At 40.9% G+C, this 141,786-nt stretch overlaps 12 protein-coding genes across 20 annotated transcripts in view; 1 reads left to right on the forward strand and 11 right to left on the reverse strand.

Moving 5' to 3' along the window:
• Positions 1–33,322: 33,322 nt before the first annotated feature.
• LOC122013683 (F-box/kelch-repeat protein At1g15670-like) lies at positions 33,323–34,348 on the reverse strand. The gene has a single exon (XM_042569919.1). It carries the CDS (start codon positions 34,346–34,348, stop codon positions 33,323–33,325), a length of 1,026 nt encoding a protein of 341 aa, XP_042425853.1.
• An 8,595-nt stretch (positions 34,349–42,943) lies between these two features.
• Positions 42,944–43,972, reverse strand: LOC122013684 (F-box/kelch-repeat protein At1g80440-like). Its single transcript, XM_042569921.1, has one exon. It carries the CDS (start codon positions 43,970–43,972, stop codon positions 42,944–42,946), a length of 1,029 nt encoding a protein of 342 aa, XP_042425855.1.
• A 1,855-nt stretch (positions 43,973–45,827) lies between these two features.
• LOC122013685 (F-box/kelch-repeat protein At1g80440-like) lies at positions 45,828–46,895 on the reverse strand. The gene has a single exon (XM_042569922.1). The coding sequence runs from the start codon at positions 46,893–46,895 to the stop codon at positions 45,828–45,830; it is 1,068 nt and encodes a 355-aa protein (XP_042425856.1).
• Positions 46,896–66,505: 19,610 nt separating this feature from the next.
• On the reverse strand, positions 66,506–71,944 carry LOC122014744. 4 transcript variants are annotated; one of them, XR_006120751.1, is made up of 5 exons: positions 70,322–71,944; positions 69,083–69,987; positions 67,799–67,924; positions 67,553–67,609; positions 66,506–66,968 (listed from the first exon to the last, which is right to left on the reverse strand). XR_006120751.1 is itself a non-coding variant. In XM_042571140.1 (5 exons), the coding sequence occupies exons 2-5, from the start codon at positions 71,337–71,339 to the stop codon at positions 66,723–66,725; spliced, it is 2,226 nt and encodes a 741-aa protein (XP_042427074.1). In that variant the 5' UTR covers positions 71,340–71,386; positions 71,696–71,942; the 3' UTR covers positions 66,506–66,722. The 4 variants fall into 4 exon arrangements, 3 of the variants coding, with proteins under 3 accessions (XP_042427074.1, XP_042427075.1, XP_042427073.1); XM_042571140.1 differs by lacking the exon at positions 67,799–67,924 and having other exon boundaries at positions 70,322–71,386; positions 71,696–71,942; XM_042571141.1 differs by lacking the exon at positions 67,799–67,924 and having other exon boundaries at positions 70,322–71,386; positions 71,783–71,941.
• A 613-nt stretch (positions 71,945–72,557) lies between these two features.
• LOC122014576 (heat shock 70 kDa protein 15-like) lies at positions 72,558–80,101 on the reverse strand. Its single transcript, XM_042570852.1, has 10 exons — positions 79,963–80,101; positions 78,426–79,640; positions 77,333–77,557; positions 77,045–77,140; positions 76,762–76,968; positions 74,042–74,236; positions 73,813–73,959; positions 73,582–73,731; positions 73,209–73,339; positions 72,558–73,033 (listed from the first exon to the last, which is right to left on the reverse strand). Exons 2-10 carry the CDS (start codon positions 79,593–79,595, stop codon positions 72,811–72,813), a joined length of 2,544 nt encoding a protein of 847 aa, XP_042426786.1. The 5' UTR covers positions 79,596–79,640; positions 79,963–80,101; the 3' UTR covers positions 72,558–72,810.
• A 1,007-nt stretch (positions 80,102–81,108) lies between these two features.
• Positions 81,109–83,975, reverse strand: LOC122016793 (iron-sulfur assembly protein IscA, chloroplastic-like). Its single transcript, XM_042574192.1, has 3 exons — positions 83,687–83,975; positions 81,496–81,714; positions 81,109–81,357 (listed from the first exon to the last, which is right to left on the reverse strand). Exons 1-3 carry the CDS (start codon positions 83,832–83,834, stop codon positions 81,215–81,217), a joined length of 510 nt encoding a protein of 169 aa, XP_042430126.1. The 5' UTR covers positions 83,835–83,975; the 3' UTR covers positions 81,109–81,214.
• A 7,271-nt stretch (positions 83,976–91,246) lies between these two features.
• Positions 91,247–94,148, reverse strand: LOC122014363 (cytochrome P450 90B2-like). 3 transcript variants are annotated; one of them, XM_042570580.1, is made up of 8 exons: positions 93,349–93,666; positions 92,959–93,283; positions 92,720–92,848; positions 92,339–92,590; positions 92,162–92,254; positions 92,003–92,081; positions 91,823–91,932; positions 91,247–91,735 (listed from the first exon to the last, which is right to left on the reverse strand). In XM_042570580.1, exons 1-8 carry the CDS (start codon positions 93,555–93,557, stop codon positions 91,505–91,507), a joined length of 1,428 nt encoding a protein of 475 aa, XP_042426514.1. In that variant the 5' UTR covers positions 93,558–93,666; the 3' UTR covers positions 91,247–91,504. The 3 variants fall into 3 exon arrangements, 2 of the variants coding, with proteins under 2 accessions (XP_042426514.1, XP_042426513.1); XM_042570579.1 differs by having other exon boundaries at positions 92,720–92,872; positions 93,349–93,663; XR_006120651.1 differs by adding an exon at positions 94,068–94,148 and having other exon boundaries at positions 91,459–91,735; positions 92,003–92,254; positions 92,339–92,872; positions 93,349–93,991.
• Positions 94,149–100,808: 6,660 nt separating this feature from the next.
• LOC122015987 (serine/threonine-protein kinase Aurora-2-like) lies at positions 100,809–103,836 on the forward strand. The gene is made up of 9 exons (XM_042573108.1): positions 100,809–100,944; positions 101,447–101,560; positions 101,776–101,922; positions 102,020–102,115; positions 102,721–102,816; positions 102,890–102,986; positions 103,149–103,266; positions 103,374–103,446; positions 103,542–103,836. Exons 1-9 carry the CDS (start codon positions 100,909–100,911, stop codon positions 103,641–103,643), a joined length of 879 nt encoding a protein of 292 aa, XP_042429042.1. The 5' UTR covers positions 100,809–100,908; the 3' UTR covers positions 103,644–103,836.
• A 5,861-nt stretch (positions 103,837–109,697) lies between these two features.
• On the reverse strand, positions 109,698–111,158 carry LOC122017768 (protein IQ-domain 26-like). Of its 2 annotated transcripts, none has more exons than XM_042575459.1 (3): positions 110,565–111,158; positions 110,340–110,483; positions 109,698–110,244 (listed from the first exon to the last, which is right to left on the reverse strand). In XM_042575459.1, the coding sequence occupies exons 1-3, from the start codon at positions 110,853–110,855 to the stop codon at positions 109,735–109,737; spliced, it is 945 nt and encodes a 314-aa protein (XP_042431393.1). In that variant the 5' UTR covers positions 110,856–111,158; the 3' UTR covers positions 109,698–109,734. The 2 variants fall into 2 exon arrangements, with proteins under 2 accessions (XP_042431393.1, XP_042431392.1); XM_042575458.1 differs by having other exon boundaries at positions 110,340–110,492; positions 110,565–111,149.
• A 3,350-nt stretch (positions 111,159–114,508) lies between these two features.
• On the reverse strand, positions 114,509–117,551 carry LOC122014868 (uncharacterized membrane protein YuiD-like). Of its 2 annotated transcripts, none has more exons than XM_042571357.1 (5): positions 117,064–117,551; positions 116,857–116,988; positions 116,730–116,767; positions 116,565–116,631; positions 114,509–115,010 (listed from the first exon to the last, which is right to left on the reverse strand). In XM_042571357.1, the coding sequence occupies exons 1-5, from the start codon at positions 117,244–117,246 to the stop codon at positions 114,642–114,644; spliced, it is 789 nt and encodes a 262-aa protein (XP_042427291.1). In that variant the 5' UTR covers positions 117,247–117,551; the 3' UTR covers positions 114,509–114,641. The 2 variants fall into 2 exon arrangements, with proteins under 2 accessions (XP_042427291.1, XP_042427292.1); XM_042571358.1 differs by having other exon boundaries at positions 114,905–115,041.
• Positions 117,552–117,697: 146 nt separating this feature from the next.
• LOC122014869 lies at positions 117,698–127,072 on the reverse strand. Its single transcript, XM_042571359.1, has 4 exons — positions 126,917–127,072; positions 126,791–126,832; positions 119,025–119,188; positions 117,698–117,975 (listed from the first exon to the last, which is right to left on the reverse strand). Exons 1-4 carry the CDS (start codon positions 126,972–126,974, stop codon positions 117,958–117,960), a joined length of 282 nt encoding a protein of 93 aa, XP_042427293.1. The 5' UTR covers positions 126,975–127,072; the 3' UTR covers positions 117,698–117,957.
• A 12,037-nt stretch (positions 127,073–139,109) lies between these two features.
• Positions 139,110–141,786, reverse strand: part of LOC122016053 (putative E3 ubiquitin-protein ligase UBR7) — a 3,519-nt gene continuing 842 nt past the window's right edge. For both annotated transcript variants that reach the window (XM_042573208.1, XM_042573209.1), the window contains exons 3-5: positions 140,582–140,842; positions 139,689–140,342; positions 139,110–139,364 (exon numbers count right to left, since the gene is read on the reverse strand). In XM_042573208.1, the coding sequence (XP_042429142.1) occupies positions 139,272–139,364; positions 139,689–140,342; positions 140,582–140,842 (1,008 nt within the window). In that variant the 3' untranslated portion in view covers positions 139,110–139,271. The remainder of the gene's footprint in view (positions 139,365–139,688; positions 140,343–140,581; positions 140,843–141,786) is intronic.

Below are 141,786 nucleotides of genomic sequence, written 5' to 3' on the forward strand. Positions count from 1 at the left end.
GTTTTAACAAAGTGAAAATAAATAAAATATACTAAAATTTAAAGCATGCATAAATTATACTAGACATGATTTGGGAATCCAATATAAATTATTTCCTACTAGATTAATCAAAAAATTTGATGAAATATAAGTTTTAAGAATTTTTCTAATTTGACCCCTATGGTTCCTGATATACTAGTTTAGCCATTTATAATTTATAAAGTTTACATTTCGTGCATCTTTCGGAGTTAAACATGCATAGTCATTTTTCAAGGATTCTATTTATTCTTTTAATTTATTATTCTCATTTTTGAGTTTATCAAATAATTTTAGTGGACATGCATTAGCTAATTTTCTTTTTTAAATTCACATTTTCCTTCCTTAAATTATTAATTTTAGATTTTAGTTTGCATAAAGATCTAGTCATTAATGTTATACCAAAATACAGTTTGATCCGGCAGTATAGACAGGGGACCCCCTTTGAGGGGAATCAACGCCACGTGGAGGACAAAAGTCAAGGGCAGTGTGAGATTCAGCCGACCGGAAAAGGGGGGACCGACCGGCCGAACGGGGTCAACCCGACGGGGGGTCGGGTCTCCGACGCTCATGGTGAATAGGGTCGTCGGGCCGAGCGGGTAGCCCGCTCGGCCGAGGCGTAAAACAGTAATGCTGTGAACAGTTTCATCCGAGCACACGACCTAGAATCTCCCGAGCGGATCAATACCTACCTCCGGTCGGACGTGATGGGACTGCCGAGCAGCTGGACGCTCGGCGCAGGAACAGAAGAGATAAAAGGACAAGGGAAACATCGAGAAACATCTTCTGACAACAGGCATATCCAACGATCAAGTCATACGCTGAATCTTACGACAGAAAGTTCTGCTGTCCCATTAGAGAAGTGCTCGGACTGTAGCAGTATGGTGTCAGACAAGCTCCTCTGACAAGCCCATACTGAGGTATGGTAAGAGGGCACGTATTTGCCTCGGTATGTGTGCATAAGCTTCTTCCCAGCCCTATATAAGGGTCCTCACACTTCGCTGGAGGTACGCATTCTCTGAGATTCGAGGCCACCTCTGCATTTTCCTCTTGCCTGACTTGAGCGTCGGAGGGTCGTCGCCGGGAACCCCTTCCCGGCCCGACTTCTTTGCAGGTTCGCCAGAGTTCCATACGCCCAGTCAAAGACCCACGTCATCAGTTGGAAGAGTGCCATATGCCCAGCGTCCATCGATTCAGCGTTCGGACAGGATCAAATTGACGCCGTCTGTGGGAACGCACCTGCATCCGAACGGAAGAGATGGATGAAGCTGGGCGACCGCACACCGTGATGCTCTCCCAGGAGGAGCTCGACGCTTTAATCGAGGCAAGAGCAGCTAAACTCGTGGAGCAACAGAAGCAGAAAGCGCAAGTCGAACGGATGGAGCATCAAGCGACGTCCGCATCGGGAGGCCGAGCGGAAGCACCACCAGCCACGGTTCCATTTCATCGGGCCCCTTCAAAGTCATCGAAAAGCTCCGCTCGGGTGCCTATTATCTGGAGGATGAAGACGGACGACAACTGGATCGACCATGGAGCGCGAACCACCTCCAACCTTCCCGAGCGGGGTGAAAGGTGCGCCAGTGTAATGTATATTGTATATTTTCCGTTCGGCTGTATATTTGAAATGCAGGAGTAAAAATGCGGGAAATTTGCACAAGTATAGGGCATCCTCAGACGAATTGGAAGGGCATCGTGCTCCGACGTTAAAAATCGAGAGTCGCGCCGGCGACTATAAACCCTTCGGCCGGAAGACCGTCGAGCTCCGACGTTAAAAATCGAGAGTCGCGCCGGCGACTATAAACCCTCCGGCCGGAAGAACGTCGAGCTCCGACGTTAAAAATCGAGCGACAAACCCTCGTCGGAAGACCGTCGAGCTCAGACGTTAAAATCGAGAGTCGCGCGGTGACTATAAACCATCCGTGGGAAGACCGTCGAGCTCAACGTTAAATATCGAGTCGCGTATAAACCCTCTGTGGAAGACCGTTGAGCTCAGGCGTAAAATATCGAGTCGTGGCGACTATAAACCATCCGTGGGAAGACCGTCGAGCTCGACGTTAAATATCGAGTCGTGGGTGACTATAAACCCTCAGTGGGAGGCCAGTCGACTCAGGCGTTAAATATCGAGTGGCGACTATAAACCCTCGTCGGAAGACCGTCGAGCTCAGGCGTTAAATATCGAGAGTCGAGCCGACTATAAACCCGGACGGAAGACCGCCGAGCTCGGACGTTAAAGTCGTGCGTGGCGACTATAAACCCTCCGGGCGGAAGACCGCCGAGCTCAGACGTTAAAATCGAGTCGGCGACTATAAACCCTCGGACGGAAGACCGTCGAACTCCGGCGTTAAAAATCGAGTCGACCGGCGACTATAAACTTACCTTAAACCGTCGAGCCCAATGTTAAAATCGAGAGTCGGACCGGCGTATAAAACCCCGGACGGAAGACCGTCGAGCTCAGACGTTAAAAATCGAGAGACGGGCGACTATAAACCCTCCGTCGGAAGACCGTCGAGCTTGATGTTAAAATCGAGTCATGGGATACTATAAACCCTCGGTGGGAAGGCCGAACTCAGGCGTTAAAAATCGAGTCGACTATAAACCCTCGGTGGGAAGAGCTCAGGCGTTAAAATCGAGTCGGCGACTATAAACCCTCGGTCGGAAGACCGTCGACGTTAAAAATCGAGAGTCGCGCCGACGACTATAAACCCTCTGGCCGGAAGACCGTAGAGCTCCGACGTTAAAAATTGAGAGTCGCGCCGGCGACTATAAACCTCCGGCCGGAAGACCGTCGAGCTCCGACGTTAAAAATCCAGAGTCGCGCCGGCGACTATAAAACCCTCCGGCCGAAAGAAGACAATATAGAGGTCGACTTTTAAGTCGTTTGGCCGATCGGCTAAGTAACCAAAGATACTTCGTGAACATCTGGCGGAAATCCCGTTTGCGAAACAGGATATATTCAGCCGAGCGGACTGACTACACAAAATACTTCGTAAAAAACTTCTTTCGAACACAAGAAAGGTGGGATGAAAAGCGAATATCGAGGAGAAGTGAAGGAACATGAACAACGGTAGTTGACGAGCCGAGCGGATAGCACTCGTGTTGATTAACAAAAGAAAAAAGCAAGTATTGCATTAGAGAATTTAAGGCCGAGCGGCCGAATTACAAAAAGGATAGTCTTTGGCCGAGCGGCCGAATTACACATATACTTCTATTCTAGATAATCGTAAAGATCTGTCGGGATGTTGTTAAGGTGTGTCGCCTGGTCTTCAGCTGGGATGGTGGCGGAGTCAGAAAGAAGACCCTTGGACTTCAAGTAGGTTGTGGTGGCATTCATAGCAAGCTCGAAGGCAGTGTACATCCGTTCGCAGACTTTTTCGGAGAATTCGACCGAACGGATGTAATTTTTCCTCAAGGCGGCGACCCGGCTTGGCTCAGTCTCCTGATATTCTTTGAGGGCCGCTCGGGCAGCATCGGCAGCTGCCTGGTGTTCTTGTAAAGTAGCATCGAGCTTCGTCACCTCATCCGAGCGGGCAGTCTTTTCGTTAGCCAGTTGGTCCATCAGCTCTTTAACTTTTTGTTCCAGACCCCGAGCCTCGACGTTCTTTTTCTCCAGATCGGAGATAGCCATTTTCTTCCGCTCGGTCGCCAGGCTTATTTTGCGATCCAGTGATTTGTTATGGCGATCAAGTTCGGCCAGAGTGTGAGCCTGGTCGGCCGTCTTCTTCCGTTCGGCCTCCAATAGAGCTTGGGTCTTTTTGAGCTCTTTCTGCAGCTCGGTGATAACCATGATTTTACTGCATTATTTTGATTCATTTATGCATGGTTTTGATGTTGGTTTCATAGTTTAAATCATGGTTACATTACATTTTTGTGCATTGTATAAATTTTGGACTTAATTATAAATTATATTATTTTTGGTGTTATTTGATGCTAATATTTGATTCTTATTTTGTAGGCATCAAAGGATCTTAGATTTGGATCTATTTGGACCGGAATTGGGCTCGAATCGGAGTTCAAAAGACAAGATCAAGCTTTGGGTCGATTTGGGCCGTTTATCAAGAATAGGACAGATCTGGACCATCCGTTGAAGATCTGGCCGATCCAACTTAATGGGGAGTAGATCTAAGCCATTTATGAAGATCCAGAAGTTTTGATCCAGATCTGAGTTCATCTAGCCATTGATCAAGCCGAATTAATCTGGGCCGTTCAATGAAGACTGGGCCGATCTGGGCCATCCAGTGATGATCTGATCGATCCGACCTACGGTAGAGTAGATCCAGACCGTAGATTAACATCAGTACCTTCAGATCGGAATTTGGATGACTTTTCACCGTTGATTTAGCCCGGAATCAATCTCAGCCATCCATTTCAGATCCAGATCTGATTTAAATCTGAGAAGCTACAGTGAGCTTCTTCGTCGATCTCTCCACGCACAGCAGCTTCGTCCCGGCGGCATTTCTTCGGATTTCGACCCCTTTCCTTCTCCGATCAATTCTTTCAAGCTTCAACCTCATTGTAGAACTTCATTGCAGCTCATCCCGATCTTCTGGAGCCATCGAAGGGTGTTCCCTCCGGTGGAATTTGGCTCTTGGATCTTCTCTGTTTCAGCGCGATTTGGAGGTGTTCCTCCAAATCGGCGACTCCGATTCACATCAGCGACTATCGGCGGTGGTCCTCCGGTGTTCCTGAGCTCCATCCGACAGTATACCATCATCCGCAACTTCATCCCAGATCCAGAGCTCATATTTGCAGATTTTCGGACCATTCTTGGGTTTAGGGTTGTTCTTAGCTCGTCGGGGGTGGTCCGTCGGTGTAGCTGAGCCTTCCTTGAGCTGAGACGCAGCTGAGATTCTCCACTGAGATCCAAAGTTGGGTGGTCTCAACTTTGGCACTCTTGTGTGACGGCAAGAGTGTGGAACTTGAGTAAATTGATTGTGAGTTGGATTGGTTAAGGTTTAGTTTACTTTTATTATTGTTTTGTAGCTTAGAACTTGTTTCTTTTAATGGTTGTTATGTTTTTATGCAAGTAATTTAGTATTTCTTTACCTTGTTGTAGTTTAATTTGAGTTTAAGTTGTGCTTGATTAATTGTTTAGAGTTTAAGTTCTAAGTTAGGGTTTACATCTTGTTTTAGATCAGATTTTATTCCTGTCTCGTTATTTCATATTTAGTTTAAATGTGTTGATGGTTTAATTATAATGTAGGGTGAAATGCATTATGGTTGGAACATTGACACATTGTTAGATTTCATTCTTGCTTTAGGTTAATCTCTTTATTTGCTGTGTTTTCTTTTGTAGATTTATATTCAAAGCTTTAAAACCCCCAACTCCAATTTTATATCGAAAACCCCAAAAATAGGAATAAAAAGACAATCCTAAATTACATTCTACCGTTGGTTCCTCGGATCGATCCTGGGCTCGTTACTACAACGTCATTGCAAAATTAAGGGGTTCAGTGAAAATATATACATTTGTTTAATTTGATTAGCGGATGTGACAGATTCGCCTTATCACTTGGCATATGATGGACCTTGTGAGCCGGAAGGGCCGCCCGGAGCCTTCAACCTCTTTAATTCTTCGTTCACCATAGCCAGACGATTGGAGACCGCAATCTCCTCCACCCATCTCTGACATAAGCAAGAGTGTTAGTAGCCGATCGGGAAGAATGCGTAAAGGCCTTGAGAAAATTGGCTTACCCCAGTAGCCTGCTGCATGTGGCTGTTGGCCAGACTGCGGAGTGGAATCATAGCGACGCATGCCCGAGCGTCGGCCCACATTTCGGCTAAAGGCCCCTTCAGGGTGATCGTGTGCTCGGGCGCAGTCGGCCGATCGGACTTGGGCAACAATTCTTCAGTGGGGAGGTGAAGTGAGACCCGGATGGTACGATGCCGACCGGGAGTCGTTTGAGCGGAGGCCGGGGAAGGATCGGAGGCCGGCGCAGAGAATTGGGACAAAATTGTCGAACGTTGAACTCGACGGGCAGCGGGCGGAAGGACGTTGACTGGAACGGCCTCGAGGGGGTCCGCGGACGCGTCCAATTGTGACGGGGTCCGATCGGACAAGATGGCCTCCACCGCTGGGGCTTTGCCACAGGAATCAGCGGTGGTCCGCTCGGAAGGCTGGACCGCGGAAGTCGCCGATCGAAGGGGTGTCTCCACTCGGCGCCTTTTTTGTCGAAGAGGGCGCTCGTCCTCTTGAGCCGAGCCTTCCTCCTGGACGGAAGGCTCTCGACTATTAGTTGCGCCAGGCGCTTGTTCCGGGAGAGAAGCCTGAGCGGCCGATTCCCCCGCGTTCGTGTCGCTCTCCCCTTCATTAGAGCCGACCGGCTGAATGCCAAGCGTCTCCATCTCTTTGGCCGCCGCGGCCTCGAGCGCCGCCGCCTTCCTCTTCAAAATTCCAGCCATCACCGACTCCATGACAATGTTCGCTGCAAAGGAAAAAGGAGAAAATCAGTTAGCAATCAAGGCAAATGAAGGTCAAGGTTTGCCCTCTTAGGGGGAGAATGAAGGGCTTAACTTATGTATTCATTACCTAGTGGCATGAAGAAGGTTTAGGCTATGGGATTAGCCTAACTTACATGTGGTATTGTAAGTGATAGTGTTGGTATTGTCAAACATCAAAAAGGGGGAGATTGTTGGTGCAACATCCCTCAGGTCAAGGTTGACCAAACTTGAGTCTTGGTTTGAGTTTCGATGTTTGACAATACAAGGTTGATTGAAGAAGAGTCAAGTAGATCAAGGATGACCGGATACTTGACTGAGAAGTCCTAACTAGGATGTTAGGCAGAAGGAAAATCTTGGTGAGTGTAGCTAGGTGAAAAACCTAGTGAGTGAAGCTAGGTAGTGAGGAAATCCTAGTGAGTGAAGCTAGGTGAAAGTCCTGGTGAATGAAGCCAGGTGAAAATCCTAGTGAGTGAAGCTAGGTGAAAGACCTGGTGAGTGAAGCCAGGCAGAAGAGAAGTCCTAGTGAGTGAAGCTAGGTAGAAGGGAAGTCCTGATGAGTGAAGCCAGGCACGGGGAAATCCAGATGGGTCAAGGTTGACCAGAGATCTGGTGAAAGTCCAAGTAGGTCAAAGGGATTGACCGGACACTTGGCACGAGGAAGAAAATTCCAAGTAGGTCAAAGGGATTGACCGGATGCTTGGCAAGAGGAGAAAAGTCCAAGTGGGTCAAATGGATTGACCGGACACTTGGTGAGAGAGTCCTAGATGGTCAAGGGTGACCGGATGCTAGGTTTTATGTACCAACAAGTCATGATTGACTAGATGTTGGTTTAGGGGGCTTTGGACTTGGTTTTGGGCAAAACCAAGATGCGGATGATCCCCGATTGATCGTGATTTGAATTGATCGGCCGATTGATCCGGCGATCTGGATCGATCGGTGGATCGATCCGGCGAATCTGGATCGATCGGTGGATCGATCGAAATCCGGATCGATCGGCGATCGATCCGGAGTCCGCGAACAGAACCCCTGGATCGATCGGTGGATCGATCGGAGGTCCCAATCGATCGATGGATCGATTGGGGGTTTTTGTCGTGATAAGCCTTGGATCGATCCACCGATCGATCCGGCTATTCCCCGTAAACAGAGGCGCTCTGGATCGATCCGTGGATCGATCCAAAGCCTCCCCGATCGATTGGGAGCAATCCAATCGATCAGGATCCGACCGTTGGCGTCGATTTAAGCCGTAGGCGTTCATTTCCTTCGGCAGAACTTCACCGATTCACTCCAGATACTCTCCAGCACCTCCATAGCTCTCTCCAAGCTCCAGATCGCCAGTTCTTGAAGATTCTTGGAGGCTTTTCCAAGTCAAGAGGCGGATCAAAAACAAGAAGAAGAAGTTAGGGTTAGGGTTTTTATTGCACATCTTGTAAGCTTTTGCTTATCTTGTATTTTCCTTTCTTCTTCTTGTATTGAGAGTGTTGTAGGGCTTCTCCGCCTTTGGTAGTTACCATAAAGGAGTGTTATTCATAGTGGAGGGTGCATGAGTATGTGTGGATCCTTGGACTAGTCACCTCTTGTGAGGTGGATACCAAGTAAATCATCCTTGTTAGCGTTGTATGCTTTTGTTTCTTATATTTCCGCTGCATATCTCTGAAGAAACGAGCAACGCCGACGACGAGCACGCGAAGAGCTATTCACCCCCCCTCTAGCTACTTTTCGGTCCCAACAAAATGTACAAGCAAGATTCTTACCGAAGCCGCTCGGGAGGGGGGTCCTGATTGGGCTCAGGCCGAATATGTACATCACCCCTTCTGGCAGGAACTTATTGATGTTAAACCTCAGACCGGCTAGCATGTTGGCGGCGTGAAGATAGTCCGGTCGGGTCTTGAATCTTCTTAGTTCAGGGGAGGTCGGTGGTCCGATTTGCCACTGCGTTCGGAAGAGGGCCCGCTCGGGCATCCGAAGGTAGAAGTAGAATTCTTTCCAATTCTTATTGGAAGAGGGCAGTTTATTGAAGAAAACTAAACCGGGCCGAGCCTGAAACATATATGTGCCCAGCTCAGACTGTTTAGGGTAATAAAAAAAGTAGAAAACCTCCGGTCGGAGGGGGATATGGTGGATTTTAAACAGGATGACAACGCCGCATAAAAGGCGGAAAGTGTTGGGGACTAGGCTTCCGAGCAGAATGCCGAAAAAGTTGCAAACTTCAACGATGAAGGGATGAATGGGAAATCGCAAACCGGCTGTGAACTGGTCGTGGAAAACACAAAAAGCTCCGCGCGGCGGTTTGTGTGGCCGAGCGGAGGGAGAGGGTAGGATGATTTCAAAGTCAGAGGGGATATCAAAACTTTCCATCAGAATATCGGCGTTGCGCCGATCGAAGCGCGACTCCAGGGTAGTATACCATGGGCCGAGAATTTATTCTTGAGGCTGAGAGGAACTAGCCATTGTCCGAGCGGACGAAAGCACAAAAGGCGAAGAAAAGTAGATGGTAGAAGGAAGAAGATGACAAACGAAATAGTGCCCCGAGGACCAAAACTCGGGAAAAGAAAGGCAAAGAAAACACAAGAACCAAAGATAGAACAGGAAAAGAGCCTTACAGAGAAGAAGGAGGATTGACGAAGAACGAGGGATCGCCGGAAAAAGAGAACCGAAGCTGTCGGAGCACTGAAACCCCGAAGGAAGCTTTTGGGGCACGCGAGAGCAGAAATGCGGCAAAGGCAGAGAAGGCGAAGGATTTATAGGGTTGAGGCCGAGCGGCCTCCACCGTCGGATTCAGGTCACGAGAACCGGAGCACGCATCGCGCCGTCCATTTCGAACTAAGGTGGTTCCATCGAAGGTGACGCCGCCGCCGTACGCTGACAGCATCAGGGGTGCCACGTTGTAACGACCCACCTTCCACTACTAGGCTGTAATGCGAATCGCTACGGTTACTGTGCTAAGCTGCGCGGAAAACTGATCTAATTTGAGTTTTTTATGCTACTGATATCTGACCTAATACATGTTATTGGTTCTACCTGTGCTAAGGGAGATGATCTAAGGGATACCTGGTGTATCCTACATCCCCTACGGTCAAGGAGCTGGACTGATAAGTTTCTTGGACGAAACCTGAGCTTCCCAATCGATCCGAGCTGGACTGGATCAATTGCTCTTGGTTGGATCGGTCCGTGGATCGATCGGGCTGAAACGTTCATTCCCTGGATCGATCGGAGACCGATCCAGTGTGGATCGGATCGGTCGGACCGATCGGTATCTGGATCGGTCGGTGGCCGATCCGAGCACTAATCTCTGGGACGCTCTTGTATCGTCTTTGGATCGGTCGGTTGACCGATCCGGAGATCTGATAACATCTATATCTGGTGGATCGGTCGGTGACGATCGGTGACACGGCCGAGCCACGATCGGTCGGAGACCGATCGAGTCTGATTCACCGGGGACTCGGTTTGACACTTTGGCGTGCCAAAACCCCATAACACCTAACTAATGTATCATAACTATTCTAACAACATATAATAACATTCCAACGACATAAACTAGTAATCTGACTTAACATAGGGCATAGTTTAGGAATTCATGGCAACACATAACTAAAAGTGCCTAGAACATGGAAACCAAAACCAATAAATAAAATGCTAAAGTAAATGCTAAAGAGTCTAATGCTCAATTTGCTATGTCCCCTAAGGACCTTTGATTCCAGTTCCATACACACACATCCTCATCTGCATTGACCTCCAGCCTCCACTGCTAGTCCACTTTTCCTTTACCTTTATCTGCAGTATAAGAAAAGTAGTATCTGTAAGCTAACAAGCTTAGTAAGAAACCATTTACCTCACAAAAACATGCATTCGGTGCAATATGATTTTTAAAGCATGCTATTTGAAAATATGCACTGAACTTGCTAAGTCATGGTATACTGAAATCATAAAGCATAACACATAAGCATGACATGAGCACTGAATCATAGCGTAGCAAGCAATAAAACACTGAACTGAACATAAGCGAAACTAACTGAAACTAAATCTGTAACTGGAAACAAACTCAACCAGCATAATGATTTTGAGTTTTGAAATCTAATACATAATAGGTGAAAATACTAAACATCTTTGTTGGGCCGCATTGTCTTGCTATGCGCGCATCCCTACTAGACCGGGGTTGCAAGTCCCGAATTTAGCGAGGTTGTCTAGGCTATCTGAACCTAGGGACGATGTGGAGTCAACCCATGGATATCTAATCCGATGCGGTGCCGAAAATAAAATCTCGATATCTATAGCTAAGCGATATAACATCTTGTTTCTAGGTTATCGAACCTAGAGCTAGGTTATCTGAACCTAGAGCTAGGTTATCCGAACCTAGAGGCGACTGTGGAGCCCACCCATTGGACCGTAGTCCCATAAAACTGAACTAAACTAATGTGTTGGTTTAAATGCCTCTAATGCATTTAACCGAGGTATTAAACATAAGCGAGGTGGTATTTAGCTACACTAACATTTCTAGAACACTTGGTGTGCTCAACTCTCTCCTCTATAGGAGATCACCTCCGGGCACCCGACAACGCCTAGAATCTCCAACTAAAGGAGAACAACGTGTCCGGCCCGTCTAGAGGTGTTCAACTAGATCCCTAAATCCTCGAGGAGGGTTTAAACATACCCTATGTGCCGGAAAAACCTGCATATAGCTAAAACTAATGCGTAGGAAACCAACCGGAGCTATTATACCGCAGGTGAGGGGTTTCTTACCTCGTACGCTAAATTCCTTACAATTCTATTCGCTAGAATTCCGGTGGAGATGACCTTCTCGACGACCCGCTCACGTCTTCGCGTTCCTCTTGCGGAGAAGAACCTCTTTCGTGTTGGAGTCGTTACCGGAAGATGAGCCGAGAGTCCTTGGGTTTGGGCGCCAAGAGAGGAGGAGGAGGAGGAGGAGGTGGCGTCGGCGTTGAGGGTTTGGAGAGGGAGGAGTTTGCCGAACCAAGCAAAATAAACCAAACCCACTTAACCCTTCTATTTATATTAAGTGGTAATTCCGGTCAACTCTAATATAAATATAGATGTTTCTCCTTTCTCTCAGCACGGCCCTGCTGGGTTCACTGGTTACTAACATTATCCCTTAAACCATAGGTCTCGGGTTCGATTCCCGCTTAGGCCGTTTTCGTTTATATTTATTTTTGCTACTTCCGCTACTCGGAAAATTCCGGAAAAATATCTAAAAATTCCAGAAAAATCATACTATATTTCTAAAACAGTTTTGAAAATTTTCGGGCGTTACAATCTCATCTCACTTGGTTACCAGGATTCATAAACTCTAATACTTAAGCTTGGAGGTTTAGAGTTCGAATCCTGGGGGAGGCAAAAAATCCACTGGCCAGGGGTGGAAAGTCCTAGTGAGTAACGGCACGGTCAAGGGTCGTCGGTCGACGACATTAGAGGTCGCCAAATGGGCGGCGACATAAGGCGATCGGCGACATAAGAGGTGCATGAATGGGCGCGAATGGGCAAGAGGGTCGGTCGTTACAATAAAGGCGTCTTTTGTTAGCGACGGGCGACCCTTGTGGCGGACCTTATGTCGTCGGCCCATTTGGCGACCTCTCATGTCGTCGACCGACGACCCTTTGGCCGTGCCTGAGGACTTTCCACCCCTGGCCAGTGGATTTTTTTGCCTCCCCCAGGATTCGAACTCTAAACCTCCAGGCTTAAGTATTAGAGTTTATGAATCCTGGTAACCAAGTGAGATCAAAAATCCACTGGCCAGGGGTGGAAAGTCCTAGTGAGTAACGGCACGGCCAAAGGGTCGTCGGTCGACGACATGAGAGGTCGCCAAATGGGCCGACGACATAAGGGCCGCCAGTGGGTCGCCGCAAGGGCCGCCCAAGAGGCCAAAGGGCCGGGTCGTTACACACGTGGCATTCCATCACGGGAGAGCATTTAATAAGCGCCTTATCGAGGCACAGAGTGCGTGCTTGGCCTTAATGTCGAAGGTTGGCGCAAATGCCGAAGAGATCCGAGGAGTGTTGTCGTTGACTGAACGCCGTAGCTACCCACGTGGGGGTCGAGCGGAAGATAGTTCCACGGAGACGCCGCTCGGTGCAACTAATAGTCCAGTCAGTCAGACTAATCGCCTCCTTCGACTAGACTTGAAGGAGAGGCAAGTGATCCGGTAATATAGACAGGGGACTCCCGTTGAGGGGAATCAACGCCACGTGGAGGACAAAAGTCAAGGGCAGTGTGAGGTTCAGCCGACCGGAAAAGGGGGGACCGACCGGCCGAACGGGGTATGAACAGAAGCAAAAACAACGCGATGGGGGGTCGGGTCTCCGACGCTCATGGTGAATAGGGTCGCCGGGCCGAGCGGGTAGCCCGCTCGGCCGAGGCGTAAAGCAGTAATGTTGTAAATCATTACCTTCACGACCTGGAATCTCCTGAGCGGATCGATACCTACCTCCGGTCGGACGTGATGGGACTGCCGAGCGGATGGACGCTCGGCGCAGGAACAGAAGAGATAAAAGGACAAGGGAAACATCGAGAAACATCTTCTGACAACAAGCATGTCCAACGATCAAGTCATACGCTGAATCTTACGACAGAAGGTTCTGCTGTCCCATCAGAGAAGTGCTCGGACTGTAGCAATATGGTGTCAGGCAAGCTCCTCTGACAAGCCCATACTGAGGTATGATAAGAGGACACGTATTTGCCTCGGTATGTGTGCATAAGCTTCTTCCCAGCCCTATATAAGGGTCCTCACACTTCGCCGGAGGTACACATTCTCTGAGATTCGAGGCCACCTCTGCATTTTCCTCTTGCCTGACTTGAGCGTCGGAGGGTCATCGCCGGGAACCCCTTCCCGGCCCGACTTCTTTGCAGGTTCGCCGGAGTTCCATACGGCCGGTCAGAGACCCACGTCATCAGTTGGAAGAGTGTCACGTGCCCAGCGTCCATCGATTCAGCGTTCGGACAGGATCACAGTTGATCAGGGGGTAGAAGGCATACCTTACTTACCATATCATGTTCGAAGTTGGATCGCTACTACTTTCTTCAGATGTAACTTCTCCTTCATCGATACTTTCTTCTTAGTTACTCGCCATGAGTGCTAGTCGACATACTCCTCTAGTTCGGATTTTGATAGGGGTGTCAATTCGGGTGGGTCGGGTCGGGTTGGGTCGGGTTAAGTTTTTTTTTTTTTTTTTTTTAACCCAACCCGACCCATATAACCCGAAAATCCGGTTCAAAACGATTTTTTTGGGCTATTTTTCCTTTAATTCTTCACTTTTATCTCAATATTCCATCATTATCATACAAACATGATATTAATATACATAAAAACATCTAAATTTTTAAAATAAATTTAATAACCCGTCAACCCGGGTCAACCCGAACCCAACCCGACCCAACCCGAGACTCTTTTACTCTCCAACCCTCCAACCCGAACCCGACCCGAACCCGAAAATGCCCAACCCGAACCCGATTTTTTTCGGGTCGACTCGGGTTGGGTCATCGGGTCGGGTTCATTTTTGACACCCCTAGATTTTGATGATGACTCGTCCCACATTCCTTTAGATTTTTGTACTTTGGTTTGCTTGGCTCTTTGTTCTTCTCCTTCTTCTTCAATTTCGGACAGTTATCCTTGATGTGCCCTTCTTCTTGATAATTGTGTTAGGGTTACAAGGTTGCAAACATAGTCCTACATTGAAAACACATGGGAAAGATCATGGGTTTATAAGAGAAAAGATATCTCCATTGGCATGAGGCTTTTTGGGTAGAGCCCAAGAGCAAAACCATGAGGGCTTAGACCCAAAGTGGATAATATCATACAATTGTAGAGATATCTAAATTATTTTCGATCCTACAATTGGTATCAGAGTCCAGATTGCCAGAAGGTTTAACCGTCGACTGTACACAAGAGTCATGGTCTGATTGAGCCATGCGGGTGCAATATTGATCTCGAACAAAGAAAGTAGAAGCTCCTATATTCGGATCAAGAGGACCATACACCAGACAAAAAGTCCTAATAAGTCGGGTGGATCGAGGGGCAAGAAGACCTGGTGGGTCGAGGATCGAAGCCTGTGGTCCTTTGTTTAAGGGGGGGATTGTTGAGGTTGCAAGGTTGCAAACATAGCCCCACATTGAAAAGTGGACTTAGGTCCAAGAGCTAGGTCCCACTATAGTAGAACCCAAGAGCAAAACCATGAGGGCTTAGGTCCAAAGTGGACAATATCATGGAATTGTGGAGATATCTAAATTCTTTTCGATCTTACAAATTATGGCACCTTACTTTATGTTTTCTCATAACAAACTTCTTGGCCTACGACTTTTTAAATTTGTAGAGTTAAAGGGAGCTTTCTTACCATGAAAGCTGCTTCATCTTTGTCAATCAATGAGTCTGAATTTGGTCCGCTCTTTTGGGCTTGTAGTGCTAGGTTTTGACTTGGTCCTTTTCTTTGTCCTACACACCGAGACTCATGTAATTCAAAAATAGGAAAAAAATATTTTCTGGTGTACTTACCTTGAGATCTTTGAAGATATAGTAGGAGTCTACTATAGATTTCCATTCCGATGTTCTCGGGAACACATTTTGGACGTCCCGATTAGTTACCGTTTCTCTGAGGTTTGTTAATCTAGTTATTAGATCCTTGATTCTTCCATATAGATGAGCACTTGATTTGCCTTCTTCTATCCGGAGGTTGTTGATTTGGTTTCAGAGCATATCCTGTCTCATGAGCTTTGCTTCAGACGTTCCTTCATGTAGCTCCAGGAACTTATTCCAAAGATCTTTTATTGAGTCAGAAGTTGCAATTCAACATACTTTCTGGGGTGGAAGTATGCTCAGCAGGTGGTACTCGACTCGTTCATTCGTCACGAAGATAGCTTGTTCCTTTTAGGTCCACTGGTATCCCTCCTTTTTGGCTCTTTGTTGGTCCTTGGAGGCTACAAAATCATATTGAATTATTAGTAGTAATTCAAAATCAATTTTAAAAAATACCTCTATTCGTTTCTTCCATATCGCGAACTCCCCCTCAAACTTAAGCAGATAGATGTTGGGTCTAGCTATTGTCTTTGTACTTTAGTTGGCGGTTAGTCCTTCTGAAATGGTTGGGCTCTGATACCACTTGTTGGTACAGCAGGGCTAACAAGAAGGAGGTGAATTGCCTATACAAAAATAAAACTACACCCTTCTCAATCTTTCAACTCAGATTAGTAGAACTTAAAAGAAAATTAAACAACTAATAAAATGAAAGAGACTAAGGAATTACTTGGTTACAATCTTAGTGATTGTTAATCCAAGGCAAAAGAAAGCACTAAAATATCTCCTTCGTGTAGGCGGAGAAACCTATTACACTCGTTGAACGCTAAAAAATGTGTTAGGAAATGAATACAAGAGTTGTTGAATATTTTCTGACTCCAGAGGTCTTTTTATAGCCACTGGAAAACTCTATCCGCAGCTTGAATGCGCCTTCAAGATGGTTCAAGGTGTCTTCCATTAAATAAATTTTATCTATTCAGGATAAAACTCTATCTGCGGCTAACGGCTACTGGAAGACGCCTTCCATTATATGTTTTTTAATTGGGGCGAGAATAATAAATTTTTATACTTGTGTGGTAGAATAATGAATTTTTATACTTGCAAGTGACCAAGGCATGAAGGAAGGTATGCTTGAACTTGTCGAATTTCGATCCTAAGATTTTATATGATAATATTTTATGTTTTAACTATCGTATCATCTTAAGGGATAATCATTTGTAAATTTTTATAATTATGATATGATATGATATAATATATTGAAAATCAAAAAAAAAAAATTGTTGGGAAGTTTAATAGTTGAAGAGGCCCTCTCGATCTGAAGCACAGTTTGGAACAATCAATATCATAGGATGGGATTAAGGAACTATTGTTTAATATTGGAAATGACAAGACGTCAAGCATAAGCCTGAGCATTGCCTTTCCTTAGAATATAGTTTTTCAGGTGATTTAGCCGCACCTTACAGTGTAGCTATTTTATTATGACTTAATTCCAATCACTAACTTTGTCTTCGGCATCTCCCTCTTTATAGTTAAGGTAATGATTTACAGTTGGGTTTTTCAGACCGCGAAAATCGCTTTTCACGTCGCGGAAACCTCGAATCGCCCAAGCCACAGATCTCGTGCAAGGTAAAACCGAACGAAAATACGAGTACGAGTTTGAAAACTTTAATCTACAGTAGATCTACATAAGGATAAACCATTTATACCTTTGATGCGATGCCCTTCGCGTTCCCGCTCGTCCAAATGATGCTGGATCTCAAGACTGTCAAGCGCCGGTCCTCTAGAAGTATCCACACGGACACACTAGGTGGAGATGACCAAAAACCAAGGTGTGCTAGCACCTATGTGGTTCGGCCAAGGGAGGAGAGGGAGAGGGAAAGCTTGAGAGGGAGAAGGAGGAAGATTCACCACACTTGAAAAATGAATTGAATGAAAATCAAATCACACCCATTCACAAAGTGGCCGGCCACTTTTCTTCTCTAGTGTAACTCCCCATTAAATGCAATTAATGTGAAGTTAATAAGAAAATGGCTTTGTAACTTCCATGAGGTGGCATCCATGATGATGTGGAATATCATCATTGGTTCACCTAATGCCAACTCACCAATGAGGTGGCAAAAGGTCAAGTCAAAATTGACCTTTGGTCTTCCTTCTCTAGTCAAGTCAAACTTGACTCAATCTCTACCATGGTTGATCTAATCCAACCATTTGATTCGAGCCAACTTAATATAATGAATCTAATTCATTAAATTAAATTGATTTAATAAGTTATAATCTAAATTAGACTTATTAAATACATGAATCAACTTGAGTCGAACTCAAGTTAGCCCAATTAGGATTACTCTTAATCAAACTTGATTTATCAAATAAATCTAATCCTCTTGGTTCATCATATGAACCTAATCTCCATCTATTTGTCCTAAGTGTGTGACCCTATAGGTTCTTGTAACGTTGGCAATGCCCTAAACCCATTTAGGAGCATAAGTAATGAGCGGTATCTAGCAACACATCATTACTACCCAAGTTACAAGAATGTCGAGATCCAACATCACCTTGTGACTACTAATTGTGACTCCTCACAAAATAATGACAAGTGTCCTTCTATCCTAGACATCTAGATTGATCAATATGAGGCATAGGACCGTGTCATCCTCTAATCAATCTAAATCTTGAACTCAGTAGACTCACTCGATCAAATGAGCTCAACATCTAATGTTGACTCATTTGGGCATAACCATGCACTTAGCGGTCTCACTCTATCAAGAATACCGATGTCGCTCTGGTCATTGGGAGGGATAGATTCTATCTACATCACTCACATCCCTCTACATAATTCGTTATATACCCGGTAATCGCCTTTATAGTCCACCCGATTCGGGTGACATTTGATGAAACTAAAGTACATAACTCCTTATGTAGGGATCCATGGTGACTTCAGGTCTAAGGACTAATAGTCATACTAATAGCCACATGAGAAAGTATATGACACTCATATAACGATCCATGATACTTTCTCATGGCGGGTCATTCAGTATACATTCTCTAATGCTTACCCATGTGTCAGCCTGATATCTCTATATCCATGACTTGTGAGATCAAGTCATCGAGCTGACCTACATGTTAGTCTTATTGTATTAACATTGTCCCTGAATGCTAATACTCGACTAGGAATGATTTAGAGTAGTGTTTCCTATATCATCTCACTATCGATTCAACTAATCGATTGATATAGGTATGAACCTTCTACTCAAGGACGCTATTATACTTAGTCTATTTGGCACTAATATAAATAAGTATAATAACCAAACAAATGCCTTTATTAATATACAAGAATATGATATACATGAGTCCATACAATCATCAAATGATTGGCTCTAGGGCTCTAACTAACAATCTCCCACTAGCACTAGTGTCAATCAAGATAGGCTCTAAGGCCTAAAGACCTAGTGTGACCATCATGCTTCCTCCGTGCCAAAGCCTTGGTCAAGGGATCTGCGATGTTAGCCTCTGTGGGTACTCTGCAAATCTTCACATCTCCTCTATCGATAATCTCTCGAATGAGATGGAAGCGTATGTGCTTGGTCATTGGTGTGAGCGAGGTTCCTTCGCACGTGCTATAGCTCCATTGTTGTCACAATAGAGCTCAATTGGGTCGATGCTAGGAACCACCCCAAGTTCGTGATGAACTTGCGGATCAGCCTCCTTCTTTGCGCCTCGATGCGAATATACTCACCTGTTGTAGAATCGGCCATCGTATCTGCTTGAACTCTTCCACCGGTGGCACCACCATTAATGCAAAATACGAACCACATTGCGATCGGTAATCATCACGATCGAAGGCAGCATCCTTGAACCCTTACGGTTAGCTCATCATTGCCTCATATATCAAGAAATATTCTTTAGTCCTTCGTAAGTACTTAAGAATATTCTTGACCGCTATCGATGACTTTCACGGATCGTGTATCGCGCTCGTGCTCAAAGCATACGAGACATCGGTCAGTACACGATGGCGTACATGATCGATCCTATGGCCGAGGCATAAGGGATCGATCCATGCGGTCTCTCTCTCTCTAGAAGAGGGACCTTGAGTCTTGAAGACTCACGCCATGTGACATCGGCGAAATCCCTTCTTGGAGTTCGCATGGCAAACCAAGGAGTACCTTGTCAATATATATACTCGACTTAGGCCAAGCAATCTCTTAGATCTATCTCTATAGATCTGTATCCCAAGAATGCGAGATGCCTCACCTAAGTCCTTCATTGAGAAGCAACTCCCTAGCCATGTCTTGTCAGATGAAGCATAGGGATGTCCTTCCCAATGAGTAGTATGTCATCCACATACAATATGAGGAAGACAACTATGTCCCCTACAACCTTCTTGTAGACACAAGGCTCATCTTCGTTCTTGATGAAACCAAACTATTTGATCGCATCATCGAATCGAAGATTCCAGCTCCGAGAAGCTTGCTTTAGTCCATAAATGGACCTATGCAACTTGCATACTTTACTAGTATGTTGTGGATCTACAAAACCCTCGGGTTGTGTCATGTACACATCCTCGAGTAGGTTTCCATTCGAAACAGGGTTTTGACATCCATCTGCCATATCTCATAGTCATGGTAGGTGCAATAGCAAGCATGATCCGAATGGACTTAAACATCGCCATCGGAGAAAAGGTTTCATCATAGTCAATATCATGAATCGCTTGAAACCTTTAGCTACCAAGCGACCCTTATAGATAAGTCCATCCATCGGTCTTTCTCTTAAAGACCCACTTGCACCCAATGGGTTTTACCCTTGGTGGATCAACCAAAGTCCATACTTGGTTGGTGTACATGGATTCTATCTCGGATCTCATGGCTTCTAGCCATTTCTCGAATCTGGTCTCATCACAGCTTCTTGATAGGTGGTAGGCTCATCCTCTATAAGCACAATGTCATCATGGTCGACAAGAGAAATGAGTATCTCTCGGCTGACGACATCAGACCTGCGAAGAGGTATGTCTACTTGAACCGGTTGTTGTTCCTCAACTCCTTGTGGAACAACATCATCCACAACACTTTGTGGTTCGGTTCAATTTCCATCGAGGCATTCGTGCTATTGTTCGCATCTTGAACTTCTTCAAGATCGAAGCGTGCTCCCACTAGTCTTTCTAGAAACAAAATCCCTTTCTAGAAAGACCCCGTCTTGCCACAACTACCTTGTGCTGACTAGGAATGTAGAAGTAATATCCTTAGTTTCCTTGGGATATCCGATGAAATAACACTTGTCGGTTTGGGTCCTAACTTGTCAGACTTGGCGTCGAACGTAAGCCTCACAACCCCAAATCCTCATGAAAGACACCTGGCTCTCGGTCCATATCCTATATGGTGTCTTTATCACGGCCTTTGATGGAACTCGGTTGAGTATGAAAGGCTGCCGTGTCTAGAGCATATCCCCATAGATATGTCGGAAGATCGTGTGACTCATCATAGATTGCACCATATCTAATAAGTACGATTCCTCCTTTCGGATACACCATTCCACTGTGGTGTTCCGGGAGGAGTGAGTTGAGATAAAATCCACACTCGCCTAAGTAGTCACGAAACTCATGGCTTAAGTATTCACCACCTTGATCGATCAAGTACCTTAATACTCTTGCCAAGTTGGTTTCATGCTTCATTCTTGAATTCTTTGAACTTTTCAAAGGATTCGGACTTATGTGTCATCAAGTACACATAACCGTATCTCCTAAATCATCGATAAATGTGATGAAGTACCTATAACCGCCTCTAGCGACAACATTGAAAGGGCCACATACATCACATGTATGAGTCCTAACAAATCGATTGCTCTCTCGCTATGCCCACTAAAGGGGTCTTGGTCATCTTGCCTCGTAGGCATGACTCGCATATCTCATATGATTCTAAATCAAATGAGTCCAAGAAACCATCCTTATGGAGTGGGATAAGCGCTTGTCATTTATATGACCTAAGCGTGTCAGAGGTATGTTTGGTTCATGTCATTTGACTTGAACCTCTTGGTACTAATGTTATAGATAGGGCTCTCAAGGTCTAGAATATAGAGTCCGTTTATTAGTGGTGCACTACAATAGAACATATCTTTCAAATAAACAGAACAACATTTGTCTTTTATTATAAAAGAGTATCCTTTCTTGTCTAAACAAGAAACTGAAACTATGTTCTTAGTAAGAGCAGGCACATAACAACAATCATCTAAATTTAGTACAAGCCTAGAGGGCAGAGATAGCTGATAAGTTCCTACAGCAACAGCAGCAACCCGTGCTCCATTGCCTACTCGTAGGTCCACCTCACCCTTTGCCAATGCTCTGCTATTTCTCAGCGCCTGCACATCAGTACAAATGTGAGAAGCACATCCAGTATCTAATACCCATGATGTAGAAATAGATAGATTGACTTCTATAACATATATACCTGAAGTGGAAGTCTCACTTCGCTTCTTCTTAAGATCCTCCAAGTATACCTTGCAGTTCCTCTTCCAGTGCCCGGTCTGACCGCAGTGGAAGCAGGTAGCATCCTTGGCGACCCCTCCTTTAGGCTTCAGTGTCTTGCCTTTGCCCTTGGTTTGGGACTTTCCCTTACCTTTGGGCTTGCCCTTGCCCTTGTGCTTCTGGACCATCAGAATGGGCTTAACCTTCTTAAGGTTAATCTCAGCAGTTCGTAACATACTAAGTAGCTCGGGCAGTGGCTTGTCAATCTCGTTCATGTTGTAGTTGAGAACGAATTGACTATAGCTATCTGGCAAGGACTGCAAGATCAAGTCAGTGGCCAGCTCTTGGAACCCCAGTCTTTGTAGGTTCTCTATGTACCCAATCATCTTGAGTACATAAGGACCTACAGGAGACCCGTCTGACATCTGAAACAGTGCCTTCGAGATCTCAAATCTCTCATGCTCGCTTGTCCCTGATATAGTTGGCGAAGATGCTCAACCATATCAAAGCGCCCATCAACTCATGTTGCTTCAGCTCGAGTTCATGGTCGCGAGCATTAGACAGGACACATCTAATGCGTCATTGATGCTTCTTGTAAGCATCTTTGTCGGCTCGCGGGGCATTAGCAGGAGGAGCCTCGGAATGGGCTGCTCCAGAACGCTTACGCTCCTGGGTGAGAACTATTCTCAAGTTCATGTACCAGGAAATTCGCTCGTTGAGCTTGTCCTTCTCAAGACGGATCGCAGGAGAAGGAATTCGTGTTCGACGTCATGGTTATCTACAACAGAAAAATTTGCAGAAATAAATATCATATTCTTTAAAAATCATTTAATTAGGCCTTTTAATTAAATGATGCTCCCACTGAATTCTATAATTCTTGTGGGACAAGATCCACATCATACTAACCCTTGAGTTAGCTTTGGCTAATACGCCCAAGGCTTAGTATGATCGGTAGGTAACGATTACCAATTACATCTCTATGCAACTCTTGTTTATAGAATCAATATCCGCATTTATATTAAAACTCGAGTTAGCTTTGGCTAATACGCCCGAGAGTTAATATAGATGTGATATTGACCTATCTTTCCAACTATTGGAAGAATGCCTATAGTTGACTCGATCCAACCGAGTAACTATGAATACTCAATCTAATTGAGTTTGTATTCACCCATGCGTTGATAGACGGGACCAAGATTGTCCCTCCGTACCCTACCAAGATAATATGTATTGCTCTGCTTTGGCAGATTCAACAATACATGTGATCGAGGTAGTGATAGGTATCACGGCACGGTTAGGCATTTTAGAGTTGGTTCGATCTAGATCTAATCTAATCGAGAAGAATGCATCTTGTGCACGACTTAGATCTAATCTAATCGCAAGGGTGCATCATGTGCACGACTTAGATCTAATCTAATCGTTAAGGCACTAATTAATTAATTAATTATTAAACATGCATCAAATACATAATAATTAATTAATTAATCTATTTGTGATTTAGTCATGGCCCTACTACGATCTTCTCAAGCCAATGAGAAGATCGATTGGTCAACCTAGGGTCAACAGCTTCTCCAAGCGCCTCCCTTTGACCACCTTGTGTTGCTCGTGCCCGCCTCGGAACTCCGTCTCGTGTGGACCCTCCACCGCTCCAATTTGTACATTACAATTTGAAACTCGAGTTACATTCGAGTCTAAATCTAATTTACAACAAGAAAATATGAGAAGGCACGACACGCAGGTCGCGAATATAATACAACACTCGCAAACACATAACGACACGCAGGCCGTATTATGAATTACAACACAACCAATCATATTGGGCTTTGGGCCATGACTATCACAAATTAATATATATAATTCAAAATTATATATTTTTCATAATTTTCTATAATTTTAAAATTAATTTTTACAATTTTACGAGTAAGATTTCCCGGCGGTCCCGTTTAGCGATTTCGGGCGCAATCGCGGAACGGATCCCCTTGCGGGGCCTAGGGGCATCGCCCCTACCCGCGATCTAACCATCGCGAGGGTTCCTTTGCGATCCAACAGCGCCTAAACCCGCTGTCCCAAAACGATTTGGGTCGAGACATTGCCGTTTCGGAAAAATCTTCCCGGCGGGTTCGTTTTTAGCGATTTCGGGTGCGATCGCGGAGCAAATCCCCTTGCGGGGTTAGGGGGAGTACCCCTACCCACGATCTAACCATCGTGAGTTGCTCCTTTGCGATCTAATGGCACCCAAGCCCGCTGTCCCAAATGGATTTGGGGCAAAACGAAGCCGGTTTTGAAAGATCTTTCCGGTAGCCGAAGCCTACAAGTGCCGAGACACTTGTGCTTCGCTTCTACGGAAAAATTACCCATAAAATCATAAAAAACTAATTTTTACAGAAAATCACAGAAGGTTTTATTTTTCATAAAAATAAAAACAAACTCGTACAAGCCTTGCACGTGGCTTTGATACCACTGTTGGGTTTTTCGCGTCGCGGAAACCCCGAATCGCCCAAGCCACGGATCTCATGCAAGGTAAAACCGAACGAAAATACGAGTACGAGTTTGAAAACTTTAATCTACAGTAGATCTACATAAGGATAAACCATTTATACCTTTGATGCGATGCCCTTCGCGTTCCCGCTCGTCCAAATGATGCCGGATCTCAAGACCGTCAAGCGCCGGTCCTCTAGAAGTATCCACACAGACATACTAGGTGGAGATGACCAAAAACCAAGGTGTGCTAGCACCTATGTGGTTCGGCCAAGGGAGGAGAGGGAGAGGGAAAGCTTGAGAGGGAGAAGGAGGAAGATTCACCACACTTGAAAAATGAATTGAATGAAAATCAAATCACACCCATTCACAAAGTGGCCGGCCACTTTTCTTCTCTAGTGTAACTCCCCATTAAATGCAATTAATGTGAATTTAATAAGAAAATGGCTTTGTAACTTCCATGAGGTGGCATCCATGATGATGTGGAATATCATCATTGGTCCACCTAATGCCAACTCACCAATGAGGTGACAAAAGGTCAAGTCAAAATTGACCTTTGGTCTTCCTTCTCTAGTCAAGTCAAACTTGACTCAATCTCTACCATGGTTGATCTAATCCAACCATTTGATTCGAGCCAACTTAATATAATGAATCTAATTCATTAAATTAAATTGATTTAATAAGTCATAATCTAAATTAGACTTATTAAATACATGAATCAACTTGAGTCGAACTCAAGTTAGCCCAATTAGGATTACTCTTAATCAAACTTGATTTATCAAATAAATCTAATCCTCTTGGTTCATCATATGAACCTAATCTCCATCTATTTGTCCTAAGTGTGTGACCCTATAGGTTCTTGTAACGTTGGCAATGCCCTAAACCCATTTAGGAGCATAAGTAATGAGCGGTATCTAGCAACACATCATTACTACCCAAGTTACAAGAATGTCGAGATCCAACATCACCTTGTGACTACTAATTGTGACTCCTCACAAAATAATGACAAGTGTCCTTCTATCCTAGACATCTAGATTGATCAATATGAGGCATAGACCGTGTCATCCTCTAATCAATCTAAATCTTGAACTCCAAGTAGACTCACTCGATCAAATGAGCTCAACATCTAATGTTGACTCATTTGGGCATGGTCATGCACTTAGCGGTCTCACTCTATCAAGAATACCGATGTCGCTCCCGTCATATGGGAGGGATAGATTCCATCTACATCACTCACATCCCTCTACATAATTCGTTATATACCCAGTAATCGCCTTTATAGTCCACCCAATTGGGTGACGTTTGATGAAACTAAAGTACATAACTCCTTATGTAGGGATCCATGGTGACTTCAGGTCTAAGGACTAATAGTCATACTAATAGCCACATGAGAAAGTATATGACACTCATATAACGATCCATGATACTTTCTCATGGCGGGTCATTCAGTATACATTCTCTAATGCATACCCATGTGTCAGCTTGATATCTCTATATCCATGACTTGTGAGATCAAGTCATCGAGCTGACCTACATGCTAGTCTTATTGTATTAACATTGTCCCTGAATGCTAATACTCGACTAGGAATGATTTAGAGTAGTGTTCCCTATATCATCTCACTATCGATTCAACTAATCGATTGATATAGGTATGCACCTTCTACTCAAGGACGCTATTATACTTAGTCTATTTGGCACTAATATAAATAAGTATAATAACCAAACAAATGCCTTTATTAATATACAAGAATATGATATACATGAGTCCATACAATCATCAAATGATTGACTCTAGGGCTCTAACTAACCTTTAAAATATGACCAGATCTCATATTATGACAAGCGGTATATACAAGGCCCGTGAATAAATTCATCCTCATATGACGATATGACTAACCGATGATTACTAACGATTTTAATTTTATATAAATGAATTGCAGTCTGCAATCCGAACTGGCGGATTTTTGGAGTTAGATCACCCTCGCAGAATCGCGTGCAAGACTGCATGGGAACATTGTAATATAATTTGAAGTATATATTGATAATCTAAATATTTAATTTTCACTCGACTAATTCGAGAAATAGATAGCTTTATCCTTGATTTATAAATACGAAACAATTAAAAGTCAATCTGTAATATATATAACTTCAATTTTCTTATTGTTAATTTTATAATTGCACTGCACATCACATTTATAGAGAGTTGGAAGCATATTATATTTAAGGATATCTGATGTGAATATGTGTTAAGGACATGGGAGTTGGAAGCATAATATATTTAAGGATATCTGATGTGGATATGTGTTAAGGACATGGGAGGAATTAGGAGGAAAGAGGAGGGTAATTTGGTCAAATCGTTGTAGCATCCTTTTTAGGATACTGTAGACCACGAGCAGGAGGGGGCTTTTTTTGGCTTCTGCGTTTTTGCTGTGACGTCGCCAAAGAATTAGGCCATTTTTCTTCTTCTCGCACTCTTCGCCGGCGTCGGTGCCGGCCGCCGGCCTTCACCTCTCCCACTCCTCCTCGCTATGCCGTCGTCGGACTCCCCTCGTCCTCCTCGCGACACCGCCTTTGGACTCCTCCTCCCCGTGTGACGCCGCCGTCGAAGAGACCCGCTACTGCCCTTCTTCTCCTCATCGGCGCCGACACCGACTGCCACCTCTTCTCCTCTTCCCCGCGGACTCCGCCTCTCTTCCTCCTCGCAATGCCGCCGCCAACACAGCCGCTTCGCTGCCTCCGAACACTTCTCGTCGGAGCCGCCCCTCTCTCTCTCCCCTTCCCCTCGCCGGAGCCGCCTCAGAGCCGTCCCCCTCTCCTCCTCTCGCCAGAACCAGCCAAGGAGGCACCGGCTCCCCTTACATGAACCCACACCCACGTTACCGGCTTCACCGGAACCTCCTCTCCTGCCGCTGTTTCCAAGCACAGGTTCAGCTACCATGGACGACCCTATGGTGGCTGATCTGGTGTCGTTCCCTGTTCGTTGTGCTCTGGCCTTTGCGCCAATGGGTGTGTGTGTTGTGTCCCGACCTTTGCATTGATCTGATTTGAGTGTCGTGTCTCGGCTTGTGAGTCGACCTACATGTCGATCTTGTGTCCCGTCCTGAATGTCGATCTCGTTTCTCGGACTGCGTGCCGATCTCGCTTCTCGGTATACGTGCCAATCTCGCTTCTCGGTATACGTGTCGATCTCGTGTCCCGGCCTGCGTGCCAATCTCGCTTCTCAACCCGCGTGCTGATCTCGTGTCTCGATCTACGTGCTGATCTCGCTTCCTAGCCTGGGTGCTGATCTCGTTTCCCAACCTGCAGCTAGTCTTCCGGATCCAGACCGCGTTCGGCTCTGTACCTCCAGACCCAGCTCCACATCCGACTCCCGTTCGTCTACTCTTCCGCGTCCCCGACAACTCGAGCCGCGTCCCATCCGAGGGCGCCCCCTGGGCCAGGGTACGTTTTCCGTCCATATTATCTCTGCATTTCATTATTTTACGGCTTAGTCTGGTACTTATATATTCATTGGATCTGCCTCGAGCATCGGGGTACCGGGGGCCGGGTCAACCCGGTCACTGACTGCAGGTAGCGTTGACCAGAGGACTTCTGGAGACTCGGTCAACATAGAGGACATCTTAGCACACCCCCCTCCGGGACGTCGCGATTCGGTCAACATTTCATCCACCTCACCCGGCGGTCCGTCTGATTCAGCTTCCGGACGGGATCAAATTTGGCGTCATCTGTGGGAATCTCCTTCACCTGTTCTAGAACGTGAAGATGAACGACATTGGGAGGTTCTCTGCCATTATCAAAGTTTCGGAGGATTCTGACGAACGTATCTTCTACCCTCACTCCATGGATATTCGGGAGTTGAGGAATCGAGTGGAGCTTCAGTTGGCCGATAGGTTAGTTTTTCCATTATATTTTTTCCCTGACTCCACGGGTATTCGGGAGTCAAGGGACCGAGACAAACCCTTAGCCGGTTGGCACGGCTCCCCGATTAGGTACGTTACCAGCTCTACTCCCTTTTTACGATTATAGGAGTTGCTATGACTCCCTGAGAAGAGAGTAAGATCCTAGTACTTGATCAAATACTAGGGCTTTCGATTTTTGATCGGACACTAGGGGCCTAGCTCCCCACTCATACACTAGGGACATAGTTCTCCGCTCTTACACTAGGGACACAGCTCCCCGATCATTGACTCGCAGTACGACTTCCCGATCAGGATCTAGGGGCCTCGCTCTTTGATTACAGGCTAGGGGCCTTACTCTCCAATCAGGGACCAGGGGCCTAGCTCCCCGATCAGGTGTACTACAGACTTTGCACCCTTCACCATGAGGGTCTGCATCCTCTTACTACTACAGGCTCTGCACCCTTCACCATGAGGGTCTGCATCCTCTTACTACTACAGGTTCTGCACCTTTCACCATGGGGTTCTGCATTCTTTTACTGCTATAGGCACTTCACTCTATTATTAGTATATGCTCTGTGTTCTCCACCTATTTTGCGTGCTTTTTACGTCTACAGGCTCTACTCCTTTCACCCGCGGTGCTCTGCTTCTATTGCTATGGACTCTGCTCCCTTATATGACTATGGGTTTCACTCCCTTTGACGATCGGAGCTCAGATTATTTTTCTCCTTGACTCCGCGGACATTCGGGAGTCAAGGGATCGACACTATTTCTCTTACTAACTGTACGGGCATTTGGGATTCGAGCCAGTCGATTGACATCACTTCGCCATCAGGTATGATAAAGGCTCTATCCTCTCATATTGCTATGGGCTTCAAGGCTTATCCTCCCCCAGTCGGGGTCGAGTTATCGCCACTGGTCTTGGACTAGAGTATCACCACCGATCTCGGATCGGAGTATCGCTAACGATCTCTCGGTCGAGCTTCCAGACCAACTCTCGGTCGAGCTTCCAGACTAATTCCTGGTCAGGTCTCCAGATCAATTCTTGGTTCGACCTTCAGATTGTTTCCTTGTCAGGCCTCCAGATTGTTTCCTGGTCAGGCCTCTAGATTGCTTCTTGGTCAGACCTCCGGATAAACTCCTGGTCAGATCTCCAGAGCATTTCCTGGTCAGGCCCCCAGAGCATTTCTTGGGCAGGCCTCCAGAACACCTCCCGATCGGGATTCCAAACTCTCGCCCCAGCGCGAGTTATAAGTGAGCATGCTCTCACGCCCAACGACCGACAGGTCGAGTCCCAGACTCTCGCCCCAGTGCGAGTTATAAGTGAGTATGCCCTCACGCCTCCAGACTCTCGCCTCAGTGCGAGTTATAAGTGAGCATGCTTTCACGCTCAACGACCGACAGGTCGGTGTCCCAGACTCTCGCCCAAGTGCGAGTTATAAGTGAGCATGCTCTCACGCCTCCAGACTCTCGCCTCAGTGCGAGTTATAAGTGAGCATGCTCTCACGCCCAACGACCGGCAGGTCGGTGTCCCAGACTCTCGCCCAAGTGCGAGTTATAAGTGTGCATGCTCTCACGCCTCCAGACTCTCGCCTCAGTGCGAGTTATAAGTGAGCATGCTCTCACGCCCAACGACCAACAGGTCGGGTCCCAGACTCTCGCCCAAGTGCGAGTTATAAGTGAGCATGCTCTCACGCCCAACGACCTTCCAGGTCGGTGCTCATCGCTCACTTGCAGCCCTACCTGGCACTCAACCCACTTGACTCACTCGCCGCTCTGCTCGGCACACATCACACTTGATTCAATTGCCGCTCTGCCCGGCACTCTCAGCTCACGTTTTAGTTCACTATTGTTGCTCGGTCGACACTCACTCCTCACTCATCGCTCTGCTTGGCACGCATCACACTTGATTCACTTGTCGCTCTGCCCGGCACTCTCAGCTCACGTTTTCGTTCACTGCTGTTGCTCGGTCAACACTCACTCCTCACTCGTCGCTCTGCCCGGCACGTATCACACTTGATTCACTCGCCGCTCTGCCCGACACGCATCACACTTGATTCACTTACCGCTCTGCCCGACACTCTCAGCTCACGTTTTCGTTCACTGCTGTTGCTTGGTCGGCACTCACTCCTCACTCGCCGCTCTGCCCGGCACGCATCACACTTGATTCAATTGCCGCTCTGTCCGGCACTCTCAGCTAATGTTTTAGTTCACTGTTGTTGCTCGGTCGGCACTCACTCCTCACTCGCCGCTCTGCCCGGCACGCATCACACTTGATTCACTTGCCGCTCTGCCCGGCACTCTCAGCTCACGTTTTCGTTCACTGCTGTTGCTCGGTCGGCACTCACTCCTCACTTGCCGTTCTGCCCGGCACTCATTACGCTTGATTCACTTGCCGCTCGGCCCGACTTCTCAGTTCACGTTTCGCTCACCGCCGTCGCTCGTTCGGCACTCGCTCGGTCACGCTCTTTATTGCCAGGACACGATTTACTGTCGCTCGTTCGACCCTCGCTCGGTCACGATCATGGCTTTGCTCGTCCATCATTCTCTTTATAGTTAGGTCGTGATTTACTGTGGCTCGGTCGGCCCTCGTTCGGTCACGATCTTTGCTCGTCCATCATTCTCTTTGTTGACAGGTCGTGATTTGTTGTCGCTCGATCGACACTCGCACGGTCACGCTCTTTATTGCCAGGTCGCGATTCACTGTCGCTCGGTCGGCACTTTCTCAAGCGCATGCGGTTCTACTTATCCGTCCGTCTACTCGCTTGGCATTTTCTCGGTCACCTTTTTTGATTGCCAGTCGCGATTTACTATAGATTGGTCTACACTTTCCCGGTCGCGCTCACGGCTTCGCTCGTTGATTCATCTCTCTATTGCCTAGTCGCGATTTACTGCTGCTCGGATGACATTTTCTCGGTCGAATGATTGACATCGCCCGCCTATCATCTTCTGACCCGCTCGGTAGTCGTCCCCGCTCGACAGTCATTTTACCGCCCGGGTACCATTTTGATGTTCGATCAAATTCTGGGTTGGTTGCAGTTCTATCCGACACTTATATCCTGGTCGACGTTTATAGTTTGTGACTCACTCATCGTTCTGTCCTACCCTCGTCGTCTGTGTCTCGTTCATCGTTTTTTCATACACTCGTTGCTTGTATTTCACTTTTCGCTTTGCACCGCATTCGTCACTCGGTCGGCACTTGTTTTTTACTTCTCGCTCAGCAATCACTCAATCGCTCTGCTTAGCATCGCCCGACCGCTTGCTCGATATCGCTCGATTTCCTGTCCAACATTGCCACAGCTACTCGTTCGACATGATAAGGCGAGCACCAGTGGTCTGATTCCGCATTCGGTAGCAATTCTGTTTTGGGCTTGGTCTAGTCAGTCGGACTTGCACTTTCTTCGACTAGACTTGAAGGGGAGGCTTGTGATGTGGATATGTGTTAAGGACATGAGAGGAATTAGGAGGAAAGGGGAGGGCAATTTGGTCAAATTGTTGTAGCACCCTTTTTAGGGTACTGTAGACCACGAGCAGGAGGGGGCTTTTTTCAGCTTCTGAGTTTTTGCTCCGCCGCCGCCAAAGAATTAGGTTATTTTTCTTCTTCTCGCACTCTTCGCCGGTGTCGGCGCCGACCGCCGGCCTTCACCTCTCCTCCTCTCCCACACCTCCTTGCTATGCCGTCGTCAGACTCCCCTCGTCCTCCTCGCGACATCGTCACTGGACTCCTCCTCCCAGCGTGACGTCGTCGCTGAAGAGACCCGCTATTGCCCTTCTTCTCCTCGTCGGCGCCAACGCCGACTGCCACCTCTTCTCCTCTTCCCCGCGGACTCCGCCTCTCTTCCTCCTCGCGATGCCGCCGCCAACACAGCTGCTTCGCTACCTCCGAGCACTTCTCGCCGGAGCCGCCCCTCTCTCTCTCTGCCCTTCCCCTCGCCGAAGCCGCCTCAGAGCCGTCCCCCTCTCCTCCTCTCGCCAGAACCAGCCAAGGAGGCACCGCCTCCCCTTACATGAACTCACACCCGCGCTATCGGCTTCGCCGGAACCTCCTCTCTTGCCGCTGTTTCCAAGCACAGGTTCAGCTATCATGGACGACCCTATGGTGGCTGATTTGGTGCCATTCCCTATTCGTTGTGCCCTGGCCTTCGCGCCAATGGGTGTGTGTGTTGTGTCCCGACCTTTGCATTGATCTGATTTGTGTGTCGTGTCTCGGCTTGTGAGTCGACCTGCGTACCGATCTCGTGTCACGCCCTGCGTGATGATCTCGTTTCTCGGCCTGCGTGCTGATCTTGCTTCTTGACATGCGTGATGATCTCGTGTCCCGGCCTGCGTGCCGATCGTGTTTCTCGGCCTGTGTGCCGATCTCGTGTCCCGGCTTACGTACCAATCTCGCTTCTCAGCCTGCGTGTCGATCTCGTGTCTCGGCCTGCGTGCTGATCTCGCTTCCCGGCCTGCGTACTGATCTTGTTTCCTGACCTGTAGCTTGTCTTCCGGATCCTGACCGCGTTCGGCTCTGTACCTCCAGACCCAGCTCCACATCCGACTCCCGTTCGTCTACTCTTCCGGGTCCCCGACAACTCGAGCCGCGTCCCATCCGAGGGCACCCCCTAGGCTAGGGTACGTTTTCCGTCCATATTCTCTTTGCATTTCATTATTTTATGGCTTAGTCTGGTACTTATATATTCGTTGGATCTGCCTCGAGCATCGGGGTACCGGGGGCGGGGTCAACCCGGTCACTGGCTGCAGGTAGCGTTGACCAGAGGACTTCTGGAGACTCGGTCAACATAGAGGACATCTTAGCACACCCCCCCCTCCGGGACGTCGCGATTCGATCAACATTCCATCTACCTCACCCGACAGTCCGTCTGACTCAGCTTCCGGACGGGATCAATATCAATTCAGATAGATTGGATTAAATTTGAGTTGGATTAATTTTTTTTACCTAACTAGAACTCAATTTGAATATGAAATCAATCCAAAACTCCTAAATTTGAATCCGATCAATTCGAATCCAATCTGAATAATCTTATTGAAAATGATTTTTTAAACTATTTTTCTTATAATTTTTACTTTTATCTCAATACTCCATTATTATCATACTAACATTATATTAATATACGCAAAAAAATTTTAATTTTTAAAATAAAATTTGATTTAATTCCTAAAAAAACCGCTAAATCCTAAATTCGGGTCAACCCGAACCTGACTCAAAAATTTTCAACCTGAAACCTTCTAACCCAAACTCGATCCGAATATGAAAATACTCAACTCGAATCTGATTTTTTTTTTTTTTTTTTTTTTGGATCGACTCATATTATATCATTGGATCGGATTCATTTATTTGACCCTCCTAATTATATTTGTGCAACACGACAATATCATCCAACGCCAAATAACTTGTTATCACTTTCTATTCTTAGCAACACAAGTAAAAATTGCATAATTTCTGGTTGGCAGACAAATTTGTAGGTATAATCATGAACAAATTTAAAATAAAATAAAATAAAATTGGATAGTTTCTGGATTCGATGATCGTTAAAGTTGGAAGCTGCACAACGATTCGACATAGCCGGGGAACTCCGTCGGGAACGCCACCTGCCGCCACTTCCCCTCCTCCAAAATGCACGCCGTTATCCCTGCTCGAATGGTTCCCATCACCATCACCCCGCCATTCCACGCCGCCACATGTGCAGGAAACCCAAATAGCTCCTGGGGAAACTCCCCCAGCCTTCGGCACCCTCCGCCGTCTATGTCCGAGCAGACATCCACCACCCCATTCCGACCGCAGCTGTACACCCTGCCCTCCTCCGCCGCCACTACCGTCAGAGGATCGATCAGTGCCTTCCCTAGAAACTTCCCCTGCTTCGCCGTCCACCGCCCCTCCGCGACGTCGAACACCTCAGAGGTCCAGTCAAGCCTCCATTTGCCGCCGGCGACGCAGAACGCTCCGTCGACGAAGATTCCCCTGCACTCCCTCCGAGGGCGCGTCATGTCCGGCAGACACACCCACGCGTCCGCCGCCACGTCGTAGGCCAGCGCCGACCGCAGCGGCTTCCCGTGCTCGTTCTGTCCCCCGGCCACGTACGCCATCCGTGCCTCCGCTGAGGCGGCGAACGCGAAGGAGATCCTCCCGGGGCCCGGCATCGTCGTCCCCCGACGCCGAACGCCGGTCAACAAATTGTAGACGTGGACCGGAGCGCTGCGACGCATGCCTCCGCCGCCTATCACCACCAACTCGTGCCCCACGGCGGCCACCTGCCGGAATATGCACCATTTCAGGACACGCCAGTCCAGGACGGTGGGCAGCTTATTCCAGACGCCTGTGGTCGGCTCGAACAAGATCAGGTTCTTGTAACGACTGCTAGGATTCGATTCAACAAGTGCAACGATGGGGTGAGCATGGCCTGCGGCCTTCCGGCGGTGATAGAAAGACGGCGAAGTGATTTCTTGCTTCCATCGCTTACAGACACGCCGAGCTATGGCCAAGGCATGCAAAGGGAGGCGGAGGAGGCATATGAGAGCAACATCGTCAGGCAAGCCTGGTATTAACTCTGCATCCATCCTATCGCGCGTAATTTCCTAATCCTGAACCCTGAACCCTGAACCTAAACCGGGATTATAATAAACTATTATATTTATGGTATACTTATAATTATTTTTTAGTTACCTAAGTTTATTTTATGTATTATTAATACATGTAATATATAAATCCATAATGTAAAAAATATATAAAAAAACAAAATTAAATGTAATAAAAGACAGAAGAATATATTCTTATTAAACATAATCTTTATCCAGTGACTTAGCAAATTTGTTAATTTGATTTATTCTTAAGACACATAAAAATTCAAGATATACCAAGAAGTTATTCAATAATATATAGTTGGCTAATTAATGTAATTTTAATTTGATCAATTTAGATCATTTTAATTATATGATTAAGTTTTTCTATTTTAAATTTGTTTTTCAATTTTGGTACATATTTCCTAATTATTATTTTTTCCCTTTTTTTGTGTGTGTAAAAGTAGGTGATTATTTAATTCTTACTATTTTAAAAAGAAAATCATAAAACTTTATTATATGTTTTTTTTAGACATTCACTATCATCATATTACAACAGCTTACATGCGGAAAGATAATTTTTTCAATATAAAACCAAAAGTCTTGACCTCAAGAACAGGGACCACAATCAGAGGCGGATCAGAGGAGGATGGCATCGACGGTCGCCCCTCTTTATCGACGATAGAACTCCTAGTATTATGAGTTTCACTAATGAAGATAGAGGATACTGTCCCTTGTTCTGCGTAACAACATGTTTTATTTGTACATCATGTGTTTCGTTTACTAGATAAACAATTTAATCAAATTATACAAATAATAATGTCTACAATTAAAAAAATTGACTTGATGAAATTTTTAATAAATAAATTTTAATATAATAATAAATAAACAAATAATTTGAAATTTTTATTTATAAAACTAAATAATTAATCCAAACTGGATTGATGGTTTTCTGCTAGCTCCATCGGTTCTTCCTCGTGAACCTGTCGTTCATCCTTCCCTTTTACTACCCGGCAATCAGCAAGAGAGCAGTCCAATTGAATCAGGAACCACTTTCATCATTGTTGTTGCTCGTTTTTTTGGCTAGCTCTGCTCTTTTTTTTGTTCAAAATATTAATACATTGATCCATTTTTATAAGACGATAACCAATGACAATTTTCAAACTTTGTTTTTTCAACTGATATTTATTGTCATACGGAAAATAAGAAATTGGGGTCTTCAAATTTTATAATTATAGATATTTTGTGATACGCTATATAAAATGGGTTAAGTCGTGTATCAATAAATTTGGGCATAGTGTTGTATGTGGTAGCATGGCCATAATTGTGTCATGTTCGGTTCGATGAATCATGATTGTGTTGCGAGTTAACGACTATGATTCAATACGAGAAAATAAAATTTTAAAGAAAAATATATTTTAAAATTACTAGTAAATTAAAACATAGTCATTATAAGCTTGCCCATATTAGAATAGAAACAACTGCCTCATTTGTAGCTCTCCTATGCAGCTCGTATGAATGCGAGCATTCCTACGCTCACAGCTCATTCCTATGTTCACTCACCCCTTTCTATATCAATATGTGATCCAGCCTTCCTAAACCCTAAACTTAGTCTCTCTCGATGTCCGGCGATAAAGGATATAGCAGTGGTCGCTGTGGCAGTCGGTGTCCCGGTGATAGCGGCAGATTGTGAGGAGGATATAGAGGTGGTCATCATGGTGGTGGCGGTGGTCGTGGTGTTCAAGTTCTTGGTGACGATAGCAGATCGCAAGGCAGCGGAGGACAAGGTGAACATGCTCCAATCTTGTTACGTCCTTTACATAGACTTGATCAAAATTAGCTTAACAGAAAATATTCTCAATATACAAATACATCTGTTATATTAATGATATGTGAACAATATGTGATCATATGATAGCTGTTTCATTTGACGGAAAATATTCTCTAGAAACTTTTGTAGGTGAACTAAATGACAAACAAGGTACATCTGGGGTACACAAAAGATTCCTTGAACTATTATTGCAGATGACGTCATCTTCTAACAAACTTTAATGAACCGGGGTCCACCCACTGTTGGAGCAATCTGGGTACCCTAGGTTTTGATGTTTGGGCAAAGGTTTAAGTTAGGTTTATTGTTGTATTTGATATGTATTGTGAGTGTGCAGGATACATGTACAACAAGGAAAGTCCAAGGGTGATCTTGGCAAAAGAGGAAAGTCCAAGGATGAGTCTTGGCGGTGTAAGTCCAAGCATGTAGTCTTGGCAATGTAAGTCCAAGTGTGACTTGGCAATGGATGAAGTCCCGGAGTCGCGACCTCTTGGTAAAGGAAGACCCGACAATAATGACAAGGCCGATGGAAGCTCCATAAGGCAAGATGTGAAGGATGGGGAGACATCCGAGGGACGCAAGGGTGATAGAGGAGGCTAGAAGACTAGGTCTAGGTTGGTTGGGCGAGGACTAGTGCAGCATACTGTAGCGTTTCTGTAGCAGTCGACTGGTATTTTCATCAGTCGACTGGTAGCCGATCGTTGGCTTGGTATTAATGAACATGATGACTTCTACAGAAGAAAGAAGATACCTCAGTTAGTGAAGATATGAGGGAAGAGTTGCTTGATTTTACCAAGCAATCAGGGGAGTCTGGATGGGACTCAGCCCAAAGGTATACAACACACTCTTCCGCAGCAAGGAGGGGAGTTGGAGTTGCATCCCGGCCAGTTTCTCAGAAGCAGTGAAGCAATCTGGCTGGTGGTGATGGTCACTTAACTCATAAGGAGGGGGAAGACCTAAGCGCCACTCAGTGGGCCAAGCCACGAGATCAAGTAGTTGCACATAGAAAAAACGGGACTTCCAGCTTTTATTAGAAGAAGACATGCCCGTGAAGAACTTACACCCGGGCTAAGATTGCACCATAAAAATGTCAGACTTCGATCGTTTGAGAGAATAGAAATGATGAAAAAATTGAGGAGTCAAAGAAAGGTCATATAGCACATAATTACCATTCCGCACACAGAACGGAAGACATTAGGAGCAAACTAGGATAAGGGGATACAAAAGTATTGACTTAACTCTGAAAAGAAAGAGGGGATAGAGAAACACAGACCACCAAGAAGTTGATCCCCGAAGAAGGTCACACGACCAGGAGGAGGATGACAGGGATGATTATCGGGCCTAGGAATGTGGAAGGTGTAGTCGTCAGAAAGTTGCAGGCTATACTTCACCGACTTAAGATCACTCTTATCAAAATTGGAGCGGAAGAAGGCATACTAAGGGACTAAAGTTTCTCTGGCCATAATTTGAAAAACGCAGAAGCAAGAGAAAAGGAAAAGAAACACTTACGAAAGAAAAGCACGAACGCTAAGGCAAGCAAGCAGGAAAGAAGAAGTATCGATGAATAACCGCTCGATGCCTTTAGGGTGTTTAAACTAAAACCACTAAGGGGCATCGGGATGTGAGCCAGACAATCGAAACTGCGCTACAAAGGATAACCGTCATATCGCCAGAAGGGAGGCGCTATCGAGTCTCGTGCGGAAAGCATATGTCAACCGTCGTATCAAAGGAAACCAGTCAGACATGTGTCATTTTCCTATAAAATGACATTTATCATGGAAAAGACAGGGAAATCATGAGGCTGATTTGGTGAAACTGGTGCCATGCAAGAAGACCAAGAATTCCATGCGATTAGCTTGGGAATAGGAGTAGAAGGCAGTGGGAAACGTTGATCATAATTTGACGTTTAGCTCCAATCTCGAAATAGAGTAAGATTCAAATTTCGCCAAGGCCTAATGACAGAACGGGAGCTATGACTACAAGTTTCTCCAAGGGTCAAAGAAGATAAGTCTGCAAGCGACCAACGACCTCTCGGTCCGCTTTCCAAACTCTCGCCTCAGCACGAGGTAGAAGTGAGCATGCTCTCACGACCAACGACCTCTCGGCCGACTTTCCATACTCTCGCCCCAGCACGAGTTATAAGTGAGCATGCTCTCACGGCCAATGATCTCTCGGTCGGTATTTCCGACTCTCACCCTAGTGCGAGTTATAAGTGAGCATGCTCTCACGACCAATTGTTGGTTGCTACTCGGAAAACCTAGAGGTTCCACTGTACAAAAATTTTGTACAAAGGTCTGAACCTTATCCTAGCTACCATGTGTTCTTTTAAATTAAATTTTGGATCGCCTGCGGAACTTAACACGTTTGATCCAAAACTTAATCTATTTGTTCTTTTAGGTTTTGACTTGGATCTCCTGCGGAACTTAACACGTTCGACCCAAATCACCTTAAGTTATTAATTCCATTAAATATTAATTTCCATAATTGGTTCCCAGTACTGACGTGGCGAGGCACATGACCTTCTTGAATATGGGAGCAACCATCACCGACTAGACAAAACCTTTTATGAAAAGCTAATATTTAATTTCCTAAAATAACTTTAGGTTAACCGAAAAGAACAATCAAATCACAAGGAAAAATAAAACAAAAGAACACATCATCGAAAAACATATTCGAAATACTAGAATCGTAAGCCTCTTGTATTTGGTATTATTTCCATAAATAACTAGCATGATGCGGAAAGGAAAAATTACTAGTTATACCTTCTAGAAAGACCTCTTGATCTTCTACCGTATTCCTCTTCTAACCTCGGACGTTGTGTGAGCAACGATCTTCCGAGATGAGAAACCACCAATCACCTTCTTCTTCCTTGCAAGTTTCGGCCATCAAAACTTCTTCTAGGATGAAGAGGTTCGACCACCACCACCATGCTCCAAGGGATGCTAGAAACGAGGCTTGCTTTCTCTCCTTCTTCTCCTTCCTTGATCCGGCCACTAACAAAAGCTCCACCAAGAGATAAGTTTCGGCCAACAAGAGGAGAGAAGATAAATAGGGCCGGCCACCAAAACCAAAGAGGAGAGGAAGGAAAATAATAGAGATAATTAACCATGAAGCCTTCTCTACCCCCTCTTTTATAATCCTTGGTCTTGGAAAATAAGGAAAATTTAATAAAAATTTCCTTAATTCTTTTTCCATTGAAAAGGAAAAATTATTTAATTAAAAATAATTTTCTTTTTCAAATACAATGGCCGGCCACCTCAAGCCTCAAATCAAGGAAAGTTTTAATTAAAACAAGAATTAAAACTTCCTAATTTATTTTCGGAAATTTATAAAATTTCTCCAATAATTTAATCCCTTCATGATTGGTTTATAAAAAGGAAATTTAATAAATTAAAATCTTTCTTTTAAACATGTGGATAAAAATAAAGTTATCTCTAAAAATTAAAATCTCTTTTAATCTACAAATAAGGAAAGATATCAAATCTTTTCTTAATCTCTTGTAGAAACTTATAAAAGAGAATATTTAATTTTTAAACTTTCTTTTAAATCATGAACATGATTAAAAAGGAAAGTTTTCTTAAAATTTAAAATCCACCTTGTAATCAACAAATAAGGAAAGATTTCAAATTTTAAACTCTCTTTTAAGCATGTAGATGATTTACAAATAAGAAAAGTTTTAACCAAAAATTAAAACCATCCTTTTAATCTACAAATAAGGAAAGAGATTAATCTCTTCTCTTAATCTTTTGTAGAAAGCTATAAAAGGAAATTTTTAATTTTTAAACCATGATATCCACATAAGAAATAATTTTAATAAAAATCCTTTTTAATATTCTAGTGGCCGGCCACCTAAGCTTGGGACCCAAGCTTTGGCCGGCCACCTACATGGCTCATCCACTTGGTCTTGGCCGGCCCTAGCTTGGGTTCCAAGCTAGCTTGGCCGGCCCCATTGGATGGGTAAGAAGGTGGGTATGCGGTGGGTATAAATCTCTATATACTAGAGGCTACGATAGGGACCGAGAGGAGGAATTGGTTTTGGTCTCCCGATGAAATTAAGCATCCCGTGTTCGCCCCGAACACACAACTTAATTTCATCAATAATAATTCATTCCACTAAAGAACTATTATTGAACTACCGCACCAATCCCAAATTACATTTTGGGCTCCTTCTTATTATGAGTGTGTTAGTCTCCCTGTGTTTAAGATAACAAATGTCCACTAATTAAGTAAGTTACTGACAACTCACTTAATTAATATCTAGCTCCAAGAGTAGTACCACTCAACTTCATCGTCATGTCGGACTAAGTCCACCTGTAGGGTTTAACATGACAATCCTTATGAGCTCCTCTTGGGGACATTCTCAACCTAGATCACTAGGACACAGTTTCCTTCTATAATCAACAACACACACTATAAGTGATATCATTTCCCAACTTATCGGACTTATTGATTTATCGAACTAAATCTCACCCATTGATAAATTAAAGAAATAAATATCAAATATATGTGCTTGTTATTATATTGGGATTAAGAGCACACACTTCCATAATAACTGAGGTCTTTGTTCCTTTATAAAGTCAGTATAAAAGAAACGACCTCTAATGGTCCTACTCAATACACTCTAAGTGTACTAGTGTAATTATATAGTTAAGATAAACTAATACCTAATTACATTACGACTTTCCAATGGTTTGTTCCTTTCCATCTTGGTCGTGAGTTACTGTTTATAATTTATAAGGTACTGATAACATGATCTTCTGTGTGTGACACCGCACACCATGTTATCTACAATATAAATTAATTGAACAACTATATTTATCATATATGTAGACATTTGACCAATGTGATTCTTATTTCTAGATAAATATTTATACCAAAAGCTAGACTTTTAGTATACATTCTAACACCAATTACCTCTCAGCATGTATTCTCGACTCTCGTCTCAGCGCGAGTTATAAGTGAGCATGCTCTCAGGACCAATGGCCTCTCGACCGACGTTTCAGACTCTCGTCCCAGCGCGAGTTATAAGTGAGCATGCTCTCACAACCAACAGCCTCTCGGCCGACATTCCAGACTCTTGTCCCAGCGAGAGTTATAAGTGAGCATGCTCTCACGACCAACGGCCTCTCGGACGACGTTCCAAACTCTCGCCCTAATGCGAGTTATAAGTGATCATGCTCTTATGACCAACGACCTCTCGGCCGGCTTTCCAGACTCTCGTCCCAGCGCAAGTTATAAGTAAGCATGCACTCACGACCAACAACCTCTCGGTCGACTTTCCAGACTCTCGCCCCAACTAGAGTTATAAGTGAGCATGCTCTCACGACCAACGACCACTCAGTCGACTTTCTAGGCTCTCGCCCAGTGCGAATTATAAGTGAGCATGCACTCACGACTAACGACCTCTCAGTCAACTTTCCAGACGCTTGCCCCAGCGGGAGTTATAAGTGAGCATGCTCTTACGACCAATGACCTCTTAGTCGACTTTCCAGGCTCTCGCCCCAGCGCGAGTTATAAGTGAGCATGCTCTCACGACCAACGACCTCTTGGTCGACTTTCCAAGCTCTTGCCTCAGCGTGAGTTATAAGTGAGCATGCTCTCGCAACCAATAACCTCTCGGTCGGGCTACGACTTCCACCCCGGCACAAGGTATGAGCTAGCACTGCTCTTGCGAACACTTTTTAACAACCTGAGTGTTGGATCATCTTCATCTGCTCCAACATCGTCGGGCCAATGGCAATACTATGACTCGCCACCTTCACTGGGTCGATAGCAGCACGGTGACAAGGATACCGATTTCAATCTTGGCAAAGATAATCAGCTACACACCAGTCCCTTGTGTGCAAGTGGAGTCCCAAGCGTGTTAGGGTCTAGTCAGTCGGACTTGAGCCTCCTTCGACTAGACTTAGAGGGGAGGCTTGTGATACGGTGTATAAAAGTGAGGCCCGATAAGGCCAGACAGTCAAAAGTCAAGGGGACATGACAGTCAAGGGCAGACAATAGTCAAGGAGACGTGGCAGTCAAAAGTCAAGGGGACATGATAGTCAATAGTCAGGAGAAAGAGGGAGTTAGACCGTCTAACGTCATCAGCCGCATAATTCCTGGTCGGACATAGGCAAGGCAGATTCCCCAGATTAGACATAAGATGGAGTTTATACTAGTTCCTGACTTGCCCCCAACTGATCGGACTTCCCCAGCTCAAGCCGTGTAACTCGGCCTGGTAGTTTCACTAAGATAACTCTCGGCCAGCCCTTTAGCGATCAAGGTGTGAAAGATGGGTTCCTCGCTACAGTTCGTCCTTTTCATCAAGATTCAAGCCGGGTAGTACATCTGAACGGTCATCCCCAACTATCTGTAGCTAAATCCGGACGGGATGGAAAGCGCTAAGCGACAACAATGTCAGGGAATAGTAACCTCTTGTCAGGTACATCCTCTCTCATCCGACAGACTCTACATCCGACATTCTCTGACAATATGTAGGCTCGAAAGATACACAACGTCATATAATATACGTACACATGACAACCATAAATTTGAGAAGCTCTCTTTTTTTTCTATCATCAACACCAAATAACTTGTTACATCTTACGTTACTTACAATTCTTATCAATACAAGTAGAAATTGCATAATCTCATGTTCGTCCACAAATTTGAATGCTTAATCATTACCAAATTGAAAGCCCACAAATTCGTGCTCATAAAAACCCTAAACTCTGAACAAATTAAAAATAAGAATCAAATTGAATAGTTTCTGGAGTCGATGATCGCTAAAGTTGGAAGGCGCACAACGACCGGACAAGGCCGGCGAACTCCGTCGGAATCACCACCTGCCGCCACTTCCCCTCCTCCAAAATGCACGGAATTCGCCGTGCCAGAGAGGTTCCCAACACCATCACCCCGCCGTTCTCAGCCGCCACATGTGCAGGTAACCAACTTAGCTTCTCTGGAACCACCCTCAGCCTCCTCCACCCACCTACGCCTTCGCCGCCGTTGCCCGAGCAGACATCCACTTCTACTTTCCCGCCGCACCTGTACAACCTGCTCTCCGCCGCCGCCGCCGCCGCTCCCATAAACGGATTGATCAACGATTCCTCCAGAATCATCCCATGCTTCGCCGTCCATCGCCCCGCCGCGACGTCGAACACCTCAGAGGTCCAGTGGTACATCTCCTGGCCTCCGGCTACGCAGAACGCTCCGTTTACGAAGATCCCCCTGCATTCCTTCCGAGAGAGCGCCATGTCCGGCAGCCGCACCCACGCGTCCGCCGCCACGTCGTAGGCCAGAGCCGACCGCAGCGACTCTCCGTGCTCGTTCTTTCCCCCGGCCACGTACGCCATCCGTGCCTCTGCTGAGGCGGCGAACGCGAAGGCAGTCCTCCGTGGGCCCGGTATAGTCGCCCCTCGACGCCGGACGCCGGTCAACAAATTGTACACGTGGACTGTGCCGGTGGGAGGCCTGCCACCGTCTATCACTACGAGTTCGTGCCCTACGGCGGCCACCTGGCAGTAGTTAGAGCAGTCAGGGACGGCGGCCAGCCTGGTCCATACGCCCGCGATCGGCTCGAACAAGTTCAGGTTCTTGTAGCCAGGGCCTCCAGAAGGATTCCATTGAATGAGTGCAATAAGAGGGCGAGCGTGACCGCCGGCTTTTCGGAGGCCGTAGAAAGACGGAGAAGTGATTTTTTGCCTCCATCGCTTACAAACACACCGAGCGCCGGCCAAGGCATGGAAGGGGAGCCGGAGGAGGCATTCCAGAGCAATATCGGCGGGCAATCCTGGTATCAAGTCCGCCTCCATATTGTTCCTAGATAATTAATTAAGATTATTGTTAACCCTAAATCTGGATTATATAGCTATTTACCAACAATTTAATTTTTTTAAAAAAAATGATATTCGAGGGAAAAATTTTAATGATAGACTCATCAAATGGTGGACTCAAAAGAGTAAAAATAGTCGATCCTTAATTTACGTGTGAATAGATACTAGATTTTATTTTTCAATGCATATCATTATTGTTAATTAAAATTAGGCGAGAAAATTTTAAATTATTTATTAAAAAAATTAATTAATTAATTGGTTCGGAGCAAATGATAAGACAAAGTCTAGATAAATATTAAGAGATATTAAATATGTAATTATTAATCGGATAGTATTAAATGATTAAAATCGGTAAACCAGAATATATTTTATAAATCATTATTAAAATATTTTAATAATTATCATCTCTATATATTAATTATATATATACATATTATAATTTAATTTTGGCCCACCAGATTCTAATCAAATAAATTTATTATTATTAATCATCCATCTATTTGATTTTGGGAGCCTACCAGCGCCTCAAGTTAAGTATTATCTGATTCAAATTTTTTTATACAATTTCTAAAATTGTATACAAATTATTTACTAAAAAATGCATATTTTATGCATATGCATTTTTAATTATGGAAACATTGTAATTATTTTAAATAATGATATCAGGGTAAAGTTTAAGGATAGACATGTAAATTTATGATCCATAATTTTTTTTTACTTTTATGGATCTATCATTTTATATTTGTATTTTTGAGCTTTTCCTTAATATTTTTTCGAAGTAATCATCCTATCCTTTTTCCATTTTTTTCTCTTTCAATTTTTTCTACGTGATAGACACCCAGGTTCCTATCAACTTGGTATCAGAGCACGTTCACTTTATCATTGCCCTATAGTATCTCGCAGTAACTTCAATAACCGCATGGTTTTAACCCGACTTTAAGAGAAGAAAATCTATTCTGATATGATGACCGAAGGATCTCATCTTGACACCAAATAGACTCTAGAGTTTGAAGCTAAGCATGAGAAAAGGATGGATAAACTAAAAAAAATTATAACATCATTCATAATAGTATAAAAATTGAACCATCGTTTAGAAACATATTTCATTATAAACTAAATGCTTGAATTATTATAAATAAATAAATTGGAGAGTGAATTGCCTCTAGACGAAAACTCAAATATATATATAATTGAGCATTCTAATAAAAGGTAGTACCGGCGTATAATGTTATCGTCAATAGAAGGTCTCAGAAATAAATTTATTATATGTAATAAATTTGGTATTTGATTTTGTTACATTTGATGAGAACCTGAGCAAAACTCTTGTACATGTGATTCTTCAGGTATTTCTCTTGCACCTTTCTGACTCTCTCCAATTCCGAGAATTCCGATCCCATTTTTTCCTTCACTGACTTATAGTTATGGAAGAACAGTGACAGCAAAACCAAATTCTTGCATGACTTAACCAAGCTAAGTACAACAACAATTAAACGGAACACTATTATAGTAGTGACCAAGGAATGAAGGGAGTATACGACTAGCTCAGAAAAGATAGTAATGAAGTTTGCAAGGACTCAATAGCTTTTTTTTGTTTTTGCTTAATATACCCATGTTATTTTTTTATTTAATTGACATCCAGCTTAACTAATCGTGAGGTGAGGTGACCATAAAAGTTTCTCACCGGATCTTTAAAAAAATTCATTTGTTACTTATTCTCAGCAATAGAAGTAAAAATTGCATAATTTCAAATTCGCAGACAAATTTGGACGTTTAATCATGAACAAATTTAAAATAAAATAAAATAAAATTGCATAGTTTCTGGAGTGGATGATGGCTAAAGTTGGAAGCTGCACAAAGTCTGGACGTAGGCGGAGAACTTCCACGGCAACTTCACCTTCCACGACAACGCCACCTTCCTCGGCAACACCACCTCCTTCCACTTCCCCTCCTCCAAAATGCTCGCCGTTTGCCCTCCATAAAACTTTCTGACCACCATCACCCCACCGTTCCACGCCGCCACATCTAGGAATACTGGTATTGGTAACTCATGTACCTTCTTGGAGACCACCCCCAGACTCCGCCACCCGCCTTCGCCGCCGTTGTCCGAGCAGACGTCCACTCCCCCTTTCCAATAATCGCACCTGTACACCCTGCCCTCGTACGCCGCCACTCCAATCCACGGACCGATCAGCGCCTTCTCTAGAAGCTTCCCCTGTTTCGCAGTCCACCGCCCCGCCTCGACGTCGAACGCCTCAGAGGTCCAGTCGAACAGCTCCTGGCCGCCGCGGACACAGAACGCTCCGTTCACGAAGATCCCCCTGCACTCCTTCCGAGGGCGCTCCATGTCCGGAAGGCGCACCCACGCGTCCGCCGCCACGTCGTAGGCCAGCGCCGACCGTAGCGGCATCCCGTGCACGTTCTCTCCGCCGGCCACGTACGCCATCCGCGCTTCCGCCGAGGTTGCGAAAGCGAACGTAGCCCTCAACGGCCTCGGCATCGTCGCCCCCCGACGCCGAACGCCGGTCAACAAATTGTACACGTGGACCGTGCCGGTGGGAGGCCTGCCGACGCCTATGACCACCAGCTCGTGCCCGACGGCCGCCACCTGGCAGTATTCAGACCAGTCAAAGAACTGGAGAAGTCTGGTCCATACGCCCGTTGTCGGATCGAACAAGATTAGGTTCTTGAAGCCAGCGTCATGAGAAGGAATCGATCGAACGAGTGCAACTAGAGGGCGAGCATGGCCGGAGGCTTTCCGGAGGCGGTAGAACGACGGCGAAGTGATTTCTTCCCTCCATCGCTTACAGACACACCGAGCGCCGGCGAAGGCATGGAAGGGGAGGCGCACAAGGCATTCCAGAGCAACATCGGCCGGCAATCCTGGTATCAACGCCGCCTCCATCTTAGATTGGTTAATCCTAAACCTGGATTATATAGATACCTAATCACTAACAATTTAATTTAAATTGGTTCAGATTTTTTTTTTACTATAGAAATTATTTTTTTTAAAAAATAATTAATTGATTAAATCGGAGCAAATGATGAGATAAATTCTAGATAAACAGATTGATCCGGCGGTTAGAACCGGGGACCCCTATTTTGAGGGGTCAACGTCCCGCGGAAGTCAAAGGGTCAGGTGGCCGACCGGAGAGCACAGGCCGGCCGACCGAGGAATATCTCACGGTAAGAGACGCCCCGGCGGGAGTCGGGGTTCCGACGCTCAGTGGAACAGTAGCAAGGAGCCGAGCGGAAGACCTAAGAAAAGGTGATAATACTGTTAACAGTCCTTACATAGCACCTTACCGAAATTCTCCCCAGCGTATCGAAGTAAATGGCAGTCCGGACGGGAGGGGAGTTCCGTCCGGCCAGGGCGTGAGATGAGGTCCGTCCGGCCGGCGCGTGAACTCCCCGTCCAGCCGGACGGACGGACGTCCCGACCTGTGGTGGGTAGAGATAGACGGATACCTTCTGACAGCTGTCAAGTCCTATGGCTAGGCCATACTCCAAGTCTGACAACGAGGTGTTCTGTTGTCCCATCAAGGACACACTCGGCTGTAGCAGTATGGCGTCAGGCAAGCTTTCTGACAGACACATACCGAGGTATGGGTTGCGGACACGTATGCACCTCGATGGACGTGCAGGAGCTCTTTCACCGCTCTATATAAAGAGTCGCATACTTCGCCGGAGGTACGCGTTCAACACCTCTGGAGCCACTTTCTTCACTGTTTGCTTGCCTGACTTGAGCGTCGGAGGGTCGCCGCCGGGAACCCCTTCCATGCCCGACTTCTGTGCAGGTTCGCCGGAGGTTCGTGCAACCAGTCGAAGATCCACGTCAGCAGCCGGGAGCGTCACGTGCCCAGCGTCTGTTGATTCAGCATTCGGACAGGATCAATTTGGCGCCGTATGTGGGAACGCTCCTGCATCCGAACGGAAACAATGGACGAGGCTGGACGACAACACACGGTGACGCTTTCGACGGAGGAACTCGACGCTCTGATCGAGATAAGGGCCAGCGGAGAGGAGCCTGCGTATTTCCTTAGTCATATTTTAAAAGATGCTGAATCTCGCTACACTGGGCAAGAAAAGCTGGCTTTTGCTCTAATCCTCGCCGCTCGGCGCCTTCGCCCGTACTTCCTGACGCATACCATCATTGTCAAAACCAATAGCCCGCTTGGGCGTGTATTACTGAATCCAGAAGCATCCGGGCGGCTCATCAAGTGGACGACGGATTTAAGTGAATTTGACATCCAATACCAACCTCGCTCGGCGATCAAAGCACAGTCCTTGGCCGATTTTGTGACTGAGGTGCAAAAGCCGGAGCCGGAAGTTATGTGGAGAATATATGTGGATGGGTCGTCCACTCAGATCGGAATATTGTTGCTCTCCCCTCAAGAAGAAAAGATGCACTTATCCGTCCGGCTGGATTATAAAGCTACAAACAATGAAGCAGAGTATGAGGCCCTCATAGCCGGCTTGCAGGCAGCTCGGCATGTTGGCGCCGGTCGGGTAACGCTTCATTCAGATTCGCAGTTGGCTGCGCAGCAGCTCTCCGGGAGTTTTGAAATTAACAACGCTCGGCTCAAGCTCTACGCTGAAGCATTTGAGAAACTTAAAGCCAATTTTAGAGAAGTTATTGTCCAGAAAATACCCAGAGCAGAAAATCAAGCGGCCGATGAGTTAGCCAAACTCGCGAGCTCAATAACGCCTGTCGCTATTCAGCAGCCAATTGAACAAGTATTGTTGGTGGCGCACGTCGACCGGATGGAAGGCCTCACGTTTCCAAGCGACTGGCGGACACCCATCATAGAGTTCCTCCGCTCGGGCGCCACACCATCCAATGAGAATGAAGCCCAGCTGCTAAGGAGGAGAGCCGGTCGGTTCACACTCATAGGCGATCAGTTTTACAAAAAGGCTTTCTCGCGCCCGCTATTAAAATGCGTGAGTTCGGAGGATTCGGCTTACATCCTCCAAGAAGTACATCAAGGATCGTGCGAAGGGCATCCGGGCGGACGATCACTAGCTAAGAAGATCCTGCTAGCTGGATACTTTTGGCCAACTTTACAAGCGGACGCCGCTCGGACTGTGTCGACATGCCTTTCGTGCCAGAAGTACCATAACTTCTACCACCGACCGGCAGAGGAAATGAAGGCATCCAAAGTCTCATGTCCGTTCGATCAGTGGGGAATGGATATCGTAGGTCCATTTCCTATGGCGACCGGGCAACGGAAATTTCTGTTAGTAGCGGTGGATTATTTTTCCAAGTGGGTGGAGGCCGAGCCGCTAGCCAAGATCACCGAACAGATGGTCAAAAAGTTCATCTGGCAGAACATCATCTGTCGGTTTGACATCCCTCGCCGACTTGTTTCCGACAACGGACGACAATTCACTGGAAAGTTGCTCGAAGATTGGTGCCAAAGCTATGGCATCGAGCAACACTTCACGTCCGTAGCATACCCCCAAAGCAATGGTCAACTGAAGTAGCTAATCGGGAAATTCTTCGTATTCTGCGCGCTCGGCTCGACCATTCGGGAGGAAGTTGGGTGGATGAAGTGTCAGGCGTCTTATGGGACATCCGAACGACTCCAAAGGAAGGGACGAGCGTCACGCCTTTCCACATGGTGTATGGCGGCGAAGCGGTCATTCCTGTTGAAGTCGGTGTCGAGTCTGCTCGGATCCAAAATTACGATGAGGACAACGCCGATCGAAGGAACCTGGAGCTGGATTTGGTCGATGAAGAAAGAGCCAAGGCGTCCGTTCGGCTGATGGCGTACCGGCAGCGGATGAAGCAAAACTACAACCGCCGTGTAATCCCCAGATCATTCCAGGTCGGCGATCTTGTCTGGAAGAAAGTCAAGCCGGTCGGTGACGTCGGCAAGCTTGAAGCTCCGTGGGCGGGTCCCTTCAAAATCATCGAAAAGCTCCGCTCGGGCGCTTACTATTTGGAGGATGAAGACGGACGACAGCTGGACCGACCTTGGAGCGCAAATCATCTCCAACCTTATAGAGCCGGGTGAAAGGTGCACTGATGTAATTCATTTTTGTGTATATTCTAGTCGCCCATGTCCTTGTGATACAGGAAGCAAAATTAATTCAAAGGATAGCCAATGGGTTTTCCGAGCGGCTGTACTAAAGTTAGCCTTGGGAAGGCCGTCGAGCTCCGACGTTAAATATCGAGAGACGAGCCGGCGTCTATAAACGTCCGAGCGGAAGACCGTCGAGCTCCGACATTAAATATCGAGAGACGAGCCCGCGTCTATAAACGTCCGAGCGGAAGACCGTCGAGCTCCGACGTTAAATATCGAGAGACGAGCCGGCATCTATAAACGTCCGAGCGGAAGACCGTCGAGCTCCGACGTTAAATATCGAGAGACGAGCCGGCGTCTATAAACGTCCGAGCGGATAGTCATCCAAGAGATACATTCCGGCGGTGAGAGCGGATCGACGACAGATCCGGTCGTCGACAGATCCGGTCCTTTAAGGCCAACATACGGCCGATCGGCTCGCTTAGCCAAAATAGATAAAAAAAACTCCTTGGAGGTAAGGTGCAAAGCAAAGGATGGTTGATACGAATAAAAGATGGGAGCGCGTGAGAGAATAATGCTCGCGCGCCGAGCGGCTGTGTAGTCGCATGGCGAAAGAAGTTTTTTGAAAACAACCGGCTTGAGCTCATGTTAACGTATGAAGCCGAGCGGAGGAGTTTTAAAGAACACTTGAACATGACGAAAGAAAAAATTCCTTGTCAAAACGAAAGTTGCAAGAACGGAAAGATGATCTATTTAAGTCAGACGCTGGGTAAACAAAAGATGCTACAGCAGAAACAAGTTTTGCTGAACGGCAAGGATATAAAAAAGTTGATAAAAAACACTCCTCACGCGTCAAAATCAAAAAGAGCATCAGGAATGGTGCCTATCACGATAGCCAAGTCCTCTGGGGGGATGGTCAGCTCGGCAGGAAGGTGGCCTTTAGTCTTCATGTAATCCACCGCCGCCTTGATCGCCTCTTCGAAAGTGAGGGAAATCTTGTCAGTGAATTTCTCTCCGAAGTCATCCGAGCGGACAAATGCCTTCCTCACCTCGTCAGAGCGGGCTGACTCCCCATCCTAATACTCTTTGAGCATGACTCGGGAAGCATCGTTGGCGGCTTGGAGATCCTTCAAATCTCCTTCAAATTTGAGCAGATCAGCCGAGCGGCCCTCCTTCTCGGTGGCCAAAAGGGCATCCAAATCCTTGATGCGTTGCTCTAGCCCTCTGATCTCCACCTTCATTCGGTCCATGTCGCCGATGGCCTGGCGCTTCCGATTGGTCGCCGTCTGGATCTCTTTATCCCGTTTTTTGACCACAGCTTCAAGCCGAGCGACCTCGCTCGCCAGATCGAAAGCTCGTTTCCGTTCGGCTTCCAGAAGCTTTTTACTTTTCTCTAGAGCAGCCGTGGATTGCCCTTGGTTCGCCTCGGAAAGCTTGAGTTTTTTCATTTCTTCCTTCAGCTCGGCCAGTCGATTGCTGACCGCAATCTGCTCTACCCAACTCTGCGAACAAAGGCTGTTAGGCTAAAAGCTAAAACAAAAAGCATCAGTAAAGCAGAAAGACATACCCCGGTCGCCTGCTGCAGGTTACTGTCCCCTAACTGACTGGGGGACATGAGCGCGACGCGTAAGCGCGCGTCCTCCCAAACTTTGGCGAGCGGACCGGTGAGGGTGATATGTTGTTCGGGAGCTGATGGTCGATCGGCCGCTTGAAGGTATTCCTCTGAGGAAAATCTTAGGACGGTTTTAATCACCCTCGGGCAGCTCGAATCATCTTGAGATGCAGCGGTATGGCCAGAAGACTCGTCGATCGGGACCGGACGGTCGCCCAGTCGCCTAAGGCGACGTATAGTCCGGGAGGTGGAAGGTGGCGCCTCAGGGATGGTCGGCGGCAAGTCAAGTTGAGTCGGAGTATGCTCCGAGGAGACCGCCTCCAAAACCGCTTGAGCCTCATCACTCCGCTCGACAAGCTGTTCCCTCAGTGAAGGCTGTTGAGCGGCTTGTTCTAGCCGACGGCGCTTTCGAGTCACCAAAGGTGTCTCGTCAGCCGATCGGCCTTCCTCCTCGCCCTGGGCAGAGGTTGTGATATTGATCGCAGCCTCATCAGTGAAGATGCGGGCAGCCGATGCCTCGGGAGCAACTTGAGTTCCCTCACTCTCTTCAGTTGTAGCGCCGGTCGGAACCAAACCCCGTTCGGCTACCTCTTTATCCTTTACCGCCTCAATTTTGGCGGCTTTCAGCTTGAGCTTTTCGGTTGCCTTAGCACGCCACATAACTTCAGCTGCAGAAACAAAGAATAAATCAGTTAGAACAAAAGAAAAAGGGGGATAAGAATCGCTTACTCATGCTACAAGGCAGATCCGCTTCAATGGGAGACAAGCCAAATATGTACATTACTCCAGGAAGGAGTAACTTGTCAGTATCGTAACGTTGGCCGACCAACTGGTTTGCCGCATGAAGATACGCCGGATGGCTCTTGAATTTGCCAAGGCCCGGTTGATTCGGCACCACCGTCTGCCACTTCGTTCGGAAGGTCGACCGCTCGGGGAGACGCATGAAAAAGAAGTGCTCCTTCCAATGCTTATTGGAGCTCGGCATGTTGCTAAATAGAACGAAACTCGACCTAGATTGAAATATGAAGGTTCCCCACTCGGATTGTTTTGGGTAGAAGAAATAGTGGAAGATTTGGGGGTCCAAGGGGATATCATTCAACTTGAAAAGGACTATCACCCCGCTCAGCAACCTAATCGAGTTCGGGACTAATTGGCCGAGCGGGAGGCGAAAGTGATTGCATATTTTGATGATAAACGGATGTGGAGGAAAGCGTAGCCCGGCCAAAAACTGATCACGGAAGAAGCAAATGGTGGCGGGCGGCGGATTATTGGGCCGATCGGAAGGAGTGGCTATAACTATTTCGTGGTCGGCCGGAATTTCATACGTTCGAATGAGACGCAAGGCGTCTTCTTCATCGAATCGGCTCTCCATAGTCGTATACCAGAGACTAGGAGCGCCGACCGTAGGCGTAGAAGTGCTCGCCATGGGTGAAACAGAAGCGATAATCGACAGAAAAACTAAAAGAAAATGCCGATAGAATGCAAAAGGAAGCAGTACAGGAGGAGGATAGCTGGAAAAGAAGGCTTACGGGTACGAGGAAGATCGAGAAAAGGAAGAAGATGGCGAGCGCACCAAGCAGACGGGGAATAAAGATCGCCAGAGCAGAAAGAGTCACGTGAGGGCGGAGGTCGATGAAACAATAAGGCGGTGGAGAGAAGAGGCCGCGATATTTATAACGTTCGCGTCGAACGGCCGTAGCCGTCCGATCCAGGTCGTGAAAAACTAGGCCATCATCCAGCCGTTCATTTCAAACGACGGATGTCCCATCGGAAGTGACGCCACCGCCATACTCTGACAAACGCACGATCGACACGTGTCAGCATGATACTGGTCGCATTTAATGAGCGCCCTTTACCGTGCGCACCACACGCGAGGAGCAGTAGGGGAAAGAAGTGGGCATAGATTCCAAGAAAATACAAGGAAGGGGCAAAATACAGCCGAACGGACGAGCCTCCCTAAGCCTGGCCGAGCGGATTAATATAGCGGTCATTACTCAGTCAGATCGGCAGTCCAGTCAGTCGGACTTCGCCTCCTTCGACTAGACTCGATGGGGAGGCAAGTGATTCGGCGGTTAGAATCGAGGACCCCTATTTTGAGGGGTCAACGCCCCGCGGAAGTCAAAGGGTCAGGTGGCCGACCGGAGAGCACAGGCCGGCCGACCGAGGAATATCTCACGGTAAGAGATGCCCCGGCGGGAGTCGGGGTTCCGACGCTCAGTGGAACAGTAGCAAGGAGCCGAGCGGAAGGCCTAAGAGAAGGTGATAATACTGTTAACAGTCCTTACATAGCACCTTACCGAAATTCTCCCCAGCGTATCGAAGTAAATGGCAGTCCGGACGGGAGGGGAGTTTCGTCCGGCCAGGGTGTGAGATGAGGTCCGTCCGGCCGGCGCATGAACTCCCCGTCCAGCCGGACGGACGGACGTCCCGACCTGTGGTGGGTAGAGATAGACGGATACCTTCTGACAGCCGTCAAGTCCTATGGCTAGGCCATACTCCAAGTCTGACAACGAGGTGTTCTGTTGTCCCATCAAGGACACACTCGGACTGTAGCAGTATGACGTCAGGTAAGCTTTCTGACAAACACATACCGAGGTATGAGTTGCGGACATGTATGCACCTCGGTGGACGTGCAGGAGCTCTTTCACCGCTCTATATAAAGAGTCGCATACTTCGCCGGAGGTACGCGTTCAACACCTCTGGAGCCACTTTCTTCACTGTTTGCTTGCCTGACTTAAGCGTCGGAGGGTCGCCGCCGGGAACCCCTTCCCGGCCCGACTTCTGTGCAGGTTCGCCGGAGGTTCGTGCAACCAGTCGAAGATCCACGTCAGCAGCCGGGAGCGCCACGTGCCCAGCGTCTGTTGATTCAGCATTCGGACAGGATCACAGATAATAATAGATATTAAATATATAAATTCACTAAAAATATTTCAATTATTTCAATTGTATATATGCATTAAGTTTTAATTATGGAAAAAATATAATTATTTTAGTTACCTAAGTTTATTTTATTCATTATTTATACATGTAATTTTAATTATATGGATTAAGGTTTATTTTTTTTAAAAAAAATTGCTAGGTGTTTCACAATTGTTATTCTTACTTATTATTATTTGATGCGATACAATATGGAGGTGGCAGGGAATATTTTGATTTTTTTTTTTATAGAAAAGGGGGCGTTTTTGGAGGTTTTCTGCCGCCACCCAGCAACACACGGCCGCCAGGCCAGCGACGCCGAGCTCACGCGGCCATCGCCACTAGGCATGCACGATTGGCTCCCCTTCTCCACATCGACGCCGCCGAGGAGGTTCTTTTTCAGTCGCGATTCCCCAAGCAGGGCCCCTTTTCCCTGTTCGGCACCGCCTCGCCGGAGGGCTCGCCGCCGCCTCCACTACTGGACAGGCCTTCAGACACCGAAGCCAGACGTCGACGCTGCCTCCCTCGTCCCACGATGAACGTTGTTGCTCCTTCACGCGAATACTGCCTCTTTTACTCATCTCCAGTTGGTTGATGTCACATCTCCCCCTCTCTCCTTTCCGACATCCACAGCTGCTCGCCGGCAACCTCTTCTTCGCTGTCCACCGCCGAATGACACCGCCGCCTCCCCCCTCTGTGCGCCGGCAACACACGCTCTGACCCTCCGTACGACTGATACTCGTGAAAACAGGATATCAAAAGAATTTTAGTTCTGAACCCTCTCAAACTACACGGATGCAGTATAGAATAATTGACTCAGGTCGTCTTCCAACGAAAGCAACGATAGGATGGTAATCTTAAGATTGTATGTTATTTCTATTTTTAGATTTTTTTTTAATATGGAAATAGGAGTTTTAGGTTTTGATTCTAAATCTAACAAATGAAAAACAAAGCAAGTAAGAATCTAATATAATATTAGCATGAAATCTAACTATGTGTCAACAATTAATCTACAACGCATTGTCACTCTATATTATGGTTTAACCATCAACACAATTAAACTAATGAAGGAAATAGAAAAATATTAAATGAAACCTAATCTAATAAATGAAAGACAATTCAAGTAATAAAGCTAAGTCTAATCTAACTACAATTACAGAAAACAAAAGACAACATGAAGTAAAGCATAAAATGAAACCTAAAGCATGAAATGAAACCTAAGCTAATCTATCCTAATTGCATTCAAATGAAAAACTAGAACTTAAAGAAATTGGAAGAACAAGACAAGCAAGAGTTAAACAAAGTAGAATGTATCAAATTGAACCTAACCAATAGTTGAAGCAATTCATCAAACACTTTGTAGGCATGAATTAAGTTGAACTAAATACATGCAAAGTAAACATAGAAGATCAAATTTGCTACAAGCATTCAACAAGAAGCATCAACACAAGCAAATTGACACAATGAATAAACATTAACATGAATAAAACTAAGTTAATTAAACCACGATCCACACTCAACCTCCACAACCAAGGACTACCCTTCGCCGTCACACGAAAGACCCGGCTTTGGAACCCCCAAAACCGGTGGACAGTAGCTCACTGCTGGTTGTTGCACACTTCGACAACGAGGGAGATACGAATCCTCTAACGAAGAACCCCTCCACTGGAAGTTGACTGAAAATGAAGATGACTGCCTATATTCGTCGATTGGTGCTCTGCCCTACAAACCACACTAGCCTAGCCCAATCAAATGAAGCCGAAAAAGAGAGCAACCACTGGAAATTCATCGGCGACTGAAGGTATTTGCTGGGACTCGCTGAGAACTCCCCTACCCTTGCAACCCGCTGGAAGCAGAGAAGTCCTAGGAGCTTGCTGATAAACTGAAGATAATCGGATTGCCACCAGAGAGATGGAGATGGACTGTCGTCACCCACTTCGTCCTCTGTTCGTCCGAACCCCAGAAGGAGAGGAGAGGTCTGAAGGATGACGGAAGATGGAGGACACATCGGAGAACCCCTCTGGTGAGGTGAATATGGTCAGGATCATCGCCATCGCTTGCTGCCCCACCTAGAGTGCTTGTTGTTGCTCGCTGATGGAATTAAGACGAAGAGGTGGACTGTGGATGGCTGGCCGGTGGCAAGGGAAGAGAATAGTGCCCGTCGGCCGATGGTGAGGAAGAAGAGAAGAAGATGTGCCGTGGGGGGGGGGGGGGGGTCGCGTGCCCTAGCCCTCGAGGAAGAAACGCGAAGCAGAGAAGATGGGATCGCCTGTTCATCCGCGTGAGAAGAAAAGACAAGAGGAATGGATTCTTAATGGGTTTCAGGTTTGGGTTGAGGAGAGGAATACGAATCCAATAAGAAAAGTGAAATTGGGTTTTTAGAATTGGGCTTTAAGAGTGGGCTTTAGGATTTAATTGGGTTTTTGAAATTGGGCTCCTCTCTTATCCAAATTGAATTGAAGCTTTAAATGAACCCTTGGATGCCTTGAGCTCTCAATCAAAAACCTAGATGCTCCAAATGTGGTTTTTTCCTTTTCCCTTCAAATCAAGCTGAGCTTGATCTAACTCGACTCGGATTCATGGCTCTTTAAATTTCCTACAAAACCACATAAAAACTTGAAATTAAATTCTATAATTTGTAGGAAATTTATAATCAAGTTTAAAATAGATTCTACTCAAAAAAATATAATATAACCAAAAAATTAAGCATGTGAGAAGATAAAAATATCAAGAATAAGAGCCAAAATAATGCACAAAAATGCTAGTTATCAAAGACTCCGAAGGAGGCGATCGACGTGATACCATTTCATTTGGTGTATGGTGGTGAAGCGATGGTCCTCGTGGAGGTCGGAGTAGAATCTGACCGGGTTCATCTCTATGATGAGGGGAACGACGAGCGGAGGCGCATGGAGCTCGATTTGGTGGACGAGGCACGGGACAAGGCTGCCATTCGACTGATGGTATACCGGCAGCGTATGAAGCAGAGCTACAATTGGAGGGTGATCCCAAATCCTTCCAAGTTGGCGAGCTGATCTGGAAGAGAATCAAGTCAGTCTGTGACATCAATAAACTCGAGGCACCATGGGTGGGACCTTACAAGGTCGTACAGAACTCCTCTCGGGGGCCTACTACCTGGAGGACGAAGACGGAAGACAACTCGAGCGACCATGGAGTGTGAACCATCTCCAACCCTATAGGGTCGGATGAGAGGTGCGCGAATGAACATTGATGTAATCTGTATGTGTATGTATGTGACTTTGTGATGCAGGGAAGATTAATAAAAGCGCAAGTATCTCAGACTCTTGAGTCGATCGACCAAGTTAAAAGTCGAGCAGTGACTCTAAACTCCTGTCTATGCATTGCAACCATCAAGCGGTAACGTTAAACCCCAGTATTCGTCAACCGTCGAGCGGGAACGTTAAACCCTGGTCTTCATCAACCGTCGAGCGGCGATGTTAAACCCTGGTCTTCGTCAACCGTTGAGCGAAAATGTTAAACCCCGGTCTTCGTCAACCGTCGAACGGCGACGTTAAACCCTGATCTTAGTCAATCGTCAAGCGGCGATGTTAAACCCATGTTTACGTCACTCAGCGGTCGAGCGACGATCTTAAACCCATGTCTATGCATTCAGCGATCGAGCGGCGACTTTAAACCCATGTCTACGCCATTCAACAGTTGAGCGGCAACCTTAAACCCACGTCTGTGCCATTCAACAGTCGAGCGACGATCCTAAACTCATGTCTACGTCATTCAACAGTCGAGCGGCGACCATAAACCCCTGGTTTTCAACAATGGTCGAGCGGCAACCTTAAACCTGAGACTTTGACAAAACAGTTTATCAATGTAAAAGGCAAATCGAGAAATGCTGTTCAAAAGCAATGGTTTTCACTATAACGGGGTCGTTCAACAATCCTGAATTTATCGATCGGTTATGAAAATGGATAGTTCATTGCCGATCGGAAGGTCACGAAGCCACACTGGTAAGCACATTATGGTAAGCAGTTTACAATGGGAAAATATGAAAAGGAAGAGCCAAACATCGCATAACGAAGGAGTGGCATTAAATAAAAAGGTTCACCGAAGGAGCGACCATTCATTAACACTTGCATACTTTTTACAAGCCCAAAAAGGCAATATAAAAAGGAGACGGAGTATGCGGGAGAAGGCTCACTCAAAGTAATCCAAAACGTCGTTGGGCGGCGACTCGTTCATCTTGTCCCGGCTGATGACCTTGTTTGTTAGAGTGGTGGGAATATAGCCGCTGTCTTTTAGTTGGTCGAGCGTCCCGTCGATCGCGAAATTAAAAAGGCGGAGCGCTCGATCGGTGACCTTGTCGTTGAAAGTGTCCGAGCATAGAGATGCCCATTTCATGAGCTTAAATCACTCGGACTCCCCACCTTGATAAGTTTCGAGGGCCATTCGGGATGCTTGCAGCTCCTCCTTCAATTGGGTCAACTCCTCATCTTTGGCATCAAGCTGGGCCTTCGCTGCAGACCGATCGACTAACCTGTCCTCTCGTTCGACGTTCAGCAAGGCCTCCACATCCTTCAAGTTTTGAGCCAACATCCGAAACTCCTTATTTTTTATCTCCAAGTCTTCGATAGCCCGGAGTTTCCTGGTGTTGGTTGAGTGGATCTTGGACTCGAAAGAGCTGGCATGTTTATTAATCTGGGCCAATTGGAGGTAGTTCGATCGGCTCTTGTATTTCTTGAGCTCCGGAGGGTTCGACACTTCTAACTGCAAGCTAGTCGAAAAGTCCGCCCGCTCAGGAAAGCGAATAAAGAAAAAGTAGTCCTTCCCATGCTTGTTAAAGGACGACATCTTGTCAAAGAAAACTAGGCCCACTTAGGCTTGGAAGAGAAAAGTCCCTGGTTCGGACAATTTTGAATAGTAGAAATAGTGGAAGAGCCGAGGAGTAAGAAGGAATGTCGTGCAGGTGGAACAGGACGACGACCCTGCACAACAACCGAAAGGAGTTCGGCACTAATTGATGGAGAGAAATACGCAAATATTTACAAACGGTAGAAAAGAAATGATGGATCGAGAACCACAGTCCGGTGGTAAATTGGTCCCTAAAGAAGCATAAAAAATCCGGTAGCGGTTCGTTAGTGGTCGAAAGTCAAAGGAAGACTGATTTGATAGTCAAATAGAATTTCGTAAGCGTCTCTCAAACTCTCAGCGTTGCCGCCATCGAACTTGGACTTGATGGACGTGTACCAAAGCCTAGGGACGACAACAGGGGTAGTGAGGAGCTCGCCATCGAAAAATAAGGAGATTGAAGACGTGCAACGAAAAGATCCGATTAAAAGGGGGAGGAAGGTTACTGGAAGATCGCTGGAGAGACAGAAGAAACGAAATATATACGGAGAACTCGAAGACGAAGGTGCTTGAAGTAAAGAAGAAGGCGACGCACGCGAGGTTTATAAACCTCACGGCTGATCGACCTGAGCCATCTGATCTAGGGTTGCGAAAAACTAGGAGAAGATCCAACCGTTGAATTGGAAAAGGTATCTGTCACGTCGCCAGCGAATATCCACCTATCACATAAATGTGCGGTGGTAGAAAGAGGGCCATGTGGCGCTCAACCACCGAATGACATTAATGAAATTTAATTAAAAGGTATAGCCGCGTGCTTGGCTATAATGATTAGGGATTTGCATAGTCTTCGAAAAATTTAGATGACGTCAGAATGCTCGGCCGAGGAGCGCGGGAAAGGAATTTTTTCACTAAGTGTTGCCGCTCATCACCCGAGCGGCGCGAGTAGGTGATTATCACATAGCCGAACGATCGAAACACAGTTGCTCCGAAGGAATTAGGTCGAGTGGTGTTTTTATATACCTGGTCGGGCCTTGCAAGGCTGAACGGTAAAAGCGTATAAGTCATCGAAGACTACTGGTCCAGTTTGTCTGACTTGCAGCCTCCTTCGATTAGACTTGAGGGGGAGGCTTGTGATGCGGCGATGGAGGGAAGCCTATCTGGCACGAGGTCAACTGTCAAGATGGAGGTCAAAGTCAAGGCGGTCAACGCCCCAATGTCAAAAGGTCGAACGGAGGACAATTTGCAATGGTCGGTCAGGTGGTCAGGCCCCGACCGAAAGGATACGGGCCCGAGCTGACCCCCACTTAGGCTCCGGATGATACACGAGACAGCCAACGCTCGATACTAAGTGGCAAGACGTTGTACAAGACCTGGACAAGGATGTAGCGGAATCTCGACCGAGCAACTTCCCCGCTAGGCCAAGCAACGGGATCTGGTCATGGACGCAGCGGAGTCCTGGCCGAACGGCTACCCCGCTCGGCTAAGCAATGGGATCTAGTCAGGGATGAAGCGGAGTCCCGACCGAGCAGCTACCTCGCTCGGCCAAGCAACAGGACCATTGTAGTATCTCTCAACATCCTTTTGGGGGATAGTGTCGCTGACACGAGGCATGGTCGACAGGCGGATTGTAAGCTTCTACTATCGCGTCAGGGATATGCATGCCCTCTTAAGGTTGTTGGAACCCCAAGGTGTTTTGATGTGATCAAACAAGTTAAGTTACGTCTTGTGTGGTTTAACCCTTGTATCTAAGTGTGCAGGAGCTTAGGAGCACAGGAAGTCGAGCAGAAGACGCGGCTAGCGAGAAGGATGGCACGAGAGAGAGCCGACGGGCTCGGTGCTTCCTAGGGACAAGGTGGCCATGGAAGAGTAGACCGATGGACGAGAAGAACGTACGCGACGTTCGAGGGACGAGAAATTGAAAAGGAAGGCTGCTCAAGGAGAAGGTCGGAACTTGGTTCTGGTGAGCCCTATTCCGGATGACCGAGATCACCCAAGCAAGCAGAGACGAAAGTGGAAGACCTGGACCGAGGCGAACAACACTGGAGCAAAAGGCCCGAACCAAAAAGTCAACCTGGTTGACTTAGTGGTCCGAGCGCCCGGAGTTAGCTTTTTGACCAGATCACGTCAAGCGCGATCCGTTGCATTGGGGATAAAGTTTTATCCCTCCCAGGATGCCTGAAACCCATTCGGGGTGCCCCGACCAAGGCTATAAATATAGCCTTGGTCCAGAAGCTTTTCAACAATCACAAGTAATTCAATTCCAGCACTTGTACGCTTCATTTTAGAGTTAAACTTCTATTTCATGTGCGTCAAAGTTGTAAGAGGTTTCTCCGCCCAGAGGAGATTTTTTTTAGTACGTTTTTCATCTTCCTTGGATTAACAACCTTCCCGGTTGTAACCAAGTAAATTGTGAGCCTCGGTTTTTCTGTTCTATTTTGTTTATTCTGTTTGTGCAAGTGTTTTAGTTGAAAATCCGAGAAAGAGGTTATTTTATTTTGCAGGGCAATTCATCCCTTCCCTCTTGCCGGTCTCCAAAGGGACCAACGAGTGGTATCAGAGCGAGGACGCTTCAGAAGGACTAACTGCCGACCGAAGCAAGCAACCAATGGTCGGACCAAGCATCGTTCCACTAAAATTCGAAGGGGACTTCGTACACTGGAAGCGTTGTATGGAGGTATTCCTGAAAACTGATTTCGAAATTCGTCTAATTATAAAATATGGTTTTGTAGCTCTTACGAATCAGAATGGAAAGGAAAAAGAAGAGAGCCTTTGGACAAAGAAGGAACAAAATGATTTCGTTGTAAACAACCGAGCAGAATATCAATTGCTGAGCGTGCTGCCGCCTCAAGAAGTCAACCGCATCGGAAGTTACTCGTTGGCCAAAGAACTTTGGGAAAAATTCCTGGAACTCCACGAAGGGACACCCGAAGCCAAACTCGCAAGGAGAGATATACTTTGGAACAAACTGACGAACATCCGTCTGGAAAGAGGTGAGAAAGTAGCCGATCTACATGCAAAGGTAAAAGAGTTAATTACCGGACTCGAGAATCTCGATGAAACGGTAACCAACTGGGACACCATACGCTACACACTCAATGTTTTTCCCAGAACTCCAGAATGGATGTCAATCATCGATGTCTACTATATTTCAAAGGACCTGGAGGTAAGTACCCTAGAGGAGTTATTTTCTACTCTTGAATTACATGAAACTAGATGTGCAGGGACAACGAAGGAATCAAGTCATATAATGGCGCTAAATGCAACCAAGAAGGATGAACCCGAGTCAGATTCAGAAGAAGATCAAGAAGCCTATATAGTAAGGAATTTAAAAAAAAAATAGATCTAACAAATTTAAAGAAATGCAGAATAAGAAGAATCCAAGAAATAGAAGAAGGGTTTATTGCTACTAGTGTCAAAAGGAATGACACTTAAAAGAGGATTGCCCTGAACTCAAGAAGGACAAAATCAAGGTACCCAAGAAGCACAAGAATTTAAAAGCTACTTGGGACGGTATTTCATCATCTGAATCTGAAGTACAAGAGTATGCCGGACTAGCATTGATGGCGAGGTATGAAGGGCAAAGTACATCGAAACCTAGCATCGATGAAGGGAGAGCGACCTCAGATGAATGCAGCAAAACAGGGGGAGAGTCAGGCTTCAAGTCTAATATGGTAAGTGAGGTATGTCTCTTACCTCTTGATCAGCTTTATTTCAGTGTTAAGGCTATGGCAAAGTTAATGTATAAATTAAAAAATGAAAATACTAAATTAAAAAATAAAAACTTGGAAATAAAAAGAACTTTAGCAAAATATTGTATAGAGGATTTTGATAAAATTAAACTTGAAAATGTTAAATTAAAAGAAGAAATAGAAAAATTGAAAAACTCTAACTGTTCAAATATTTCTGCTTTTAAAAATTATAAAGGATTAAACTAGTACTATAGGTTTCATAAAAGTCAGATCAGAAAAATATCAAAAAATTATGTACCTAGAAAACACCTGATTAACCCTGTAGGATAGAATCTACATTGGGTTCCAAAGTCGTGTTTAATTTGAACTGTTAATTTAATTGAGCACTTTCAGCGAGAAAATTAAACAGTGAATTTCTTTATAAGGCTTTGTCTAAGAAAGTGGTTGTTGCTCCAATAGCCAAGAAGGCCTAGTGCCTCGCCACTGCCTAGAAGTCAAGTATTGAAATAAACAGTTTAATTGACTAACTGAAAAGCATTAAAATTAAAATTAATTAATGCTTTAAAGGGTTATTTACTTTGTTTTAGAAAATATTTTTCAAAAATATTCATGTTTACGAAAACTTAAATTTTTTTTTAAGAAATCTTTCCATTACAAATTTAAAAATTAATATATATATATATATATATATATATATATATATATTGCCTTAGAAATTTTTTCTACTTAAAAATTTTTACTTCAAGACTTATGCAATTTTTTTAAGTTACTTATTCTATTGAACGAAATTTTTTCAAAAGTATTCCTATTTACTTAGATATTTTTCTTTACTTGCCAATTCTTTTTAAAGAAAAATCTAAATTACCTTAGACTTGTTAAAAGAACCCCAATTTTTTATGTGATCAAAGGGGGAGAAGAATGTTAAGTCTAGGGGGAGGTGTATTTAACATTGAAAAATCTTACTTACACTTATTTGAAACATTATTTGTTTTTATATTATATCTGTTTTACCCTATCTTAACCTGTGTTATTCACATCAAAAAGAAGAAGATTGTTGGAACCCCAAGGTATTTTGATGTAATCAAACAAGTTAAGTTAGGTTATGTGTGATTTACCCTTGTGTCTAAGTGTGCAGGAGCTTAGGAGCACAGAAGTCGAGCAGAAGACGCGGTTAGCGAGAAGGACGGCACGGGAGAGAGTCGACGGGCTCGGTGCATCCGAGGGACGAGGTGACTACGGAAGAGTACACCGGTGGACGAGAAGAACGTACGCGACGTTCAAGGGACGAGAAACCGGAAAGGAAGGCTGCTCGAGGAGAAGGTCGGAACTTGGGTTCGGGTGAGCCCTATTCCAGATGGCTGAGATCACCCAAGCAAGCGGAGTCGAAAGCGGAAGACCCGGACCGAGGCGAACAACACCGGAGTAGAAGGTCCGGACCAGAAAGTCAACCTGGTTGACTTAGTGGTCCGGGCGCCCGGAACCATTCCGAGCGCCCGGAGTTGGCTTTTTGACCAGATCGCGTCAAGCGTGATTCATTGCATTGTGGATAAAGTTTTATCCCCCCAGGGTGCCTGGAACCCCTTCGAGGCGTCCCTACCAAGGTTATAAATATAACCTTGGTTCAAAAGCTTTTCAACAATCACAAGTAATTCAATTCCAGCACTTGTACGCTTCATTTTAGAGTTAAACTTCTATTTCTTGTGCGTCAACGTTGTAAGAGGCTTCTCCGCCCAGAAGAAATTTTTTTAGTACATTTTTCATCTATCTTGGATTAACAACCTTCTCGGTTGTAATCAAGTAAATTGTGAGCCTCAGTTTTTCTGTTCTATTTTGTTTATTCTGTTTGTGCAAGTGTTTTAGTTGAAAATCCGAAAAAGGAGTTATTTTATTTTGCAGGGCAATTCACCTCTCCCCTCTTGTCGGCCTCCAAAGAGACCAACAAAGGTATAGTATCAAGGGTACTTTCCTGACAAAGTCCTTTCATGGGACATATGGAAGATGTGCTCATGTCTCAAGAAATGTGCACACTGCCCATCAGGACTCTATATAAAGAAGGGTTTTTCACCGGCAAAGGTATGCGATAATATTGAATTCTACTATTGCTCTGCTTTTCCACATTTTCCGATGATTGACATGAGCGTTGGAGGGTCAATGCCGGGGATCCCTTCCCTGGTTCGGCACTGACACTATTTATTTTGCATAGTGGAGCGAAGTCCACGTCCGATCAGTGAAGTCGTCACCTCTCAGCTTCATGGTTTCAGACAGGATCACCTGGTATTAACTCCACCTCCATTACATTCTATTCAATTATTAGATAATTAATTAAGATGGTTAGCCTAAAGGTGGATTATATAGCTATTCACGAACAATTTATTTTTTTAAAAAAAAAAGTTAACTAATTAATTAAATCTGGATAAATAATGAGATAAAATCTAGATAAATAAATAATAATAGATATTAAATATATAATTATTCACTAAAAAATTTCAATTATGTCAATTGAATGTGCATTAAGTTTTAATTATAGAAAAATTAGTTTATTTTATGCATTATTGATACATGTAATTTTAATTATATGGATAAAGCTTTTATTTTTTTTTTAAAAAATAAAATTGTAGGTATTTCTTGAGTTCGGATTTTCTAATTCCGAATCTTCTGGGCCATGAGAGATCCTACAAGTACATTGATAAAGTGAATTAGACCCTACTTATTTAATAGGTGGAGTATAATCCACCCCACTAATGAATAGGTAGGGTCTAGAATTGATCCAAGGATCTTGGATCAGAGGATCTCTGTCCGTATTTCCTAAATATAATTCTTAATAATTATTTTTTTTGAAAAAAAATCAAACAATTATACAAAATTATTTAAACATATCATCTCCAATTAAATAATAATAAAATATATGTTATTTCAAGTATACGACATATACTATGTCAATTAAAACTAATTTTAATATTCAAAATAAATCAAAATTTTAGAATACTCTAAGACGATTAAGGTATTTAGTAATTTTGATATCAATCCTACTCTAGTAAGATTAATGTTAATAGTACAGTAAAATATTTAATTTATAGTTTACCACACATAATTTTTTGATATATTATATTTTGACTGTCAAATTAATAATAATTGGATAGAAAAATGTTAAACTATCGATTAAAGAGGCAAACTATGTGGTGAAAATACTAAAGATAAAATTAATGTCAACTGTAAATATAATATTTAAAAATTTCATCACATAATTAATAAGGAGATAGACAACATTATTAAGGTGATAGACGGTATTTTATACTACTTCACTGAACTTATACACACTCAAAAGTTGATCTAAGATATTCATTCCATAATTCTTATTCAGTAAACATACTGACAACTGACAGAGTAAATAATAAATCTTAAAGTTTTAGAATTGCACTAAGCAAAGTAATATGAAAATTATCATCCAATAATATTTTGAAATTGACCTCTAAATATGCTTAAATTGTATTTCAAATTTACTACAGACAAAACTCAAATATATAATTGAGCATTCTACTGAAGTAAAAAAATAATAATAATAACCAATCAACACGTGGTTGTTAACAAGTTAATTGCAAATGGAAAAAATGTCTAATGAATCGATTGAAAAGATCTCTAGTTGCAAAATGTGCAGTAGTTGAACAGCTTTGCTATTTGATTTTGTTGCACTTGATGAGAACGTTAGCAAAACTCTTGTACATGTGATTCTTCAGGTATTTCTCTTGTACCTTTCTCCTTCCGAGAATTCCCATTTTTTCTTTCATTGATGGGTTGCTCAGCAGATACTGAATGTTCTGGGCCAGACCTTGTATTCCTTCTCTCCCAACAGGATGGAGAAGACCGGTAACTCCATGCTCAACAATCTCCCTGGTCCCTCCTGCATAAGTTCCAAGCACCTGCACCAGAGGCCACGAGATGAACGAACTTAGATCACAAACAAAATCACAAACAAAAGGGAAACCATCTAATTGAAGATAAGCTTCCATTCTGATTGCACATTCTTGAATTTCCTAATAAATCTAATAAAGGGAATGAATGATCAATATAACTTGCTACAACTCTTCCTGATCTGAAGTTCTCAATTACAGATATAAACTAATCCATATCATTTTTTAGTCATCCGGCATGAGATTTTGGATCAGACACTCGTGGTAGCTCAACGAGATTTGCAGAAACCAACGGGAAATTAAGTCGTGTAATTTCTCATCCTTTTGCATACGTTTAGCTGGTTATACATAAACTTCCTATCGATCGTCTGATCTTGGTCTCAACTATGGACAATCTATTTTGAGGTCAGCCTAAGAGCCATGAAATTTGAAAGTCTGGAATGAATGAAGGCCTACATAGTCACGCTGCCTAATGCAAATAGTGGAACTTTTGAAAAAGTTAAAAGCAAAAAAGGCGTCAATCAAGAAGCATCAACCTATAATGATCATGAATTTAATTTAAGAATGAAGAGCTAAGGTAAACATGAGAATACCGGCAGGCCAAAAGCCATAGCTTCAATTGTAACCCTTCCAAATGTTTCTCCAAGCCCCTGTGTATGAATTACGTATTATCAGATGATTATAAAGCAATGCGAAAACTGTTATAAGGTAAAGCAAACAGCAACCTAATCATTACGGGGAATGGAAATGGTTATGATAGTCAAGCTAATGGTTAGAACATCAAAACTTCAACAAAAATTATAAACTTGGAGTCTTAACTATTTGAAGTTCACACTAACCTTTTTATTTGATGCTTAAGAAATGCCATTTATGAACTTCCTATTTTTCCCTTTCTTGTAGTCCAATAATAATGCAATTTCCTACAAAAGATCCAGGATTTTGGTGCAAGGAGCAAGCCATCCAATCTACAAGTGAGAGATGGCGATCACTAGCTCATATTAGTTTGTCTTTCTAGCCAAATCAAATAATTTTTATCCTTCTACCACCTTCAGCAAATGGTATATTCATCTTTTCTCTTTCTATATCGAACAACTTGGGTGGTTTTCTGAACTTTGTAGACTTATAACAAACTAATTGCATGGCAAAAAAACAACAATGTAATTTTCAGTGTGATAGAGAGAGACTACAAGAGATCTCAGTTTCAAGATGTAACCTTTCAAAGCTCTCCAAATCGGCTTTTAGTGCCAAGAGGAAAATTAACTTCATGAAGTACCAGAATGAAACTATTGAGTAATATTAGATATGGTGTATTCTTCAATGGTAAGGAGATAAGGTTACTGACATTCTCTCCTGAGAATGCCATGCTTGAGGAGATTATAAAATAGAGAAACGATAGCAAAGTTGAATCTTCACTAAAAAATATGTAGGCATTCTATGATTGATCTATCACTTGTATTAGTGAAATCTTTCACTATCAGGATTCATGGGTACAGACAAAGTCTTGGACTAGTTCTTAGGTCATATTAAGCAACAGCAAGATAATCCTTGGTAATGTTAAGAAACTAAGATATCAAATGAGATTAGAAAAGATGTTGACTCTATTGACAAGGTGTTTTTAGGTATAGGAAAGAAGAGCTGAGTTTCTCTTTAGGTTATATTAAGTGATGGAAGATAATCCTTGGTAAATTATTTTTAAGGTCTCAAATGAAATCATAAAAGATGTTGAGCTATATTTCTAAGTTTTTCTTGTGTAGTACAAGGAATCTCATTGCACAAGATCTCTAGGAAACAATTACCAAAATCAGAATTCAAAATGTTAGTAGTGTACAGATATCAATATGCTGCAGTAGGAATAAGTGGATTTTTTTTTTTAAAAAAAAAGGAAAAGCCAAATTCCCCCAGAACCTATAATAAAGAAAAACAGAAAAGTTGGATATTTAGAAAGAAGAATCATGTCAAATCTCAATCTCTAAAAGAGATGCTAGTGTTACCAAAACTATAGTGAAGTTCTCCCAAACAATGATGTATAAATGATAAAACAACTAATTATCTTAACAATAATAATCTAAATGAACATTCCTGTGTGCTGTAGATAAATCTTATGATGAAGGATCCCTTGTTACCTGTGCATTTATCACGTATACATCTGCTGCAGCATAGAGTGACGCAATGCGTGTAGTTGCTGGGGTCCATAATACTTGTTTCGTCAGGTTTGAATGTTGAGATAACAATTTAAGGATAGCTTTTATGTAAAGCACTTTGTTGCTCTTGGATCCAAGTGAACCTATAAGAACTTTAAGGTTCTGCTCTACTTTGTCCTTGGTTTCTGCCAGCAGATTCCTTAATTTTTGGCCATCTGCTCTGGTGATACTCTTAGAAATATCATTTCTCAAAGAAAGAACAGTGGCTGATTTTGAATGTTTTCTCCTCTTCCTAGTAGCCATACTACTAATGTTACTCTTCAGAACAATATCCTGGTTAGTTGGCATTGAGATGCTACTAGAATTAAGCTGAATATCTGTGTTTCGGTGAGCAACTTCTGGAAACTTTACCACAAGTGATTCATCTTTTGGAAATGCTTTCAAAGAAACATTATGTTCAGCCACCAAACGAGCTGATTCTAGAAACAAGCGCTGACCTTTGGTAGGGTTTATGCTACTGAGAGACATAACAAGCATGTCATTATCACTCAAGCCCATCTCTTTCCTAACAGAAGCTCTTAGCATATTCCTCTTCATAAGCATGTTTTCTGCACTAAAAGCTGGAGTGTTCAGGGAGCATGGAATACCAGCTATGAAAGCTAATTCATCGTTCACAGAGAGAGGAACTATCATTGGTTGCAATTTGAGATGAATCTTCTCTTCTTCGCACCATGATAACCACTGCTTAGATTGTGACTCAGACAAGAAAACTATCAGTTTCACTTGGCTAAGCATATCCTTTGATCGGTCAAAGTATTCTCGTCGATTCTCCATGATCCACCAAACTATTTGATTTGAGCCACCTGGGAAATGTGCCAGATATTGCTCTGCAACAAAACATCACGTATCTTTATGAGCTTAATGATTAAATGTCTCTACAAGTTCATCCAACTTTACATTTCATACATAATGCTTATGTATTTGGGATTTGGGGAAAAATAATTTCAAATCAAAGAAAAACTTCCCTGATGAAAATTGCCATATCAATTCATCTTTTAGTCGACAGACACTACAATTTTTTTTTAATCATACAACTCCTTGTGTTTCATTGTAATTTAGCGCAAGAGGAATATATTAGATGACGAGACATCAAAGAGTGATATAGAACTTAATTTTTGTCCATAAACTCTGATTATAGATTATAATTTGATAATTTCTGACCTATCCAGGATGAACAGACAGCTGATCCAGCTATAATAACATCTGCTTTCATGGCAGTCTTGAAGCTAATCTGCGCCCTGTCTTTAACTACTTTAATCCCTCTTCTATCGAGTTCTGTCAGCAGCCCACCTTTTCTGCTTAGGACTACCGCAAAGACAGTACCCCCACAACTCAGGATCTCTGATGCTAGTTCCATCATTGAAAGCGGAGCTCCTGTCATTGAAAGTTCATGAAGAACCAACACAAACGACTGTGACCGAACAATATGAGCAAATTCATTTTTCCTATCACAAGTGCCCCACATTTTCTCACCATTCCACCCCAGAATGTTGTCCTCTGCCTTACCAAATGGTCCCACAATCAATCCATATGAAGTATTTCTTCTTGGTATCATCCCTTCCTCTATCTCGCCAGTTTTATTCTCCAAAGCCATGCCCTTCAACTTGGCTGAAGCTCTTCGCAGTCTCCGTTCTGATCTCCTACTGCGCTTCTTGGTAGTATTAGCTTTTGTTGGGACCTCTTTTACTTTCTTTGTCTGAGTATCACCGATCTTAATCTTGGTAGTATTAGCTTTTGTTGGGACCTCTTTTGCTTTCTTTGTCTGAGTATCACCAATCTTAATCAATGTTAAGTTCTTTCCATTCTCTGTTACAAAATCCTGATTCCAAGTGATTGAATTTCCAGCTAATTTGCCAGAACTACCTGCCTTGCTCTGATAACCAATGAGTTCTTCCTTTCTATGGTCACCATGAGCCCACTTTGATTGCACATGGAAACCAATGTAAGCCCAAAAAATTACAAGCATCAACCATAGCACTACAAGATTGCTCCGCCAAAAAAGCCACTTGACAGAGGTGGCCTTGTTCTCCCTTCGGGTTCTACTAGAATGCAACCTTCCATTGAGAGGAGAATTCCTAGGACTAAACCTCCCTGACACAGAAGGCTTCAAATTTCCCGTCGTTCTGACTCCAAGCTTCCGCAATGATTTTAAATCCGATTTACTATTGCCTTCCTCCATTTCTACTACCCTCTTTAAACCTCATCAAATCAGGTCAGCAGTCATCTCTACCCAATTTACAGAAGAAAATCAGAACATATCTAACATAATGTCCGACAAGTCTTTAGCTCCACCAATTTTAGAAAAGCGAAAGAAAAAAAAAACCTTTTTTTGCAACTTAAGAGAAACGATTCAACGTCCAAAATTTCCTATTTTCGTCTATCAGTATGCAAGCTCTAAAATTTTGGTTTAGAGCAACTGCTTCATTGAGGCACACCCATAATCGACAAAAAGAACCAAAATTTCGGAAGGAAATATACGATAGATAGCTCAATTCATCCGGGAGCTAACTGGCAAGAGAAGGTTAGGAAGCAAACCCTAGCAATTGCGAAAAAGAATCTGCTCAAACCAACCAGAAGTTCGAACCAGCTAACTAGAAATCGATGAACAAGCGAACAGGTGACCTGCAACCGACAACAGAGACCGAAGAGGAGAATGATTAGAAGAAGGACATCAATTAGGGATCTTGTGACGCTTCTCCAACTTTGGACGCTGAGAATGGAGGTGAGAAGGAAACGGCAGGTGCAGACCGAGTGGAGAGAGAGAGAGAGTTCTATACACGAAATCAAAGTATCTCCAGTGCCCTAAAAGTGGCGTGGACCAATTGACTTATTGGTATCAGGTGGGTGCACTGAGGAGAGCTCTAAAACATGTTTTCGCGTTCTGAAAGGCCTTCGTCTGAAGTCAGTTACTTTCCGAGCAATATCTGCACGTGAGGTGCACGTCCATTAATTGGTCGCAAATAGTTGATTGTTTGTTATTTTATTTAGCACTCTCACCGGTCTAAATTTAATCTTATTTTTTTAAAAAAATATATGATAATAATTTTTAAACATAAAAAAAAAATAGAAATATTTTCTAGAATATAGAAACTTGCAGCAGACGTAAATAGCCTACTCTTCACATTTGAGGTGTACATAGAAACTGATCAAGTATTTATTTGATCATCTTAAATATATAACCTCAATTTATATAAACCTATCTCAATACAAGTTCTCATAGATATAAAACATCCCTTCCCTCCTTTATATGATAAAAAAATTATAAATCATCTTTTTTAGTAAGTTAACTTACACAGCAATTTATATTATAAAAGCCGTTAATTTATATCAAATTTTAATTGAAACAGTTATCATTTCAGGTTTCACAATGCTAGAGACGTTACTTTTAGCACAAGCATTTGTGAACTATGAAAATCATAATTTTCACCAACTTTCATAAGAAAATCAACGACACATAAAAGAGGACTCTGAAATCTTCTGATCTCCCTATCAGGTTCCATGTGTGATAAAAAAGAATCTCATAAATAGTCATACTTGAGAGTGAAGATCAGAAGGTAAGAATTCTTGTGATTACACTGCTGAATTCAAGAAGATACTCAAAAATCTCTGGCACACATTTAGGACCCCTCAGAGAGACAAGTTTGATGTTCCTAGGCTGACGGTGCACTTTCGGATCTGTCAGTGTCCATTGGCTCAGTCGCTTCTGCTGGGGGAGGTTGACTGCCCTCGTCAGACACATGCTCCCCTGAAGCATTCCCTCCATGGCTCTGTGGCTCAGAAGCTTGAGATTGATCCCCAGGTGTTGGAGTCGAAGGGGGTGTTTGCACCTTAGGTGGTGCAGGTCGCGGTTTAGTCATTATTGGTTTGCAAAACCTGCAATAAGTAAAATCCAACCAAGCAGTTATGCGATATGAGTGAAGGGTTTAATTTGTATCTAAACGCATAATTTGAGATCCGAAATAGAACACCTAGGTGCCGACTGATAACAAACCATTGTGCCAAAAACAAAACTAGATTCAGATGCTATTGAGGTATCTGTAAAACTCACCTGTCCAAGGCCTCCGTCTTTCTTTTAATATCAGCCGAAAAAAGGACCGGAGTGGCATACTTGGGCGAGGCATCCTGCAGCTGCTGTTTCTCCCTTATCCATGCTTCAGCTTCACCGCACTCACTGACAACCTGTAGAACAAATAGCACTATCTTGCATCATAATTTCTTCGACTATATCCTAAATTCCAAGTGGAACTAAAAGGAAGCACAATTTAATCAAAAACAACCAGAAATAACACACGCTGAAATCCATAACAGCAACCAATAATTTCAGCCAAGACAAATTGAAGGGAAACCCCAGAGATGCAGATCCATCACTAAAACGTACTTTGATACTCAGCTAAAACAACCGTTGGCATAGAGTAATGTACCTTCTGTTTCTCAGCTATATCAATGTGGTCAAACTTGGGATCATTTGACAAGGCTGCTCCTCTGAAGCTATTAATGCAGTAAACAAGTTGATCAATTGCAGGACCTCTTTCTGTCCACTCCTTGTATCGCTCCTCGATTGGGTTACCTTGCTGGACTCAAGACAAACGTCATCATAGTAAAGGGGTTCTTTAAACACCAATGTACAGTAAGACCTAAAGCAAATATTTTACCTTTTGAAGTTCCTCAAGTTTAGCAACATAAACACCCTTAGTTTCGTCTTCTCCGTCTTCATAGAGCCAATCCTCAACTTCCTGAAGTTTTGCAATCAGCTCATCTTTCTCTGGGGATGTGACAAATGCCTCGTACTTATCATAAAGCTGAACGTAGATTTTCTGTTAGAATCTTAATGAAAAGGAAGCAAATATATCCTACGGTAGAATTAAAAATATATATTGTTACCTTGTTTCGCATGTCATACACATATGCCTCCACAGCATTTTTCTTGTCCTTTGTTTCCTCCATCACTCTGTCTTGAAGGGCCATTTCAAATTCCTTTTCAACAGACTTCTGTAGTTCTTCAGCTGACATCCCACCATAAACCAACTCCTTTACAGGAACATTAGTTTTCTTAACCTTCTTTTTCACAGCTTCAACCTACAATACATAACCTTTATAGTTAATAAAAAAATGCAATTTATACAAAAAGATCAAAATTGAAAATGATGAAAATTTCACCTCAATATGTAAAAATGAAAAAATGTATGCTGAGTGACAGAATAATATCTCAGGTTACCAATTAAAATAAAGATCCATAATAGCACTTCTCAGAATGTGCACATGAAAACAAACACTGGAGTCCAAGAAAAAGAAAAGATGGGAGAGTATAAAAGGATTTTACTTTTGCTAGAAAACAATATTCAGGATGTCAAGGCTTGCTTTCAGTATCACATCACAAACTTCGTTATCAGCCAAATTAGTAACAAATAAAGGCAATAAAAGAAATACACAAAACAAACAACATGATTATCACCTAGTGAAACACTAACCAGATACAAACAAGCATTAGTAAACTGTATTAAAAAAACACCTCATGCACTAGTCTTTTGAACATTTTAAGCGTTAACTTAATTTTAACACCCTATATTTCATGTTTTATAAAATATAACCAAGAATGCAGGTCCAAATACCTAGCGTTAAAAAAGTTTAAATGTCATAAGCATGGATTTGAAACATATGAATTCAATAAGGTTTAATAGGGCAATGTAACCAACAAATATCTGGGAATAACAAGTATAATTCATAATTGAAGTATCTGAAACTTTTGCCCAACATTCTATCTTTAATCTCCAAGAATAGTTGAAAAAAATTGAAAAGAAAACATGAAAAGAGAGAAGACCCTTGACCAAGAATTTAAAGATGTTTCCATGTGAAAGGCAATCGGCTCACTGCATATGCATATGGAATATGCAAGAGTTTTTATGTGATATAAATTTAAAGTGTATATAGAGTGAGTCAGATAAGTCAACCCCCCACCTAGTGAGATAAGATTTGGTTGTTATTATTATTGTTGTACAAAGAGGGCCAGATAAAAATGGCTTACAATTATCCAATGCCAGTATACTGTCCATCCATTAAATTCAAAATTCAACATAGAAAATATATCTATCAATCATATAATGCAATTTACATAATATAACAATGTAGAGTATCATTTTAATTAGTAACATGTATATAATTAATACCTAAAATATTGATCATATTTTCATCAAATGTTCAAGCTAACACTTACAAGTGTGTGCTACCACATCAAAAAGTAACTTTAGTGTTTTGGAACCATAATTATTCCTCGAGATGAAATACTCTATAGGGGAAAAAATCATGTCCTTTTTTCACCTAGCATGGGTTAAGCACCCACTTGACCCACCTAGGCATCCAAACCAACCAAGGGAACCTTTTATTGCATGCGCAATGTGGTCACTTATCTAAAAGGCCTAGGCAGATGCATAGAACATTACACTACAATTGGTACAAATGAAGAGACGAAGAGTATGATAATTATGATGGTTCACTGCTAATTAAGCATTTAAGAAAGTATCAATATTAAACATAAAACTTTGAAGTGATATTGCATAAATGACTCTAATGCGACAATGGCATGCAATTGTGGAAGTTCAGAGACACAACAGAAACATATAAGTATAGGCACCTATATGAAATATATCTTATAGTTTGGGTCCATTTATGTGATAAACTGTTTACATTATTATCCATTTTACTCGCAATGGGCCAATTATTCTATTTATATTGTTAAAATATATATTACATTATAGTCCTTTTCTCTCCTTACTGAAGAACCTCTGTCAATCATTTGCTTCCACAGCAACATCAAAGCACAACAAGAATCTCAAGCCAGAAGTCAGGACCTAAACTCACTTTCGGGGGCAATGCCTCCTACATCCCCAAGATCCTACAAGTCTCTTTCTCTTTGGATCCGCTGATGCCTTCCTATATACATATCTCATCATTCTGTCCATTTTCAATAGAACGTAGATATATCCACACTATCTTCTAGGGCTTCCCTTCGAAAACACAATATATATATATATAAACATTGCTCAACTTGGTCATCCACTAAATTTAGAATAACTTTAAGCACTGCAACTTAGACTCAACTTACAAGTTCAAATATAAGTTTTGGGGAAACATGGAATGTTGAACACGAGTCAATCTGTGACAAATGCCAGGATGATATTTAAAAAGAAGCATAAAAGGACGTTGCACAGTTTGATAAAGATAAATGATGCCTATATAACCATGTTTCTTAATAGTAAAGCACCAATACAATAAAGAGCTCAAATTACCAGCATCAGATTTGACAGAACAAGGAGAGACAGATAAAATAGGTACCCTAGATCTTAATTAATCTATAAGTGGTAACTTGATCATTTTCAGAATCAAACTAGAATTTGAAGAATAAAAAACTCCAGGCCATGTTACTGATTGCTAAATCAAAGCTCAAAGATTTTAAGCTTAAGTGTCAAACTAATATCAGAAGAAATTTTTTTTAACATGTTAGGGAGGAAAAGAACATTCAAGCAGGAAAAAAAATCAAGGCCCAATTAGGAAGTGAAATCTTAGGTCAACATAACCACACAGAAAATAAGTACTAAATTAGGAACCTTATTATCAGTTTCCATTTGTGGAGGCCTTTGCTCAGACTCTGGCACTCCGTTATCAACGCCTCCAGAAGTCTTCACATCCTCCATGTTGACATCAGTTTCTGTTTTAGAGGAATCATTTGCTGCTTCATCTGTGTCCATTTTTACAGATTCCTTTGGTGGTTGCTCTGCAGCTGAGACTGGGACTTCAACTTCCTCCTCCAACATCTGTAGAACCATGATTAGTCATGGCAAAAGATAGGTAAATAGAACAACAATACAATTGCTCACTTCGAGTACTTACCATAGCTGAATCGATAGAAATGATTCCATGAAGATTCAAGCGAACTTTTACTTTCAACCTAGCCCGCTCACCAGTGTTAGATTGGAATGGTCCAATCTGCAAGGAATATTAGAATTGTCAAAAAGAAGCAAAGCTTAAAGATTTGGCAAACATTCACACAATGTTAAGCCACAATCACATGAGAAGGATGTAGAAGTAAAGACTCAAAATTCTCATCCATTGCTGAATTGCATCCACACACAAAAATATAAATGCTTGTTTGTGATACTTTTCAAAGAAAATGATTACCGTATAACTGCTGATCTTAGCTGCACCATGCACATCACCTGCATCTGCATATACAGCATCGACACCGAATGTAGCATGCCTATAGAATGTAAGAGATTTGACACTGGGAAGTAAATTTCCTTTCGGAAACACCACTGTAGTCTGTTGATTTTCAGCTCCATTCTGAGAGTCAAGAGCAGATCCTTTCCAAGAAAATGCAATTGAGAAAGGGAAACTCTCATGAATCTGAAAGCAAAGAAAAAGTTACAATGTTAGTAAAGTATGCAGCAAAAAGAACAATGCCTTGATGTAAACATGTAATCCAGAGCCATTCACAACTAAGGAAAGTTATCAAGAAAAGTTCGATGTCATAACTTGGTAAAGTTAAGGTACCTAGGCAAGCCGAACCAATGACATCATTATATTAAAGAAAGTACTCAAACTAGAATCTTAATGAACAAATAATAGAAGAACCAATTACTAAGATAATTGTGAACTGCAACAGATTAATACATTTAAACCTTAAATGTATACATTTAATCCATTTAAGAATAAAGAATTATCCTTAAATGGAAATTGAAATCACATATTAAACCTGCAAGTAAGAATGAAAAATGAATTAGGAAATGAATGCAATTGTCCTATCACAGCAAAGAATAAAAACAATTAGTTTCATGTGTCAAATGATGAAACACATGATAAAATGAGACAGACAGGTATCCTAATGTGAGATATTTGAACAAATCTTACAAAAGTTTGTAAATCATACTACGGAGTTAAATGTCCAATTTCAACACAGTAACTTCTGAAAGAACAGCTAATACAAAGTAAACCATTTACAGAAGCTAGTGCACCATAAAAACATACCAAGCAAGTGCAATAGCTTGGCACGTAACAACCATTTTATAAGACATTGTCCACCACACTGCCATCTGGAATTTCCCATCATTTCCATGGTAAATCAACAGACACAGGCAAAACAACATAAAAAAAAATAAACAAGCCAGTGCCCAATACATTTAGCCATCAAAAAGGAAAATGAAGTACAGAAACTCTGCTAACGTAATAGCAAAATATCATTATAAAGCAAAATCAAGATTGAAATATCTAATACCTGAAATTCTCGCACTTTGAAAGTGGGACTTAGTATAGCACATTGAAGGGCACAACCACGGGCCACACACTCACTTGCATTCATGGTACGCCTAGGCTCTTTGCCAAAGAACTCTGTCAAAATTTTGATAATAGCTGGAACACGGGACCCTGATCCGACAACTTCAACTGAGTGAATATTCTCCACAGTCAGCCCAGCTTCGGCAAGTGCTTTCTCTAATGGCCCTTTGACACGCTCCAAGATGGGAATGCTGATCTGCTCAAACTCTTCTCTCTTAATAAAGCCTTTCACATCCTTCTCATCCATTAGACACTCAATGTTCAATGGAGCCACAGGGTTTGCACTAAGAACCTTCTTTAGCTTCTCACATGCTGCTCGGAGCCTGATACAAGCCCTAGCATTTTGATACACATCTATCTTGTACTCATCTCTGAACTTAGTGGCAAAGTAATTAAAAATAACTTCATCGAAATCTCTCCCACCAAGAGACCGATCATATGAATGAGACAATATTTTTAGCTGCCCCTTCTTGTAACCAGCAATACAAACTTGCATGCTTGCATGTCCAACATCAACAAAAGCCACATTAAGCTGATCATTCTCTGGTAAGTCTGTCTTATAGATACCATAAGCCAGTGCAGTGGCAGTGGTCTCATGGAACAAGCGGAGAGGATGCAAACCAGCAATTGTAGCAGCATCTAACATCTCTCTCCTCTGAAGATCACTGAAGTAAACTGGAATTCCAATGCAACAATCAACAACTGCTGCATTTAGATTCTTCTCTGCAATACTCTTCAGATTGGATAGAACCATGGCAAGGATCTGGGTCGGAGTAAATGCCCTCAGTTCACCAAGGTAGTTTGCATGGACCAGTGGAAACCCATCGGGCCCTTCAGTCACCTTAAACGGAAAGGACTGAATATCCTTCTGTACCTCAGGATCTGAAAATTTCAGACCCAGAAGACGCTTGATCTGCGATATTGAGTTCTTAGGGTTCATCGTTGAAGACGCAGCACCAGCAGTCCCAATAAAGCGCTGCTTCTCGCCAAAGCAGACAACAGCAGGAGTCTCACGCTTTGATTCATCGTTCAGAACCACATCGATGCCACGCTGCCTTGCTACCGCAACAATGCCGCTCTCATTGCCGACGTCAAATCCAACAACGCTCATTTTAATATATATTATGCAATCTCGAGACCGAAACTAAAAGGTGATCTGTCAGTTAGCAAATCAAAGAACCAATTTTTAGTAAGATGGATATTGTAAAACCAAAAGCAAAAAATCACACTTCGTCCAGAAAAAACACGAAAAGATCTTATTATAGTAACACTGAACTACTGCTCTGGAAATCTAACTACAAGATCGGCCAAACTGAGCGCTCCACTGATTTAATTTCTGGCTAAGAGCAAAAACAGAACGAACGAAAGCACCAACCAAGGAAAACAAAGGAAAGATCTATTGAAAACGAGTTAAAAGCTTAACTGAAAATGATAAAAAATACGAAGAATCTAGGGTATGGAGTGGGTTCCGATCGTACCTCGACGAATCGCCGATCGATATTTTACCAATTTGTCGTCGTCGCTGTTGGAGCTGTTAGGTTTCCCTTGCGCAAGGAAGGGGAAGAGGGGGGCAACATAAAGCGCCCCCTGAGACCATGGTGCTTCTTCTAGAACCATCGGCTCGGAGGGACTTTGAGATCGGCGGTTCAGATGAACAGAACTGATCTTAGCCGTCGATCGGGACACGCCCCCCTTGACTGGCGGCGGGTATACGAGTCGCCAATGCTTCGCCGGTCGGACCGAAAGGACCACACGGTTCGAGAAGGTTCGGGTGGTTGATCGAAGCGCCAGCTCTTCCTATAGTTCTCATTTAACTCTTTATGGTAAATTTTAACGGGGGCAGATCCGGTAAATTTCATCCTATCTGTACAGGTACTGTCCTAACCTCTCACAATAAGATGGTGGGACCCACTACTTAAATGTAGGTTCCATCATCTAAATATGAGAAGTTGGGACAGTGCCTGTACAGATAGGATCGAATTAACCGACAGATCCTCTGTTTCCAAAAAACTAAGTGGACTAATCATTTATAATTATTATCAGATCACGATGATATAATTTCTTTTAAGATTTATCATCCCTCTTAAATTATAGCACGAGTCAGAATGAATAATCGAAGATTATTTAAAAATCGATAAGTGGTCAGATAATCTGATATTGAGCAGGAGTAGTCTTCGAATGATTTTTGATTATTCATCTTAATTCAAATTATAATCGGAAGGAGAAAATTTAGGAGAAATCATAATTAATTATGACCGAATTATAACTATATTCCAATTATAATTATAAGGGGTCTATCCCTGATATTTTTTAAAACAAAAAATCTGGACTCAATTTTAATGTTTATTATTATCATCAAAAGTGCATTCTTTTCTAAAATACTATTTCAGTGCTGTTTATCAAACAATTATAATTAAAATTGCTTAAATGTTAATTAAATTACTTAAAATTAATCAAATATTATTAAATTAATTTTGATTAAACTGTCATAATATAAAGAAGTTAATTAAAATAATTAAAGTTGCACAAGTTAATTATTAAATTTTCACTGTTCTCTAGAACGATAGGACCTAAATATCATTTCCAAACAACGGAACAAAACTCAAAGAGATGCACAAGAACCGTAAAAATAAACATTGAGCCAAATTTCCTTGCAACCCATCAGGTTTCAACGTGCCTTCAACAGTGGCAAATGCAGATAAGCAAGTGAAGATACACACTCTACATTTCCTACATTTCCGCGGCGAAGGATTTGCCGCAGCCACAAGTTTGTGTTGCGTTAGGGTTCTTAAATGAAAAGCCACCACCTATGAGTGCATCGCTGAAATCTAACTGCATCCCGTATACGAAGAGTAAGCTCTTGGGATCGCATACTGCATCATCAAGCAACACGAGAGACAATCGTTAGTTCGAGTTTATATCACATAACCAAATTATGATTTGATCTGTTTGAGTCTCAAGTAACAATGAGAATTAAGACCTTCAAGGACTAAAATGCAGAAAGAACGTACCGATCACAAAGCCATTGTATTCTATGATTGAGTCATCAGACCGTGCATTAGCTCGGTTTTCGAACTCCATAGTGTAGGACATGCCAGAACATCCACCTTGCCTCACTCCAATTCTCAAGCACAGATCTTCTTTGCGTTCAGATCTCATTTGATTCAAATGGTTTAATGCTTTATCAGTTAATGAAATTGCAGGAGCAACGCTACCAGACTGTGGAACAGCTGCAAATTTTTGAAATTAAAACTTAGGCAACATAAAGAATATAGGTAAAAGAAAACACCATTGTTTATTTATCGCATAGGCATCTGAAATCCATTAGTGGAAAGGGCAGAGCAGCACCGAGTACAAAACAATACTATGGGCTTGAACTGATAATGTGACGAACAAATTCAACTCAGGAAATTACCACCTGATTAATCAGATGCTTGCACGAAAAGAGAAAATTGTGTTGCAATCAGGTCCATTTGAGTTAAATTAAAATTCTTTGATACAAATCAGCAACTCATCATATAGCATGTGAACATCTTCTTTTACCTAATTAGTGAGGCAAGATGCATTTAGAGAACATTGTATACCAGTAAAAAATAATAAAAATACAAATGTTCAAATGAAATAAGGGAGTGAGTTTGCAAGGCTATATGATGCTGAGGTTAGAGAACAGTTTTCCTTCAAATTATTAGATATGAAAAAGGTATTTACAAGTTTACTCCGCACTGTAGTAACTAGAAAGAAACTAGAAGAAAGGTTGCAGAGTCAGGAAGGTTCGCTGTTTTCTGCATAATTTGGATCAAAATTGTATCATCACAAATTATTATAGTGGAAAACATATGTGGAATCAATAACAACTTTATCAATACTAGGAATTTTAAATATTCTTTTGATGAGATTACATTATATGCATCCACATACGCACTCCTCGTTGATGCAACTATATGGCACATAGCAACACTTTTTACAGCCTTATGGATTCTTAGAAAGATGGGAAGATTTTTGAAGGATATTCTGATATTAAGGTCCCCAAGTTTGGAAAAATAAAAGAACACAACGATATCTTTGCCGGGGAAGAGAGAGGCCTATGTATGAACAGGTGAACCACAGTGACAGATAGGCAACACACCCACAAAGGTTGTTAATGCCTGAATCTACACATAGATCTGACCTGCTTTTGACTAGAAGTTACCAACCATTGGGAATTAGATATCACATCGCGCCAAAATGATCATGTACTAGTATTATTCTACAAGCCAACCCTCAATTAATGATTACCTGAGACTAAGTTAAGAGCAGGATAGATGAATGTAATAATAATCCTCCAAGGCAAAATTGATAATATATATATACACGAATTGGAAAGTTTAACTAGATTCTTAAGTCATTGTTGTCAAAACATGCTCAAGAAAGCAACTAGAAACTAAAACAAGCAAAGTATCACCTGAGTGCTGAGCATAAGAGCAATCATGAAGCATTAGATTGATATAGCAAAGTATCACCTGAGTGCTGAGCATAAGAGCAATCATGAAGCATTAGATTGATATAGCTTCTTAACTCTTGAAAGAAAAAGTTAGTCATAAGCCACCATCACAAGAATATGATACTATATCACTAGGGTACAGCATAGCCAAAGTAGCTAACTTAGTAATTTGTCTTTAACACCCATCTGAAACTGTTGAGTTTAAGATGAAATTGTTCTCAAAATGTTAGGATGACATGCAAAACATGGACAATGTTCCCAACAGGGGATTTTTAAAGTGAGCAGCTTCTACCATCATACCAACAAAACAACTAGGAAAAAGCTATTCACAACATGATAACCGTTTTCTTCTCTTTTTCACGTGCTTCTCCTTTAATTAGCTATCGTACTTTAGCTTCCGTATCTTAAAATTCCTACTGACCTCGAAAAAAACAAAAGCTCTCAATCCTAAAGAGGTACCAACTGAGTCAATCAGAAAGCTATTTGATGCACAACAAATTTTTATCTCATATCAACGGAGGCATAATCAAGCTACGATTTGAAAAGAGACAAAGATGCAGTCAAGCTAGGATTTTCAACTAAAGTAAATTGTCGAAGAATGACGAAAAGAAAACCAGTCGTATGAGGAGATGAGCAAAAGGGGCAAACATGTATAGCACAAGGGATCAAATTATTAGTTGCCATAGAAACCATAAAAATGAGAGGGATTCTAGGACAAATACCTGAAGCAAGCGACGATCGACAGACCAAGCTCCGGCGACGGAAATAGCGGGGAAACCTAACAGAAGACCGATGAGCGGTCGCAGTTCGAGGTTCTCCGCCGCGCAATCGGAATAAGAGCTTGCTCGAGACTCCGGAGGAGAGCGCCATCGAGAGCGAAAGAGATACCGAGAGAGAGAGAAAGAGAGAGAACAGGCGACGGTCTTCCTCTTCTCCTTCGTCTTTCCCAGCGATTTCGGAGAGACGACGTACCACGCACGCACCCAATTGGTCCGCCTTGTGGGCCCCGCCTCTGGACCCACTATTGCCTTGAGATTTCTTGAGAGTTCCGACGTTCATTTTTCTTTCCATTTTTTTTTACCAAAAAAATGAAATAGTTGTAACTTTATGGTAAATATATAAGAACTCATAAAACTTCGAACTATTAAATACTTTTAAGTAAGTGCACAAAATGTCTTACATTCATTCCTAATTTATGCTAATGACAGTAGACAATTTCTGTTCAAATTAATCAGCTTGTAAAAGCTGATTATCTGAATTACTTTAAAAAAAAAAATCTGCTCTCAACTCTTGTTTTTTTCAACTTAGGCTTGAACACATGAATTGACATTGACAAATGACAAGTACAATCATCAATCAAAACCCTAAATCCTTAAACCCCTCTTAATTAGTCAGCCTACGAACTCTGATTGGGAGACCTTTGTAGAAGTCAACGAAGGGCACCGTCATGGGACAGTCAGGTTCAGCCACAGCCCAGTCATAGTTCCTGACGAGGTGGTGCAGGAACACTGCCATCTCCAACCTCGCAATCTCTGCCCCGGGGCAGTACCTTGCTCCCCCACCAAACGGCATGAACTCACTGCTGCTCCTCTTCTTCAGCCCACAAGAAGACCCCTGAAACCACACAACACAACTCGACATGCAATATCAGTCCAAATCCACCCACCTCAAATGAACAGACACAGTCTCAAAGCACTCACAATTAGCCACCTCCATGGATCGAACCGCTGAGGGTCTTCGAACAGCTCGGGGTCCAAGTGCACAGCACTGAAGTGGGCAACGAAATGGTATCCCTTTGGAATCAGAAAACCTGAAAAAGGCTTTGCAGGACTAAGTTAATTTCATTTTTGTTGTTCAGTGTTTTGCTTTTTCACCTTTGAAGTGGATGTCTGTAGACAACTTCCTCTGGATGTGGCTGACAATGTTCCCAAGCCTTAATGTCTCACTGATAACCTAAACAACAACATCTCCGAGCCTTAACTCCACTGCTCTGAAAACGACAAGTACTGTGGCTTCCTAGTGAACTTACAGATTGAGTGAAGTTCATTGATTTGTAGTCCTCGTAGGTCAGTTTACTCCCTCCGCTTTGTTGCTTTGATGTGATCACACCAGCAAATTCTTCCTAATGGAATTCAGACACACACTAAAACTATCAAAATAAGTTTGATTTTTGCCTAATTTTTTTTTAAGCTTGTTTTGTTTGGCTACCTTCAGTTCTGCAATGGCTTTTGGGCAGTTGTCAAGGAAATAGATCATCAAGCAGATGGCCCTGGAGGAAGTATCATGAGCTGCAAAAAGAGTATGCAGCATCATGTCGCCAATCTTCTCAAGAGAGTAGTCTGTGTTCCTGATCACCCAACCAAGGAAATCATCCTTCTTCTTCGATCCTCCTTTGTCGTCGCAGGCTATTCTCCTCTCCTCTGTCTCTTGGTACAGAATTTCAAGGAGAATTCTCCTCGACTTTCTCATGATATCGAAGAGCGAGAAATTCAGAACATTTCAACCATAAAGGGCGTATGTTGAGTTTAGTGCCTACCTTTAGACCCTTCCAATATCTTGTACCGGGTATTTTGAGTGGAAAAGATACAAGGCCTCTTGTGAATGTGTTGTATTCTTTTAGCAGCCTCTCGATAAGCGGATCCTCCGGTTCGATGCTCAGGATGTTCTTCACCATGATGTAAAACGAGAACTGAAAATTTTCGAAGCAAAGTGAATTGGAAGCTTTCTCGTGTCGATATCGAACTTGTGTAACATGATTGTTTACCTTGGTTGCTTCATCCAAAGAAGATATTAAAGTGTCATCCTTCCATGAACTCATAACGAAAGAAGCCATATACTCCATATCTTGCAAGAACAAGTTTCGAATCCTCTCAGTGCTCAAGAATTCAACGATGTTCGATCTCATATGCTTGAGTGCATCTCCAACCAAGAAGGATATCGATGATTTCCCGGCAATATCTGAAAAAGATTTAGGCCAACCCGGCTCAAACATCTTTGTATCATTCTTGAACATAAACCGATTCAACTCAGGCTCAGCCGACACGACTATGGGTCTCCCAAAGAGGTTGGACACAAATATCTTCCCGAATCTACAACCGAATTCACTTCAGAATCTAGCGAAGATCGAAAAATTAATAGCAAAGCTACTACAAACCTTGCCATATGTTGCTCCATGAAATCCCCGACCGTGGTTGACAAAGAAGGCTTCATGAACATGAGAGTTTCTCCAACGATAGGCCAACCCATGTCTCCGGGTGGAATATTACCGGGCTTTGGCTTTGAGTTTCTCCGAGAAGCTTGGAAGACGAGGAGGAAAATAATTGATGCGGCAATGAGCACAAGTAGTGCCTCCATTGTGAACATGTTGGTGAATGATTGAATTGCTTAAGGAGGCATTTATATGCGAGTATTTCTATCGACCAGTCGTGCCAATAAGGCAGAGTTTATTATTAGTATTTTGCTTCTTAGATGATTCCAAGAATTGGAGAAGCCTTCAAAAAGCATCTTAGTTTTTAGATCAATCATAGATAACATTCTAAATTTCTTTAGCAAAATGTGTTGACAGAAATAAACAAAAAGAGGGAGAGAAAAAAATGGCCTTAATATTTATGAACAATATATCGTTATAATGGCCGATTTGCTCAAGAATGATGATGCGGTGATAAAGAAGAGTCTATCTGACATGAGTCAATTACGACAGTGTAGGTCAAAATCAAAGCGGTCAACGTCAGGGCTTAAGTAAGCCTCGGGTGCACCCGAGTGGGAAGCGATTCATCAGCCAATCGGAAGAATCATTGTCCAGTCAACCATCTTAGTAAACCAGTGTAGTCAACTCGGGCGACAGGAGAGCAAGCTAAGTGGGCCAGGACCTCAAGCCGAGCGGGCTACCCGTCCGACTCCTGATATGGCGTTGGCATTGTACATAAAATGAACCGATAAAATAATAAAAGAGAAAAAGACAGATAATTAATAAGGGAAAGAGAAAATAAAGGAAAACACTCTCTCTATCATTAAATGAGAAGAAGTCAAGACAAATATGTCTTCCGTCGATAATTAATATAATTAAACAGAGGAAGATAGAGGGTCAGAAAGGTATAAAAGAGTATGTCAAGTATGAAGAAAGGCAAACTGAATCTCTGTCCTTAGTACTTTCACTTTCTCTTCTTCTTATATTCCTAACTTGAACGTCGGAGGGCCAACGCCAAGGACCTCTTCCCTTGTTTTGGTTTTGTTTTGCGAAAAGGAGCGAGGTCTTCATCCAGTCAGCGGAACTACCACCTCCCCGACTTTCCAACTTCACGCCATCAAACAGGATCAAATGGCTTTACAAGGAACTCATATCGACAAAGGGGCCGACACTTGTACGACAAATTAAACTGAAAACAACACATGTAAATGCAAACCTAAGCTAATCCGCCCTGTCCACGAAACTTTTCTTCAATACAAGCATATATAGATATTATACACAATGTAGCAAAAGAAAACTCGAGAGCCAAAAATATTACAAAGCAACAAAGGCCAGGTCGAGCGAAGATGAAGATCTTGAATCATTTGTATCTGTTGTGCTAAAGGATGTCCACATATCTCCACAATGGCATGATATTGTCCACTTTGGGCCTAAGCCCTCATGACTCTGCTCTTGGGCTCTACCCAAAATGCCTCGTACCAATAGAAATATCATGCATCCTTTTAACCCCATGGTCTTTACCAAATCTTTCCAATGTGGGACTTTGATTGAACCCCAACAATTCTCCCCTCAAACGAAGGACCACAATTACTCTCATGGTCCGGGCCTTCCCGAGAGCATCTGGTCACCCTGACCTGCTCTGAGCCTCCCCGCAAGCATCCGCACCCGGTCATCTTGACCTACTCCGGGCCTCCCCGTGAGCATTCGGTCACCTTGACCTGCTTCAGGCCTTCCCGCAAGCATCCAGTCATCCTGACCTGCTCCGAGCCTCCCTGCGAGTATCCGGTCACCTTGACCTGCTTTGGTCCTCCATGCGAGCATCTGGTCACCCTGACATACTTGCTTCCGCACAAGTATCGTATCGTTTCATAAAGCTTGATTTTATTTCCCCCCTAATATAAACTCCAAACCTTCTAATAGGGGTCTGATCAAAAAAATTAAATAAGATCAATTTTAAAAGTCCCCTTCTATAGGGTGGAAAAGAAAAGTTGTGCACTGTTCCGTTCCAACTGGCACAGAGCAATACCTTCTTATAAATAGGATATAAATACGTTTTGACACCAGATATACCTTATCCCCAGTCAGAACTTCACAGGGAACGTGATTTCAGGTGAATCCAAGTAGGGGAGGGCCATCAGTGGGTTTTGGTCAAAACCCACTGATGGACCTAGACACCTCTTATTAGATCCATTTCAGTTTGAGTGGTAATATGGAGTTGCAAGGACTCCAAATCTACTGGAAAATCCTTATTTAAAGCTCTATAGGTGCTGGGAAAAGAATAAAATATAATCAACCTCCGTTGGGCCTGATATGCTTCAATATCAGGCCTGATATGAGTGCATATCAGGCCCAACGTGGGCTTGGTATCATATCGTTTCATAAAGTTTGATTCTATCTCCCCCTAATATAAACTCTAAACATTCTAACAGTGGCCTGATAAAAAAAATAAAATAATATCAATTTTAAAAGTCCCCTTCCATAGGGTCGAAAAGAAAAGTTGTGCACTGTTCCGTGCCAACTGGCACGGAGCTATACCTTCTTAAAAATGGGGTATAAATATATTTTGACACCAGATATACCTTATCCCCAGTCAGACCTTCACAGGGAACGTGATTTTAGGTAAATTCAAGTAGGGGAGGGTCATCAGTGAGTTTTGGTCAAAACCCACTGATAGACCTAGACACCTCTGATTCGACCCATTTCAGTTCGAGTGGTAATCTGGAATTGCAAGGACTCCAAATCTGCTGGAAAATCCTTATTTAAAGCTTTATAGGTGCTGGGAAAAAAATAAAATATAATCAGCCTCCGTTAGGCCTGATATGCTTGAATATCAGGCCCAATGTGGGACTGATATGAGTGCATATCAGGCCCAACGTGGGCATGGTATCGTATCGTTTCATAAAGCTTGAATCTATCTCCCCCTAATATAAACTCCAAACATTCTAACAGGGGCCTGATCAAAAAAATTAAATAAGATCAATTTTAAAAGTCCCCTTCAGAAAAGTTGTGCACTGTTCCGTGCCAATTGGCACGAAGCAATACCTTCTTATAAATGGGGTATAAATACGTTTTGACACCAGATATACCTTATCCCCAGTCAGAACTTCACAGGGAACGTGATTTCAGGTAAATCCAAGTAGGGGAGGGTCATCAGTGGGTTTTGGTCAAAACCCACTGATGGACCTAGACACCTCTGATTCGGCCCATTTCAGTTCGAATGGTAATCTGGAGTTGCTAGGACTCCAAATATGCTGAAAAATCCTTATTTAAAGCTCTATAGGTGCTGGGAAAAAAATAAAATATAATCAGCCTCCGTTGGGCCTGATATACTTCAATATCAGGCCCAACGTGGGTCTGCTATGAGTGCATATCAAGCCCAACGTGGGCCTGGTATCGTATCGTTTCATAAAGCTTGAATCTATCTCCCCCTAATATAAACTCCAAACATTCTAACAGCGGGCTGATCAAAAAAATTAAATAAGATCAATTTTAAAAGTCCCCTTCAGAAAAGTTGTGCACTGTTCCGTGCTAACTGACACGGAGCAATGCCTTCTTATAAATGGGGTATAAATACGTTTTGACACCAGATATACCTTATCCCCAGTCAGAACTTCACAGGGAAAGTGATTTCAGGTAAATCCAAGTAGGGGAGGACCATCAGTGGGTTTTGGTCAAAACCCACTGATGGACCTAGACACCTCTGATTCGACCCATTTCAGTTCGAGTGGTAATCTGGAGTTGCTAGGACTCCAAATATGCTGGAAAATCCTTATTTAAAGCTCTATAGGTGCTGGGAATAAAATAAAATATAATCAGCCTCCGTTGGGCCTGATATACTTCAATATCAGGCCCAACGTGGGCCTGATATGAGTGCATATCAGGCCCAACGTGGGCCTGGTATCGTATCGTTTCATAAAGCTTGAATCTATCTCCCCCTAATATAAACTCCAAACATTCTAACAGGGGCCTGATCAAAAAAATTAAATAAGATCAATTTTAAAAGTCTCCTTCAGAAAAGTTGTGCACTGTTCTGTGCCAACTGGTATCATAGATATCAGGCCCCTTTTGAAGGATATACTTCTTGTAAACTAGGACCACCACTGATTAAACCCTAAACCAAAAATAAATAATATTTAGCCAAACTTAACTATCAATGTCAGAAACTAACATGACTTAAATCGATTAAGTCTTCTATTACATCATAATTCAGGTGTTGTTGAATATTATTCCCCACACAACCAAAATAAATCATAACAACACTTTTTGCCGCCACCCTTCCCACCAATACTGTTATTTTTATTTACCATCAATACCCTAATTTACAGTAAGAAAAATCAATACATACATGTCTAAATCTTTAAATGTGTGCTTCTACTAATTTCCTCTTGCAAGAAGTTTGTCCTTCTCGACTGACGTTCTTAACTTAATTTGTCCTTGGTCTCCTCTAGAAACTCTTACGCCATTATGCCATAAACCTAACTGGTCTATTGCAATCCCGCTAACCAGCACGAGCAGTAATGACAAGCGCAGGGTTTATATTTCTTTCAAGTTTATAACACCACGCAGAGGGATGGAGGGAGAGAGACGGTGAGAAGACGTGCATCCGAACCACAAATTATTTTTCAATTCTAATTTCGGCTTGGATGCTTGGAAAAATGTGTTTGAAAAAGGTGGTTGCCAGGTTAGCTAGAGGGGTAATCTGGGAATAGATTTTGATAAACTGCGTCTTTTGGTAAATACAAAACCGTGATGCGCCTTTTGGTAAATACATTAAACCTAGTACGCCTTTTGGTAAATTACCGTAAAAAAATTCTTATCGGCCATCACATAACATCACAGTTCACATCCAGCAGTCCCAATGGATTGAAATCCAAAGTAAATTTCTGGCACTCCTTATATGTCAAATTCTTGATGCACGACGAGGAGTCCCAAAATATATTTACCATTGTAGCAAGTTCTATCTTTCAAAATATATTTATCATTCAAAAAAAGATGATTCGTTCGCTCCTAGTGATCTCGTCATCCTGTTCGTATATTAATATGAAAGAGATAAATCACAGATAATTACTGGCTATTAGTACAAGTAGTCAAGATATAGAAAAAGATATGATCGGATATATCAAATTTTAACCCTAAAATCTCATATAATAATATCCTATATCTTAACTACTATACCACCCCACCCTAAAGAAATAAAAACAAAAAACAAAAAAGAATTACCAGCACCCTGACTGGGGCGCCAATACCTTTAAAGGATTATTTAAGTGCATACAATTGTCTTCCATGTATCCTAAGAAACCATATCTCCTTTATCTTCCATAGGCTTCCACCACATGAATTGGCATTCATGTCGTCAATTAGTCACACTACGAACTCTGATTGGTAGACCTTTATAGAAGTCAACGTAGGGCACCTTCATGGGGCGGTCAGGTTCAGCCACAGCCCAGTCATAGTTCCTGACGAGGTGGTGCAGGAAGACTGCCATCTCCAGCCTCGCAATCTCTGCCCCAGGGCAGTGCCGTGCTCCCCCACCAAACGGCATGAACTCACTGCTGCTCCTCCTCTTCAGCCCACAAGAAGACCCCTGAAACCACACAACACGACTCAACATGCAATTTCAGTCCAAATCCACCAACCTCAAATGAACAGACACAGTTCGCAAAGCACTCACAATTAGCCACCTCCATGGATCGAACCGGTGAGGGTCTTCGAACAGCTCCGGGTCCAAGTGCACGGCACTGAAGTGGGCAGCGAAATGGTATCCCTTTGGAATCAGAAAACCTGAAAAAGGCTTTGCAGGACTAAGTTAATTTCATTTTCACTTTTATTGTTCAGTGTTTTGTTTATTCACCTTTGAAGTGGATGTCTGTGGACACCTTCCTCTGGATGTGGCTGACAATGTTTCCGAGCCTTAATGTCTCACTGATAACCTAAACAATAACATCTCCGAGCCTTATCTCTCCACTGCTTTGAATACGACAAGTACTATGTGGCTTCTAAGTGAACTTACAGACTGAGTGAAGTTCATTGATTTGTAGTCCTCGTAGGTCAGTTTACTCCCTCCGCTTTGTTGCTTTGATGTGATCACACCAGCAAATTCTTCCTAATGGAATTAAGGCACACACTAAAACTATCAAAATAAGTTTGATTTTTGCGTTTTTTTTTTAAGCTTGTTTTGTTTGGCTACCTTCAGTTCTGCAATGGCTTTTGGGCAGTTGTCAAGGAAATAGATCATCAAGCAGATGGCTCTGGAGGAAGTATCATGAGCTGCAAAAAGAGTATGCAGCATCATGTCGCCAATCTTCTCAACAGAGTAGTCTGTGTTCTTGATCACCCAACCAAGGAAGTCATCCTTCTTCTTTGATCCTCCTTTGTCGCCGCTCGCTATTCTCCTCTCTTCTATCTCTTGGAATAGAATTTCAAGGAGAATTCTCCTCGACTTTCTCAGAGCAAGAAATTTAGAACATTTCAACCACAAAGGGAGTCAAATTCATGTAGTTGAAGCCACAAAGTTTATCATAATTGTCGTTGGTAGTTCGATAAGTATGTTGAGTAATTTAGTGCCTACCTTTAGACCCTTCCAATATCTTGTACCGGGTATTTTGAGTGGAAAAGAAACAAGGCCTCTTGTGAATGTGTTGTACTCTTTTCGCAATCTCTCGATCAGATGATCCTCTGGTCCGATGCTCAAGATGTTCTTCACCATGATGTAAAACGAAAACTGAAAATTTTCAAAGCAAAGCGGAGCTTTCTTGTGTATTCATGATGTAAAAAAATGAATCAAACTTGTGTAACGTGATTGATTACCTTGGTCGCTTCATCCAAAGAAGATATTGTAGTGCCGTCCTTCCATGAACTCATAATGAAGGAAGCCATGTTCTCCATATCTTGCAAGAATAAGTTTCGAATCTTCTCAGTGCTCAAGAATTCAACAATGATCGATCTCATATGCTTGTGTGCATCTCCAACCAAGAAAGATATGGATGATTTCCCGACAATTTCTAAAAAAGATTTAGGCCAGCCCGGCTCAAACATCTTTGTATCATTCTTGAACAGAAACTGATTCAACTCAGGCTCAGCCGACACGACTATGGGTTTGCCAAAGAGGTTGGACACAAATATCTTCCCGAATCTACAACCGAATTCACTTCAGAATCTAGCAAAGATCGAAAATTTAATAGCAAAGCTACTACAAACCTTGCCATATGTTGCTCCATGAAATCCCCAACAGTGGTTGACAAAGAAGGCTTCATGAACATGAGAGTTTCTCCGACAAAAGGCCAACCCATGTCTCCGGGCGGAATATTACTGGGCTTTGGCTTTGAGTTTCTCCGAGAAGTTTGGAAGACGAGGAGGAAAAGAATTGATGCAGCAATGAGCACAAGTAGTGCCTCCATTGTGAGCATGTTGGTGAATGATTGAATTGCCTGAGGCACTTAAACGCGAGTATTTCTATCGACCGATCAAACCAATAAGGCAGAGTTTATTATTATTATGTTGCCTCTCAGATGATTCCAAGAATTGGAGAAGCCTTCAAAGAGCATCTTAGTTTTTGGATCTATTGCAGATAACATTCTAAATGTCTTTATCAAAATGTGTGGACAGAAATAAACAAAAAGAGGGAGAAAAAAACAAAGATAAACACAGGATGAATCAAATGGCTGAGAAGTAATTGATATGAAGGTTTTTGTTTTCAGGAGTTTGATTCTGTTCTTAGAATGACATTGAACAATAACATGTACCAATCGTCAAACACTGATTGTCCAGAGAAACCAGTATAAGCCTCAAAATAAAAGATTGTGAGGCCAAAGGCAATGTTCTTGTAGAAGAAGTAACAGATCTGAACACACAGAATGAATACATAAACAAAGTGAATTTCCTTCAAAACCATCAATTTAGTGTTAACTAAAACTCACCATCTGCACTATCCTCTTGTACACCAATGGCCATGTATAACAAGAAGTCGTTCGAGGAAACAAAATTGAGAAATGGCAAAATCACTAGCCATTACAGCCTGCAATAGTAAAAAAGGGAAAAGTGAGCAGCTTGCTAGTACACTAGTTTTCAGTGTTTTCCACTTGTATGATTTAAGAGCCCTCTATGACTCAGCTGAAATTTTAGCCATAAAAAAAACACTGTAAACCTGCATTCCTTCAACCCCACTAATTCCGACACCAATATCAGCCTCCTGTATCATGCCCACGTCATTTGCAGCGTCACCTATCGCCAAAGTAATTTTCCCTGTACCTTCTTTAACCAACCGAGTCACCTAAATGAAGGCAGATATGCATTACTATAACTACGCAATTTTATTTTATTTTCAAAATAATTGGACTGTACAAAAAACAATAGAGTACTAAGTATTTCGATCATTTGTGAGGCCTCAGTTAATTGCATCAAGATAATATCTTTCGCAGCCTGAGCCATTCCTCAATTAAAAATACACCAACACTAGATGTTAATGTTTTTTTGGGTCTAAGTAAACTACAAGCAAATCTGCAATAGGAAAGGTATTGGAGTTTAAGTAAAGAAATGGCTCAATTTCCAGATATAATTTTTTCTTGGTAATGTCCATACCCTATGTTGATTGCAGTCTCCATCTTATCGCCTGTTAGAACCCAAATCTTCAGACCAGCTTGTGCTAATCTGTCTATGCATTGAGGAACCTATAGAGAAACTACAAGGTCAGCATGCTCATAGGTAAAGAATAAAATCACATAAGCATACCCCTTTTTGTAATTTGTCTTCCACAGCAGTTGCACCAACAAGAACCAGATCCCTTTCAATCATATCTGCAACTCGCTCAAGTTCAGTTTCTCTATTGCACCCGATTGTCATTTTTGCTTTAAGAAACTCAGCATTCCAGGCAGTGTACTCAGATTCTTCAAGTGCCCGATAAGCCAACACTAAAGTGAGCAATCCTGCTTCCCCATATTCATTGAGGTGTTTGATGGTCTCAGTCTCGTATATTCTTCCTGCTTTTGAGAGTCTCTCCAAAATGATGTTGTTTGGTTCACCCAAATACATTTTTTAGATAATTAAAGGCTGATGCCTGTTTAATGGATCTTATATGTGTTCGTTTGACACGATATCATCATTTACGACTATTGTTTAGCATTTGATATTTGTAAATATGATAGAGATTCCTTTTGGAATCATACAGTTTGAATCATGATTTACTATTGCAGTTTAGCATATAGTATTTTACAAATATGATTTGACTTCTTTTGACATCATCTTAGGACCAGTTGAAGATTGACATGTATTGATCGCATTTCATGTAATTTTCACTTTACACATCTACATCTTGATCTATGTCATTAATGACATTGGTATTGTGATTACTGTTAGGAGTTGTTACAATCATATACAGTAGCTATGACCTCTTTAGTCTTATACGAATGAAGTATTATACCCATAAAGTTTGATATCAACTAAAGTTTTCAACTCACAAATAGTCCAAGTGGGAGATTGTTGGTTATTATCTCTAATTGGTAGGCTTAATTGTAAGTTTTGCATATGAGTACAAACCGAACCCATTAAAGTTATCTAACTTAGGCTTATTAAGTTTCAGTTATTGGATGTAGATCTTGTATGTGTAGAACCTATAATCCCGGATCTATTATTATTTATGAGCTGATTATAGATGTCCACTATATATAAGGTTTAATCTTGACAAAGCTTTTGGTTCTCCATTCATCTAAAGCTTTTCGGCGTCGTCACCCCTAAGCCTCTTGGAAGAACTTTTTTTTCTTTCCGCTGGATCTTCTTCTATAGGGATTATTTCTGAACGACGCTAAAGACAAGGATGATTCTTCAATTGGATTTCTTGTCATATTTATTTATACTTTATGTTATTATGTCATGTTCTCGATGAAACGAAGATCCATACTCACTTGTTTTTATTTTTTCTATTCGAATTCTTATTTTGATTGCCTAGAATTCAGGCAGCTAGATTTTACAAGAACTAACAATTGGTATCAGAGTCATGGTTTTGTTTCTTCAAATTTCATGGTTTAAAATTAGAGTTTTTGTGTATCATTTGGATTTTATGCTGCATTAGGTTTTATTGGTATAAATTATATTTAATTGTAGAAATCTTTTGTACAGAAAATATAGGAAATGTTTGATCTTTCATGTAATTCATGTATTTTACGAACAACATGAAGAACAGTGGTAAACCGTCATCGTTTTGGGAAAAACCATCGCATTTAATCTAATTTTAGGTCAAATAACGATGATTTAATCGATTAGTTTGGTCGATCAATCGATTACCTAGCTTAAAATATCAAACAGAATCGATGTTAATCGACAACCTAAACTTGCAGACTACTTCAACTATTAATCAATTAGAATTGTTTTTAATCGATTAAGTTTTATTTTATCGATTAAATCTATTTCATTTTGAAACAATGAACGAAGAAAAAAGTACTTTCTCGTAAAAAAAAATCGTTGAAACAGTTAAGGAGAAGAGAAAAAACAAATAAACCAATTGTTTCATTGAAACATTGACAAGACGAATATATATATATATATATATTACATTAAATATTCTTTTTTATGTATGAATAATTAAGAAATTAAATAGTATTAAATAATACTATTTAATTATAGAATTTAAAGGAAATTTTAATTTTTTTTTAAGGAGTGTTCTATACATGGTTATATAGTCACATACGGTAAATTTTTAAATCAATTATGATAATTAATTAGATAAAATTAATCGACTGTTATTAGACCTGACCACAGTTCGGAAACAACGGTTCGACGGTTCAGAACTGTCGGTTCAACGGTTCCAGACAGGTCGACTCTTAACCTTAACCACCCAAGATGGTTACGGTTCGGAACCATCGGTTCACGGTTCGCAATAGTTCAAGATTATTATGTTAAAAAAATATAAATTATAAATTAAAATTTATTGTAAAAAAGGACTTACACTCATTTAAGTTGCTTACGTATTCCCTTAGGGTACAGGAGAATCAAAGTTCACGTAGTTCCTTTACATTTTTATCCTTTTACATTGTTACTCATTTCCATTTCCCGTTCCTATCTTATTCGTTCCTTCAGTATCAAAATCTTCAACTTCGTCATCTAAAAATTACATTCCTTAGATTCTGTTCTCCGTTTTGGTCCAATCGTCCAGTAATGTTTGGGCTTCCAATGAGTCGGAAGACAAAGTTGATCGTCGTTCATCTAATATGTTGCTGCCGACATTGAACGTTTGCTCCACAGCAATAGTTGACATTGGACAAGTTAAATTTCTTTCGCGATCACGGAGAGAACGAGAAAGTTTTAAGCCTTCTGTGACCACCGCTTTAAGATATCGAAATTTTCGCTATCTGCTTCATTAAAATCAAAAGAAGTCATAAAATAGTTTTCAAGTTTCTATGTGGAACTTGAGGATCCTCGTGGACGTTTTGTCCATTCTTTTAATAAAAGTTGTACTTTTGTAAGTTTAAATTACTACTAATAGTTTGTTGTATTTCATAAATATTAATTTGTATTCCATATTTTACATAATATTGATTATAAATATCATATAAATAAATTCTAATATTATATATAATATTAACTGGACCATGAGAAGAAGAATCTTTAATTTGAATTAAAGCGTCATAATATAAAGTTAACATTTCTTGTAAAACTTCTAATTTAAATTTAGGATCTAAAGCAAATGCAATTAAATAAATTTCAGGAATACAATAAAAATATATTTCCCATTTAGTTTTCATAGTTAAAATGCAAGAAGATAAAGATTCATTATTAATATGTTCATTTAAAACTAATACTATATTAGAAAAAATTTCTAAAACTAATTGAGCAGTGGGATAATAAACACCGGAAAGTTGTTCGGTTGCATCATTAAATACTTTTAGAATTTCACAAATACAACTATAAATATTCCATTGTTGTGAAAATAAATATATATTAGTATTAGTATTTTGTGTAAAAAATGAATATAATAATTTTTTATATTAAAATGAATCTTGTAATAATTGGTATGTTGAATTCCAACGTGTTACATCACGTGGAAATTTTTTAGGTCTCATTTCATTAATTTTAAAATATACCCCATTGTTTCATTATAGATGGATGAGATCATAAATAAGAAATTGAAATTCCAATTGTTTTAATATAACTTTCTAAAATTTTTAATCCATCTTGAATACCTAAATTTAAAATATGACATACGCAACGAATATGAAAAAATAAACTGCCAATAATAGGTTGACAAATAAATTTTATATCATCTATACAAGGGGTATTGGACTTGTTAGTATTAGCTCTAAGAGTCAATTATGAGATGATTGACACATCCAGATTAGAATCATTGAGTTAGACTCAAGTGAATCCAACCATATGGATTCAATCTAATCCGAATTAGACTTGTGTTAGACACAAGTGAATTCATTCACTAAAGAGGATTAATGGAGATTAATGAAACATTAGAAGAGTTAATTTCGAAATTCATTCAATTTTGAAATTGAATTCAAAAATGAAGAGTTCAAAAATGGCTTTAATAGAGCTCATTAAGTGAATTAATGCTCATTAACTATTTTCATTAGATGAAGGACAAAAGACATTTTTCTCTCATTTTTTAGTGTGAAATCATCCATCTTCTTCTCCTCTCTTTCTTTGGCCGAAACTCAAAGAGGGTTGCTAGCACAACCTTGAGTAATGGTTTTCTCCATTTTCTTGTGTTCGTGTGGATACTGAAAGAGGCATGGACACGTGATCGTGCTGAGATCCTAGCTGTTGGGAGATCGAGTACACGCATCAAAGGTATAACTCCTTATCATGTTAAAACTTAGTATATGTTTTCTTCCTTCGCATGGGTATTCTGATAGGAACTAGCTGTTTTCCGCTGCGTGTTTAGCGTCCTAGTTCCTTACAGTAGTATCAGAGCTACTTGCGAAGACATATACTAAGTTGTTAGATTTTATATGTGATATAGAAATTACATGATAAGTTTACTATAATTTGCATGTTTATGAGTTTTCAATTGAGAACGAAACAGTGAGTATATGAACAAACTAAAGGATATAGCATCTTCATACTTGTTATGAACTAGTGCTATAACCTATTTCGTTTGATAGAAATATACTTCCAAGGTTTCTACCAATAGAAGTTGTGAACAGCAAGGTGGTCTCGGGCAAAGTGTTGTGAACTACATGGTCTCTCAATTTTTATGGGTTGCAGGGTCTCGGGTATGGCAGCAACTCATAAAATGAGTATGTGAAATCATTTTTTGTCGGGGGTGTTGCCCCCTCACCCCACAAGGGGTGTTGTCCCCTTGACCCCCACTCGCTAACCGGCTTACTGGACTATCGTGGTGTTACGGCTCATAATTAGTTGTTGAAATCATAGTAGATTTATGTCATAAGGATATTATGAATATATCTATGACATGGATATGGTTATGACCTTTAACCCTAATGTGATTGGATATGTGTTGTAATTCATAATAGGCATGTGTATCGTGTCGTGTCTTCATCTTTTATCACTCTTGTTGTAAATTTGAACTACCCTCGAATGTAACTCGAGGTTTCTTTTGATTTTGTAATGTACAAATTAGAGAAGAATTAGTCTACCGGACGATGGTGGAAAAGAGAGAAGGACAACAACACACGACGACCAAGGAAGCACTTAGAGAAGATGTTTGACCTAGGTTGACCTTTTGATCTTCTCATTGGCTTAAGAAGATCGTAGTTTATGGGATCCTAACCATGTCACGTTTAATTTAGCACATATGTTGATGTGTGTCATATTGTATGTGATACATGTGTAGTTCAACAATAATTAGGTCCTTTTAATATATACCTACCAAGGTTTGGTACTCACTTCTAGCTTGATCAATTGTAGTCAGGTTTTACCAAAGTAAAGTGACTCGATTTATCTTGCTAGAGTGTGACAGGACAATTATGATATCCAACAATTAAACTTTGGGTGTGACTTAATTAAGTTATATCAATTGGATTGAGAACTTATCTTGGGCGATTATAAATGTCTTGGGTGATATGATAAAATTCTATACTAGTCTTGGGCGATTATAAATGTACTATTTATAAATGTAAATTTTAAAGAATGAATAAGGTATCTGATGTAAAAAATTTTTAGTTATCCTATCTAAAATTTAAGATAAAATTTTTGAATAGGATAACTGATGAGAATGCTCTAAATATACAAGACAAGAATTATCTTCCGATCAAAGATAGGGTTCAAGTTTAGGATTTAGGATAAAAATTAATACTTTTGAGAATTTTGAGGGAGTATTTTGATAATTGGATAGGATAACTTGTGAGAAGTACTATTTATAAATGTAAAATTTTAAAAATGAATAGGATACCTGATGTAAAGATTTTTTATCTATTCTATCTAAAATTTAAGATAAAATTTTTTAATAGGATAATTGATGAGAATACTCTAAATATAGAAGACGAGAATCATCTTTCGATCGAAGATAGGGTTCAAGGTTTAGGATTTTGGATAAAAATTAATACTTTTGAGAATTTTGAGGGAGTATTTTGATAATTGTTAAATTTATTAGTTTTTTTCAGAATAGAGAACGAATGTAGGGTGAATTAAAAATTTTCCCATCGCAATAATTGAACTTCGTGTTTCTGAGAATCGGACCGTTGGAGCGTCCTCTTAATTCAAATACCATTGCTTGCTCGCCCTCTTCTCGTCGTTGCGTCAGCTTCTTCCACAAGCGATTCGATCCCGTCTCCAGTTCTCAATCGCTCCTCCCTCACCTTGATGGCGATCGCCGCGGAATCGCAACAGGAACCGAAGGTAATTGACCTGGTTTTCTAGATCTATTATCTTATTGTCGGTATTCTTTAAATGATTAGGGTTTAGATCCATCTTTTCCTCGCCAGAAGAATCAAGTTTTGACTCCGCACTCGTTTCTTCGGATTCAAAGAGTTTTTTCTTCTTCTAAGAACGGGAGCTAGTGGGCTGTTAGATCTACAGATCACCCAAAATTTGTCTTTTTTCTCCCTACTCTTTATCACTCTAGTATTTTGTCTTTGCAAATTTAGGGATTTTCATCTTAAGCTTCTTTTTTAGGAATGGTAATGCTGAATTAGGTGTATAATTAGATCGGTTTGTTTAGTTCGAGATTAAGCCTTTGCTTGGTCACCAGATTTGGGGTTTTTTTTTTAAGTAATTACTTTTTGTGTATCGCTTCCCATTGTCGTGACTTTGATATGACGTTCGAGACTCTCAATAGATTGTTAGATAGGAGATTTCAAAGGTTTCGAATAGTTGAACTCACACTTTCTTTTCCCGATAGTCTCCTTTGAAGGCTTCAGAAGTGGAGAAACGATGGACGCTGAATGATTTTGATATCGGGAAGCCCCTTGGAAGAGGAAAGTTCGGCCATGTCTACCTGGCCAGGGAAAAGAAGGTATGAAAGTCAACTCTGACAGATTTACCTAACGCTTTTCTTAAACTAATAATATTGTCAAATTAAGAATGGTGAAAGCTTGAATTTCCAGTGCCGGACTTCTTTAATTTTGTTAGCTTCGAGTGACTGCTCAAATGCATAGCATACTAGAGTTCGTTTTCCTGGTACGTTCATTATGTTATAACTGACTTCTTTGTGTCATTTTGGCGAGGCAGAGTAACCATATCGTGGCATTGAAAGTGCTTTTCAAGAGCCAGCTCAAACAATCTCAAGTTGAGCATCAACTGCGGCGTGAAGTTGAGATACAAAGCCACCTCCGGCATCCAAACATATTACGCCTATATGGTTACTTCTATGATCAGGTTCGGCTCTATCTTGACTTGTAAAGATTGTAGGCATATTGAACCTGAATTTTGTTTATGCCACCTCAGTTGACCTAGATTCTCCTTTGTATCACAGACTCGAGTTTACTTGATACTGGAATATGCAGCTAAAGGTGAACTCTATAAGGAACTACAGAAGTCCAAATGCTTCAGTGAGAGGCGAACTGCTACAGTGAGTTCTTTGCAAACACACAGAAATAGTTATTAGTGTATGAGCTTTTATCTATTATTGCTAATGAAGGACTAACACTCTAATCATTTACCCATAGAATTTGCAGTTCCTTTCTCACTGTATGTTCAAGTGTTGTGCATTTGCAAATTTAATGAGGCTAGTGTGTCTGCAAACATGAACAAACGTTCTGATAATTTATAAGCTTTGTGTTTTTTTTTAATTTCTTAGTCAACTCCCAGGACTCAATTTCTTTCATCCCAGTGAGGTTGAACGCTACAAGGAACTACAGTAGTCATAATGGCTTCAGTGGGGAGAAATGCTATTTTGAATTCTTTGCACACCGCACATAGTGATTGTCAATGAATAAATATTTGCATTTGTTGATTAGATTAGGTTTTCTGTGTTTGCAAACATGAATAAATATTCTTATTACTGTATGCACTTTATGTGCCTACCAGTTAAGGATGGATTCTTGTTAATGTATGAACACTTAGGCTGTGCATTTCTCTTTTTCAGCTTCTAGAACTCAATTTCTTTGTTCCAGTGTGATATACAAGTCTTTTCTTCTCTCTTTCACTTACCTGTTTTCATGTGTATAATTCCAGTACATTGCATCTTTAGCACGAGCTCTGATATATCTCCACGGGAAGCATGTGATACATAGAGATATTAAACCAGAGAATTTATTGATTGGACTCCAGGTAACTCTTACTATATTTAATTTAACCTCAAATCCAATGGATAAAATGCTTAAGATATGAATCCTTCATGTAGGGTGAGCTTAAAATTGCAGATTTTGGGTGGTCAGTCCACACATTTAACCGTAGACAGACCATGTGTGGAACACTTGATTACCTCCCCCCTGAAATGGGTATGACAATCTTTACCATCAGTGGTATCCTATAAAAATCTTCAAAATAGCTACATAATACATCTGAGTTAATTCGATCGTTCACAAGCAACCGACTGGGATTAACTCAGCCTAAAATTAGTCTCCTCTGACATTTTTTTCCTGCATTTACTTTTGTCATAGTGGAAAGCATTCAACATGATGCAAGTGTTGATATTTGGAGCTTGGGTATATTGTGCTACGAGTTCCTTTATGGGGTGCCTCCATTTGAAGCAAAGGAACATTCTGATACATACAGAAGGTGTGCATTTTGTCTGATGTTGCCAAGAGGCTTTTAAATGTCCTTGGAAACCTATGTTACTCCTCGAATTGTTCATGTATTTATCGACCTGTTTACCACGAATGCAGGATTGTGAAAGTTGATCTTAAGTTTCCTGCGAAGCCAACTGTTTCTCCTGGTGCACAGGATCTTATTAGCCAGGTGATTGATGAGAGATCCCTGCGGCCTCGTGCTAATGTTACTCAATAAGAACACGACAGTGTTCATCTAAGCATGGCCTTGTTGTGTACTTGCAGATGCTCGTCAAGGATTCGACGCAGCGCCTTCCACTTCACAAGCTGCTTGAACATTCATGGATAGTGCAAAATGCAGATCCTTCAGGTGTCTATAGAGGCTGACTGCTTCCTGACGTTAAATTTCTTCTTGTTTTTGCACCACAATCCTTGATTTGTAGATTAATTGTAACAGTCAGTGTTGTTCCTTCTTAAATTCCTTGTTCATTCACTTCTATGTTACTGGACTAGTGTCAGATCTCACCTCTGGTTATTGGATTTATGACGAATGTTAAATCTCCAGTCTTCACTTTGTTAATTCACTTGGAAGGACTAATATAAAGCTTTGGTTAATTCATTTGTTAAATCTCCACTATTTCTAACTTAAAAACATACTTAACAGCCTCCACTACTTCGCGCCATCGACTCGCCCTCACAGCGGACGGCTTTGATTATATCTTTACCTGACAAAGTGTCCTTATCTGACCATCTCTACCGTCCATCTCGCCGACGCACTGCACTGCAGTTCTTTTAAATCGACCGGCGCTTCGCGGCGTTATCGTCTCTCTCCAATGCGATCTCCGCCGCCACTTGCAGCGGCCCTCCGAGATCGGCGAATTTTTAAGGTCTCGTTGGTGAATCGATTGCAGGTCGAGCTCTAGAGATTCGATCTTTTGTGTGACCTCTTCTTTCCGCTGCATCGTTATCCGATTCGATCGGCTAGGGTAAGGGTGGGTGTCGTCGCCGTAGGAATTGTCGGAGTCGCAAAGGGTTCGGATTGGCCGATCTGTCGTGTCGGAGATTGTTCCGGCGAAGGCAAAAGGGGTGCTTGCTTGTCGGCGCTCAGGATAACGGTTTCTGAGTTCCGATGGTGGGACGAAGTAGATCAGGTGATTGTTCGTCTATCAAAAGAAGGAATTTTGATAAGTTTGATGTTTTCCTTTGTCTTAACTTTGGATTTGGGTTTATGTAATGTCATTCGTCTCTCATTTGAGTTTTTGTTTTCTGATGATTGCCTTTGTAGTTTCTTCTGCTTTGTACTGGTTACATACAGTTACTAAATTAATTGTTACATGCCACCATGCTTTGCGGACATATGCCTCTTTAGCCGCCATGAGGCCTGGGGTTCGAATCTCGGCAAAACTGAGATAAATGTCTCTCTTATGTGCTAGTCACTATTCCAAAGATTAGTAACCGCCCGTGATTTACCTCCTCCATGTTGGCCCTAGGACGGGTTGACGGGGGCGTTAGGGGCGAACGTATTCGCCTTTTGCCACCATATGTCTCTTTAGCCTCGCTTTTACTAAGATGTATTTTCTGCTTTTTTGTTGCATTTTCAATGCATTAGCTGTAATTTTTCACTGGAATTATGGCATGTTCTCTGTGATCATATACCTCTCCATATATGGAGTTGGTATCTATTCATTGTTAACATGTTTTAAGTTTGGTTATGGACCAATTGAATTGATCACTTAGAGATCCCTACGAGAGACTACCTAGAGCTGTTGATTTCATTCATAGAAGATTATGTATGACATTAGGCTTTACATTTTTTATGTTTAAGTGCACTTGTATTTTCTTATCTACATTGTTGCTACTTCTGCCTTGTTATTCTTGCAATCATGCTTCACTTCTTGGTAGCTCTAAAACTGGCTATATTCTGTTTATGGTATCAGGATTTAAAAAGATTTTGATGGCGAGTGGAGATGATATTTGATGAACGTTCATGTATAAATTCCATAGGTTAGTGAAGCAAGAGCCGGCCTAGAGGCATGTCACGGGGGCGATGGCCTAGGGCCCCCGATTTTTAGAGGCCCCCAAATTCGACATACATATACAATATATATTATATATAATTAGATTGTTTTAATAAAAACTTTTAAAAAAAAAAATTATTGGATTATTTTAATAAAGGTCCAAAAATATATATATTGTTGGATTGTTTTAATAAAGGCCAAAAAATATATATATTCCCTGTACAACTCTTTCTTCATTAATTCGTTTACATAAGTTAGAAGACTTTGAAGAGTAAAGTTTGAATCATGACACTAATTTCCTCCCTTCTTTTCCTTTGAATCTCTTCTAATTAAATCAGAAAAGTCTATTCTCCAATTGAAATTTTAGCTTCATCAATATCATCATTTATCAATATATAAACTTACAACGTAAGTTACCTACTTATCTATATTTTTTCTTATTGTTAATATTCAATATTAATTTTTAATATTGTATTGGAGTCCAATATTTTTATGATTTTTCTTGCAAATTTGAAAGAGTTTAAATAAATCATCTCAATTTTAATTATCATAGTATAGATTATATCGATCGCTTCAAGTACAAACCATGCTTTATTGCCCTTTCACTATTATTTTCACTGCTTGTGTTTATTTCATTGCTAGCTTTGTTGCTAGTTTTGTATGTTTTATTTTTACATTTGAAATTTATAGTACAAACATGTTTCCAAAAAAATATCAATCTGGAAGTCAGAAAAAAAAAAAGTGGAACATATTATTAAAACTCACAAAGGTGTTCTTCATAAGTTTTTTAAAGCTAGCTCTTCAATTAAAGATTAAGTTGATGAATTACAAGAAGAAAGTCAAGAAGAACTAAATGATCATGCAACAAATGAGCAACAATCGAGTAATCAAGAAGAACTAAATGATCATGTAATTAATGAGCGAGAATAATTGAGAGAAAATGATGATCATAATCATGCAATGAATGAGCGGGAAGAATTGAGAGAAAATGATGATAATGATTTGAATGTAAATGACTTAAGGGTGTGCTTGGTTTGCGTATTTTCCATTTTCATTTTCTAGAAAACATGCATTTTCTGGAAAATAAAAAATGACTTTTAGACATTCTCTACTTTTCCATAAAATACTATCTATTTTGTTAGAAAACAGACATGGAAAATGCAAACCAAACACCATTTTTCAAAAAACATACGTTTTTCAGAAAATGAAAATGGAAAAAGCGCAAATCAAACGCACACTTAACAATTTTATGCATCGAAAATGAGGTATTAAAAAAACTTGATTTTGAAGACCTTATTGTTGATTTTGCTTCTCAAAATGCTAGACGATCTAGATTTTTTCAATGATTATTTCATACTTGTTTTTTTTTTTTGTATTTGTAGGTATTGCGCTTTTTGGAGAAACTTGGGAAACATATTTTGTATGGTGTTGTACTTTTTAAAGAATCTTGAGAAATATATTTTATATGGAGTTTATCATATTTTAAATGAAATATATTAATTTTTAAGTTTTCTATTAAACTCTATTCAAATTATACGTTAGTAAAAAAAAATTCCTATAGAGGTCCCTTTTCTCTTTTCGCCTAGGGCCCCCAAAAGCCAGAGTCGGCCCTGGTTGAAGCAACAATGTAGCTACTGCTAAGGTAACGGCTTTACCTTTTGCTCCAATAGGTTAGTCAAAGCAATCAAGGTTGAAGGTGTAAGCAATGAAATTTAACATAATTAAGATTTTAATTGACATAAACGACCAGTTTATTGAATTTTAATTGATATAAATGATCAGTTTAATCCTAGCATATAACACCCAAAAATAAATAACACTTATTTGCAATTATATCTGTATAAACCAAAGATCTAGTGATTGATTCTGATTTGAATTCTTGAATCAGCAGGGAAGCAACATGTTTTAATGTGACTGATAATAGGCATTTATACCAAAGCTGTTCTTACTTGTGTTCCTTAATTCTTTCAACATTTAAGTGAGACTTAGAACTCCTTTTCTTATTGTTTCAAGAAATGCATCTTGTGGGTGGATGACTTATGTTCACTGTAAAGCTGGAACGGGTAGTAGCACAACCATTGTCTTATGCTATCTGGTAAAGTGGTACTTGCTTATATAAGGATACATAATATCATTCAACTTTTGCTGCTCTCATCACACTCCGGAGGTATCCTACTCGGTAACAGTGTAATAAAAGAAACCTAAAGACCATATAAACTGAAATCAGTGCTTAACAGCTCTAGATTAAGATTGAGGAGACCAAGGGTGCTATTAGATCCTTCCCAATGGCAGGTATGCAACACTAACCTTTCTTTGTGTCAGAAGAAAACTGCAATGGACATCTGACTCTGAAGCTATTTTTGCTACTAATTATTTCTTACCTCTTTTGAGATGGAAGATATCACAAAACGACATATATGCAATAGGACTGTTCCATCATGTAGAACAATGCTAGGTAACATGCACATATGGCTTGCAAGAGATTATCTTTCACATGATATAAACCCTTTCTAGAATGAGCGAGCAAGTGGATGAATTTTGGGGAAAAATTACTGAGAGGAGAATAGATATATGATAAATATTTCTGAGAATAATTTGGTTTTATGTGTGAAAACCAATCATATATCTTATGATTCAATTAAAATAGATTGTGAAAGAGTTGGTTCCTAAACAACTATTTTGATGGATTTTTAGATTTATTGCATATCTGCTAATTGAACTGAGATGTGAATAAAAGATGCACATGGAATGTAATCATATTGGAGTTAAATCTTCTTGGTATATGTTATTGGCAACTTAAGAGTTGATGTAGAGAGTTCTACGTTTGTATCTCTCCTTTGCCTTCTACATTTGTCATTAATTTTCTCTAAATGGATTTTTATTATATTGAAAGCATGATCGTCGGCCTATTACTAACACATATATGTTTCAGGAATCAAGAGAATGGAAAATTTGAAGTTAACACATTCAAGGAGGAGTTTCTTACAATGGGGTTGTGAAGGAGCTTTGGTTTGGTATTCCCTCAATAATTCAATTTTTAGGGTCCTGAATCATGAGCTTTCGTATTCAAAGTCTACATGAACAAATGGACACACTGAAACTGCCCTCAAATTGATTTGAAAGGCTTACTATCATTAGCTTTGCTTTAAATCTCCATCTCACTAGTAGGCGTCACATGCTTTCAATTATTGCTCAGATAAATGCCTGTGAACCTGAGACACCCACATGAAATTTTGAGCCGGTAAATCCCAATTCTGCAGTTCCATGCACTCATTCAATTAGCTCGCAGAACCTTATCGTCGTAAATAGAGTAGCATGTCGAGTATTGATTGATTGAACATGTTGGTGAATTATTTGACCATGTGACTGTATTCTGCTAAGTCTACTGCCATTGTTGGATCCAACCAAACCTGATCATTCTTCAGTGTAGGTTGCAGCAGTACTCTTTAATGTGTTCCAGGAGGCTCCTACAAGTACTGTAAGTTTGTACACATGAAGCACAGGAAATATAGTGATCCACAGTGAGTCAGATCCAATGTTTTCAAAATCAGATCGGTCTTCGTTTCTTCCGGTCGAACCAGCCTGAAACTTTGTTTGAAAACCAAACCTGTGGTGGTCCTGCAATGGTCCAAGTTGGTACACATGAAACAGCAGCAAAATAGAGTGATCCACAGGGAGTCAGGTCCAATGTTTTTTAAAATCAGAACTGGATTCCGTTTCTTCTTCGTCCAATCGAACTACCGGCCTAAGATAGTGTTTGAAAACTATACCTAGCGGTGGTCCTGCAATGCCGAGGGCCCTGATCTGTTATCATCTGGTCTACCACCACCATGATAAGCCCATAGATACCAGGCAGCAGCAGCATTTCCTCTACCATTCATGGCCATGGCTACCACTGTTAACTGTGGAGGAGCTGCTTGTCCTCCAGTGAGGGGCCCCTTTGGCCTTTAAGGTAAAGGAGTAATTGACTTGACAAAGTTTAGGACAGAGTGACTGAGTGGATGAACATGATATGATGCATTGCATGGAGAATTATTCATCACATTTTTCCAAACTTTTGTTTTTTTTATAATCAATCGCATCCAAGACAAAGGCTTCTTCAGCTTTCATGTATCAGAACCCATCAGTGACTTTAGTTTCGTTTCACTGCTCCATAACATGTTGATCTTCCGCACTCCTATGGTAAGTTTCAGAGTTCAGTAGTCTTTCCCAAGAAGAGGATGATGATGATACATTTAGATATGGATAGTTCCCTTTTCAGTATGCTATTCTTGGCCTACCGAACGAATAAATTTTTAGATAGTTCTTTTATGTATTAGGTGAAGATTGAACTAGTATTTCAGTGTGTCTTGGTTCTTCTAGCAAATATTGATCTGGCAGAACAATGATACGGTAACAAGGGCGAGAAAGAAGAGGAGATCTCTTACACAAACACCATTGATATTGAAGCAATTGTATCATCAATTCTTTTTCACCAAGTGCTCTGAAGATGGCCTCTCCAGCCTTCCAACCACTACGCTCTTGAAACTAAACCCCTCTTCTTCGACATGACAACAAGAATTCACCTCACTCAAAGGCTGCCTCCTTCTCGACTCCTCAATTCTACCTTGACACGACCAACGCTTTGCCATAGAGGATTGTGTGCTTGCCATAAACTTGGGCGAGCTCGCCACACTCTTCGCCCGAACAAATCCACCTCCATTGCCATAAACGTTCATGTACTTGGGCGTGTTGTGTGCGGTGGCAGGCAATCGGCCTTTAGCATTTTCCGCGTACCAGCATTCACAATCATTCTCTTGGTGGTAGTTTTTTCGGTTTGGGATTGCGATTCGACGTGGAACCGGTGAGCAGAATGCCAGAAGTTGAGAGTCATCCGTAAGGCCAAGAGCAGGGGAGCGTCTCGCGTGGTATGCATTGAGATCCATCTCGACAATCTTCGAGGAGCTGTCGAAGCTCGAGGATAGGCGTTCCTGCGACGGAACCAACCGAACCGAGGCAGATGAGATCAGAGCGATGCCGACAATGTTAATAAATTGGTGCTAGAGGTGTGGACCGTGAGACTTACTAAGGATCTTCGAGCTCGAATGGTGGTGGCTTGAGCTCTAGCGAGAGCTTCCATCCTGCGAAGCGTCGTCACTGCCTGTTTACGTATCAGATGGCCTCTCACTAAAGCTTGCAGCTTGATTAACGCTTTGAGTGCTTTCAGTGCCTTCCTCGCCTTAAAATAATTTATATAAAATATATTTTATATTTATATTCATATTTGACGCTATAATTATAGCAGAGTTACCAGAAATCCCCTGAACGCTGTTTGGATTACGACCGCCGCCGCACATAGCGTCGTCCCGCGGCCGTCCGCCGGGAGCCCCTCGGCGGCCACCGCGACGGCGCGGTGGCTCTGCTCGTCCTCGTCGGAGGAGCGCTTCGCCCAGAAAGCTGGCGCAGGATTCCGGCGGGCGGCGGAGGGTAGGCACTCCCTCGGCCGCCAGAAGCTCCATCTCCTCTTCTCCGTGGCTTCCTCCTGGCCGCCGGGGGCCTTCGCCTCCCTGCCGCTCCACAGCCGCCGGAGCCACCTACTCATGTCCGATTCCGGCGAGCGGAGGAAGGGGCGGGGAACAGAATTGCGACGAGGAGGGAGCCGAACGCGCTGATATAGAGGGAAAGAGAGAGAGAGAGAAGGAAAGATGCTTCGTGGAACGGCTGACGATGGCAGACAAAGATTACTGCGGTGAAAGCAACAAATGGAATGGAAACAAAAGACGGCAACAGGGACAGCATGGCATTCTGCTTTTCATTCCCCCACCACCTCCGCCACTCTTTTTCTTTTTTCAGGTTCATCAGTCCAACCGGCTGATCTGGTCCGAATGAACTGGAACAATTGGATGGTCGAGCCAATTCAGTAGCACTCCAATCTCCGAGTTGAGTTAGTCGAACCGGTTCATCGGATCCCATCGGACCGGCTGGTCTCGAGCCACTGGAGTTCATGGAAGAGGATAAAAAATAGGTGAGAATTGTGAGAAAGAGTTACTGGCGTTTAGGGTTTAGGGGAGATTCCCCAGTACGATGAAGTGGGACTTTGGATGGGAGTGTGTGGGCCTTATCGTACAATGACAACTTGACAAAGATGGGGGATAGGATTCTAAACGAATCCGTATGGCCTATTTATCCTATTGGGATAAGAGGGAAGCTTAAATTTCAAAAAATTCTTTCTATTTTGGTTGTACAGCTAGAAGAAGAGAACAGTCGGCCGAGATGAGATGCGCAAAGTTTAAAGGATTAGCGACGAAAAAAAAAATATGGAATCACCACCCTCCTACGGCGGTCCCATTTCAAATGGAGAGAGGTTCAACAAGTACACGGTGAAAGGTGCATAGCAAGGACTACCATAGATAGTGACACCTTAGGAATCAACTCTTGTCCGATCCGGGACATGTTACCATGCGTCCATCATCTGTGCTACACCCTTAGAGCAAAGGATTAGCAAAAAAGAGTGTGAGTTCCAAGGAAAATATCAGCTAGGGTTAATGATAGAGTGAAAGTATGGCAAACTCTCGTTTCTGATCAACAAAGCCTAATAGCTTTCATTGAGATTGCTCGAGCATCGACCGGAATCTTCTGTTTCTGATGACAATCCTAACTGCTTAGAGTGAGATTGATCGAGTGTACTAACCAGAACCTGATGGGCAAACCTGATTGTTTGCAGTGAGACTGATCAAGCTTCGACCATAACATTCAATTTAACCACAACTTGAAGACAAATGGATCCAACCGGCCAATCTAAGCAGGCAAGTCAATCTGTATTCGAAGACAATAGAACACAATAGTATTTGAACTATGAAGTCATCCTAACTTCTACAAATTCATCAAAGAATCGTCAGTCACAAGAAATCTATCTAATGTTTTTGAGAACAGGAACTAACCAGAAATCTTCAGAATGTGGACAACGATTACCGCAGATTCGTGAAGCACGGAAAGACCCAACTCTGTAGGAAATGTGAAACAATAAACATCAATTCTTGTCTTGTGAATGATAATAAACTGACGAAAAAATACATGAATTGTGAAAAGGAACAATTAATCTGATGATCTTCCAAGGAAGATAAGATGGCAAAATTTTATTGGTTTAAAGGGTTTTTTTTTTTACCTTGTATCTTTTTTCCTTTCATATATTTCACTTTATCAACTTTGTTAATCTTCTTTCATATATGTTGTAGTGCAGAAACAGACAGAAACAAGGATACTGTTTCATGAACATTTTTGTACAGGTTGCAAATTTTTAAAATAGTCATATTGTAGCAGACAATGTTATTATATTCAATTATCAAGGAAATAATCACTGGAGATGTAACATAAATACAAAGGAAATTTAGTTAGGTAGAAAAAGGACAAACAAGAAGGAAGAAAGGATCACATAAGGAATTCATTTCTTGTGTCACTTTCTTCCAGGTAGTGTTTAACGAAAAATAATCATAGTTAACGAAAATTTTATGTGGGCATTTTAGGGGGGAAATGACTTCCTCTAGCCCAACCATAAGCCCTCTATCCTCTACTCTCATCCTCAAGATCCCGTAAACCCTCCTTCATTGATTGTGATTTGTGAGCCCCACCTTTGCCTTTCGTAGTTGACTACGAATCCTCCTCACTTTGTCATCATCTGTAAGCCCCATCTACCCTTTGTTGTCATCCATGAGCCGCCCTCTGCCCTTCATCCTCTACCACAAGGCCCCATGCCATTGCCATTTGGCATCATATGTAAGCCACCCTCCGCTACGGTACAGCAACACAAACTTGAACACTATTCTCCATCATCCAGGTTAAGAATAAGAAGCACTTCTGTCTCAAACACAAGTATAAGGGGAAATTGAAGCAACCGTAAAGTCACCCCTTTCGCATTTATTTGATTCACTCGATCACTCACTCTGTACTAAAAAGCCACATCTTACTCTTTGCTTGTTTCTCCTGAGTAATGCATTATCATATCTCAGTCTCACAAGAGCTTCTTCTAATGTGTTTTTTTACCTTTATTGCATATAGAAAAAAAAATGTTTCCAAAAAAAGGAGTAAAGAATCTTGTAAAAAATTACAGTCCAGCCTCATTTCAGCCATGCTACTTAGTACATACTACAACACCACTCTACTACGCTTCCTATGTTCATAAAGTTTTCACCCTCTTTTCTTACTCAAATTCCTAGCTGTCATTTCATTTTTATGTGCAATTTCCTACAGGAAGTAACAATAATGCAGTGCTGCCCGCTCGAGCTTATTTCTCCCTACTAATCGGCTACCTTGAGGAGAATTCCAGATTTGTGCACCAGAACAATGTGCTCTGAGTTTGAATAGAATAATAAGTGCCCTAGATGTATCAAGTTGGTCTACGGAAGAATAGCAGAAGTTGGCCTATGAACAATCAGATGTACTTAGCACTCTCTAGCAGCCTCTCAGTCAATGTCCATGAAAAGAAGATTCACGATGTACATGCTTTTGCAGCGTAAAGCAATCTCATATTTCCTAGACATCTCAACACTTATAGGTCTGTGGTCAAGGAAGCCTGAATTATGAAGAAAGTAAAGAAAATCACTACTTGCTCTCACAGCTTAAATGCTTTCTCGGTTCTAGAATGCTAAGTAATTCAGCATAGTTTGAAATTGGTCATTTGTTTGAGCTTTTCCAGGTAAAACGAGATCAAATAGAACCGCCCCAATCTACATAATCCAAGAATTTTCAATACCGACAAGCATAAAAGAAATTGAAATGCATTGAATAAGGGGGGCAAGCACCAAAAATGGAAAGAAATCGAGAAACCAGTGGCTGCTTACTCAACCAAGCACTGAAAGAACACATCGTACCTCGAGGATGAGTTCTTGAGGCATCGATCCCCAGCCTCAAAATCAGCTGCACCGAGGATACCTCGCTATTGAAACAAACGTCAATCTTTTCAAAACCTCCAGAGTGATCAAACAGGCAATAACGGGCCAAGCGAAAGGAGTTACCTCGGAGAGGGAAAATTCAGCAAGAGCAGAGTGCTCACATTTCTCCTCCGGAGGCAAGATTGATCAAACCCAAGACACCATGACTGTCTCAACTACCAATCTGCCGCGAGCCTCCGAGGGCTTAACACACACACGGTGAACCGACTGCTCGCGTCACATCCGTCGGATTCCAAAATGGATGGTCCAGATTTCACAGACTGGAAAAGCTGAGTAAGCACTATCACATACATAAATATTTTCAAGATTTAAATGCATTCAATTCCAATTTTTATTCTGATTCTTCTTCTTAATGAACAAAGTAAAACATCTATAAGGCGACTAATCACCCACAAACAGGACAATTAGCTCAAAATAATACACTTGTTTGAGGAATATACTTACAAAACAAGTTCTGTGGCTAAACCCACAACTAAACCTAAAATGGCACCAGCTATAACTTGAATCTCTGTATGCCCAACTGATTCATTCATTTCGCTGCGACTGTAGTGTTTCGTATGAATTGGTTCTTTAGTGTCCACTTTTGAAATCTTCGACTCAGTGGATGTGGTAGCAAGTCTTTGGAATGAGTAAGAATCTGAACTGGATCCATAAGCATCTTCCTTGTCGGAAATGGAGAGAACGGGCAATTTTTCCTTGCTGTTTATGGCGGAACTTGTAAGTTTGTTGTTCCCGCAGTCATCCTCTGTATGGGATTTTTGAATCCTATTAAGGATCTTGGCATGAATGCCCACCTCTCTCCTAACACCCTGAGTATGATGACCGAAGTGAGATCTCATCCTTCAGTGGTTACCAGATTTAAGGAATTAATATTCAGTATTTAACGAAATGAAACAAACATTGTCAAATAGCAGGAACCAGAGAATAACTGAGCAAATAAGATAGATTCGAGTTAATTGTGGTATGATTGACCAAACTTGTCATCAGTGTGAGTTTGACATCTAAATAAGCCCTCAAATCTAAATCAACATGTGGAGTTGTTTCTACTTTGGGAAATAAGTTTGAATCGAAATCATTTGTATTTGATCTCAGTGACAGAAGAAGCTGAGTTTGAGTTAAATAACTCTTTCATGCAGCAAGAAGCATAGAGCAAAAGCTAGAAAAATTCTTTCAATAACCAAGCTTTGACACAGTGGGTGTGGGTCTTGCTTGGCGCGGGTTGGATCTTTCTTGATTATGATGAAACCGAGTAGAAACATGAAAATAATTAGTCAAAGAAGCTAATAAATTGCGTACATATTAACTTGTCCGAACTGACAAAAAAGATTTATCACAACAAATATATCATTAGGTTGAAAAATAATCTGTCACATTCGTCCATTATATTGGTTATTGGTTCATTGGCGAGCATAGAATATATGAGCATGACTAAGAGTGCATATACTCATATAGGTAGATTCATTCTAGAATAGCCTATAGTTAATTCCTGAGCTCAAATTCCAACATATGTTGATATTGAATGAATGTTTCATTCAAGTGCAACAAAAAAACAAGTATTTTTTTTTTTTGTAATAGAATAAAATAAAGTAAAAAAAAACAACAGAAACTAAAGAAACCTAAACATTGGCGCAGAAAATTGATTAATCAAGGAATATGAAACCTAAAATATAATGATAAATTTCTGGAGAAAGTTTATGATACAAAGGAGCTGCATTTGCAGCATGTGTCATCTACTATTCAGTTTCCATTTTCCAAGCAAAATAATTGGAAACTTAAAGAGAAAACACGAATATTTATCATTAACTCTCTGGCACAATTCACCTCTAATACATCCAAAGGTGTCAATAAATTTTAATGATAAATTATTTGTTTTATATTTCTTTTGTATTATCAAGTTCTATTTTCTGAAAAGAAAAAAGAAAACTGAGATCAGACAACTTTCACTAACCAAACAAGACCAATTTTCTTTGTCTACAAGTCGGTTGCGAAAGAAACGACTTTAAACTCATTGTTTTCACAAGCTCTGCTATAGATTGTGTTCATCATACAAGATTTCTTCTAGAAGCGCAGGAGATGGATATGGCAAACAAACTAATTAAATTGTTCTAGCCCATGGCAATGACAGACTAAACCATTAGAAGTTTGTAGGATTATCAGTTGTTTCACTCAAACCAATTCTAACTCTCAGGCAACAGTATTCAACTATATTCCTGGATGATAAATATGGCTAACACAGTTCCAAAGAAAAAACATTTTCCAGTTTCATACAAAGTCAACTCACAAGAATAGAGTCTAATTGCAAATTACCATCATGGCATAAACAAGGACTATAGAACAGAAACCAAAAAAGAAAATTAGTTTACCTGAGCATCATACATAACTAGAGCAGCAAATACAACAGACATGCCAAAGATGGAGTCAGAGAATCCCCTACACAGTTAAGTTAGTACACTTCAATTACAAGACCTTGAAGGGAATAACAACAACTACACACGGGGGAATTTCATCAAACAATTTTACATGCCTACCTCTCCAGCCCAAGCAAAGTAGCCACAGCAGTAACGGCCTAGAAAAATCCAAGCATAATTGATTAAAATTCCATAGTTCAACCTCACAAATTGCAAAATAAGGGGAAAATAGAGAAGCGTTTCTGACAGAGGAATGAGTAGACGGCATGCCTCCCGACCGAACTGCCGCCCTGAAGTCGATGCCCTTCCCCCCGATCGCCGAGGTGAGAGGCTTGGCGAGTTGCCCAATGGTACCAGCGACCGCGGCCGCCACCAACACCTACAAGAAGCAGAAACAACACACAAAGAGTTCGCTTTTTTATTATGGAATATTCCTAGTAGTATGTTTTAGTACTTTGTTGCGGGCAAGGTCCACGAGGTCGTCGACTCCTAGAGGAAGAGAAGAGACGACAGCGACGGGCATAGTCGCCATCTTGGTTTGTCTTTGCGGAACAAACGCCGGTGGTTTCTGGGGACGGAAGCAGGAGGAGAGAGGAGACGGGAGGAGAGAGGCGGAGGAGCTCCAGTGGAAGTTCATGGTCCAAGCAGCTCGGGGGGGCGTGAGGTTCGAGGGTAAGGCGGCATCTGTTGATTTATTGGTTTGATGAAATTTCAAATTGCCCCAATATTTTATTCAAATATTTGATTAGGTGAGGATTTCTCATGAAAAAGAAAGCGTTTCATGAGAGCGTTGTGACGAGGTAAAATAATTTTTTTTTCTAATATGGAAAGAGTTTCTTCTTTCCAAACAGGATATATATCTATATATCAGGTAAAATATGAATAGAATTTTATTAAATCCGATCTAAAAATTTCCTCCTCTTTTAGGGTCAAATATCAAATTCGGAAAAAATTAGCATCTCTAATACAGAAAGAGAGAAATGAATAGAATTTGAATTCCAAGGAGTAAAATGATATTTTCCAACCTACTCAGGCTTTGGCCAATTGGGCACCTGGGGACAATTTAACTAATCTTAAATCATATAAAATTATTTTAAATTCAAGTACTCGAGCAATCCAATTTAATAATAATAACATTACATATAATCTTGGAGTCGATTAATAAATTGAGTCGTTAACAAAAGCCATCATGTTACAATAGGAAAATATTGATCGAAGTTCAGACCTCAAATTGTTGCTACAAATGCACTGGTTAAGTCATGAGACCACTCATGCATTCTCAGATAGATCAAACTCCAGCTCCATATTATTCGTAGGAGTGAACTCCCAAATTCATCATAAAACAAAATCAGAAGCAACCACCCGACTGCAACAAAATAAACAGGTTTAATGATCAGATAAGAGTTCTTGAACTTGATAAAACAGTCGTCGATATGCAGTTTGAATACAACCAGTTTAGAGTGAAAGTTCATGTTTAAAACTTTCATAGTGACACGATACAACAATAACATAGACATTCAAAGAATGATCGAGATATCAAAATATGGCAGTTTCTCACAAGCTTGGATTTCTACAAAGCGAAACTGACAATGCCTGAAAGATTGTACTAGTCCACCAGAAGAAAAAAAACAGACTGGGGGCAAATTTCAGGAAAATCACAGTAAATGTCAATCAGAAACTAGATAGTCCAACTTAATTTATGAAACTTGAACTTAATTTATGCAAAAGAAAAACACTAGCGATTGAAAAGATCGGAAAGGAAGAAAAGTGAAGCCAGACTTGGAAAAGGCATGAATCAATTTTCATGGAGAAGCCACAAAACACTACGCACAGGATTACAGTTCTGCAATGAGCCAGCAGAGCAGGGTGGAGTAACAAGATGTTATATAATGATTCCAGTTGTCTAATTTTAATTTTAAATATGTATCTTCTTTCTTATATGTACCTATAAGGAATGAGTCTAATCCTATTATAATTCCATTGAATAGATTAGTGTAGGATATTTATGTAAAAAAAAAAGTCCTTTAAGACAAACCCCAGAACAAACAAATACTACCCAGAAAGGTTCTTTGAAAACACCAACATGCATTAAATTAGAGACAAAATTGAGTAATATGCTTTGCGTTTATATGGAAATGTAACAATGTATTTATCATCTTTATATCTTTTTTTCTTTTTTGTATTCTATACATAAGAGTGGAAGGTTTATTTAATAGAGTAAGACAAAATGAATAAAAAGAAAATTAACTAATGTGTCAATAGTTGAAAAAAAACATGTGTTTCCCAAAGGTAGGAGTAATCCTCCCATTGTGTATTGGTAATTATCGAGTATAGAGTAGATCCTAATTTTATCTATTATAGTTTGTTGATAGTAACACTGTATTAAGTGTGAATGTGGAAAGCCATTTCACATACCAGGATAGCCTCAATCTCACTATCTGAGACCGGTGTGCGCTTTGGTAAAAGTGAAGCCTTTCCACCTACAGCAGTGTTGGAAGGAGGGGCTGGAACATTTGAACGAAATCTATAACTCGGACTATCACCAGATGAGGAGGCAGCCTTTGGCTGGGACTCAATTCCTGAACGTGCAGCGTTAAATTACCACAGGAAAGTAATGATGGAAAATGAAGGCTCCAAATATCAGCAACTAAATAACCCAAAGGGGTTCAGTACAAGTTAAAATTTGACGATAACATGAAAATCCTAAAGATAATTCTGAACAAAAGACCGAATTAACAAAAATAATTGCGATGACATATGTTTTATCAAATGAGCATATGTAAACAAACTTCACAATGTTCAGGCTATCATCTCGTTACATTTGAAAGTCTAATAGATTAGTCGCAGCCTACTTTAAATAACCTGTTAACCTTATGCTGGCAAACTTTTCCTTACTATAGTAGAAGTCATCTGATTACCAAAAGCATGCACCAAATAACTTTATTAAAACCGTCCATATTATGTTTCACTGTATCAAAAAAAGATACACAAAAGAAAACACAAATACATTATGCGGGTAAAATTCATTTTGATCCCTGAGGTTTCAACTCAATTGCAAAATAGTCCCTGTGATTTTAATTTACTTCAATTTAGTCCCTCACATCATTTTCCGGCAACATTTCCCTCCAAATTGGGGGGCATTTATGTAATTGTTTAATTAAATAAAAAACAAAAAACCTTTTTATTTTCAATAATTAAATATATTTAATGAATATTTTAATAAAATCAATTTTACTCCATCCATTACCTTTCCACATCTTTACCACTGTCAAAAACCCTTCTTTTAAGAAATAGTTTATGGCTACAATTTGCCCTCTTGCAAGAAATGCGCTTTGAACACAGGTTAGTTTATTAATCTTTGAAAGTTCATTTTTCTTAAACTTTCCTTCAATTTAAGAACTTGCAAACTTTTTTAAATCAAAAGAGACATGTTAATGGAGATGCCCGGCTTTTCCTTTTTCCTTAGGCAGTTGCTTCGGGAGAGAAAAAGAGATATTCGGCTTTCAAGCTTAGAAGAAAGAATCTTTATCCCATCCCACATCCCTTCTACCTTACTATAAGCAATTCATCCATGCCTGCCAAAGCCGTCCATCCCAAATTTAACCGAATCTAAAATGCTTCATTGTAGTTACACATAACATGTTTGATAAAATGCTTCATGATAGTTACAAGATTTCTATAGCTATTTTTCTAATCTCGCATTGATTTTCTCCATATTTTTATTGTTCTAGGAAATAAGGTTTAATTTGGAGATCAATTATTTGGGAGACAAATTGATTGTAGAAAATTTGAGTTCAATTAGTTATGAGTATTTGTCTCTACTAAATGATGATTGTGGCGCTGCATTAGGAAATAGAACAGGGTAGTTAAGTAATAGAGTAATGGTAGAAGGTATCTTGCCTGACACAGGTGATGTGGTTATTTATCAATAACGATGAAGACATACAAAGTTTAATAGCAATATATCTTGATGAAGACATACAAAGTTTAATAGCAATATATCTTTCTATTGGCTTGCAAAATGTTTGCGTAAATTCACACATAACACGTTGTCCTAGAGTCGAAAGTTCTCAAAATATAATCGGTAGCACACGAGTGACAGAAGTTCATGGAGATGAAAATATGATTTCCACAAAGTAATTGAAAATGACGAATTAGAAGAAGAGGAAAGCATAGATGTTGAAGAGATTCTTCAATGGAGTGATTCTGAATTTGAAGAAAATGCTAAAAATGATTAGTGTGCACTTCACGAGTAAAATGATGATGAAGAGGAGGAGGACAATTTGAGTGATTACAATTCTGATAAAGATCAATCAATCTATCACACTAATGAAGATTTGCAAGAAAGGAATCTGACTGCAGTATTAAGTGATAACATAGAAGGGAAGTCCTTTGAATTTCTACATCATAATCGAAATCAGATTATAATTTTGAAAGAAGGGAAGATATTTGCTACTGTGCAACATTTCAAGGACATTCTTGCTAGATATACAATGCAAGAAGGAATTAAACTGAAAAAGATCAAGAATGATAAAGTGAAGGTCACTGTTGTGTGCAATAATGGTTTTGGTTGTTCATGGAGGTTACATGCATCCACCTATGCTGATTGAGTGACATTCAAGATGAAAAAACATAAAAGGAGTTCATACTTGTGTCAGCAATTTGAAAGGTGTTGGAGCAACAGCAAAATGGACTGCAAATGAATTCAAAGAAGAATACAAAAACAATAAACCAAAATCGGTAGAAGAGCTAGATTGTGCTTTGAGGTCAAAATATGGAATCCATGTTCATTCTAGTAAACTGTTTAGGGCAAGGAAAATTGCAATTGAAGTAGTGTCAGGAGACCATGAAGACAGTCATGCTAATATACTAAGATACATTGCTGCAATTAAGGAATCAAACAATGGAGCTTACGTGAAATTGAAATGTGATGGCCTTGATATTTGTAATCCACATTGTGCACCTAAATTTGAAAGAATTTTCATAAATTTGCAGGTGCAATTCCAAGGGTATATTAAAGGATGCAGACCTTTTATCGGAGTGGATGGTTGTTTCTTAAAGGGTGAATTACTTACTGCGGCTTTGGGCGTGAACTTTGGAATTTTTCCAATTGCAGGTATTACTATTTCCTTATAATTTTACTTCAAATTTTTTTAAATTATTTTCAGATTTATATTATTCTAATACTACTTTTTCCTATTTATAGTGATGGTTTGTGAAGGGGAAAATGAAGATAGTTGGAAATACTTTTTTGATTGCTTACATACATGTATAAAAGATGAAAGAGTTATTACTTTCATGAGTGATAGACAAAAGGGGTTGAAAAAAGGCAATTACTTCAGTATTTCCAACTTTAAGACAGAGGAATTGTGCTAGGCATTTGTATGCAAACTTCAAAGCTAAATTTCCAGGTCCTAAGCTAAGGAAACTTTTTTGGATTGCTGTTAAAGCCTACACAGAACAAGACTTCAAAGATGTCATGGATGAAATGAAAAAGTTGACCTTGCGGCATATAAGTGGTTGATGGAAACATGCAAAGAACATCCAAGTACTTGGTCAAGACATGGATTTGATCTAGATGTCAAAGTTGATCATGTTACAAATAACATGACTAAGTCCTTCAATGCATTTTTGGGAAAAATGAGACAAGGCCAGTGATACCATTGTTGGAGTGGTATAGGACAAAAGTCATGAAGAGATTCTTTACGAGGTATCAGAAAGCTTTAACTTGGCAAACCAGTTTACCACTGAAGGTAAATGCTAAGGTGGAGTAAAGTCAAAGAGAGGGAAGGAAGTTACTAGCAGTACCTGCTTCTGAATTTTTATTTGAAATTTATGATGATAAAAAGTGCATTGTCAATCTTATGAGCAAAACTTGTGAATATAGAGAGTGGCAAGTTTGTGGAGTGCCCTGTAAACATGCGATGAGTTGTATTCTATACATGAGATATGTTCCATGCAGTATGTGGATCCATACTTGACTAGGGAGGCATATTTGAGGACATTACGTATAATGGGATGATCAATGTCATTTCTAATAAATCTAAATGGCCAAAAAACTCTCAAATTCCTCTTTTGAAACCTCCAACTCACAAGAGAAAAAATAAAGTGTTCAAGTAAGGCAGGTTGCAAACTAGTATAAGGAGGGAGCTGATGAACCTCCAAAGGGCCACAAAAGATCAATTAAAGTCACTTGCAAAGTTTGTAATGAGATTGGACACAATAAAAGAACTTGCAGTAAAGAAGTGCACAAAATATACAAAAGAAACAGGTATGATTTATTTTTAGATTCTCTCTTTATTGTAGTTGAGTTTTTTTTTTCAATTATGGCTTAATTTCTCTAAAATATTGCAGGACATGAGCTCTCAAATGTCAACTATAGACAATAGTAGGAGCTCTCAATCTTAAATGTAAGGCCTTTTATGTTTAATATCACTATTCATAAGAATATGGTTTGATGTGTTTTTTTTATTACTATTTCACAGGCTTTTAACAATGACTAATGCTTCAGAGGTTGAGATGATGCAACTTAAGATGATTATTATTCATAAGTGGATGGTTTTGATGTTTGTTTTGTAATGGTAAAAGTTAACTCAATTTTTCATATATTGAAGTTATAATGATACATTTTCCTGGAAAAAATTGAAAAGCTACTGATGTGGTAAGGAGAGAGGGGAGGGGCATTTTGGTCATTTTACTGTAGCACCACTTTTTAGGGCATTGTTCGTGTGAATGAAGGGGGTTTTTGTTGGGTTTTCTCCTCGGCCGCCACCAGGAACCGGGAGGAAAGCTTCTTCTTCGTCTCTCGCCACCACCATTGAGGAGATCCGCCGGCGACAACCGCCTCTGGGCCACCTCCTCCCTTCTCCACACCGGCGCCACTACGTCGTCTCCCACGATGCCTCTCTCCCTCACACACGCCGCCGCCCTCCTCACATGGACCACCGCTCGTCGCCGCCCATGTCTCCTCGCTCTCGCGCACACTGCCTCCGATGTCGCTCGTCGTTGACGCCTGCCGTCGTCGGGACAGGGCCGCTCCTCTCCTCTCTTCCTCCCCAGCGGCCACCGCCGCATCCAACGGCTACCATCACGTCTGGCCACCAAGACGCACCTCGTCGCTCTCCTCTCACGCAGGCAACAACTCTCTTCCCCCTCACGATCGTCGTCCCCAACCGCCGCCATCATCGACGGCTGCCTCTTTCTTTCCTCCTCTTCTCTTACCCATTAGACATCGTCACCTCGCAGCGTCGTTGCCATCGCTGACCAGTTGCTGGCCACCCACCAGTCGCTGGTCATCGCATCCCACGGCCCTCGTCTTCACGCCACAACCAACCGTCGCCTCCTTTTCTCCCTCTCAACCTTTGCCGACCACAGCGCCCGCGAGAGCACCCGTTCCATAACCCCCGGCGAGCACTCCTCAGCCGTCAGCCCCACTGCCAACACCTCAGACCCGTCGATCCGATTCTCCAGCTCTCGATCTGCATTGTCGTACGCCTCCGATGTCGATCGGACCCCTAAGCCCTCGCTGTCATTATGTTCTGACCTAACTTGTGTGATGTTTTTATGCTCCGACCTTCATGCAGCCATTATGTCCCAACCTGCGCGCCGATATTTTATCTCAGCCTACGTGTCGATGTCATATCCCGACCTGCGTGCCAAGATCACATCCGGTTTTGTGTCATTGCATTCGGCTCCGCGTCGTCAGATCCAGCTCTTCATCCTGCTCAGAGTCATCTGCTCTTCAGGGTCACGACAACTCGAGCAGCGTCCCGACCAGTTCACCAATCCACCCGCGCCAGGGTACGTTCTTCATACTCACTCTACATTCATTTCATTATTATACGTCTTAGTCTGTTACTTATATACTCATTGGATCTACCTCGAGCATCGAGGTACCAGAGGCCGGGGCGATTCGGTCGCTGACTACAAGTAGCCTTAACCAGAGGACTTCTGACGACTTGGTCAGCATAGAAGTCATCTCAGCATACCCCCCCCTCTTCCGAGACATCGCGATTCAGTCAACATTCCATCCACCTTACCCGACGATGACTCAAATTCCGGACGGGATCAGCTACTAATACTTTGTTGTAAAGTTTATTTTGTGATATAAAGAGTTAACTCGATTTTTGCTATCCTGAAGCTGAAATGATACATTTTCTTGAGAAATTGAAAAGCAACTGATGCTTTGTTGTTAAAGTTTATTTTGTGATATAATTTTTGCTATCCTGAAGTTGTAAAGATACATTTTCTTGTGAAAACTGAAAAGCTATTAATATATTTGTTGTTAAAGGTTGTTATGTGATTTCAAAAGAAAATTGTTATAGAAATACTCTTATTTGAGATCTGTCAGCTTCTGTATATTGTTGCTATTGCAACTGAAAGACGAATACTGGAACGAGAAAGATACGACTAGTATGACTAGTATGAGACTCATTCTATGCAAATAAAACATTTAGATGACATTTAGTGTTTTTAGTGGGATGCCATCTAATTGGGTATATAAGAAAGTAGTCCTTCAACGATATTAATAATCAACCAAGGGAGTTCTAGTTTGTATATCTTAGGACTTACCTTTGATGTATCATTGGGAAATTACATTCTTTTGTACATTTGTATATATTTTTATGTAAATTGCAAAAATAAAATATTTTTTAAATTTTATTATAATTTTATAAAATAGGGACTATTTTATATTTTTTCATAACTTAGGAACTATTTTGCTTCAATATTCATATGTTAGGGATGATTTTGTTTTTAATGTGTTTGAATGAAATATAGTGAAACGGTGAGTTGGTCATTTCACACTTTTTGGCCAGAAAATGTTGTCAGAAAAATGATGTGAGGTACTAAATTGAAGTAAATTAAAATCACAGGGACTATTTTGCAATTGAGTTGAAACCTCACCAAAATGAATTTTCCCCTACATTATGCCTTTTGAATGAAAGTGCCTCTTAAACATGTGAGATATCTTCTTCTCACATGAAAACATATTAAATAATATATTATTCTAGTATATAACATCCTCATCGATCAATTGTTTCCTTTCTAAGAACCAAATTTTGCATGCCCTTCTTATCCATCACCTTTATAATAATTTAATACCTAGATTGTGAAGGGGACTCACTTAATCCCATTGACACTTAGAAACGTTTGCACAAGGTAGGTAGGAGGTAAGCATATTTAATCCTAAAAATCAAGGATATTAGACAGAACAAATATTGCTCATGAGTTATAACTAGCACAATGAATGTGAAAGACTTTTTCAGCAAATCAGTTTGATAACATTAACAAAAGAAGGAACAGCCATTCAATATGATAGCATCTTCCACAAATAAGTCCTTCATAAAATTATTAGTTGTAGAGCTAAAGCCTTACCAGATAACAGTTAGAATAGGCACCTGTAAGGCTTGACAAATAGACTAGTTAAAAAATCACAAATAGCAAATGAGTAGAGTTAAGAGTCATATGATGGTTTTCAATACCCATAATTAGTTGGGCCAATAACTAGTGGCCACTTTTATCTGGACTAACTAGTATACCAAAAGTGATTATGTCGTACAACCACTTTCCTTTGGAGTTGGAAAATTTACTAATGATCGTTCTTTTTTTCCTCATCTACATAGGGCTATCAAGATGTTTCCTTTTCCTTTTGTGGTAATATGATTTTTTATCATGTTCGTACAAAGTGGAGAGAACATCATCTGTCCTAAGCATAAAGCACATGTCACGAAATCAAACTAACGATCATATCAATAAGCCTAGCAGCGCATATAACAAGTGATAGAATTGATGCTTGCAGTTTTGTAGAAGTGTTATTGCATTTGGAAAAAAAAGGAATCAAAGCAAGTCTTTTCTCCAGCCTATCTGTATCAATTTATTTGCTAATCGTTAAACCATGAAGTCATGTCGGACTAAGATCATGTAGTCAATCATAATTTCCACGTTCCTTCTCTCCCCAAATAAACACCAAAGAGCAAAAATGAATGCCCCCATTCAACTAAGTTCACATTCATAACATTAACTAAATTATCAAGGCAAACTAATGTGAACAATAAAATTACAAAAGTTGTCCACTAACACAACTATTGAATTTTCCCTATGCAGAACAACTTATCAGATCCGACGAGATAAATAAACCGAAAAAACAACAAATCTAAAGAAGACAAAAGACATATAGATACTTGATTTGAGGAAGGCCATCTCATCAGAAGGCGAAGAGGTCCCTACAAAAAAAGAACCAAAAGAACAGTAAAGAAAAGCATTTGGAAACCTAGAAAGTCAGAGGCGAGCGGGTAAAACGGAAGAACCTGAGGGCTTAGCAGGAAGATGCCTCTGCGGGAACTTGATTAAGGGAATTCTCCTCATTGCAATCGTCCCGCTCTCGATCGCTCTTGCTCTCGCTCTTCCGGAACAGAACAAGGGTTCTCTCTAGACCGTCGGCGGCCTTTCCATACGATTATCATCACGGCAACCGCACGTGACATAAATATTGTCAAATAATTCCTGAATAATTTTGTTTTCAAAATAAAAGTAAAATAAAATAATCAAAAGAGAATTATCCGTATTTGTAAAAGACCTAATTAAAAGGATATTAAATTATGAGCGAAACACTATTTTAATAATTTTAAAATAAATAATATCTTTTAATGATATAAATAATGTGTTAAAAATTGTACATAAATTTAAAATATTTTCCTTTTAATTGATTAAATTAATTAAAATTTTAGATTAATTTATCAATTTAATTTTTTACTTTAAAACATCAATTATTTCAGTGTCGATTTTAAACTTTTAAATTCAATTAAATTAATAAATAATTCACTACTGTATTTAGCAATTATATAATAATTAATTATGGAAATGATTATTAAACTTACAAATTGAATAGATGATTTAATGCAATGGTCAATAATCAACCACTTATGAAAAAAATATCAATTGATTAATAAAAAAAATAGCTATTCCAATTTTTGATTTAATTGATTCGATTTATTTGATATTTATGAAAAGTTTAATCAATTCAGTTAATAGAAATTTTGAATGGTTCAATTTTAAGTTTAAAGTTTAAAGTCAAATTGATTATTAGATCATTGTTCACTCTAGAATATAAATACATTTAAAAGATGAATTTTACCATCCCATCCTACTTTTAACTAGAGGTGTCAGACGGGTCAACCCATGGTGAGGCGGGCCAATCCATGGCGGGCCAATCCATGGCGGGTCAGTCATATGGCGGAGCGGGTCGGGCCGGGCCTCTATTCCAACGGATTGAAAAATTATCAACCCAACCCAAATTAAGGCGGGTTGCGGGTTAGGCGGGTCAACCCACGGGCCACATACTCATTTAAAAAATAAAAAATATTTTGTAAAAAATTATGTGCTTGAATCAATACACGACTTAATCAAATATTGAATTACTTAATCGACAGAGTCTGTCAACAAACAATACTGCTGTATGCTAAGATTCAGAAATCAATATCTAAATCAACCAAAATTTAAGAACAATCTGTTCGCCCAGCATATAATCCACCCAAAATTACTTAATCTCCAGTCCGGATCCTCTGCACCACACATCCTTGCACCACAAATTCCATATAAAAAGTGATCACGTGCAAGTCACGTGCACGCTGAAACCCAACTCACGCGAAAAATCCCACGCTGAAACCCAACTCACGCGAAAAATCCCTGACGCAGCGAGCCCTAGCCCATCCTCCTCCCCGCGTCCGCGACGGTCGCCACTTTACCAGCCCCCGACGCCGGCGACGGAAGCCTCTCTCACCCTCAGCGTCCCCGACGGCACGCCGGCGACGGAAGCCTCTCTCACCCACAGCGTCCCCCGACGGCGGAAAATCCTTACGCCCACATATTTCCCAACCCTAACCCCTCGCGTCCCTAACGCCAGTGAGGTCCAGCCCTGCCCCGACGACCTATTACAGTTCCCTGACTCCTCTGAGGTCCAGCCCTGCCCCGGCGACCTCCTGCCCGGCGACCAGCGACAGCCCAAGCTCTACCGCGCTGATTTCAACTGTTGGTACATGTTTTTTGCAATTCGTCAACTTTCCTTCAATGTTGAGTTCCAGATTAGATGTAGAGTTTGTTGATTATACTCCTACCAGATACAACAATCTAATGATTTGATGTTAAAAATACAAAATGTAACCCTCATTGTTGGAAAACCATATGCTGCACAAAGATTGGCTTTCCTCAGCGCTTTGGTGCACTTCCAAACTGAATCCTCGCCATTTATTCTATAGTTTTTGTTTTCTTTGCATGAATATGCAAGATTTATCTTTTATGTAAGTACCTGTAGCTGCTAAGATCTGGGAAACAAATCGTGGTGTTTTGTTTCATTCTTTTGTTGGTTTTCCTCAGCGCTTCGGTGCACTTCCAAAAAACAAAGAACAATGCTTTCCTCAGCGTTCGGTGCACTTCCTTTAATGTTGAGTTCTAGATTTGATGTTGAATTTTGTTGATTAAACTCCTACATGATACAGCAATCTAATGATTACTCTTAAAAAAATAAAATGTAATCCTCATTTGTTTGAAACATTTAACATCTTTATATTGTGCTATTATCTATTATGGATTGTATGATAATGATTATGCCGTTGTAACATAGATCAGCCTGCTATATATGTATCTGTGTATATTCTGTGTTTGTGTGTTTATTGCATGGACATGAAAGTAGGATTGATTGCTCCGCATGCTTAGAGAGATAGGTTATTTTCTTTCTTTGAATTTATTCAGCATACAATCTATGAACATTTAAAAATATTTGATTCTAAGTAATTCTCGTTTGCTTAATAGGTTGATCTTTCATGGCATCAGCAAGTTACAACTCCATCGAAAATACAAAAATTGAACATGCACCATGCAGGGATTGCGGACGAAGAACATTGGTATGTGTTTCTAGATCAACCAAAAATCCCGGAAGGAGATATTATCGATGTGCGCAACATGGCTGGCAAAAGTGGGTGGTAGTCGATACTTTGTCGGATGAAGACAGCAGTGAAATATGTCATGGAAGGTTAGGAAAAATAGAGTCAAAGTTAGGTACTGAACCCATTGCTTCTCGTGGACATAATCTAGGAAATTCAAATGTACCATCAATGGTCTGGATATTAGTTATAGTGAATCTGACTCTTTTGGCTGTTTACCTTATTACTTTGTTAGTTCGGTCTTGTTAATTAGTGTTAAGTAATGTTGTTGCTGTAATATGACATATTCACTGTTTGTAAGAATCAGTTGAAGGTTGTAATGTGGTTTATTAGTTCAGGTCGTTAATTAGTGTTGACTAATGTTGGTGTTGTAATGTCATAGGATAATTAGTTTTTTTTGTTAAGATGGATGTTGTGGAACATATTATATAATGGTTTGAAAATGTTGTAATGATTTATTCTGTGTTGTTCTTCTTTTGAGATTTAGTTCTCATCTCGGATACTTCTTCAGTCAAGCAGGAATGTGAAATTATATTGAAAGGAATGTGAAATTATATGGTAGTATTACGTGATTTGTTAAATCCAAGCAAGAATATTTACTATCTATGAGGTAATGTTCATCAAGGGTTGATTGGTTCGCATGTGTTGCAATGGTTGGTTTTGATGTCCGTTGATGCACGTTGAATAGGTTTGGAAGATTGTCAGACATCCACAAACGATAGTGAGCTTGTATATCTGGGCGTTTCTAGATAAAGAGTTTAGGATAGGATTATTAATCTGTACTTGCTCCACATGGGATTATTACTACCCTTCACTTCTTCACTTATGCTCCCTTAACTTATTGTTGGGATAATGTCACAGCGATTTTGTTAAATGTTTTAACTTAAAATGCAGTTTTGAAGTTGTGAATATGTGACTTCATGATCAGGAATAGAGACACAAGGCTTTTATTGACTATGCATCTAAGTCACCTATCCCAACAACCACTCAATGTTGCTTATCATAATGCATCAAACTTCTCAAGTTTGCTCCAACTATCCTTCTCCCTTTGCCTTCATGTTTACCCCTTACCAGACCTCTCTGACTCCAGCTTGTTAAATCAAATCACTCAATGAACTCATGTGCACAAGAGGTCAAACTTCACTCAAATTCGTTTAAAATACATAAAAATTAGAGCAATTCATTTTTATATATGGCAAACCATTCAAATTAGAGACTAAAAGCAACCAAAAATTCAAACGAGCCTCAAGGTGACCCTATGCTTTCTAATTAAAAGAGAGATTTACTTAACTTAAAACCTCTAGGCATTTCCCTTTTGTCACACACCATACAATCTACATGCAATTGTTAATTGAAAATATGATAACAAGTTTACCAAGCACTAGTCTCTGCAAATCCCCATATCAATCATTTCTATGATAGCCCATTGAGACAAAGTAACTCAAAGTTCTGCAACTTAGATTTTGAAGAATCTGATTCCCTAAACAAGTTCTACTTTCAGTCATCATTCTAAACAAATCAGTAATTGCTCTGATCTGATCAGAAGACTGCAATAGCCAAAAATATATCAAAACTAACTGCAACAATAAATTCCAACAGCAACCTATCAGTTAAAGAAGTATATGGTACAATTTTTCAGATTCACATTCTGATAAAATGTTAAATAGATAGTTCAACGCCTATCGACTTTAGTGTGGAAAAAGAACAGTTCTCCCAGAGGTACGCACGCCAGCAACGATAGTGCAGTAGACATGACCTACAGAAGCAGGATAAAAATGGGATCAGAAAATGGTGCTAGATGTAAGAACATGTTTTTTTTTTTGTACGAGCCTATGCAAATCATGCTCTATTGCAACAATATGTTGATTCACAAAGATCAACACTGACATAGATGTAATCAAATGTGAGGCCTTAAAAATTAATAATTGATCGTCGATAGGATGGGAATGGGTACTACCTTTTAGGGTAGGTGCAATAAAAATAAGGCATACAGGGCATTGACAAGTACTCACGAAATTGCAAATAAGGCATGCTTGATCAAAGAAACTTACCACAACAACGACAAAAAGGAGCACGAGAGAATCCATTGCCAAGCTTTTCCTTAATATTGGTCTCTGTGGCCTTCTTATCGACAAAACACAGTACAAGAACATCAATACCTACTCCATATTCAATTGCAAGCTAGCAATGACAAAATACAGATTCACAATTAGATATCACTAATCAGCATACAGTCAATCAAATCGCAAGTTATATATTATAAAGCAGAACGAAAAAAACATTCTGCATACCCAAATGAGATCGTTGATGTCTAAGGGGAGGAGGCCGCAGGAGGTGGTCCAGCTAACTGCACAAATGGGAATTGCACCTATACCAGTAAACAACTGTAAATTATTAGGAAGTCGAAACAATAAAGGAAGCCGAAACAATTATAAACTGCACACATCAGGTAGAGGACACTATGGACAGTCTGGAAACAGGAGGAATGATTTTCATGGGGTCACTAATCTCGTATTATTCCAATATCACTAATGCAGCAGTATCTATTATAAATTTCAATCATAATTAAAGAAACTTGTGATTTTTAAGATGTGAAAGTTGTGACGGCAATAATGGTGGAAATTGAGTCTCAGTCATATTTAAACTACCAACAGAGCTACCAATTGTTGACACATAATTTATAGGCTAAAACAAACAAATAAAACACAATCTTAGATAGTTATAAAATAAATTATCTTAGATTAACGTAAGTAAAATTAAAATACCAACTTGATGAATGATCCGGTCACATTGTACACTAGCCACGGTGGAAATACTTTGATCTACATCCTGTGTTATAAAAAAATAGAATGATTTAAGTTACAACAAATAATACCAAATAAATAAAATTTTGCTAAGTTATGGAATAGAAATCATTACAATTGTTGAAGCTTGATTTGTTTTCCTCGCTGCTTTTCTTTTCCTTAAAATCTTCTCTAGCCCACCTTTCAACCTTTTACCTGACACCGTTTTATTCTTCTTTTTAATTCCTTTCACTCCAGTAGAGTTCCTTTCACCATAATCAATTTCCCAGGATGCTTGGCTCACATGTGATTGTTGGACATTTGATTCATTACCTTGTAACTTATCATCCACCATCTTACACAAGCTCAACATAGCATCTTTAACAAACATGTAAGTGTCATCCCTTTCTACAGCCTTGGTAACCAATTGAACATTCAACCCACACAACTTTTTGTAACGCATGCTTTGAAGTACTTTTGGATCCAAACTAGCATTGTTGGTCATTGAATCATTAACTCCAAAATATCCATTTTTTGCTTTTCTTGTCCACCTTTTCAATACATAATCACTTGGGATTTTCATGATGTTTTCTACGTAAATATTTTCAGAATATGAGAACACAAAATTCCAGCAAATTCATATTTTCTACAGCTACACTCAATTTTTTCACACTTCTTATCAAGTGTAACAATATGATGATTCTTCTTTTTGTGAGGGGTCACTTTATATTTTGTAAATGTATCAACATCCTCACAAATTTCTGCTTTAGAATCATGAGATAAGTACCACTCATGTTGAAAACACTTGTATACCTCAGGAGTATAAATTTCACTAGCATGCTTCAAAATCTCAATTGGAAACATTAAATAAGGAACAGTTGTATTTGATTTGAAATCAGCTTTTAATTCCTCGTATCGACGATCATCAAGGAGTCTTTGGAAGTGACTGAAGAAGTCTAAAAACTTGTGTTTATAAGTGACATACTTTTTCATAATACTATTCATGCTCTCACTTCTTTGGGTTGTAGTCATATCCGCACAAAACATTTGTCGTCCATATACTAAAGCCCATTTTTCCTTGATGTTGTACATGCGCCTCAACCAATCATTGTCTTCAAGTGCATACTTGGCTAACATCATGTTCCATGCTGAAATAAAATCTTCCTCTTCATCAAAATCATATATACATGAGGCAAAATCTTTAGCAAAGTCTCTAAACATAGAAAAAACTCCATTCAAATGTATGACAGCATTTTGATAAATATGCCAAATGCACAAACGATGATGTGTTTCAGGCCATCTGGAAGCTAATGCCTTTGCCATTGCTGCATCTTGATCTGTAAGAATAGTAGTTGGCTTTTTCTCACCCCCATAGCTCTAGTAAATGTATCAAATAGCCACTCAAAAGTCAAACTGGTTTCATCATATAATAAAGCGGCACCAAAAAGTATGGATTGTTTATGATGATTAACACCTACAAACAATGCAATTGGTCGACCTTCATTGTTCTTTCTGTAGGTTGTGTCAAAGCAAACAACATCTCCAAAATTAGCATAATCAGCTCTCATCTTAGCATCAGACCAAAAAATATTAGTAATCAAATCATCTTCATCAACTTAGATAGCATAAAAAAATTAGGATCATCGAACTGCATTTTCTGCAGATATTCCAATACACCTCCTGTATCCCCAACTCTCATATTTATTGTTCTTTTGGATCGCAAGTAGTTTTTATAATCCTAAGGAATAAATCCTAAATTCTCCCTCCCACCTACTTGCCTCACCATAAGATCATGAGATGCTTTTGGGGGGATTCCCACATCACTTGCCATCTCAATTTGTATCGTTGCAGAAGAAGATATATTTCTATGACTTCTATAGAAGTGCGTTTTGTTTGGACTTGAGAGATAATGATTATGTTCTTTAACAAACTGCACCACAGTGAACTTGTTTTTTTTTTCGATTACAAATCTTCATTTTAGCCTCACAACCAAACCTTGTTTCATCACGACTTGCTTTAATATAAAGATCTCGTTTGTCTTTTCCTCTTTTACCTTGGGCACAACAACAAAAAACTCTATCAAGTAATTTACCAGATTCATCCTTGTGGATTCTACCTCTCCTTACACCAAACTCAACCTTTTTAGCATATGTTAAATAAAATTGATATGTATCTTCTTCTGTCTCAAATTCCAAGCTCATTTGTGGTATATCTAAATCTGTTTCAATGTTCAAGCCTATACAATCAAAAAAACAAAGCAAGATGATTAAAAAGGAAAATTTGATATACTGAATCTCAATACATTCCCAATATGATTCTTATTACCTTCGTCAATATCATCAAAGTCACCTTCTATAATATCTTCATTTCCTTCAAAATTCAAACGACGACAACTTGTAGATTCACCCTCCATAATAATTACTTTGATCTTGTAAAAAAAAATTATATTTAGGGGGAAAAATAGTCATAAAAGAAGCATCTAAAAATAATAATATTTATGTCAAATTACTGTATGTTCAGCAACCTAAGCATATTATTTATACTTGTAGTAGTAGATAAGTAGTCATTTACAAATGTTGATCATGAAACTCAGGACCTTGAAGAAGCTAAAATTCAAAAAAGCATGCTTCATATATATTTTATGAAATTTGAAAAGAATGAAATAATCTCCATAGATTTACACATACGCTGCAGTCAATCATTCACTAGCCGAATGAACCACTGAGAAGTAACATCCTCTACAAAAAAAGGAAAATAGCCAATGAAGATTTGATGACTTGTTTCCGAACTTGTTCGACAATATTAAACTAGTTTAAATTGAGATGCTAAACAAGCAACACTTCATTGCTATGGTAAAAAAAAAAACCATCAAAGAGTGCTTACAGGTACCACAATTTTACGGGCCAACAAAAGAATGAAACAAAGCACCACGATTTGTTTCCCAGATCTTAGCAGTTACAGGTACTTACATAAAAAATAAATCTTGCATATTCATGCAAAGAAAACAAAAACTATAGAATAAATGGCGAGGATTCAGTTTGGAAGTGCACCAAAGCGCTGAGGAAAGCCAATCTTTGTGCAACATATGGTTTTCCAACAATGAGGGTTACATTTTGTATTTTTAACATCAAATCATTAGATTGTTGTATCTGGTAGGAGTTTAATCAACAAACTCTACATCTAATCTGGAACTCAACATTGAAGGAAAGCTGACGAATTGCAAAAAACATGTACCAACAGTTGAAATCAGCGCGGTAGAGCTTGGGCTGTCGCTGGTCGCCGGGCAGGAGGTCGCCGGGGCAGGGCTGGACCTCAGAGGAGTCAGGGAACTGTAATAGGTCGTCGGGGCAGGGCTGGACCTCACTGGCGTCAGGGACGCGAGGGGTTAGGGTTGGGAAATATGTGGGCGTAAGGATTTTCCGCCGTCGGGGGACGCTGTGGGTGAGAGAGGCTTCCGTCGCCGGTGTGCCGTCGGGGACGCTGTGGGTGAGAGAGGCTTCCGTCGCCGGCGTCGGGGGCTGGTAAAGTGGCGACCGTCGCGGACGCGGGGAGGAGGATGGGCTAGGGCTCGCTGCGTCAGGGATTTTTCGCGTGAGTTGGGTTTCAGCGTGGGATTTTTCGCGTGAGTTGGGTTTCAGCGTGCACGTGACTTGCACGTGATCACTTTTTATATGGAATTTGTGGTGCAGGGATGGTGCAGGGATGTGTGGTGCAGAGGATCCGAACTGGAGATTAAGTAATTTTGGGTGGATTATATGCTGGGCGAACAGATTGTTTTTAAATTTTGGTTGATTTAGATATTGATTTCTGAATCTTAGCATACAACAGTATTGTTTGTTGACAGACTCTATCGATTAAGTAATTCAATATTTGATTAAGTCGTGTATTGATTCAAGCACATAATTTTTTACAAAATATTTTTTATTTTTTAAATGAGTATGTGGCCCGTGGGTTGGCCCGCCTAACCCGCAACCCGCCTTAATTTGGGTTGGGTTGAGAATTTTTCAATCCGTTGGAATTGAGGCCCGGCCCGGCCCGCTCCGCCATATGACTGACCCGCCATGGGCTGGCTCGCCCCGCCATGGATTGGCCCGTCTGACACCTCTAATTATGATCAGTGGATCATCCTCTAGTCCGTAAATTGAGAACCAAACAAAATATCTCGTCTGCTCAAGCTCCCGCCGTCGACATCAGTACCTCTGGCGAATGGTTGATTCATAACTGATTGTTTAACCAATTGGGGTAAAGTAGAGAAAAATCCCCAATCATAACTTGAATTTTGCATGCAATCCCCACTCATAAAAAAATTTGTTTCCACTCCCTGCATGTAAAGTTTTGTTTGTTTCAACTCCCTCATGCAAATATTATGACCTAATTATCCCTCGAATTTTTTAGGTACAAAAGGTCCAAAAATGAGCATAATTCCTCTTAAATTCAGCATTTTACATTAGAATCGAGTATATTTTCTATTAAATTAAGCATATTTTTTTTCCTGTTTTAATATAATTCCTCATAAATTTAGCACAATGTAACAAGAAAATCTAGTATATTTTCTATGCAATTAAGTATCATTTAAAGAAAATCTAGTATATTTTCTATCCAATTGACTATCATTTAAAGAAAATCTAATATATTCGAGTATATTTTCTATTAAAATTGTCCTTCATATTTTTTAGGTATAAATAGTCTAAAAATGAGTATAATTCCTATTAAATTCAGCATTTTAAACTAGAATCGAGTATATTTTCTATTAAATTGAGTACAACGTTTTCCCTATTTAATATAATTCCTTCTAAATTCAGTACGATTTGAAAAAAAATCTAGTATATTTTTCATCAAATTGAGTATCATTTAAAAAAAATCTAGTATATTTTCTATCCAATTGAGGTGGAAAAAGAATCGTACTCAATTTGATAGAAAATATACTAGATTCTAGTTTAATGTACTGAATTTAAGAGGATTTATACTCATTTTTAGACTTTTTATACTTAAAATATCAGGGGCAATTAGATAAGTATATTAGACTAGGGAGTGAAAACAAAGTTGTTTTCCAATGATGAGTACATGTAAAATTGTGTTTGTTAATGGGGACTACATGCAAATTTACCCAACTAAAATTTGATGTCTTTAATATTGTGAGATGCAACGTATTTACATTGGATTATAGATAGTTTGAAATATACGAAATGTGATTTAATTTTAGATAATTAATTTATTAATTTTGTGATATTCAAGAATGTAAATAGTTTGAGATATTTTATTAGTTAATTTTGTAAATACAGAGGGAAATTAATTTTATGAAAATAAGAGAGATATTTTTAATTTTTTAATAATTTATCGAACGATTGATAGCCATCAATCCAACTTAGCAATTGTGTTGGAACCCGAACTTCCAATGATTGAAAGCAGTTCAACAAAAATTGAAACTTCAGTTATTTTTTTTTTTCCAATTTATTCGATGTTTTATTTGATTTGTTCAATTTCTGTAGAAAATTTAATCTGTTTGATTAGGTAAAATATTTAGTTTGATTTAAAGTTCAATTATTAACTGATCGTTCACCCTTACCCGTTACCTTGAATTGAAAGTAGTTCTAACAAAAATTAATTTAATCTTGATTGATTTAATTGATATTTTATTAATTTCATTTGTTTGATCTTTATATAAAAGTTCAATCCTAAATTTAGTTAAATAACTTTATGAAAACAGTGGAGATATTTTGATTTTTTTATAAATAATTTATTACTAGGAATCATTAGCCATCGATTTAATTAATCAGTTGCATTGGAACTTGAAAGTCGTCCAACAAATACTGAAAGTTTGATTATTTCCATTTTTAACTGATTTAAATATTTTATTATTTTAGTTTCTTCAGTCAATTCATTCAGTTTCACAACTTTTCCATATTGATTGCCATCACATATTGCCACGCATATAACATAATTTAGTCAAATAATTTTATGAAAATAGGGGAGATATTTTTTTTTGATAATTATCGAACCCAATCACTGGCCAATAGCCATCCCTGGTAACTGACCAGCTGCGTTGGAACTTCAAACGATTGAAAGTCATTCAACATAAATTAAAAGGTTTGTTATTTTGGTTTTTGACGATTTAATTGATATTTTATGGTTCAATTTATTTAAATTTTATACAAAAGTTTGGCCAGTTTAAGTGTTCGATTTTGATTTAAATGATTTGATATCAGTTAACGTGCCAAGCAGATCACATAAATTTAGTCAAATAATCCCTGAATAGTCTTGTTTTCAAAAATAAATTATCAAAATCAAAAAAGAACTATCAATATTTTTAAAAGACCAGGTTAAAAGGAGTATTTCAGATATATAATTACCAGTATTTTAATACTTTTTAAATAAACAGCACCTTTTAACGATATGAATAATAATGTGGTAAAAGTCGAGCACAAAATTGTTGTTTTTTCTTTTTACTCCTTCAATTATTTTTTATAAAAAATATTTTTATGAATCAAACAAACACTAACTCCTAACTTTCAATTTAGCTAGCAAGACGAAGTAAACAGAATTTAGAGTTTACGTGTTGAATATCATCTCCTCCCAACCTGTTTCACTTGCAAATCACAATTCACAAGTTCACATCCCAAGCTCCCTTGGCCGCACGAGTCGATGATGATCTCGACAAAGACAAACTAAATTGTCTTTGAAAAATATATGTTCAAAGTGAAGCAAGAGCTCTCCAACAAAACACAACCTTCAGCACAAAGCCACGAACAAAGAACTATGAGATGCTAACACAGTTTAAGTTACTGCAAAGGAGTAGACCATATAGATATATTCTGGCTAACAGTAGTAGTGACTTTAGTAGTACAACAAAGACCAACCCAACTAATAGCTTATGCCTTAACATCAACTCTAACAGGCTACTAAACTCGACCCTCCCAACTTTTCCAGCATACCGAAGAAACTCATGCCAACCTTTGCTTCTTTTTCTTTGCGAGATTTTCAAAGACACCTTTTATATCATCAGATGTCACAGGTTTAGATGAATCAAAAGATTCCTGCAAGGCACAGTGGAACACAGAACTCAGTTAAGGCAAAAGATAGATTCATGAAGTCGAAGAGAAAATCATTGACTAATGCCTCATTTGATCAGTGGAAATATAGAATAGAAAGTAATAGCACAAAGATATGCTTTTTAGTTGCTTGACATGAAACGACAAAGGATAACACAGACAGAACTTATCAACTTTTGAATGATAAGCAGATGCGGCATAAGTAGATCTCTATACTTCAAACAATTAGGAAGATAGGGTTAAAAAGGGATGATTGTGAATCGTGAGAAGATGGTTATGATTAGTTGTTTAAAGAGGCATAATCCTTACCAGAAAGGAATGCAACTCATTCTTCATGTCAGCTATCCCGCTGAAGATTTCTATTTTCTGGACATGATTCAGAGTGTTGAGAAAGTTCAATTCAGCTCCTTCCTGTTGCTTCAACTTTTCCTCCCTCTTTGACTTAGCCATCTTTTCATATTCCTCAATCGTGTCCTCCTTATCGGTTAAAAATTCTACTCCTTTATGGGTATAAAATTCACTACAAGTTCTACATTTGCAAAGAAGTTCTCTCCATTTTTTAAGGAGAAACATGGGTCCTATTTTCTCCGAGGAAACGGATAACACATTGATGTCCACTCCAATAGTGCATGTAGCACTTGAACCTTGATCCTCAAGACACACTTTATTATTGTCTGAGGTTGCATTTATTACTGTACCATTTTCGCAAGTAGAATCATTCCCGGAAGAACTTTCATGAATCACAGACTGAGAAATATGACTGCCAATCGCCTTGTCACTACAATTGGTCGAGGAGCCATTCTCGACCATATTCTCAGTGCCACTCTGAACTGAAGGCACATTCTTTTGCTTTGGCAAGGCCCAAATAGAAGAAGGATAAAGTTTCAGGAAAGAAAAAATGGAAGCACACTTTTCACAGACGAAGTCATCATAGACAGGTTCACCATCCTCATCTCTTGGAATCTGAAAAAAAAACAAATGCTTAAACAAATAGTCTTAGGAACGCTATTATAAAGATTAATAATAGTGCAACAAGCAACCTGAACACAAGAACCTGAAAAGCAAAGACAACGGTTAGTTTGAAGATAGAAAATCCCCAAAATATGAAACAAGTATCTGCTTAACAATATGGATGAACACGAAATAATAACAGAATGAAACAAGCTTTTGAAATATTGAGAAAATAGCATGATAAAGATAACCTTATCTAGAGAGTTAAGTCCAAGGTGATTCTCATGAAACCAATCTTCACATATACAACACTGTATCATTTCAATCTGCTCTTTGGCATCTGGATCAGGATAAGGGCGACCGCATGTGCAGTAACAACCTCTAAAGTTCTGGTTGTAGGAGTTGCCAGTGTTTTCAGGTTCTTTATCAGGATGAAGCTTGCAGGAAAACTCCCCAAACTTGGAATTGCCACAGTCACAGCGAAATTTCCTTTTGGTCCACAGCTCCACAACCTTTCCGAAACATAATGCCATGAGTATATGAGGGTAAGATGTTAAACAACTGTTTTACAGATTGTGCTAGTAAAGTAGAATGCATGTGACCTAGAAGTAGCTATTGTGGCCTTTGAACAAAAGAAAGTAACTATCGCAATGAATGACAACTTTGCTATATGCCTTTGTAAGCTTATGGAGTTTTGTTTATATTAACAGAAAATGAAACAAAAATGCATCATACATGTTAACAAAGTCAAATAATCGTACAAGTAAAAAAAATACTTCCTTTAATGAAGGTCTAAATCACTGCCTAAACAGTGGAGCCAAGTGACATGAAAATGTCCCAAAGCTCATTGCAGATAAATTTACATATTTTCTCTCTCTCCGATGCTCTTCTTTAAAGGAAACAAAAAATTGACAAAATCATTTCTTTTCCTTTCTGGTTTATGTTATTTCCATCCTAGTAAAAACAACATAAGAGAGCATATGAAAAAGTAAACAAATTGGAAAATAAGTTAGAAGAAGTGCATCCCTCATGTCTTTCTTCTCGTAAGGAATAGGTGGGCACCAACACAACCTCTTTCGCAGCTTAAGAGTATAGCTCAATGGTAAATTTGGAATTCAAACAGGAGGAGACTTTAGTTATCCCAAAGAGAGTGACAATAAAATATCACAATAAAATCAATCTAAATTACCCTACTAATTGTGTGTTGCTACTTTGGCAATTAAGTGACAAGATATAGGCATAAATCACCTAAATTACTTTAATAAGATATGATTTTCTTAGAATAACAATAACAAAACTCAAGAGGTGGCTTGGGAAACAGAGAGCTATTTTATGAATAATCAAAAGTGACCACTTGGAATAATGCAGAGCCGTTTTATGAATAATCATAAGAAATGGCGTGGTTTATTCTCCAATGAAATGGAGAATATTCTGAAGTTATCCAAGGACGAACTAT

Source organism: Zingiber officinale, chromosome 8B, assembly GCF_018446385.1.
Source record: "Zingiber officinale cultivar Zhangliang chromosome 8B, Zo_v1.1, whole genome shotgun sequence".
NCBI lineage: Eukaryota > Viridiplantae > Streptophyta > Magnoliopsida > Zingiberales > Zingiberaceae > Zingiber > Zingiber officinale.

What these genes read in the sequence shown, in the direction of transcription:
- LOC122013683 (XM_042569919.1), bottom strand. Translation starts at nt 34,348, where the DNA reads ATGGATGCAGAGTTAATACCAGGCTTGCCTGACGATGTTGCTCTCATA.
- LOC122013684 (XM_042569921.1), bottom strand. Translation starts at nt 43,972, where the DNA reads ATGGAGGCGGACTTGATACCAGGATTGCCCGCCGATATTGCTCTGGAA.
- LOC122013685 (XM_042569922.1), bottom strand. Translation starts at nt 46,895, where the DNA reads ATGGAGGCGGCGTTGATACCAGGATTGCCGGCCGATGTTGCTCTGGAA.
- LOC122014744 (XM_042571140.1), bottom strand. Translation starts at nt 71,339, where the DNA reads ATGGAGGAAGGCAATAGTAAATCGGATTTAAAATCATTGCGGAAGCTT. An exon ending in TATACGTGATAAATGCACAG is followed by an intron (nt 67,610 to 69,082) that starts GTAACAAGGGAT and finishes ATTCATACACAG; the next exon opens with GGGCTTGGAGAAACATTTGG. An exon ending in CTATGGCTTTTGGCCTGCCG is followed by an intron (nt 66,969 to 67,552) that starts GTATTCTCATGT and finishes CCTCTGGTGCAG; the next exon opens with GTGCTTGGAACTTATGCAGG.
- LOC122014576 (XM_042570852.1), bottom strand. Translation starts at nt 79,595, where the DNA reads ATGAGCGTTGTTGGATTTGACGTCGGCAATGAGAGCGGCATTGTTGCG. An exon ending in AAATGGAAACTGATAATAAG is followed by an intron (nt 74,237 to 76,761) that starts GTTCCTAATTTA and finishes TATGTATTGTAG; the next exon opens with GTTGAAGCTGTGAAAAAGAA. An exon ending in AACTTGAGGAACTTCAAAAG is followed by an intron (nt 73,732 to 73,812) that starts GTAAAATATTTG and finishes TCTTGAGTCCAG; the next exon opens with CAAGGTAACCCAATCGAGGA.
- LOC122016793 (XM_042574192.1), bottom strand. Translation starts at nt 83,834, where the DNA reads ATGGCGCTCTCCTCCGGAGTCTCGAGCAAGCTCTTATTCCGATTGCGC. An exon ending in TCGATCGTCGCTTGCTTCAG is followed by an intron (nt 81,715 to 83,686) that starts GTATTTGTCCTA and finishes AAAAATTTGCAG; the next exon opens with CTGTTCCACAGTCTGGTAGC. An exon ending in ATACAATGGCTTTGTGATCG is followed by an intron (nt 81,358 to 81,495) that starts GTACGTTCTTTC and finishes TTGATGATGCAG; the next exon opens with TATGCGATCCCAAGAGCTTA.
- LOC122014363 (XM_042570579.1), bottom strand. Translation starts at nt 93,557, where the DNA reads ATGCTCACAATGGAGGCACTACTTGTGCTCATTGCTGCATCAATTCTT. An exon ending in ATGGAGCAACATATGGCAAG is followed by an intron (nt 93,284 to 93,348) that starts GTTTGTAGTAGC and finishes ATTCGGTTGTAG; the next exon opens with ATTCGGGAAGATATTTGTGT. An exon ending in CTTTGGATGAAGCGACCAAG is followed by an intron (nt 92,873 to 92,958) that starts GTAATCAATCAC and finishes GAAAATTTTCAG; the next exon opens with TTTTCGTTTTACATCATGGT.
- LOC122015987 (XM_042573108.1), top strand. Translation starts at nt 100,909, where the DNA reads ATGGCGATCGCCGCGGAATCGCAACAGGAACCGAAG. An exon ending in AATCGCAACAGGAACCGAAG is followed by an intron (nt 100,945 to 101,446) that starts GTAATTGACCTG and finishes TTTTCCCGATAG; the next exon opens with TCTCCTTTGAAGGCTTCAGA. An exon ending in TTACCTCCCCCCTGAAATGG is followed by an intron (nt 102,987 to 103,148) that starts GTATGACAATCT and finishes CTTTTGTCATAG; the next exon opens with TGGAAAGCATTCAACATGAT.
- LOC122017768 (XM_042575458.1), bottom strand. Translation starts at nt 110,855, where the DNA reads ATGAGTAGGTGGCTCCGGCGGCTGTGGAGCGGCAGGGAGGCGAAGGCC. An exon ending in CAGCGTTCAGGGGATTTCTG is followed by an intron (nt 110,493 to 110,564) that starts GTAACTCTGCTA and finishes AATTATTTTAAG; the next exon opens with GCGAGGAAGGCACTGAAAGC. An exon ending in TTCGAGCTCGAAGATCCTTA is followed by an intron (nt 110,245 to 110,339) that starts GTAAGTCTCACG and finishes GTTCCGTCGCAG; the next exon opens with GAACGCCTATCCTCGAGCTT.
- LOC122014868 (XM_042571357.1), bottom strand. Translation starts at nt 117,246, where the DNA reads ATGAACTTCCACTGGAGCTCCTCCGCCTCTCTCCTCCCGTCTCCTCTC. An exon ending in TGGACCTTGCCCGCAACAAA is followed by an intron (nt 116,989 to 117,063) that starts GTACTAAAACAT and finishes TGCTTCTTGTAG; the next exon opens with GTGTTGGTGGCGGCCGCGGT. An exon ending in TGCCGTCTACTCATTCCTCT is followed by an intron (nt 116,768 to 116,856) that starts GTCAGAAACGCT and finishes GGATTTTTCTAG; the next exon opens with GCCGTTACTGCTGTGGCTAC.
- LOC122014869 (XM_042571359.1), bottom strand. Translation starts at nt 126,974, where the DNA reads ATGAGGAGAATTCCCTTAATCAAGTTCCCGCAGAGGCATCTTCCTGCT. An exon ending in TCTTCCTGCTAAGCCCTCAG is followed by an intron (nt 126,833 to 126,916) that starts GTTCTTCCGTTT and finishes CTTTTTTTGTAG; the next exon opens with GGACCTCTTCGCCTTCTGAT. An exon ending in GATGGCCTTCCTCAAATCAA is followed by an intron (nt 119,189 to 126,790) that starts GTATCTATATGT and finishes CTGCACGTTCAG; the next exon opens with GAATTGAGTCCCAGCCAAAG.